This window comes from Anser cygnoides, chromosome 2 (assembly GCF_040182565.1).
Source record: "Anser cygnoides isolate HZ-2024a breed goose chromosome 2, Taihu_goose_T2T_genome, whole genome shotgun sequence".
NCBI classification, from domain to species: Eukaryota; Metazoa; Chordata; class Aves; order Anseriformes; family Anatidae; genus Anser; species Anser cygnoides.
Window position 1 is genome coordinate 2,805,061 of NC_089874.1, and position 135,811 is coordinate 2,940,871.

The 135,811-nt window shown below is 45.1% G+C and overlaps 1 protein-coding gene across 1 annotated transcript; it reads right to left on the reverse strand.

The window, feature by feature from the left end:
- Nucleotides 1–64,220: 64,220 nt before the first annotated feature.
- Nucleotides 64,221–120,962, reverse strand: WNT9A (Wnt family member 9A). Its single transcript, XM_066991356.1, has 4 exons — nt 120,804–120,962; nt 86,366–86,625; nt 82,418–82,680; nt 64,221–71,066 (listed from the first exon to the last, which is right to left on the reverse strand). Exons 1-4 carry the CDS (start codon nt 120,896–120,898, stop codon nt 70,593–70,595), a joined length of 1,092 nt encoding a protein of 363 aa, XP_066847457.1. The 5' UTR covers nt 120,899–120,962; the 3' UTR covers nt 64,221–70,592.
- Nucleotides 120,963–135,811: the final 14,849 nt, after the last annotated feature.

The following is a 135,811-nucleotide window of genomic DNA, read 5'->3' on the forward strand; positions in this document are numbered from 1 at the left end:
GAGGAGTCTCACACTCTGCTTTCCTCCTTGTACTGCTCATTCTTGTTCATTCCTCTCAGATAAAGTAACGTTTACTTAGGACTGGAAAATCTTACTTTATGAACCTTTTACTTCATGGCTTGGGCTCGACTCAGCTGAAAAATTAGAGGCCACATCCTCACGTAGTATAAAACGGGAATGGGGCCAGTTTCCACCAGAGGAGAATCCAGCCTCTCCTGGCAAGAACAATGCTGCTCGAAGAGACCAGTGAGGGTTAACGGGCCGTCATGCTTCACTTTTAACATCATCTCCAACAAAAGGAGAACACAGGAGACATAGAAAGGGAGCAAGAGATTTTCTGAGGGAGCATAAATATAATTGCAGTCACAGGCTGGTATTTTCCAGCAGAGTCATTCACAAGCCTCAGACATCAATAAATGAACCTTTAACTTGCCTCCTAGCTCTGTTATCCGTTCCACACAGTGCTTTAATTAGTTGGTGCCTAAGAAGCATTTTGGACATTGAAGTCTGTCACCCCTTAAGCTGTCTGCCCGACTCTTCGTTTCATGAACAAGATACACACAACCTCGCCTAGCCAATGGCAGGCCGGTCACACAAGTATTATGTTTTTCCTCTTGCTGTCTACTGTTTCACCACTGTAGGAATTACGCAGCCAAGAGCACAGTAGGAATAATGGTTCTATTCATTTCCCCTTGGGACTAATTCTTACAGATGGCAAGCACTGCGATGGGGCAAATTAGCTTCTTATTTCATTTGGAGGCTTAAAGTTATAAGCTCATTTTGTTGTTGTTTATGGGGTAGCAGGACGGTGCAACCCTGTACATTGCTACTAGAAGGAAAGAAGGCAAATCCTGTACCAATGATGGTGCGGGGATACAAAAGGGGATGCTAGGAGGACCCTGTCACTGCTGAGCCCATACCAGCCCCGTGCTCGAGTCTGCAGCCAGAGGAAAGCTTTCTGGCTCCCTGGGCTCCAAGTCAGGTGCTGATATGAACAGGAGGCTTAGCAGTGCTGCAGTTTAGGATCATGGCTGAGGCAGTCTGGGAAACCAGGATTGGAGCTTTTGTGAGTGCTTCTGGAGAGAAATAGTAGGGAGGAGGAAAAAAAAAAAAAAAAGCAAGCACAATTTCAACAAACAGAAATTACTTCTGTTAAACTACATGGAAATGTGTTACACATGAAAAATTTGGAGATCCTTGTTTACCCGAAATGATCAACAAATAGACATGCACATGAATGTTTTCTTTCACAGTCATTTTCCTCTTGAGACACATAAGAGAATAGTTAGGAACTCAGCAGAAGATCCTTGTGAAGGGAAGGCCACCTTTTTCCCTTTGGTAATCACTGTGTGGTTGTGATCACCCACTCAGCTATTGCCATGTGCGCTTCTCTACCTTTACCAGATGGCATTTCCAGACAAGGTTGGGCCTTCATGTACATTGCTATTTGTCTAATTTTCCAAGCAGAAAATAGATGGATATATCCTCAGCCTGAGTGAATCAGCATCTCTGGAGATTTCAGTTTATACCAGTCACTAATCTGCCCATAATGTAGCTTTTTATGGGAGCTTTCATCGTCAAAGTCTCTCCTCATGAGTAGTAATGTACCGTGAGCAATAATGGAGCACGTTAGATGGGATTATATTTGCTTGCAAAAATTCTGCATTTGTGTCTTAGACAGAAATTCTCAGTAAAAGGAGTAACCATCATTCATCAGAGATGTTATTAAGAGCTGTTTTCCTGTATCTGCTGGCCAAGAAAAAAGGGTGAGTTTCTGCAGTGTCTTCTCAGGAGATCATATGAGATATTTAAACTCTCCTCGAGAGCCCTAAGCAGGTTGGGTTCAGCCTCACATCAAGCAGGTTATTAGCACTGGCTTGAGTCATACCAGTGAGGCAGTGTCAAACACATGACAGGCTTGAGCCTGAACTTCCCTGTCCTCTTTAGTCTTTATCATTACTGTAATGTGCTCTGGGAAGTTTCAGTATTTCAGCTAAGCTTGCATTTCAGCTAAAGTTGCATTTCAGCAATTGCTGAAGCTGGAATGCTTATGACTATTTCAACTCCACTCCATGTAGAGACTTACCAAGAACATTATTCTCATGTCCTGATTTATTACTTCTCTTATCTTTCCATCTCTTCAAAAAGTCACCTCTGCTCTTATTCTGCATTATTCTTTCTTTGTCTATTTGCTTGCTAGTTAATTATCTCTTTCCTAAGACATCTCTTTTCCATAAGATACATGATGCAACGCTCCAGAGTCATCAGACACTGATCCTTTTTTCCACAGCATGGAATATCTCAAAAGGCACAAAATTGCATTCAGACATGATCACATGGAAGGTAGTTTTCAGTTTATTCACTCTCACAATCCCTCACTGAAACCAAGTCCTTATTCATGTGTCTTTCTGATACAATGCAGAAGAAGTCCACCCAGGCAGCAAGTCATGTTTAGAATATCCTCTTGCTTCTGGTCCCTTAAGTAGACTAAGATTTCCATATTCCATAACTCTGTGTAGCTCTTCTCCTTCTCCATACCTTTTGACCTTAGTTTGTAGATCCTCTCTACGTAGTGTTGTATCATTGAGTAAAATCTTACTCTCTACTGAATATTTTATCTGTAGAATTAATTAGTTTCTAGCCTTGAATCTACTACCTTATGCTGCTGAAAGACCTCATAGGTTCGATAACAGCAGTATTTACAGAATCACTGAACCACAGAATCGTTGAGGTTGGAAGGTACCTCTGGAGATCATCTAGCCCAAGCCCCCTGCCAAGCAGAGTCATGTAGAGCAGGTTGTACAGGATCGTATCCAGACGGATTGTGAATATCTCCAGAGGAGACTCCACAGCCTCTCTGAGCAACCTGTTCCAGTGCTCTGTAACCCTCAGAGTAAAGTATTTTCTTATATTCAGCTGGAGTTTCCTATGTTCCAGTTTGTGCCCATTGCCTCTTGCCCTGGCACTGGGCTCCACTGAAAAGAGTCTGGCCCATCCTCTTGATACCCACCCTTCGGATATCGATACACATTGATAAGATCCCCTCCACACCACTAGCTACAGGCCTCCAACTGGGCTGTGCCGCTGAGCACAACACTCTGAGCTCTGCCATCCAGCCAGTTCCCAACCCACCTCACTGTCCACTTTTCTTACATAAGGCTTCTATTACGCACACATGGCAAAAGTACACATTCTTAGGTCATGCGGTGTAATTTCCACCCAACGGTTAATGAGGTTTTGATGGTCACCATAAGCAGAAAAGTGGCATAAATCTTGTCTGCATCTGAGATGTTTCTACATCTGCATGAAAACATGAACTTTTACATATAAAATAGTTCATAATGTTCAAAAAGGAAATCATTGCCAATTGTATCAAAATAATCTAAAAAATGCTTTATTTTTGGTGGGAGAGGGCATAACAATTTGGATCAAAATCAAAAGTTTTCAAATGTAAAAAATAGACATAATCTACTATAATAATTTAAAATGTTATAATGACTATTATGACATAGAAAGCGATCTCCAAAAGAAAAGGTCACGGCAGTGTGAAAACTGGTAGTTCTCTTTTCTGACAAGATTAAGACAGAACATTTCCATCCTACAAAATGCTACATTTGCATATGCACAGATTCACACATATGTTTGCAAATTGCAACCTGCTACAACCCACTTCTTTTTTTTTTTTCCAAAAGTTTTATTTGTGGAAAAAAAAAATGTATTTTCAAGACAGAAACAATATGTTCAGAAAGTTTCAGAAAGCTTCCAGCCGCAAGTGAATGCACTAGTAGAAAATAATCCTGTTTGTCCTGTAAAGCCACCATAAGGTGATGTTCTAGATAGTTTAAACCACCCCAAAACTCAAGTTACTGTGCACTAACTATGGAGGATTAAAGTAATGTGAGGCAACAGTTTTTCCATAGCTTTTTTTATATGGATCCATCACCAGCACCTTGGCTTTAGAGAAAAGGGAGCCTACCTGTTCCTTAACCCCATGGCTTTGTTGGCTCTACTATACAAGTGGAATGCATTTTTCGAGCAATCCTAAGCTCAGCAGCAGTCATGCCATGGGTTTCCCAATTGTCCGTTTCCTGCCGTGGCAGGTTGGAGCCTCAGTGCAGTTTGTCCTCAGCTCTGCAGAGCAAAGCTTCTTTCCCTTGTAGGACAACTGCCTCCATTTTCTTTCTAGACAGATAAATAAATAAATTAGTTAAAAAACACACGCTGATTGTATTGAATCACAAAACCAACATAGTGCTGCGGTGGAAATTCCTTCCTCCCCCCTGGCTTTCTGTCTTCACTCGGAGCCAGTGGTTACTGGAACCACAAAGCTCTGCATTTTGGCAGGCCAAGTCTTTGCCTGGGTCCACCACCACTCATTCCCAAGCCCTTAAGGGGAAAACCCAGGCTAGCAAAGCCATACAAACACACCGATGAAAGCCCGTGTCAGCAACGTATGCGTACAGACCTCCCTACCTTGCTGGATTAATGATTTCTGTGGCAGACTCACTGCTGGTTTTACAAGCACAAACTCGAGGCAGGAGAGGGGAGGAGGGGAGGGCTGAGAGAGGAGACATCGAAGTTTAACGACAAAATCACGGTTGGCTTTGCCAGGACATTTCATTATATAAGTTGAGCGGTAAGATCGTTTCCTACGCCCCTGTGACCAAAAGAATGCAGGGAGCAAGCAGCTCGAACCAGCCAGTGAAACAGATAGCTTACTGAGTCAAGGAGCAAGCATAGGCTGTCCCAGCCTCTGCAGAGCAGAAGTGCAGCCTCGCCAGTGAATGAATGAGCTGCTCCAGGGTTTCTCTAACTCCGGTCCAGCAGATTAAATGATTCACTCCAGAGTTTACAAGGGAAAGCCTGAGTAAGCCAGCCAAAGGCAGAGTGCAGTAAGCATGCAAGGAGTTCAACTCAGGATTCCTTATTAAAGGAATAGAAATGAACAACAATAAAGTTAAATTCCAGCAGCTGAGAAGCAAAAGGTTCCATGTTTCTACAGTCTCCAGGCTGAAGGGCTTGTAATGCAATGCTACTGCTTTCAGTGTTACTTCTCTTTTCCAAATCCATTCCCACATCACACACAAACATACAGACATGCTCATCCTTCTCTTTTTGCACACTGGGATCTCTGGAGCTAAATTGGTTTTATTACCTACGTCTGCACTACCCATTGTTCCTTAGCTCACCAGAATTGCAAACAACAAATGATAAAGTAAATAATAACAGGGTGATCAACACCTATTTTCCTCCTTATGACAAGAAAAGAGACATGTTGGTATTTAATTCTGCAGCAGTACCCCACAGATATCATCCAACACACTTGGAATAAACCCTTTTCAAAGACCACCACAGTGGTCAACAAGTTCCTACAAATAATGTCAAACTTTTGAACTAATCAGTGCAGAAGCTTGAAAGGCACCCTAAAAATGAAGCTGTAGCCTGAAAGTGAATGCTTCTCATCTCTCCTGCTAATGTTACATCAAGTTTGCAAGATTTATGGGGCCGGAAAAACAGACAGCTTAGCAGATTCTGGATGTATAACCCAGTATTTAGTTGTTTCTGGTATTTAAAATAAAATATAAATATCCTTTGCAAATAGCTCCCCCAAAACTCCTATTTACAGCCCTGAAACAGCACCAAACTCCCTACATCTCTCCTCTTAGTGTTTCCCTCTGATTAGAGTAGTTATCACCTGTAATTCTGGCTTTGTGATGTTCATTCTAGGAGCTTAATTCTCCCCACACCCAATAGAGAGGGAAGCAAGGTGCATCTCACCTGCAGTAGTTGCTTTTCAATTTCCAGATGTTTCATCATGGTGTATTGCAACATCTCTGCCTGTTTTGGGAAACACAACCTCACAGCAACAGGGCAATCAGTAAAGATTGCAGGGTAAGTCAGTGGGTTTTATTAGATTGGAGACACAGATCTAGGGAAAAATACAAATACAGAAAAGCAAATAAGACAAGTTCCTTGGTAGGCAAGCCCTTCTTTGAGCATAAAACAATACTAGCAAGTTTGTGCTTGTCTTAAACTATACTTCACTTGAGCAGCTGGTTGGCAGCCAAAATGTTGAAGAGAAGTGTTTGGCATTCTGTCATGAACCATTAGCTGTTCATGGGTGATGGGACAGGAGCAAGAAAACAGGGTTCCTGCTCTTGACATAAAGTTAAGAGTAACAAAACCGAGACATCTTGTTTTAGGTAGTCATACGCTCACTGACATTCCCTTCTGTTTGTATATGCATCACTAAAAAAATAATATAGATATTAACTAGGGTATACAAAGCCATTTCTGAGATTTGGAGAAGCTTAGATCTCAAAATAAATTCTATCCCATCTGTCATATCTTGGAGTCACAACAGTCTCCATACTCTTAGTTAAGTCTGAGTGTGCTAGCTCAATAGAAGGTAACCCAGTGTCATTTCCTACAGGCTTCCAAAAGTGCTAAAACTAAGATGAGGTTATATAATCATATTTTTCCTTCATATTCACAGGGTTGCTTATCTATGTCAGGTTATTAGGTTTTCTCACTGCTTTTGTTGCTTTATTCACAAATGCTCCTGAAGGTTTTCAGCTGGAACATACCTTCCTACTATGAACAGAGAGAGCTGTGAAAAAAAGATACCACCAATCCAGGACTGCTGGTTATTCATCTTGTTTAGGTATAGAACACAGGATTTCATTTAGACTCCACAGTCTCAGACATTTGGACCTGCCATTGTTGAGTAAGGCATTGTTGACCAGAACACATAAGTGCTGAGCAGTTCTTTAAAAAATGTGCTCTGAATTTTATATTCCCCCTAATCTTACCCCAGAGATGGGGAGAGCTATTTTTGGCAGAATAACCTCTCTGAGGCCAAGCAGCATTCCTGACACTATAAACTCACTCTGGCCTGCTGAACCCTACCTTTCAACCTGTTTCAGTCCAAGAATTATTATTATTATGACTGTTCATTCATAGTGAAACCATTAACATCTTCTGTGCTGGCATTATGACTGTGTTTGTAGCACTTCCTTTAATCTCAGTATACTTGGAGTTCAAAAGGATAGCAGCAATAAGAAAGAGGTCTCAAATGTTTGGGGGACTCCAAAAAGGAATGGAAATGCACAGATCATGGAATGACCCTTCAGAGATGGTGCAGAGTCCCCAGAAACCCAGTGACAAATAATTTTCTGTTGCCCAATTCACTCTGCATTAGTAAGAGGTGCTGTGTTACACAGTACCATCTATGAATGGCCATGCATGAAAAAAATGTAAAGGCAGTTTGGGTGGACTTCTTCCATCCAAATATGGATAATCTTTTTCTGTGAGTTTATACTCTAAAAATTACACCTAATCCCAGCATATTTCATCCCTCCCAGGAAAGCAACCTCAGCCCAGAGTACTTCAGAAGCCTTTTTTTTTTTTTTTATATTACTGCTACAATTTCATGGATAATCCCAGCCAACATTAAAGTCATGCTTTGTCAGCTGTCATATAAATGTTAAAGTTAAGTGCACTGCAGTATTTCTGTCCTTCAAGAAAGTCCTGGCTTTCCTGAAGTTGTTTTATTCCAAGCTGAAATAGGGGACATTTTGAACTTTTCACAGAACATTAATTCTAAAAAGCTTGCTTTTACTTAAAACAAAATATTTTATTAATCCTGAAGATGTAACATTGCATTTCAGTTCAGTAAAGCTAGCTGCAATGCCAGTTTTCACATCAAGTGAGAATTTAACTCTTCCTTTGTTGGTATATTCTGAAAATCCTAATCCCTCTTTCTCTCTTCTGAGTCAAGTTCATGCCTCAGTGATTCACATACTCACCTGTTTTACTTGGTTTTTAGGTAGAGAAAAGCACTTTCATTTCTAGAGAAAGGGGATGGCCCAATGGGGAGACCAATTCCAATCTGAGGTAGAAATGCAGCTTAATATGCTGTCAAAAAAAGATTTGAAACAGACCTTTCTGTGCCAGCTGATAAAATTGAAATGTTCTGCCTTGGGCTGAGGCACCTCAGGTTGGAAGTTGACATTTTAACCTTTTCCCATGAAAAAGGCACTTTCTGGAGCAAAGTAAAGAGGAGGAGGGGAGAGAGAAAGAAATGTCAATATTCGAGTCCTGCACTTAAGCATTTATAAAAGTATCAATATGAGACAACTCAATCATGTATGTAACCCCAGAGTAAGAATCAAGAAGACAGGGTAGGGCTCCTGGGCATGACTTGGCTGATGCCAAGTGGTTTGGCTTCAATGCCCTAGCTCCTGCAGCAGACTGCCAGGCGTCTCAGTCATGGCTTGCAGAAATTCATCTAACCACATCATGATGCGCACAACCCGTGGCCACTACAAAGTAGTTGTACGTTAACTTCTCAGTCTGCCCTTTGTGCTGACTGAAAAAAAAGGATGAGGTGCATGGTAAGCAGATATCCTTGTTTGATTTATCTTAAGCCGATAACTTATTCCACTTACGCTACAGCATCAAGGTTTAAAAAACAGATGACCCAGCTGACCTCCAGCGACATCCACCCAGCCCCTCTCCCTGTTGGCTCTCGTCAAAGTCCTGCCCGTCAAGCACTTGCAGAATTTCAACCTCGTCAATCTCAGTATCACAGGCAGCAGGAGTTTGTATACAAAGCTGTCACCACCCTCATGAGTGGGTGGATTTTCCAGCTCATCTGTAACCTGAGTGGCACTTCAGCCCTGGGATCTTTCTTCCTAGTGTCAACAGCACGCAGCGCTGTGCTATCCTGTTACACATTATCTTCGATCAAGTTGATGGGCAGAAGGGAACAGAGCCAGGAGTAATTGTGACAGGCTGGGTGTTTTTACAGGCACAATAGTTAATGGGCTGGTTAATGTAAAGGATTAGCTCCTTCATCCCCAGGACATATGAGAGGGGAGGAAGGGGGTGGTCTTACTCAGAAATCCCCAGTAGGAATCACCGTGATCAGCTTGTAATGAGATAGAAGCAAATCAGAACAATCCTTAGTAATATCTTCTTGTTGGCACAAGGGCTGGTATTCTGGGGCCATGATGCTCATGAAGGATACACAGCACCCGGCTCAAAAACCAGAAGCTAGATGTCTCTTCCCTGAAGCACAACTCACGAGATGACAAAACAAATGCTCTCTGCCTTCAGCCAGGGGATGGGAGGGAGGGAAGTGGAAAGCTCTCGGCTGCACTGCGAGGAAATCAGGACTCCTGAAAACTCCTCTGGGCAGGCATTTCAGAGCATTATATCTCTGTTGGGGTGTTCAATAAGCAGTTGCCCAGAGGTATTGCTGCATTCTGGAGCTGTCTGTGTGTACGGTGGATATTTGCCACATTGCCTAAGACAGCAAAGCCTGTAGAGCCGACCCTGAGGCTCCAGTCTCTCCCTGCTGCATCCAACGTACATTACAGCAGCATTATCCAGAGGAGTCCATCAAGTGGTATTGTATCACCACTAAGTGCCCAAGCTTATAGGATTTATGACCATATGCTCACATGGCTTATGCATGGAGAAGTTTAGAAACCCTTCTCCCAAATTCTTCAGGCATGCTCAAACCTCTTGCCTGACGGCTGGATCATCTTACAGCACAAAGACTGTCCCACCGAGACACTCTCCAGAAAAGCTGCTAAGCACCAGAAGAAAAGGGACCGCAGTCGGCAGGAATCTGGGAGGAGTTTGGGCTGGCTTGATAACATCCCAGCGAGGAAGGTAAATCACAAGTAGTCAGAAAGCTGGGGCAACAGGACGAGACTGTTCTCCCTTGTGTCGTTAACCCAGGGAGATGTAAATTTGTCTGTGGCCAAATAGTTTCCAAGTCTGTTTTAACATACCGTCATTTGGGTTTTGCATCAGGCTACAGGGAATTTGGCCATGTCCACAGGCCAAATTTCTATCATCTGCATAACAAAGCGATGTTTAGCATCTTCCTCACCACCATAACTTCCAGCTGTGTCACATGATCCCAACTACTCCAAAAAAATGCAGTTTGACTTGGTGAAAGTTCATTGAAAAATTTATCTCTTTCCTTCCCTTATTCCCCAAATTGACATCCTAATTTCTGCATCAAAAGGCATAGGAAACCAAAATATAACTTCTATTTAGCTGCTTTTCCATTATTTGATACATTTTAACTATTGTTTCATATTCTGATATTTAGGTAAAATGGAAAAAAAAATACAAGAAAAAGTTAAACTAAGCTTGTGATTTTTCCATCTTTGAGTGACTACTTCCCATGCATTTCAGCAGCATTGTGTTACTGAACTAATTTCAAGATCCAGCCACTATGCTAACCTATGTACAAACACTATCTTTCCTTGTATGAATCTGTGCAATTATGATTAAGATATACCCTAAGATTAAGCACAATGACACAGAGAAGGACTGTAAGATAGCTGGTGGACTGACCCCTCACATATTTCTCAATTAAATGAGGACTGGGTTATGGGGAGGCAGAATAAAACCTGGCTGAGAAACCATCCAAGGTCTTTTGAGGCTGATAGTATCAAACCACCCTAAGGAGGGCAGGTAACTGGTCTTCATGAAGGCACCTCAGGGAATTACACAATAGAGTGGAATTTAATTCACCAAATCTTATCAACATCTAAAATTCACATAGAAGGGCTATTTGTTAATGTTCCATCACTGCACCAAGTTGTTCCCACCAGCCTCACTGATCATGGAAGGTACCTAGAACCACACAAGAGATCAGGTCTTTCCTCTCTGAGAGATGAATCCCACCCTATTAGTCTAACTTACAAGAGATGAGTGCAGAATGTTTTCATTATTATCTTTACTCTTATTTTGTAATGATGGCAATCCCTAAGAACCAGCCCTTCATTTCTCCACTGGGCATCCTTTATCTTGTAAATTCTGTAGAAAGTTAAATGCGGTTTCTGCTTCTGATTCTTGTGAACAAAAAGATCCAGTTTATCAGAGGAATTTTCTGCTTAGGATATGCTTCAGCTTTAGGAATCCTCACTATGTCCACAAATGCAAAAGGGTTGAAAGCAAACGCTTTGCTGTTGTGAAATATGAGTGTCACAGAAAAGTCAAAAAAGATGCTAATTGTTCTACTGTCAGATCAGGGCTTGAACAGCTTTCAGAAAATTAGCCAGGGGCAACAACCCAAACTACATCAATAATATATAATATTGAATAGCCATTTTCTAAGAGGGACCCATTCATTTCTGAACACTGAATGGCAGAGGAGTTGTTCTAGCCCTACCTAGCAGGCAAGTGCATGGTTTTGCCACGTCAGTTATAGTTAGACATATGCTGTGTCTGAGTAAATAGTAAATGTTGTAGTAGGTCCAACAAAGAACAAGGTCCTCACTCGGCAAGACCCTCCCAAAAGCAATGGGGTTTGGAACCATGCTGCATCAAAGAGCTTAGAGACAAAGCAAGTATTATCATGGTCCTTACAGATCAAGGCACTGAGAGATTAAAGGCTTGATTCTTATGTATACATATAAATGTATAACTATTCTGGCACTGTAAAGGGACCCTTAAGTGACACTCAGTCGTATGCTGAATCTGCTATGCAGAAAGGCCAGCATCAAAAAATAAGACAAAAGGAGTGTTTTTATATTTTCTACCATTTCACAAATAAACAGAGGAAATTAGTGGCAAAGCTTTTAATTGAGCTCAAACAATCAAGGTCTTATTGAAGACCTGTATTTTCAGAGGTTATTTTTCTTATTTCTTTTTCTGTAGAAGTCTCTTAAACAAATATATAGTTTAGTAAAGACTAGAGCTGTTTCAGCTGAAAGTAGACTTAAAATGGTCTTTCTATAGAAGAATAATAGCACAACTCTCAGCATAAGTGGGGAAAAGAAAACAAATATCTTCAGGAAATAATTACAGCAAATTTATCACCTATAAAGCACTCAGTAGTTCAAATTAGACACACCTCATTTACAGATCTATGTTGATTTCATCAGTAAGGGCAAGAAACAAAAGAGAGGGAAAAAATCTCATAGCAATCACACAGTGTTTCCGGCAACCTTTGCAATACCTTGCTTTGCCAAGCAAAACCCACTTCAGTTCTGTGTCAGACCAAAAACAAAGCTATGCAACATGAATCAAGATTATGATTTCATTTACAAAGGAGCTGGGGACAAGGGGGAGTGGAGGGGAGACAGAGAAGAAGGAGAACAGTTAAAAAGTACAGTTAATTAATGTAAGAATTTGACTGGATCAATCTACATGTTCATTTCAAGCCACTAAGCTTCAGGCTTCTGCACCTGGACAATTCAGGTTGCCTTCCATGCTAACAAAACAGCAAAACTGATTCAACATAAACAGCGTTCCATACCACAGACAAATGACGTCAATTTAGGATTTATTTATACAAGGCAAGCCTAGATTAGAAGTAGCAGATGAGAAAAGGATGAGGAAGGGTGAAAGGGAAGGGAAAAAAAAAGAAAGAAAGAAAGAAAGAAAGAAAGAAAGAAAGAAAGAAAGAAAGAAAGAAAGAAAGAAAGAAAGAAAGAAAGAAAGAAAGAAAGAAAGAAAGAAAGAAAGAAAGAAAGAAAGAAAGAAAGAGAAAGAAAGAGAAAGAAAGAGAAAGAAAGAAAGAAAGAAAGAAAGAAAGAAAGAAAGAAAGAAAGAAAGAAAGAAAGAAATGAGATCAAAGCCTTTTTTCAACAAAGAATCTGAAAATGTACAGCATGTTGAACATATTCTTAAGTCCTTCTGGAAAAAAAAAAAAAAGTGAGCATGATCCTTAGTTACAAATCAAAATTTCACATTTGTTGCTAAAAAACTGTAATAAAAGTTGGTCTCGATTAAGAAAATACATATTTTTTTAATCCTCCATGAGCTTTCATATAGTTGAGGTGTAGTTCAGGTGTTTGAACATTTGGGGAAAATGAAATATATTTATGTGGTATTAATATATGGTGCAGAAGAAGAAAACAAATAGGAACCTGATTAGGGAAGTGCCATACCTGCCCAGCTCAGATACGTGTTTTCCCTGGTATCGCATCTTCTACAGAGGCCAACAGCTGTAGTGACAGAGCACAGGGCAAGCTTTGAGTGACGCATCTCAAAAATGCTCTCCCACTATACAGAGGTCTCCAAGGCTTCCGAGACTTTCTGCCAGGATGCCCAAACCGAAGGCAATTCCCACTGAGAAAGCACCTGATTTAGAAGCCTCAGCCTCTTCCATGGAGACCCTAACTTGAACCTAGTAGAGGGTCCCAGAATATTGGTGCTCTCTCCTGCTCTCACAACCATGTTATTATTGTAGCTTCTGGTGTTTGGTAGCAGCTTTAATGTGTATTATTGCACCGTGGGAAGTGTATTCTAGCTAGGCAGTGTAAAGGCAACCTGTAATGACGAGACTCGACTGAGACATCAGTCTTTCGAACATCTAAGGTTAGAAGACACAAATCCAAAAATCCAAACGAGCGAATTCCAGTGCCTCCCAACCATAGTGTAAGATTTTGTTTCTACCCAGATGAGTTACTAACCCCTCATAAATTCAACAATAAGCATCAAATGGATTTCCTGGTGGCCTCCATCCAGTGAGCTCAGATTCATGCCAACAGGACAACAATCTCTAGCTCATTGAGCAGGAAAAATCTTATGGCCTGCATTTCCCCCTTCCTCCTGATATGGAAAGTGGTGAGATCCTTTGATGGGATAGAAGCCCTGAATAAGTTAAGACAGCAGAAAATCAGAACCAAGCACTGTACTCATAAACCACCTTTCATACCAAAGGATTCACATGTCTCTTATGAATTTATTTAAAGAGGATGTGAAGACTGCATGTAAATACCACCAATGGAGAATTGAATTTAAGATGATGTGAATCCAGAGCACTATCATTAATATAACCTATTAGAAAGTGTGTTTTACAATTTATTTCTACATCAGAAAGTGATACAGATCAATAGCAGCCATTCCTTGGTGTAATGCAGGTGACGCTTTGTTCCTCTACCTGTGTTATCTGTGAGTCAGGTGAGAAGTTCAGTCTGTGTCAACAAAACCGCAGGGAGTATACCACAGCATGTATAACAGGCAATAGGGTGACTAGAGCATCAGCCATGTGCCTGTCTTTAAAAGTGGGTGAAGCAATGGGTCAGAAGGGAGAAAATGTCTTTCAAATCAGCACTTCTACTTAAAAGTTGTGTAGATGCTGATTCAGAGTCCCATAAAGATATAGGAATGGAAGGAGGTTCAGAAGGACATTTCATCCACCCCCTTACCATACCACCAAGACTACTAGTTGAACATATTCTTATCCCTCCAAGGATTGTTTTCTGGGGAATTTTTTTTGCTTCTTTTGCTTCTAATATTTTTAATACTTTTCTTACTTTTTACCGTTACCTACTAAGGCATAATGGGATCAGATTCCAAAGAAATCTGTCTTCAGGTACCACATAGGCTAACAGACTGAACAAAGTAAAATGCAGGAACACAGAAATTACCGTATGATGGTCAAAACAGCAGGCCAAGTAGTCTCTTCCAGGGCAAAGTATAGGTACACGTACACATATTTGTATGCAGCTACCCAGATATAGCTATACTTTTACACATATACAAAGACATACATCACTGCTGAGAAGTTGTGAGGACTTACAAGGTGTTTGAGAGGATGAGATCATTCTGAGATGTAATGTTTCTCTCTGAAAGTTCAAACAGAGTGAAATCCTACAAGGTACTGCTCTGATCTGCATTTCATGAAGGAGAATCACAGCATATGCACATATCACAGATCTAAATATGATGCTCTGTATTTATAAAATAATTCATTGACTTACTATAAGAAAAAAAAAGTGATATTCCATGGTTAAACATAGTAAATTAAAAAATAAATAAATAAAGTGAAGGCTATTAAGTGGTTAATTTCCAACTTTTTGCAAATAATCACCTGAAAACCCACTTCTCTCTGGCCATCCCAAATAGTTGTCTAGACAACTAACACCTGCTCTTAATTAATGCCTAATATCCCCAACCGGAAACAGTGCTGCCTTATGACACAGACATGACCTCTGATCATCTCCTTCTACCAGCAAATGTTCAAAACAGCTGAAGACAGCCAAGCCCAGTTAACACTGCCCACCTGCTGCGGCAGCTACTGGAGCCTGGACTGCTCTGCTGTACTGAGTTCCCTAGGGTTTTTGTTTTGTTGATGTGCTGTGTGCAGTGACCTGAATTGGCACAAATTCGGCATTCACACACAGACAAAGTTGGAAGGAAAGGGGAAAATATATGCAGGGTGCTTGCTGTGTGTTTTCTTTCCAGAGAAAGGCATCACTCCTGCATTCCAGTATCGCAGCTGACAGTAGCTTGTCTATTAATCCCCTAGGACTGTCTATTAATCCTCTGGCCCTTGATATGCAGTGGTCTGCAATAGGAGAGATCAGGGACTATCTCTAAAAAGCCAGTGCAATATTTATTTTTAATCCAACCAGTCTCCACCAGCAGCCCAACAATCCAGGAGAACCCTGGTATTCAAAGTCTGGGTGAATCCCACTGTCATACAGGGAGGCAAAGCACCTCCTGTTGGAAACATGAACAACAGTGCTGATCGCCTCCAGTTAAACTTGTCCTTTCAGCTCCAATCACAGAAGCATAGCAAAATAAACCCATCTCTGCCTACCCGTTATATAGAGGAAAGGGTATAGACCATAGACCTGCCTCCACTGAGACACATTTGAAATTGTTGCTGCTGATGGCTGGGTGACATTTCTTTCCTAAAGAAAAAGGAAAAATCTTATTTTGTGGAGGTGTAACACACAAAGCATAGCCAATGGTAATCTTTCTTCTTGAAAAAAATAGGCCAAATATAAGATTTCAAAGTCAGAGAGCCCCAGGTGACATTTTTAATATAATAAACTATTCATTTATTCTCAGCCTAAAACATTCTCAGTCTAAAACATTACTTTCAAGTCTATTTAATTAGCACTGAATACTAGTAACTAAAAAGACACAAATTTCATGGAGGGAACTACTATTTCAAAGTTTTACCTTCACTTTACATTCACTACCTATGCTAGAGTATAAGCCAAAAGCTTATGTATTTTTGTATAAGCTTTCTATATGTAGCCCAAACATCGTGACAAAGTTTTTCCTGGGTCTATCTAAGGAAGACTTCGGTTCTTAATGTGATATCCAAATTTAAGAAAACAATGGCTCTGACATATTGTCCATCACTGTCAGATGCTGGCTTCCCATGCTGTCACTGCTGTGATAATCACTCCATGGGGCAACGAGTTCAAATATCATCCTTACTTCTCTACTCCAAACTGTTCATCCCATCTTTGACATTAGTGGCCTAGGCCTCTTCAAACCAGACCATGCTACACATCCTCTGGCATCCTCCAGTGGTATGAGTAAGGAAGGGACACGATTACCCAAATAAATGAGAACTGGCTTGTCAGCTTGCATACACCTGTAACTGCTAATTTCACATCAAGCAGAGATGTGGTCCACATGGGTCCATCTAGTGCCTGTCAAGAGCAGAACTCTGTTAACTAAGGAGAAAATACATAGTTGAATGACGAGAGGTGGGGTAAAGATTGAAACAAAAAAAAAAAAAAATGAACTGAAAACTTGCAATTTGCTCCCATTGCCAGATGGATTTCCTCCCAGGCTCTCCACTCCTTCCACAACAAGATGAAAATCTTGATGTGAAAGAGCAATATTTTCACATACATACACATGTTTGCACACGTATGTCATATATGTACACATGTCATTTCTAGATTCGTGCTGTGAACAAAGCTTAGGATTAAATGACTGGTTAACAGCCTGGGGAAAGGACAGTTTTTACTCTTGCTGTTATACTTGGGCTGAAGAAGAAAGATGAGATAGGAAGGCAAAAAGAGGAAAGCAGAGGAATTTGTGGGATTTGTCCAAGTTCATCCACATATTAAAAAGGGGCAAACACGGAGTGACAGGGAGATAACACTGAGCAGGCCTCCACCATTTTGCAAAACGTCACCTATAATTTCAAGGGGTAGGAACTCAAAGCTGACAGATTTTTGGAGCCAGCTGCAGTGCTGTCATGGGGGTGGGGAGAGGAAGAGGAGGGGGGTGATTGGGAGGGAGCAGAGCTTGTGGAGAGGAGAGAGAGGCAAGCAGCACTGAAGTCACCAGCAAGGTGTCAGCAGCAGCTCATGTTCTGCGGTCTCTGCTCACAGGCACAGCAAACACCGCTGCTCAGCTTGGATGCGCTTAGAGAAGGAGCACTTCATAAACTCTGCACTCAACCATGGCCGGGCTGGGAAAATCCGACTAGTTCGTCTCCTCCGGGGTGGCTGCTTGCGCCGCGTTACCTGACGTTTTCCCTGACCAGCTTTGCATTACTCAAGTGCCGGAGGTTACATTAAGGAGGTGTGAACATCATGAGTCTGGAGAGGAGCCAAAGCTCACGAAGGTCAAGAGAGGATTATTACCACCAACTTCAACTGGACTTTCAATCTGTTCCATGTGCAGACTGAGACTTTCCCTGCATACGCCTAAGAAAATAAGGTGACATAGCATGTAATTAGTGGGACCACCTCATGGGCTTGCTTGAGATTCCTCTCTAATGTCAAGTTTGCTAAATTCTCCTGGGAACATTCCTGTAGGGAAAATGCAAAATGCATCTTCTAGCAGGTTTCTGTTGTCTTAGAAGAAAAAGTGGCCAGGAGAAGCTCAATGGCATGAAGATGTTCAAAATATGAAGACAACATGCAGAATTAGGGCTGGAAAAGTAATATGGTGGTTAGCAAAAGCTGAGATCAGTTACCTGCTTTGGAGATGTTTTCAACCACCAAGGACAGACAGCTCAGACGGCCAAAATGCTGAGTCATTGCACCTTCACTTATGAATACAGAACCAAAGCAATTAAGGGGTACTGGAAAGATAAAGGCACGGAAATCAGTGAGGCAGTTCAATGTTGTGATTGAGAAGGAGTTACTCCATTAGCTTGGTAGGTCCTCATCTCGTTTAACAGCCTTTGCAGATCTCGCTCAACGTGCTGAAATGCATCTTCAGCTTTGCCATCAACCTTCAAATAAATTACCACGGAGAGGTGTTTAGAGACCCCATAGTTAGCAATGTGTTTTGAGAAAAGCGCTAAAGAATGATGAAGAGTTGGTGAAATTTTATGTTACAAATATTTTTACAGCTTTAGCCCTATTTTTAGCTAACAAATCATCTATGGACCAATTATAATTTCCTTCACACATATTAAGTACACATAAGAATTTGCCAAACACACTGGTGTTAACCCCAAACATTCAAAAAACATGAGTCAGCCCTCTCTGCCTTTTCCCTCCCATCCCAGGCATATTATCGAATTAAAATCCATCAGACTTTTACAAAAATAAATGTAGGCTCATTTGCCTTCTCGTACTGGAAAATTTTCCACTTTGACTTTTTAAGGCTTCTTTCTGCACTTCTGAGGATTATTACTTTATTTTCTTTTTAAAACAAACCTGAATTTCTTCATAATTACTGGTCTTTCAGTGTGAGGGATGCATAAAAAAACCCTCCAGATACAGCAAAGTCTGAGACAAAAGCACATACAATTCTTGGATTTGCAGATTTCAGTTGAGCTCATTTGGTCTTAGTTGGTTTTCCTTCATTATTTGGAATATGCAAGTAAGCAAATATGGTGATTACTGCTTCCTCTTCCCAGCTGGGATTGCAGTCAGATTGAGGTCACGGTCTTACCCTCTTAAGTGTATGCTGGAGCAACTTGGAGGCTTTCAGTCTTTCCAGAAGGAGTCATTCCGCCTTCATCCAAGTTGGCCATGATGATTATGGACCTTAATTCATTTGCCTAAACACAGGCATTCAATGCTCTTTGAGATGCTCTCGGGGATTCTAGCTGATCTCCAGCATTTGGAGAACCAGAAGTATTCTACTAACGTTTCTATTATCCACGAGGCTCATGTGGATGTCTCAGCCTTCCAAGAGGCTCAAAATGCACTAGACGCTTATATTGAGGGAATTTTGTGCCCTTGCTCCAGTGCAGAGAGGTCCATGAAACAGCTCTGAAGATGGCTTAACCAAATTAATACTTCTCATTACAATGAATTTCTGGTGAAGTCATTACAACTTGGCTGATGGCAAGACAATTTACTAAACCATTTGCAATCCTCTGCCCACTGTCCCCAGAAAAATGTGGTTGCTGGAGTGGTGTTTTGGCCAAACAATCATCTCTAAATCTGTGAAACTTCTGCAGCAGAACCATCTCTCTCTCTCCCCAATATCAAAACAAAGGAGATGTGTCTCTCTTTTTGTGAAAATACTTCCAAGCCCCTTCAGGCAGATTTGAGAGCTTTCCTTAGCTGTTGCCAATATAGCTGTGCTAGACAATTACGTAAACCATAAGATTCTCAGCAGAGGAACTGCGGTTGGGTGTAGTGATATTCTCATGGTAGCAGGACTCAAGCTGTGTCAGTTTTCTTTTTTCCAAACCCTGCCCAATTCAGTCTTTTTTTATGCAGATTAGAGTATCTCCTCATCTGTTCAGTGTAATGGCTACCCAGAGCTATAGTTTGTCACCAATTCCCCATCCAATAACCATTGTGAAAGCTGGACACATCAGAAGGCTCCATCACATGGAAAGCTGGACCACCCTTTTTTGATGACAAGAATATACACTGAATTTTGCTCTTAGAGACCTTTGGAGTAGATTATACATTTAACTCTCTGCCAAACTTGTCAGAGAAGACTGCAGATGTATCAGTTAATCTTAATTTAGTAAGACTTTGTGTATTAAACAGTGTAAAATACCATTAAAAATACAGTAAGAGTGCAATGTAAGCAGTGATTTAACAAAACACATGTAAAAATAGTAGACATGCTTGCTTAGATTTGCTTTAGGTATGGTAGCAGGAAACATTAAATAAAACAGTTAAATAAAATAAATTAGATAAAATTTAAATTAAATGAATTAAATAATTGCTCACAAATATATCTCTGGTGAAGATGGGAAGTAAGTATTCCCAAAGCAGAGATCAGAAAGCCAGCCTGTTTAAAGCAGCAAAGAGGTATATGTTTTATGTTAACTAAGAGAATGTTATTTTAGCAGTAAATATGCCTGATAGATAGATAAGTGGATAGATAGATAAATTAGATAAGTTAGTAGTAATACTATCTAAGCATTCTGTATAGGTAATGAGACTACATTTACAGGGGTTGTGTAGGGGCTTGACACTGATTTTCAGGTCACAATTTAAATATGTGTTTAACCATCTAGCTTTCTGCATGGACGATGCTTTAGAACAGCATGTCTGGCGTTCCTTGCACTTCAGGACTTTCTTTCTCATCTAATTGAACAGGGCCACAGAAATGCACGGCACATATAAGATCATCTGCAAAGAGCTTCTTTTTGGACCAGTACTCATTACTGTGCACTGTGGCAGACACTGAAGTAAATCCCTCCTGGCCTGTGTGGTTTTGTGTGAATCCAGGGAAAAAAAAAAAAAAAAAAAAAAAAACAGATCAGCTTTCTAAGCAGTGATTTTCCTTGTGCTTTCCTAGAAACCCTGCACTGCTTTTCCCATCTCTTGCCAAGCTGTATAGAATTGGATGAGCATAATTTTTCTTTTTTCTCCTTCAATGTGAGTTAACACCAGTGTGAGTAAGTTTGTTATTGTAACTTAACCCTCTCTTGCAAAGTGCATTTAAAGCACCTGGCTTTGCATTTTGAATGAAACTGTAACAACCTCTACTTTGCTGAAAATGTAGCTGCTCTTTATTTAACTTGCAGGGCTTGTAAATCAGCTGCAATGGATTAGGGTTTAACAGAGTCTCTGGTGAGAAGAGGAGAGAGCAGCTGGAGGTAAAAATGGACTTATAAAATCCCTGAGATATTCAGAGACACTAATATCTGAGAGTCTCCAAATTCTACCTTTCCTGATGCAAAGGAGGCCCCATTTGCCTGTGTTTTGTTTATTTGTTTGATTTGCTCTTTTTCCTTTGAACAGTATTATAGAGACATTTAATGAAATGGATCCTGGAGGCCAGGGAGTGAAGGGGTATCTGTAGGCTGCCTTCAGTTTAAAGGGAGAACTGAATAACTAGCACAGACTTAAATAATTTTCAGACATCTGATATTAAGATGAGAGAAATCCCACCCCCACGTCTACTGACTGGGAACTGTGCCCTGCAGACACTTTTAATGGCTAATGTGGCTGCACGCACCCTAACCTTCCAGGAATGCTTTTTGCTGGGTTATTTGTTGATTTTATGGATCTAAACAAAATCAGAGGGGGAAAAAATAAGGGAATAATAACAACAATAAAGCTAGATCAGATGGGAAACAGCTGAAAATCCAGCTTAAAAGAAACCCCTAGAGGAGTTATCTGCAAAGTCATCTTGAAGATGTGGCAGATTGTAGCTCTGGTACAAGTAGGTCAGGATGTCAAGTTGAGTCAGGGAAGTTAGAAAAATCACTGAGTAGCAGTCATTAAGGGCACACATCACAATAAGTCCAGTAAACAGTTCTGCATTCTGATCTGTTCCCTGAGAAAAGCCCATGATCAAGAAAAGGGAAATCGCACACTTCAAAGTTTTTCATTGGAAAATTGGGTTATATCAGAATCTAGAGTGTCCAAAGACTAATTAAATACTTCGAAGTTTAATGTAGTTATTACTTTAATTATTATTTATTTAATTATTATACTTTAAATGTTATTTAATTATTTATTGTAATTACTTCTTTAATGTTAAAATAGGCTTTCTGAGCAAAACAGGTCTTTCAAATCAGAGGCAATATTTTAAAATAAAGGATATAACTCACTTTCTATCATCTATCTTCCATTTCATCTTTAGTCATCAGAATAATCCTTTGAAAAAGTCTGACAAAGATTCACCCCATCTGAAGGTTTATAGGTTCTTGTGAAATCAGATGATTTGCCCTCTAAACATGCTTATCTAGTGTCAGCTACACCAGAAAAAGTTGAAATATCCAGTTTTGACAAGATATCAAATTTTAGATTGCTAATGTTGGCTGAACTGAGCCCTAGTCTTTCCTTTCTATCACCCTCCAGTTCCCATGTGCAAAATGAGCATCCTAGGCACACTTAAGATGGTGTACTGAAAGGGTGAAAGGCATAAAAATAATGCAGTACCAGTGGAGACCTCAAAAATACCTTTTATAGCAGCCAGGCTTAAGACGTGTTGTCTTTCATGTTCGCTCTTTGAGCTTGGAGCCTGATTTAGCCTTAGATCATTCTGCTTACAGAAGTTCGTCATTTTATTTTGTTCTATCTATATAGGGCATAATACCCCATTCAAATGAATGCCTAAAATCAGAGGAACAAGGGCTGTTCTATACAGCATTGGGTCATTTTGAAACCAGTGGCTTTTTCAGAGGTTGAATGGATCTGCTAGCCAGAAAAGGAACACTGTCAGATTGATGTTGTCATTTGTCACAGGGCTGGGGAAGAAAACCAAAATGTCATCCTGTTTGATTCATGAAAAGTTGTCCTTCATGAGAGATGTTAAAGATGGTTCATTGCCTTTTGTTAACGGAGACTGAGGTGAAAGTTCATCTCACCCCCATCATTAGCAGTGACTTGTCCCCATCGCTGCTTTGAGCAAGAGGTTGGAGAAGATAATCTACAGTCTCCTCTGACCTGAATTTTCCTAAGATCTGGTATGGCTTTCAGGGGAAAATTTGTCCTGGAAATGGGGAGGAAAGGTGAAGAGCACATTTCTACCACCATAAGAAAGAGTCCCCCACATGAAATGACTTGTCCGTGAGCCTGACAAATGCAGCAAGCTCCCACAAGCACTACAGCAAAGCTCAGCTTGGCTAGACTGAACCCTAAGGGGACAAACCCCACTGTGATTCCTGCAAGGAACAACTGTGCATGGAGGAGTCACTCCACTCACTGCACTTGAGCCTTGTTGCTGCGACAATCTGATCCCACCTCTAACTTCATAACCCTAGTTCAGCCTCAAAACTTTCCAATTGTGTCTGCACCGCCATTCCTGACCTTTACTGTGTCAAAATTTTTCCTGTACTCTATCACTCCATAACTGAGATGCAAACCTCTACCACAGCATGGTCCCCTGCTTAAAATTTATCAAGAGAACATATGGTAGACCTGTTTTATATATATATTTGGCCACCAGCAATAACCTCAAAACTTTACCACATGTTAACAAGAGACAGCACTCATTTTCTGAAACCGTCTTTCCTGTCCTTATTTAGAGAGCTATATTTTACAGTTGGCTGTTTGCTTTCTTGGTCAGCACTTGAGTGACCAGGTCACTTACACCATCAGGCTCATACTGCAAGCAGTCAGGTACCTATCTATTTCCCCTGGCTGTAAAACTATTTGCACATTTTTAATCAGAGGTGCTTGATCTCTTTACAGAACCAAAAGTGCTGTGAACAGTGCTGGCAAATTTTAGTTATGCACTGACCCTTAAACACTCAAAGGGAACAGGAAGAAGGAGATTTTTCCTAAAGTCTCGAAGACTGTGTGGATGTGACTGCAACCTAAAGACCCTTTAGAAATGTCTGGACTGTGAATAACCCAGAGGAGAAGACTTTTCCTGCAAGGACATGGGGGACAGGTGATCTCTCTGTGAAGCCCTATTTGTAAATGAAGAAAAACCTCTACTGGGAGATCTGAAATTCTCCATTCCAGAAGTTCAGTTCCAGTTTTGTTCCAGTTTAAAGTCCAATAAGCTCCGGAGATCAAAACTCATTCAGAAGTTTGTGGTGTCCTTATTATGAAAAAAAAAAAAAAGACACGGCCACCTCTGGCTGACAAAGGGTCGTGCTATAGCTCCTATCAGAGACTCATTTCTGCTATTCACAGTGGCCTCAGCAGTATCTCAGCTCTTTACAGACATTACAGAAACCAAATATACCCTTTTAAAACCCCTGAAATATATATATATACTCTTTAAAATATATATAATATAAATATAAAATAAAATATATAAATATAAATATAAATTTATAAATGTAAAATATTCTCACTGAATATTCTCTCTTCACTCCTGTTTATCCAAAGTTCTTTTTCCTCATCCATTAAGGGTTCACTTAAGGTAACTTTTTTTCCTTTGTCCTCAGCATATTTCCTGGCATTCTTGCACCAATTTGTCAACCAGACAGGAATGACTGTATTTATTTCACCTTAAAATATCGTAATGTTTTAACAAAAATAAAATAAAATAAAATAAAATAAAATAAAATAAAATAAAATAAAATAAAATAAAATAAAATAAAATAAAATAAAATAAAATAAAAAATGTCATTAATCATCATTCCTACAAATGTGTGGTCCTGCAGACAGCTTCCCTTTGTCACCAATAAGGAATTCTCTGGGTTCACTATCATGTCTAAGCAGTGAAGTTGTTTTAAGGGTTCAAACTACAAGAGGAGCAGACAGATAGACAGACAGACACTTTATTTACAGAAAGGATCACAGCACTACCATCTTCTGCCAGAAACTCATGAGGCCAACATGTTCCAAATAATGCTGAGTAAAACTCTACAAAATAAGAAGTAACAGTGACCACAAATATGCTGGTGTTTTAAAATCTAAATGAGTTGGCGTTGCCTGGTTGTCTACAGCTTGGAAAAGAACAGCCAAATCTATACGATTGCAGCGAGGCACCCGTGTGCTCTCTGCAAAGGGGTGAATTTGCCAGTCATCTCCTTGCATCCATTAAATGCTGCAGAAAGCCATTTGAAAATGTGATCTTCCTTCCAGAAAGCCACTTGCAAAATGTGTGCATGTCATTCCAAGGAATATAAAACACTGCTGTGTGACCCTAGGCACCCAAACAAAGCAGCTCTTCTGTCAGGATTGTTGAACCCCATATAAGTACTCACAGAACTGTACTGAGAGAGAGGGCATCCATTCAAGAAAATCATAATCCCTGAAGAGAGAAAGTGATGAAAGGTAGCCAGTAGGTTATTCACCACAAAGTGTTTTCCTAGATCTCCTCTGGCCTTGTCTTTATATACAAAGAGGTGGAGTTTGGGGCAAAAAAAAATAAAGAAGTGCCACTCTTCTTGTGCATGTATTTCTGAGTCTGACAACAAGGACATGAAGGATGGCAGTTCCTTAAAGAGATGAGGATTGCTCTTTTTTCAGTGAGGATGTTTGCACATTAAGAATCAAAGGTCATATACCAGCCCCCAGCTACAGCATATAATGTAGACATAGGCATCATAAACTCAGGAGAGTGATTTCCTGCCTTTTTAGTTCTCCATCATTCTTAGAATTTGTATTTCAAGTTGACTCCCCAGAATAACATCGAAGGCCTTGATTAGATATCTGTTCAGAAAATCCATGACAAGGTGATCATATGGTATTTCTGCAGCCATTTTAACACTGTAAGAAGCACCTACCTCTCCATTTTCTGTCTAGGGAGTGAGAGGATTCACCAATGCTTTCTGATTCCAAACTACAAAGTCTACAGCTGATATCTACAGTGGGAGGGCCAAAATAAGAGAAATAATCTTTCTACATGGGCCACCACAGTGATATGACATGGTAGCAATGCTCAGACTGAACTTAGATCTCTGCTTCTACCAGAACTGGAACCCATGAAGAGACAGGAGCATGAAGACAGAAGAGACAGGAGCATGATGACAGAACCCATGAAGAGCAGGAATTTGGTGAACTCTAACGTTTGACATCACTCCATGCTCATGTATTTCCATGGGGGCTGAAACTGAAACTGCCATCTTCACTGTGGTGCATATGATTCTTAGTCAATTTGGGCAATGGGCATTTTAATTGTGACTATTATTTTTTCTTCTTTTGCTTCCTGTCTCTTAACCTCAAGAGCATCAACCTTTTTATTCACCTCTTGCTTGTGAAAAGAGCTGAAAAGCCATTTGTGATAGATAACATACTTTGGATTGTTTGATACTACAGTGCTGTGTTTCCAATTAGGTTTCCTTGCTTTTATCTTCTTTGTGTAATCTGTTCGGTCCCTCCCATTAATTAGAACCTTATTTGCCTTTTTTCCCCTTTAAACAGTGTTTATCCTTCGCATTGTTCCTTGCATCTCTGCTTAGCAAGATTGACTTCTGTTATCTTTGTTTTTTAAATATATGTTTAGATTTTATTGGCACAGACGCTTGTTAAAGCTATCCAACTATTCATTACAGACCTCATGATTTTCCATAGTAAATTTTCTAGACAATCAGCTCTGATCAACATTATTTTTTGTCTCTTTCTACATTCTTTCAGAGAGTTATGTTTTATGAAAAGCACAATACTTCAGATTATTACCTTTCATACATAACATTCCCTCAGAACCAGTGGATATCTGATGATATTCTGATGGCTAGACCTCCAGATGTTTTATTTTATTTATCATACTTGGCTTGTTTTCTAGGACCAAGTCCAGAACAGCCTCTAATCTCAAGGGTTGCTCAACAAATTCTTTGAGGGACTGTGGAAAGATATTAAGGGAAAAAACGTCTTTCCACAACAAATAATTCTGCAAATCCTAGCATTGTCCTTACGTAATTAAAATATATGTTGATCAATAATGACCTTGTAACTGGATTAATAAGGAATTTTAAAATGTACTTTGGGGAGGGCATGGAAACTCTCATGCTTTAGAGAATAAACTGATCTCTTCCTAATGAAAGTCAAGAAGAAACTTTCCAAGGACAGCTTTCCTTAATTGCCTATTGGAAGTTTTTTGCAATTTTTTTTTTCTTTTTTCAGGAGTAGATGGCGCTTGCCATTGCTTGAGATTGAGAACAAGTTCTGAATCATTCATTTGGGCCAGGGTAGCAGCCTCTGTGACCAGAAAACAAACAGAACAAAGATGCAAGAAACCAAGTGAGTAACATGCCATGATGCCTTCCTGCCCACATGGAGCGTGATAGGGCTCAGAGCTGAAGAGCACCTTTCTGGAAGGACAGACCACAGCCACCCAAACTAAGGGGCATGCCTGGAATTAAACAAAGAAGTAGACAAAACAAAGGTCAAGGAGCCCAAAAATAGTCGGAAGAAATATAGGCAAAGGGGCATAATTCCACAATAAAATAATCTCTGGGAAGTTGACATTTTCATTCCTTCCTATTTTCTCTGCAGTTTCAGCCTGGTTTTGGTTTCCAACATAGACAGATGATCAAACTCAGAAGCTGAGATTTAAGCATGTATAGTCAGGCTCCCACATGCAGCAATGTCAAGCCTTTCTACACCAGACAATTCAGACACCCCTACATGAATAGCAAAGGAACATAGGAACATAGTACGTTAGTTATTCTAAGTGGACCAACATTGCTTAACAGTCCTTAACATCATCCCATTCTTCTGAGCTAATGATACCTTGGCCACGGGCTGTGAACCTCTCTAGCCTGCATCTCTCCTTCTCCTGCTCATCAGAGTGCCAGAAGAGGGTATCTCAGTCAGTTCAGGGCTAGGAGGGACATCTGTGGTGGAGGGGTTAGTGCTAGGTTACCAGTTATACAGCTCCAAGTCAAAGGGAAAGGAAAAGGGGTCTTGTAACTCCCACTGGTGTCACTGATGCCATCACTATGAGATGAAAGCTCCTCTGAACAGGTCCAAGAGAGTTCAGAGCAAAGAAAGAGGAAAAGAGATCTTTCCTACTTTAGTTTCACCCTAGCATTGTGTTAAACTTCAGCTTTCGTGAGATCTTTAAGTTAGTAAAGCAAATAGGAAGCTTTGCAGCAGCAAGTCTTGATCAACAGAATGGCAATTTGCTATTCTGTTCAATCCTATTTATACAACATTTTGTCAGAAGAAGCAAATGACATTTCACTTTTCCAGTTCCTAATACAGTCTTTTCCTAGACTATGTTAAGTGACTATTTTTTCTTATTTGTCTGTCCTTCTACTCTGTTTCCTTCAGTAACTGATGAGTAAGTGGAAATCACAAGTCTGGTGTCACATGTGGTCACCCCCATGTAGACAGATCTTCAGCTGAAGTCCTAAGGCATGAAAATGCAACGAGCTAACCCCATAACCAAGCACACAGTCTAACATTGTCCAGTTGCTCTGAAATTCCTCTCATCGGGCTTTACATCAGTGATTTCTTGCAGCCAGGAGCTCCAAAATCAGCAGTGCTCCTGGGAAAGGCAGTGACGGGACAAACTAGAAAGAACCAACAAGAATTTTTTAGAGATTTCAAGGAAGTGTTGAGACTTTTTTTTTTCTTCTAAGGCTTCCCCAAAAAAAATTTCATGTAAATCTCTCATTTCTTTCAAATCAGGTTCCAAACTGACAAGCTGAAATTCAGAACAACACCAACAATAAAAAAGTAGGAAATTTGAGGATTTCCCACCCCACCCCACTTTCAACAATTTCCAAACCTTGTTACTACGATGGCCTGCGAGGGCTCTTTATTTTTACAGCTGCTGCATACCTAGTTCTCCTCGCTGGAAGACGCACACACAGCTCCAGCGATTCTAATCTTTTCATTCCAGGAAAGGAACCAGCTGTAAATCCACTGAAGCAAGATCAGGATACAGCACCAGGCCTGTTGTTCTGGCCTCCCACTGGTTAAGACTTCCCTTGAACCACTCTCACACTCAGTTGTTCTGCCACAAGTCCAGAAACCTCTGGTTTAAGAATCCCTTCCCATCCTGAGATCTCCAGTTCCAACCTCAGTAGACCTCTAAAGGCACCAGTATTACAATTTTCATGATCGTGATTTGCCCCTGCAAAACAATGGTTGACTCAGGTTTGGGGGAGCTCAGTTCCTCCCATCTTGAAAGCACCCAAGAGAAGTGGTATATTTGGATTCTCTCCTAATTTTGTCACTGATGGTGGGAATAAGGTTATCCCAGGCACACTCCCTGTCCCGGGGTGATGCTGTAAATGCATCTGTTGTGACAATGTTGCAGCACTTGATGGCACAGCTCCTTCCCTCTTTTACTCCAAGCAGGGCTGCCACTATCCCTGCGAACATCACATCAGCTTTCCACTGTATGGTAAGCTATAAGAGCAACAAAAATCTTGGCACTATTTAAAAAAAAAAAAAAAAAAAAATCAGATCAGTGATTGGGAAGAGTGACCATTTCCCTGCACCCGTGGAAAATTGCTCAGGGAGTCACCACGTGGTGGTGAGAGCATCACCTCCGGGATGGGGCTTTCCCAAATTTTCACGGTAACCTGGTGCAGAGTGTATACAAACACTCACAATGACTGCCTAGCAACATCTCCTGCCAATCCATGCAGGGGCAGTGCGAACAAAAATGTGCGCCACGTTCTCCAGCTATTCCTGCAATGAAAATATATTATCAAGGAACACAAAAACCTGTGTTGGGTTGATGGGGATGGGGTGGAACAGGACCTCTCGCCCCTCTTTCCACAGCACTAACACAAGCCTGACTTTGTCTTCTTGGCCTTGGGAAGTCTTATTTGGTCTCCTGTGATCCTTGTGTCCCCAGTGAAAGCTCTGCGTATGTAGCGCTGTGTGAAAGGATAACGAGGAAGAGGCAGTTCTGCAGCAGAAGCCAGCAGCAATTTCTACAGCCAACAGGTCAAGAGACCTGCAGGACTTTTCCAGATGTGTGCTGTTCCCTCATATTCTATCTCAACCAGAGGGTGGCCCAGCAAGGGAGAATACAGGATTTGTCATGGACGGACTCTACTGCTCTCAGGGACAGGGAATTAATAGGTCCTGAAAGCAGGGGCCCCACAGCAGCCCTGTGACCTTCTGGAAGGTGTCCTTCAGCACTGCTCAACCTATGAGAGGGCAGGCAGCCCTGAAGGTTGGCCATGGCTTAGCTCAGGCTTTACCCTTTTGGGACACCCAAGCATAGTTGATTTTGGTGGCAGTTTTGGAGGTGGGGGTGTCTACACAGTGAGAGGGGCCTGAACTAGCACTGGGGTGAGCCAGTACATCCATGCAATACTGCCCTTTGTTATGCAAAGATATGCAAATTTATTGAGTCCAGTCTAAAATCCTACTGGCCACTTTATGGTTAGGTTGGGTACTATTATCAATCACACTGAAAGTAAATGAAACATCTTGTTCCAAATCCTGCTGACATTGTCAGATCACTGCTAGCTTGAGAGCACCCCTGTGCATTGCTGGGTCTTTCACCCCCACACCATACTCTACCATTTAAAAAAATAAAAATAAAAATAAAAATAAAAAAAAATAAAAATAAAAATGAAAATAAAAATAAAAATAAAAAAGCTATTTCTTCAGTTTTCTGAGAGGCCAGGAAGAAGACTTTCCTCACTGGAGGACAGTTACAGGAGGTGGGCTTGCAAAAGTCTCCATTTGTCGTCAGTTTAGCTGGCAGCAGGCTACATACCTGTTTTTTTTTTTTTGTTTTTTTCCCAGACTCTCCTGAAGGTACTAAACTGACATAAAATCCAGGTATGTGAAACCTCACTTAGTAGGTGTTCATAATTCCTAGTCAAAATTCAAAGACAAGGCACCTTGCACTTTCTTAATAAGCATTTAATGTGCATAGAAAACCTTGTAAATTATGTTTGGAAAAGATATGCATTTGAGACTTGCAATTAGTTTTGAAACTACTGTAATTAGCTAGCTCCTCCTGTAGACATCCTCCTTTTTATTGCTGTTAAAGATACACCTCTCATTTTCCTTCACAAGTAACATCTCCGCGTCAAGGGTGTGACTGTGGGGACACCCTCAGAGAGTAAGAACGATGTCAGGATCTCAGATGTTCACTTGCTGAAAGGTGGAAACCTTCAGCACAACCTATAATAGGTTCTCTTTGTGGAGTAGTCTAGCTGAGGATGTTTAAATTTACTCTTGTCTCCAGCAGCATTTTAACCCTGGGATTAATACCCACCACAACTTCAAGAAGATAAAATGACAGAGATCTGCAAGCAGGGAAACTGGACCACACGACACATATTTCCTGGTCCTGCATCCATCAACCCTTTGTCTATAGTTTGTTTCCTACTCCTGCCTGCACTGTAAGCATTTCAGTTGTACAAATGTCAGCTGAAAGTGACACCAGCTGCTCTGCAAGCTCCAGAGGCAGTTTCTAAGCACAGCTCATAAATACCATTTCTTACATTTGGCTGTGCCTGGGCCTTTCTAGTCATGATACGCTGCCCTGCTCTCCACGTCTGCAAGAATTAAAACTCCATGAAACCCACGCCTTGCACTACGTCTTTGATCCTTTTGTCTCGACTAAAGAAATCCACGCTGATATATAAAGCATGTGTGATACATCAGCCTGGTAGAAAGCTCCTTCGTGTATTAGCCCTCTTCTGGAGGAGTGAGATTTTTGTGGTATGATGCACAGAGCCAAACCTGCCAGCATTCCCTGGAAAGCAGGAATAAGGAGGAAAAAATCTGAGCTCATTATTTGAGACCTGATCATGTTATTATATATATACATATAAATTATTAAATAAAACATACACCCTGTTCTATTCCCCATTGCCACCCTGGCACAGGGGCCCTGGGAACTGGGTGCTGGTGTCCGGGGAATATTGATCCGTTTGGAGGGTAGGGAGTGGGTTTGTCTGTGCTGGTGAGCAGGAACATCTGGAGGGGAAGGAGGGTGCGTTCCTGAGTGGAGCCACAGCTGGCTGCCCCGCGCGTCCACCCCAGCCACAGTTGGCACAGGCACAGCCTCGCACCGCCGGCACCGCTTCCACATGCTATAACTCTCGCATCACACCCTCAGCCATTCCACACGCTGCCTGTCACTTAGACCATCCCCACATGGCAGGGGCACAGCGTGGCCCTGGCCTCTGGCCCTACGCGATATAAGGACGCGGGGTGAGGGGGAGCCAGGAGTTGGATCATTTGCATCCCGGAGGCATGAGTAAGATCATTTCCAAATACAGCAGCAAGTTGCTGTCGAGGGTTGCAGGACCATTCATACCAGCAGCAGATGATTTGTGCATACTGTCATACAACATTACTAATGCCGCTGGGTTCCCTCCCAAGTGGAATACCACCCCTTTGAGGCAAAGCCTGGCTGGTATTTAACTGCACAAAGGATCCCTATCAACTATCCTTTCCACTAAAGCTCTGATAAATCACTGTCCTGTCCCCATGCAAGTTGCAACGGCCTTGTCAACCTCCCCCCTCCAACACCATAGGAGAAAACCTTCACCCCTCAATCAGCAGCTGGTGGTCAGAACCATCCTGTAAAACCAGCTCCCCCAGGACATGCAGATGATGACCCTCTGAAAGAATCCCCATCCCACCACTGCACAGGGAGGTGGGGGGTCAGGTCTCTGACCCATGAATCAAGAGCCTCCTGTGCTTGCCACAAAGCCACAGGGCTGTTGGATGATCCAAAGATTTCCTTAATTAAAACTAGAAATCAAATTCTCAAAATAGATATGATTCCATATTGGATCTGCTCCCAGGTTTGATTTTGATCTTCCTAGTCAAGCTGTCTCCTTCCATTCCACTGGAAATCACTGGCTGGAAGCCTTTGGCATCCAGTGCAGCAGGGTTATAATAAACGTACTAAGCAGCAGACTAATAATTCCTGAAATGTGAAATGCTGGGACAGGAATCAATGAAATTTCTGGCATTTTAGTGCTCTTACTCAACTTGCTTGATGTGTTTGTCACCATGAAGTGTGGAGAGATGGTATACTGCAGAGTTGCTAAAGCACTCAGTGCCATCTGCCACATCATGCAAGCTGCTAAGGAAAATAAAGGCCTTTAAAACCATGGACAATATTACAAAATATGTTTAACAGCACATGCCTTTTTCTTCTTATTATTATTTTTGTCTGTGTGTGTTGAGGAAGATGAGGCAAGACAACTGATTTATCAGACAGGTGTGATACCTACTGAGAGACTAAAAATACCACCACCACGTTCTCCAGCTTCACTATAAATCAAATGATCAAATGGATGAGAGGGACTATTGCTAACCTTTACCTCCTTTAATTTCACTGTTGGAACAGCCCCTGGGAAAATCTGAGGCAAACAAAAGATGTTGCCTTTACAAGGCAGTAGTTTGAGCAGTTCAAAGCCCTCCAAGATGAATGTAATGCAGACAGGTCATCTAAGTCTTGTGGTTGCCCTAATAACCAACCACAACCTCAGAGTGGCCTGAGCTCATCAGCTATGAACTACATCACCTATCCAAAGAACAAGGGGCTGAAATCCAGTCTCATCTGTCTTGGGGGTAAATCTAGGACAACTCTTGTCGATGACAAAAAACTCACCCTAGGCTGAGTTGAGAACCAAATGTAGGCTTGAACAGCTACTTTCTACCTCTACCCAGCCACCACAGCTTACAACCCTATGGGGCAACACTCAAGACACATTATGCCTTGACCCCACAGCCTTGCCTAATGGTTGACAAAGGAAATAGCCTTTGCTCTGACCAAAATGTAGACAACTTAACACAAACAGGCATGGTCTAAATAATGAGTTTGAAAATGAGGATCTCATCTGTTCTTTGTGATATGTTAATCCCAAACTGGCCTTTTCTGAAGCATTTTGAACGTGGCAGAGAAGGGATATGACAGAAAGCCAAAGTCAGTGGAAGAGTCAAGGAAGGAAAGATGTGCTGCTGGCGGTATCCTGGCATGGCATCCAGGTGGTAACGTAAAGACAGCACAAGACAATATACATCTTTCTCCATTGTTTCTGAGTTAACACTCAAGTCTCATTAAAGCCTTACAGAGCACACACTTAAGGAGATTTTCTTTCATGGGAATCCTAGGCCATAAATAGCTGTCTACCTCTGTGGCCTTTGAAGTCACCGGAGAACTGTTCATTGACTTCACCGAGCTTCACCTAAGACTAAAAATACTGAGTGTCCACAGGTGACACACAGACTCAGCTGAGGACTAACAGGCAAGCAGACATACAGTTTCTGATAGTTATGAGTTAGTTACTGCCTTAGCGTGTGATGTTTTTTCAGACCATGATGGTAAATTCTGAATTCTACAAATTTCTCTTGCAAAGATAAAATAAAATAAAATAAAATAAAATAAAATAAAATAAAATAAAATAAAATAAAATAAAATAAAATAAAATAAAATAAAATAAAATAAAATAAAATAAAATAAAATAAAAAAATAGTGGCTTTCCCCATGGTTGCTTTGTTTTATTTGGTTTGCCTTGGTTTTCCTAGAGGTTCAGAAATGGAGATGGCTTTATCCACAAACCCACACTTAATCAGGGTCAGAGCATCTTACCTCTTCCCACTTCCCAACCACTGCATCTTCCTTTGCACAGACCATTAATTAACCCCCTACACATAGCAGGGTTTGGCTTCCCTACTGAATATCCTGACAATTAGTGCCAGCTGTTAAGGATGACACAGCCCCTGTGTGTACTGAGAAATGGGCTGAGACCACAAATTCATCTCACGTCAGTCACCCTTAGCACACTAAAGCCTTTGACCACCACAGTTAAAATAGGCTTCTCTCAAACTATATACCTAGAAGAAATAGGTGCAGTGCATTTTGCATTATATTTTCCATAGGACAAGTGGATCTAACTTCTTAGATGGTAGGGATGGATGTCAATATTGGGACCCTTTCTCAGAAGCTTTACAGGTGGGATAAGAGCAAATGCTGACGTTTACTGTCTGGGCCAATTATATTCCAAATAATAAGACTTATTTAACTGCTGGACTCCATTCTTTGTTTTCACAACCTTCTTCTTCAAGGCAATTCCAGAAGCGTAGAAGGAATAGTCCTGTAGGCCAGATCCAGCCCTTGAATCCCCAACTGAGTCTTCCTCTCTAAAGCAATGGGGAAAAAAAAAAAAAAAAGTGATCCTTTCTGTTTGTGCAGTAGTTTTGGAACAAAACTAAGCAAAACAATCAAACAAATCCAAATTAAAGGCTCAAACTAGACATAGAGATGGTTCTTAAATTCCACATTTGACAGGAACCGTGGGACTGTTCAGAATGAAAGCAAAGGCTTCACCTCGCTCTTTCCATTATCCGCAACGACACTGCTAGGCCTGTGGTAAGCTCCATGTAAAGTGGTTGGAGAACACCATAAATTACTGACCTTCATTCACCTACTTTGTGCTCTGTGTGCTGATGTACTCAGCTGCACTTGGGAACTGCAGTAATAGCAAAGAATAGCAGTCTGGAGCTGATCTGCAGAATGTGGAAACAGAAGGGACCCTTAAGGGAAGCTGTGCCCGATGAGTCAATTTTGCTCATGTTATTGGATACCTCATTTTGACCATCCTTCCCATCTCCATTCAGGATCTTTCCATTCCCTCTTTCTTCAGATATGGCTTTCCATGCCTAAAAACATCCCAGACAAATTGTGCACATCATCACCAGGATATGCTGCACAAAGTCATACTCTCCTATAGTCTTCTGGTATCAGTAAACCTCTAACACATTCAATATACCCTCTCATCATCTGCACACCTCTATGCAATTCCTATATGCTGCAGTTTTATTGGAATTAGTTCAAGATTCACTAATGTCTCAAAAATGCATAAGCATTATCTGAAAAGTTCAGGAAAAATCCTGCAAATTTCTTTTTTTTTTTTTTGTGAAGACACAACATAATGTTTTCTTTTTTCTCTCTTTTTCTCTCTTTCTTCCACTGTTCTTTCCTATTTGCAGAAATACTTCCTTATTCAACGTACAGCATCAAGAGAGGAGACTGCTTGGCTTGTTAGGCTCATGCTGAACAAAAGATGAGCAGAGAAAGGTGAACCTGCACAAAGCAATCATTGACCTACCCCATCTCCTTCTTCTGGAACACCACTCAAGGTCTCACCTTTGTCCATCACATCTGAGCTATTTGTATTTGTATTCAGAAGTTGCTAATAAATGAGCTAGTAAATTTCCAATGAGAAAAAGTCAATAAACCACAGCAGGTCTTAAGTTAAATCCAGGACCGAGAGAGACAAAATATATGGGGCAAACTTCTCCTCCCTATAGATAAGTAGTAACTTTTTAGTTATTACTAGCCCAATTAGTAACTCTGACCAGACTTTACTAGTGCTCTTGCCAGGAAATCCAATCTGACAGGCAATGGCAGAAGAAACTAAGAATAACAAGATTTTTGCCTGCAGTTCAGGTCCCCTGCAGCAGAACTGAATCGCCCACAGTGGAGGAGGATAGGGGAGAGCTTCTTTGCTCTTGTTATGGTCTATTAGTCTTGTGGCTAATCAGAGGGTATAAGGTCTCCAGGCCTTCAATCCAGGACTATAATCTCACATTACAAATAGCATCGAACTCACAAATGTACACTGTATACAACATTCATGGAAAAAAGTAATTCTCCAAGACTAATAACTATTCTGTCATTCCTTCGGGTCTTGACATGCCACGGCCTCGGGCTCAGGTTATTTCATGTTCATTTGCCTTCTTTGTGGCCCTGTGTGAGGTCTTTCTGGAGTTTAAGCTGGAGGACAGCCAAGGTGTCAAAGGGACACCTTTCCTCTGAGCTGTTGAGTGGAATGTCCTAAGTTTATGAACACTGGAGTAATTCTAGGTATATGGCCCTCATGAGCACCATAAATCTTGGATTTTCATTTCAAACTCTCCCTACTTCCCATGGCTGGGTAAGAGAAATACTGTCACTCCCACTAGATCACTGCAGCTTACTGAAGTTGCTGAGCTGGGTGCTAAGTTATTTTTAATACCCTGCGGGGTGCCTCCAGCAGATACCTGATGAGGACTGTGGGAATCTGAGAATGAAAGAAAATGAAACAAACAAACAAACAAAAACAAAAAAACCCTGACCAACTCTTAATATTGCAAGTCAATCTAGAATTAGTGTAAAACTAACTGTCTCAGTACCTGCTGACACAGAACTCAGGTAACTAAATGTGACTGTGGGCCATTCTCATGGAGAAATGCATGCTCCACAAAAAAAAAAAAAAAAAAAAAAAAAAAGGTAATAATAATTGTCAGTCTGTGGGACACGGTGCTAACATCTCAGCCACTTCTAAGTATACCGATTTGTCTATCTACTGATTTGTCTATCTACTAATTTACCTATCATTTATAAAGCTCTAGACATCAGTGATGAATGTAGGGATTATGACAGGGAATATTCTCCATGTTAAAATATTGTACCAAGAAGAGAAACAAGCAAGGAGCCTTAAATATCAGTTTAAGATTTTTCCAAACACCTACAATTACTCAGTATTAGACTTTACTGGACATATCCAGATAGATATTGATCATTTAGATCCATCTTTCTGAGAATAATATAGGAATTCAAATACTGAAACAGGCACGAAGGCTATCTAGTCCAGAGGAGGAGAAAGGACACTTCTTATTTTTTGAAACTGCTCATGAAATATCCAGAGCAGTCTGAATTATTATGAAATTATTATGCATTGGAGATGCAATCATCTACTGGAGATTTTCCCCTTAATCTGTGTCTGACGTGGCAGAATCATAACTTCCCAGTAGACCATATCAAACCTACTCAAAATGTTTTTTCCTGCCTGCCACTCAGGGCTGTTTGGGAATTTGCTAGTGGGACACACACTGTTTCAAAGTGCTGCTTGATTGTTTGGTTTTAATGAGGAAATGTCATTTTATTCCAGAAAAACTTTTACATTTCCAGGCAGCTACTGTCTATGTGTCTGCTAGATTCAGGGTAAAATTTCCCATCAGAGTCTGAAAAAGTTTCCTAAGAAATTTGCTTTGTGTTAGTACTTAGGGAAACAGGTTGAATGAGAAAACAAGAGTCAGCAACTCATCTGTGATATTTTCCATGGAGCAGAATTGTATTCAATAACCCTCTCTCTCCTTCATACCTTCTGGGCTGTGCAGCTCTTTGGCTTCCTACAAGGCTCAGCTGACTAGCTCCTTAGACAATGAAATATGGAATTTCTTGATTTTACAGGTAGGACACAAAACCACACTGAAAGCATCTACATGGGATGGGAAAAAAAAAAAAAAAAAAAGAGCCCATACCTGTATTTCCTATGATTCAGACCAGCATGCCAGCTCCAAATTCAATGTTTCATTTTAACATATGGCTCAGAACAGTGTGTGAAATATGCTTTCCAAAAGGCATGTACAACTGTAGTCCTCAGTCCTGAGTGAGGGCTCCTTTACAGAAAGAAGAAGCAGAGTAGGGTGAAGGAGCCACCCCACACCTCGGGGCAATAAGCTGCAGCTGCAGCGGGGAATCTGATACTCCACATCCCTCCTGGGTGCTCTGAGGAGCGTGGGCCTTCCCAGGACCCCCAGGGAACAGAAAAATGAATCTCACCCATGTAGATTCACTTTTCCATGTAAGAGCTATCCTTGCCACTCCAAAGCCCTCCAGAATCAAGTCCATAAGTTACTATTCAAGGTACCTTCACCAGCTCCTCTCAGGCTTTCCCACCCTCCTCCTTTACAACACAGTTCCCTTTCTCCCCTTGCCTCCTGCTTAAGCCTGCCTCGAGCTGTGGCCAGCAGTGGATAAAATGGCAAGGAATTTTCTTTGTTGGACACGGAGGTGGCCAAGGTGGGACCAAGGTGCAGACAGGCGTTCTCTCCAGCAGCACCACTACTCCTCCAGCCTTCCCAGACACCCAGAGGCCCAGCAGCCTCCAGCTCCCAAGGCTGCAGGCAGTGGCTTTGTCCAGCTACTCTGCTGTCTTGGGGGAAACAAGGAGGGTATTTTCTTTTCTTGTCCCTTAATTCAGTCAGCAAACATTCCCTGCAGACACACACACACAAAAAACTGAGCTGGGAAGAATTGATCTATGCACCATCTTGCATTTGCCAAATGGATTAGCTAATAATTGCTGGATGTCTCAAATGCAAAAGGGGTCCTGAGTCCTATGTATGGAAGAACAGGGCTTGGTCTTTATTTACTTTATTTATCATTATTTTCCTCCCTCTTTCTCACCCTTGACAAGACCCTGACCTGTTCCCTAAATCCTTTCTTTGGGGGTGTGGGGGAGCAGGGGAGGGGCATGGGGGTCTTTCATTAAAGCCTGTGAGCCTAAAAGTGACTTTGGGAGGCAGGATATTAACCTTTTAGGCTCCTAATGCTGCATTACAAGCTCTAATCCTGCATTCCAGGGCAGGCTGAAAAATGAGGAAAGGATGAGTAGAAGTGAAAATATCACCCACTGTGCAAAATGCGTTCACTCCAAAGGAAACAGAGGTCATTGCAAGGGAGGTAAGTAGACAGGACAAAAAAGAAGCCAAAATAGATTTGAGTATATTTTTCTGGGCATATCTAGAAATTACTAAAGAGCAGGGGGGTTCTGGAGTGATTTATCAGAATGATAATTTCAGCCCCTCTCTTTGGCTTCACACCACTCCCCAGGCCCTCCCAGCAGTCTGTCATTACGGTTATCATGCATTTATCACCTGGGCTGTGGGATCAGAGCAATAGCTGTCCCCACCTGAGCCAGGGAGGGACTGGCAATGAGGGACAGTGATAGAGCTGCGTGGTGGGATGGGAAAGTTCCTCAGCACAGGGGGAGCAATAGGGCTCCAAAACAGCTCTCAGAAGCCCTCGTCTCTAGATTAAGCATGGGATGACCAAAAGTACTGCCTATCACCTGGGGGATGGTTGGTAATGCCATAAGACAGGTAAAGCTCTGTACCTTACCTTGCTAGCAGGCTCCACTGCCCAGACCATTTCAGCAGGTGAGTGTCTGTTGTAGCCCTAGGACAAGCCAGCTCTGTCCCTATAATCTCACTGCTCAGATATTTCATTCTCTGTATACTGTAAGAATGTCAGGGTCTGGTTACATGCGGTGACGCATATCTGAGCCATAAGGCCATCAGAAAATACAAGTCTTCAGGCTATGCGTGCACAAAATGAAGAGGGAGGAAAGGGGATTTCAACAGGACAAAGAGAAAAAGGAGGAGTCTGAGCAATTAATAAATTTGCTATAGTGCAGAAAAGGAGGGAGAAAGAAGGGCTAGCATTTGAAAATACCTGTGGATGAAAGTTATGAAAGTGTTAGTGGTGACCTGAAGTACATCTTAAGGATTCAGCATGTATCAAAAGAGAGCCTAAGTTTGAGGCAGTGATTTCTTCAGCACAGTTTTTTCTCATTTCCAGTGGTGCAGAGCAGGGTCCTGGAACATTTTCTGTTGGTGGTTTGGTTGGTTTTATTAGCAGTTACTATCAACAGCAGTGAAAAACCAAGGAACTGTGTCCAGAATTTGATAGGACCTAGATGGCTGTTGAGCCTCTGTGATATTTTATACTGGAATTTTTTATTTTTTTATTTTTTCAGGAAGAAATGGAAATATTACATGGGAATAAAATGATTTTGATAAGACTTTGTTCAAAGAGAAAATAAATGCTTTAGGATGAAAATTTCCTTCTCTGGCATGTAAGGGTGGAATGATTCATGACATTTGAGTGAACTGAGGTAGAGAGGATAAGGAAGCAAATTAACTTCTTGGTAAAGTTTGTAGTATTTTTTAATTTACAGAATTCTCTTCAAAGCTGAAGTCAGATCTCACATATATTGATGTCTTCCAGTCTTCCTCTCTGTGGATGAATGCACCAGTATAAACTCATCTATAAACACAGACAGCTAACTAATAACTTGATTTCATCACTTTAGTCTGACAGAAGCTTCAAGAATCTCGCTTAGAGTCCCAACACCCCATCAAGTCTGATGGCAAGTGAGAAAACAGAGGTCCTGGCTTGAGATCTGAGAGCTGGGTATGATCACCTACACAGTGATCTACCACCAAATGCTGTAAAATTATTCTGCATTCTCATTCCTTGATCACGTTCTTGCTTCTCAGCACAGAAAACTCACTCTTTAACTGTTTTTCCCTTGGTTTACATTCATGCGAATTAAACAAAATAAACCAAAGCAAATCAGCCCTGACTAGCTTTGGGTTTACTCCCTCTCTGCAAGACACACACCAGGGCTTTTCTTACAGCATAGCCAAAACCAAAGAACAATTAGACACCAGGTTCCCTTTTAAACTAAAAACTCCCATCCAGGTTGTGGATTCTGCTCCAAACCAGACAGTGAATCCATCAAGCAGTAGATAAATGAGTTCAGTGTCATGGGACTGGGATGCACAGCTCCTTAGCTAGTGTAAATCACTGTCACCCTATGGACTTTGAGATCTTCACCTGATGGACTTCTTGTTCAGGATCTGAGCATTCTACTTTTTAGCCTAGGCAGGAAAAGCATATTTGTTATTCCAAGGGGTAGGGTTTTCTTTTTCTTTTTTTTTTTTTTCTTTTCTTTGTATTTTTTTTCCCCCCCTGGATTTGCAACGGCCAGTAAGGAACAAAGAAAGGCTGGAGAAGCTCATTGCCTTGCTAATCTGTGGTCTGCAACAAGAGCTGTGGAAAGGGTTCTTGAAGGAAAACCAAACTGGCTTCGGGAGCAAGCCAAACCCAAGTGTTTGGGAGGGATCTGGGAGAGAGGATGAAGCATGGGGAGGGGGAGAGGTAAAGGAGGGTAATAAGAGCTGTGTGTGGTACTTCCACATAGAAAAAAACAAAACATCTTGAAGACGGGTTTGGGATTCCTTCCTTTGGAAATAGTTGAAAAAAGAAGCAGAACACGGTATTTAAGAAGAGGTTAGAAATGTTTAAAAACAGAACAAAACAAAACAAAACACATAGGAGAAAAAAAACACGTTCTTGAGGGTTTCTCTCCCATCAGCACTCCCATTCCAGAAAAGCACACTGAGTAAGGCTACGTGATCAATGAATGCATCCTGACCCCAAACGCACCACAAGAATAATAGATCTTACATTGCACTTTCCTTTAGTAGAGTTCAGAACTCTTTATGGGAAAAGTTGTGTTTTCCACAAAAAAATGTTTTCCAACAGGAACTGGAACCAGGAAAAAAAAAAAAAAAACTTTTAGAAATTTTCCATCCAAAAAACATAAAATCTAGAGGGAAAAACCATTTAGGGGAAAAAAATTTTGTTTAAAACCAAAACATTTTACTTCTAAGAGGAAAGCCAAAGCGTGGGTAGGTTAAAGTGGCTTGTCCAGAAACCCACTCGGGACTTGCACCTAGATCTCCTAAGCCACAAGCCAGTCTGCCTTCATTTAAACTGCAATGTCAACAGAGATTTCAGGCAAACATCGAAAAATGAGTGCAGTATTACCGGCAGAAACGCCAGGTTATAAACCAGCCTCTTTAGAGATCTCCATGCCCACACACGTACTATTCATCACTGGTGAATAACAGAAAAGCAAGGCAGGCTGTTCCCAGAGAGACCATTTACCCCTGTTATCCCCCTGTAATAACCAACCCACTAAAAGTGCATGCAGCACTCCTTGCACAATCTGCTCATCTGCTGTGTATAATATCACACGTGCTATGTACATAAGGTCAAGCTGAACAGGCACAAGCCATTCCCAAGGCTCTGAAATTCCTGCGTGCTCCACTCGGGCAACTTCTGTGAGTGAATTCCCCTGAATGACAGTGAGTTTCAGCCTCTCCAAAACCTAAAGATTTTCTCCTAAGCAAACAGCATGTTAATCCTGCATGGAGTTTTTACAGAGCACACAGATCATGTCACGTATGGAGACTCTCAAGATGTCATCTGCCACTTAAGAGGTACTAAGAGAGCCAAGAATAGCAGAAACCCAGAGCAGTGCATACCCTTGGGTGCTCTACAGCTGTGCTTGAGTCTGGAAGACATGTAATTTTCACACCATTTCTCACCAACCTACATTCAGTCAACTCCATTTTTCCCAGCTCTGTGGTCTAAACACACAAATCTCCAATTTTCACTTCGTTTTCTTGTTCAAAAGAGCTGGCAGTGCCCATTCACAAAACACTTTCAGTCCACTGCATTTCGGTGCTCTGATTTACATTGGCTTCTGGAATTGGCTCCCCTATTTAAAAACTAATTCACTAAGCAAAGAGAGGAGAAACAAATGGAGAGGAGAGGAGAGGAGAGGAGAGGAGAGGAGAGGAGAGGAGAGGAGAGGAGAGGAGAGGAGAGGAGAGGAGAGGAGAGGAGAGGAGAGGAGAGGAGAGGAGAGGAGAGGAGAGGAGAGGAGAGGAGAGGAGAGGAGAGGAGAGGAGAGGAGAGGAGAGGAGAGGAGAGGAGAGGAGAGGAGAGGAGAGGAGAGGAGAGGAGAGGAGAGGAGAGGAGAGGAGAGGAGAGATTCTACATGGATGGACTGATCAACAGATTGGTTCATGGTTTCATTGCACAACATTTGGGAGCGAGAATGAGCTGTGACACTGAGACCTGCAGATAAGAGATACCACAGAAAATCTGTCACTGTTCACCTTCTTCCTGCCTCTTTGCCTCCTCTGTTTGTGGGTGAAGAATTTACAACCCTAAGCCCTAGCCTTACCCATCTCTCTAAGTTAACCATACACACTCCTCCAGTCAATAGAAGTAGGCAGGCATTGCCAGGGAGATATTTCATCCCAAGAAAAGGAGGAGGAATTAATTATTTGGGAGGTAAATATGCAAGTTGGCTATTGAGAATCATTAGCCAACGTACACACAGTGAGCAGCACATCAGGTTCTTATCTCAGCTGGAACCAGCCACATATCATAAATTCCTTCTGCATAAATGAAGCAAATCTGTTCCAGATGAACAAGGAGACTGTCATGAATTTCACACCTCAAAACTGTGTTAGGTGTAACCAATCTAAACTGTCATCAAACTTGAGGGTAGAGGATACAGAAAATACTTTGTAAGGTGATTTATTTATTTATTTATTTATTATGACTGTGGAAAATAGAACAGAAATGTTAGACCTGCAATAAGACCTGGGGAGGGAAAAATAAAAAAAAAAAAAAAATTGGTCTTCACATAAGCATGTTGTTGGGTTGTGTTACAGGCATGTAGCCATACCCCTGGTGTGTGATCCTGCTAACTAGATCCAATCTCCAGGGCTTTCAAAACAAATTGTGCTTAGGTCTTTAAGCTTGACTTTTTGTCTTGAGACCAAAGAGAGCTGGGCACTCACTTTTAATGAAAGCCCTTTCTAGGCCTCTTGTGGACCTTTGGAAATCCTATGTTTCTACTTCTCCTGTGCTCTCAAGATAGCTAGAGTCCAGCTCTACATACAGTGCTGAAACAGTGTGACAACAGAAAGGTTAACACAATACCTGAGGCATGCTTTCAACATTCAAAGCAATTAAAAGTTGGAACTTCTGTGTGATTTACTGGCAGATGTGGTGCTCAGAGAAATTTCACCCTTTTCCAGTCCAATGGCCAATAACTCATTGCATTCAAATCCTCTCAGGTCCAAGAATTTCAGAGATCAGTTTCTTGGTGCGTTTATTTGTGGTTTTGTTTTTCTGTTGCTTTTGTTTGTTTGTTTGTTTGTTTGTTTTTTGTTGTTGAGAAGCATGAAGTTAATGTACCCTTCTCTGGCAGCCAAAATGCTTACGATTGCTGGAGCCCTCTGTGCACACACGGGATGGGGATCTGTTATTTCTGGAGTAGGAGAATTGGCTGAGAGACTGCACACAAAGTCTTGTGGCTGTCTTAGCAAGACACTTCGCAAAAGAGGTCTCACCTGCTACCCTAGAGATCCCTGCCGAAGTCAGTGGGACAGCATCTGTTGCATCAATAGAAATCAAGATATAAAATAAATGGACTTCAAGATCCAGAGAACTGGAAGAGGCTGCCCAGAGAGGTTGTGGAGTCTCCTTCTTTGAAGATATTCAAAACCCACCTGGATGCCATCCTGTGCAATGTGCATTGTGGGCAGGGGGGTTGGACCAGATGATCTCTGGAGGCCCCTTCCAACCTCAGCCATTCTGTGTGTCTATCCATAAAGCAATATGGCATGTGTTGGCTACCACAAGGATGAATGGGGTACACATGAAGAGTAATATCTCGCGAGATGAGGTCCCAGTGATATGAATTTAAAAATTCCACTAATTGAAATGGGGATCAGACTTGCTTTCAGGGGAAAATAAAATAAAATAAAAAATAAAAAAAATTAGCTTTTCTTAGAATATACATCATTAAAAATAATAATAATAATTTAAAAATTAAAGAAATGTGCCAAAGGCATAGGAAAAAAATAAAGAAACAACAAAATTAATCTATCCACATATGTACTTTACTCTAAACCTTGAAAAAAACCTTGGGAGAAAAAAAAAAGTTTTTGGCTTGGATTGAACTGAGTTGAATATGAAGACCAAAATCAGTCACTAATTAATGGTGTCTGGTTTTCTGGTATTTATGCACCATAAAAATTAATAAGGGACTTCTCTGGGAAAATAAATGGTTAGCTAGAAAGCCAATTTTGGCCTTTGTTTTTTTCGGTTAGTCATAGCTGCTCCGTGAGATTCCTTGAAACTTCAAGCTGGTTACTTCCCAGGAACTTTTAGTGATTTACCAAAGCCAAATTTTCAAACAAGGAATTGATGCAATCTCCCTGATATCAGCATACAGGGACTGGGTGTAAAATTTAACTGTTCATGCTGATTCCCAGACATCGTTTTTTCTAGCTACACATAAGCAGAAAATGCGTGCAAATGCTTTTAAAAAGCTACAGGTATTTTTACATGCATACATATATATCATTTCCTGGATATGAGGACTTAGACACCAACCCCTCTATTCTTAACTGTGGTAACCACCTGAAGTAGTCACATAGAGGTAAATATTTTTTTTATTATTATTTTCTGTATGGGAAGATCAAAGGTAGGGAACATTTAGACTGAGCGGTGGGGTATGGTGCAAATCCCTGCACTAATACTAACTTCCAGATGGTCTGATATAATGCAGTCTGGCACTACGTGGAGATACCAGGTTAGTCCTTTCAACAAAATACTGCATGTGTACGGAATTAAATATTGTATGTAAGCTGAAAAACTCTACCTTCCAGTAGGTTTAGCTGGTTCAGAGCTATGGAAGCAATAAAAGAAGGCTACTCAGACAGCAAACAGCAGCTTTAAAGCATAAACACATTTTGCTTGGGCCTCACCAAAGCTGTGGATATCTGATATTTCCCGCCTTTCTGGTGGAGTTCCCATACTCCTTATCAGCTCCCAGTCTCTCGAGAGGCAAATCCATTGCACCACTGCCATCCCCACCCGTGGAAGCAACGTATAGCAGCCTGGGTGGCCTGGCAGAGGAGAGCACATTGCTTTCTGCTGAGCAGGCCAGCAGAGCTCAGTGAAACAACTTGGTGGACATGCAGAAAAGAAACCCAGGAGCTCATTTACAGGTCTACATGAGAAAGAGCAGCACTAACACATCCTTGCATAACAACTGGGAGCTTCAGATGGAAGCTCCCAAGCCAAATCTTCAGCTGCTGTAAACCAGGATAGTTTTTGACATTGACAGAGCTCTGCTAATTGACATCAGCTGAGGATCTGGCCCGCCTCTTCTTTTCTTTTCTTTGCAGTTTTGCTGGAGTCTGTAACTTGAGCTTTTCCCATTAATGAACCCATTTCCTGCAACAGCACAGCATCGGAGGAGGAGTCCTGTTTGGGCATTTCTAGGCAGCGAGGTCTTCTTTGAGTCCTGTGGAGAGCTGCAGGTGTTTGGCTTTGGATGAAAGGAGGAACTAACAATGCTGGTTTATTCCTGACATTAGTCCTGATATTTTGCTGAAGTATTCCAGTGATGTCAGAGCCAAACCTTAGGAAAAAAAATATGTATGTAGTACACAGGGTTGGGACCAGTGGATGGATTAAAAAGACATGATTATTTTGATTAACTTGATTTAGAGCACCAGTGGTGCTGAATCATGTTCAGCCAAAGAAATATCACAGAGACAAAATTTACTTCTCTATACTCAGAAAAGAGGGAGAGGTGGAAGGCTGGAGGAGAGAAAGGAAAGAAAAATTACTCTGAATCAAAAGACGAAAATATTCACCAGTTAATGATGCTTTTTCTTAGAAGATGATCACAAAACACAGAGATGTGTAATCCATTAAGAGTGTAGACTTCTGGACAAAATAATCTGAATTTAGTTAACCCACCAGCCTGCTTCTTACTGAGTGGGCTCTGGCTGAGGAGGAGATAGGCTTTTGCTTGATTCCCTCGGATTAGGTGAATGTACCACAGGCTTTCTGGGTGGTATCTAATAACCTTTGCTAGTAGATTTTCACCCTGGTTCTCTATTGATGCTTTCTTCATTCAGCTCTTCCCATATTCCTCAAAGGTTGGAAATGTTGAAAAAAAAAAAGAAAAAAACTTTTTTACAAGACACAGCTGAATGGAGAGAGCTTTTGAAAGTGTGGCTTGAGCCACAGCAATGTAAAGCATCTTTGAAGAAAGAGTGAGTTTCTCAAAGTATTAGCACAGAGCAATGAAAGGATGCAGATCTTGCCTTATCCCTTGTTCCTCTCCTTTGAAACAGGGAGGACAACACCAAACTACATCACAGAACCATTAAAAAATGGCATTCACACATAAAAACTGAGGGTCTGACTGGAAGGTAACATGGAAATACCAAGCAAAGGCTTAGCTGTCACAGCATGAGCACCCTCAGACTGTCACCCTTCCTCCAGAAGCTGCTGCGTTGGGGCTGTGCCTCATCTTGGATATGGGAGGTCTACGATCAAACTTCTATATGTCCTTGGTCAGGCTTAAAGTCATCAGGTCTTTGGTTGTTCTGGCATGTGCCTGCATATCTCTGTTATTTTGTAACAAATGCTCAGGGAGTTCACATTTGTCTTAATGCACAGTAAGAAAATATATGAAAGCTCAAAAACCAGTAGCATATGTATGGTACTTGAAAGAAAAATTGTTTCCCGATCATGCTATTTACACTTAGTCTCTGCTTTCATTTAGACACAGAATCACACAAAACGTTCAGGCCAGGTCTTGATGACACAAAGCTGGAAGAAAAGTTGTGCCTATGGTTCTGTTTCTGCTGAGTTTTTTGTGCACTGAGCAGAGCTCAGTCTGTATCAGGTTATTTTTACACCAGAAAGCTGAGCTACTGTAATATCACTGATGGAGCATAAACACACCTAGCTTTGATAAAAAGATGAGTATAACTACCTACTTTATTAAACACGTATTTGTTTGTTTTAATGGAAAAAATGGGCTATGCAGTCAGGATAAATATACACATTCTTTTTTCGATTCTTTCAATTAAAGAAATGTTGGGGCTGGGTTTTTACACAAATGAAAGAGGAGGTTTTACACCTACTCTGGAAATAAATTTTTATCTCTTTGGTTAAAGTTTTAGTTAAAGATGATTTCCCCATCAAAAATATTTTCTTCTGGTCAAAGAGATTGTTTGTATTCAAACAAACAGTGACCCTTAAACACAACAAGCCCTGAACAGAAGAGTTTGGTGAGGAAATGTGGGCCAATACATACATCTATATGTCCCAAGACCTGGTTTCTACAATGAAACCAGTCCTTGGCACTCTCATATCTCCAGAGTGAGAGGACACCCAGCAAAGCCCCCCCACTGCTACATCCCAGCTCTGGTAGGGGTGATGAATTAAGGGGGAAAGTGGAAAGGATAGATCAACAGGGAGTGAAGGCTGCGATTGCATGCAAAGAAACTCTAGGAAAATCTCACACTTGAAGCTCATCCTAGTCCCAGGCATCTGGCTGTGGGATCTTCATCAAATTCATCCTTACATTCTGCCCTGTATTTCCACCTGTTTTGGGGACCAAGAGGGGCCAGCCTCACCCCACCTTGGAATGAACACAGAAAAACATCCAGATCCTCCTGTTTTCAAGAGCCATTTGAGATCCAGTGTTATTCCTCACCTGAGATACAGTAATGTTCCAAATGACTGGACACATTACTGGACTAAATTAGCCTGTAGAATACACAGAGGCTGAGGAGCAACACGTATGGGCACAAACCTTGCAAGCTGGTCCCAAAACCACACTTGAACATGAGGCTCTTTGGAGATGAAGCATAGCTTGCAGTTCCTATTAGGTACCATGGGAAAGAGGTCTTCTACATTAAGGTTTTTCCCAGAAAGGCTACAACTATTCCAAAAGTCCTGTGCATTACCCAGGCATTAAACCACCCACAAACTGAGCCCCAGAGGGTACGGAATTAACTGCTCGTTTCCCAGAACCCTCAGGCAGTTTGTCACAGGCTAATAAAAAGAATAACTGATCATGGGGGAAAGTCATAATTAGACTTACAAAATGTACCCTAGACTTTGTGTTTTGTTTCAAATATCAGTACCACCAAAGAAGGAATATTTTGTGTTTCTACAATTTCCTGAATAAAATTGAGAGGAAATCATAAAATGCAAAAAAACACCCACAAATGAAAAGTCCTTATCTTGACGTGAAAATATTATTCAGAATCTCTGTGGATTGTTTTGCTAATTTCCAAAATGGATGATCAAATACAGAGTGATCCTTCTTTGGCTGCCAATATTTTTAATAGGCATCTTAGTCAATGTTAGTACAGCTGTCCTTTCAAATCAACTCTTCTGATGACTCACACTTGGATTCAGAGATTTCCCGAGGTTTTATCTGCTCTCCTAATGCTCTTGGTGGACCCGTCCTTGAATCCTGTCACATGAGAGAGCAGAAGGTGTCTCCTCATCCAAAACACAACCAACTGGGCAACAAAAAGGACACACACAATTAAAAGACGTAGGAAAAGAATTAAAAAAAAAAAAAGGGGGGTGGGTAGAAAAAAAAAAAAAAACAGCAGGGTCATTTCATGCTCCTGCAGATCGGCATTTATATATAAAGCTCTTGGAACACCATTTCTGCAACCACCCTCCAGCCTTACTCATGGCGAGTTCACATCACCTGTTTCCCCTTTGAGTCGACATTTCCAAGGACTTTGGCTTTCTGACATGCAGTTGGAAAATTAAAAGGCAAGAAAGTCTTCACATTCTGAAGAAAACACGGCTGCTTGCAAAGCCCTGGGGAAATGTCAACAGCCAACGGAAACGAAGAAGAGGAAGCCATGAGACACTATCCCTACTGTAGAAAACAACCAACAAATTAATATTCATTTGAGGAATTTTATTTTACCCTGATTAAACTTTTACCATGTCAATTCAACTGAAGATTGGAGGGGATTCAATAATGGGGTTCTGGAGGGGGGAAAAACATTCTCCTATAAATGCTCATTCTTCAGGTGGAAAAGTGTTTTGTGGCCCAAAGTCAACGTGTAACATGAGATATGTTTTGTGTAGATAACTGCAGTTCTGTTACTGCCCGGATTGGTCTTGGTCCTCCTGAAAATAAATAAATTAATAAATAAATGGAGAAGTCTCTGGGCTGAATAGTTTAATTTTGAAGCCTCCAGTAGCTTGAAATATCTCCAAACCTATTAAACCCTGAAACCAAAATAAACATTTTGTCCTCCCTTCATGGAAGCATAAAGAATGTCTTAAGTCAACTCATCCACTTGCCTGCCAATACCAAATTGCTCTCAAGAACATATTCTCCAGGGCTTTGTCAAATCAGTTTTAGCATTCCTCAAGCAATGGGGGGTTCTACCATGTTCCTGGAAAGTCTATTCCACAATCTGTTCCCATATCCTTTCTAAAAAGCACCATAAAGTGCCTGTTACCTGCAAGCACCATAGCTGGAGAGAACTTGAATTTTCCATTCTGTGGTAAACCCCTTGTTTTCAAATAACTTTCCAGTCTGAATCCAAAGGAAATCAAAATATTTTCAAAATTTCCTACTAAAGACAACTTTGAGAAAAAAGGACAATTTCTGACAAAAATGCTCATCTCAATAAAGATAAATTTTCAGGCTGAGTTCAAGTTTTATTTTTTGTATACAACTAATATGCTACAGCATCTAAAATTAAAAATGGAAATGAAGATGCAGTATGAAATTCAAAAACAAAACTTTTTTTTTTCTTTTTAATTAAAGTTCATTAGAATTAACATTTGCAAACCATTTCAGTTCTATCAAATTGGCTTCATCCAACAGGAAAACATTCCTTCAGAAAATTTCCCACTGGCTCTCAGACAGGTCTATGCAATATCAAGGTCAAAAGGAGTACTTTTTGTTTCTGCTGTCCAAGAATTTGAACTGCTCGTTTATGTTTTTCTCAGAAGTTGCATTTCACAAAAGATGATTATAATGCAGTTGAAGGATTCCTTTTAAATTGAACGAGTTTCATTATTTCATTTGGTGTATTTAGGAGCAGTTCAGGCCAAATTCAAATGGTCCTTAGGTAGAGATGATTCTTTTTCTTTTCTCATAACTTCAATTCTTGTACCCTTGGATTTTCCAGACATGTTTATTTACTTAAGTACCTAAATTTTCCTTACGTTTAACAAAGTTTCAATACATAACTCAAGCTATTCTTGAACTTAAAATTAGGTCTAGGCTTGATGTGACTTGACAAATACAGGAGGAGTCTTTCCCAAGGAACACTGTCAGAACTGGAGTCAGGTCCTGGATACCATCCTTCTGCTCTCAAAATCATGTGGGCATATCCCTAATTATACACATAACCCCTCTCTGTCAAACCCCAATCATCCAGGCTCCGTTTTGCTCCCGACCTAAAGCCTTACTGCATACTTCTTTCCACCAAAGCCCCCCAGCGTTGATTAATAATTGTTTGCAGAGGGAAGCTGTTTGCACTATCAGCTGTTTATTATTGATTAAGAAGCGCTCTGCAAGGAAAGACTGGGTGGCTCCAGCTCTGGGTAGTGCCAATGAAAATAAAGCTAATATTAGTGGTCCTCAGCTTCTTTGCTGGGGCTAAGAAAAAGGCAGTATTGTGGGTGAGACTGCTCAGCAAGATGTCGATCTCTGCTGGTTACCTAACAACAATAATAAGCATTGGGTAAATAGGTGGGATACTTGCACAGGGAACCAACAAGGGAATTAAAAATGAGTAAAAGAAGAAGGGTGGGGGGGGGAAGGAAAGCGTTAGACTTTCCAGCTTTTTGAGAGAACAAGGTTTTATCCTCAGTAGGGGGAAAAACAGATTTACTAAACACAGTGACCTCACTTGTTTGCACAGCATTCGGTAACGTGTATTTTATTACCTATGCTACCTCCATGCTAGCTTGCAAAGCCTTTCCAGCAGCCTTGTGAAGGATGCAGAGCATATGGAAAAGAAATAAACCAGCCTGAGGAAGGAATGGCATGGCTGGGTGAAACAAAAAATACAGCACAGAAACTCACTGGTTGGGTGTGAATAAAACTGGGTGGGTGAGGACCTTGGGAGAAAACATTTGTCTCCTCTGCCAAAATGTCAGCTCCCCAGCGAGGATTATCATACCAGCAACAGGAGGTGCAAGCTGTGGTGAGCTCAGATCTCCTCCATGCAATACATGCGCCATGGACACACTTAGCATTGACAGATGGAGAAGGTGCATTAATAGGAAGGGGCCCGGACCAAGCTGCAGGGTGAGAAGGTCTTATTGGAGAGGTTCCTCTGGGGGCTCAGCTTCTGCCTGCAGCACAGCTCCTGCTCTGGGAGCAACTACTCTGGACCCAGCCAGTACTGAGTACGGGTGAGGCCAATCAGCCCTGCTTGGTGTGAGCACAAAAATGGGGGTTAGGCCATTGCACGGTGCTGAAAATGTCACACAAAGGCCTGACTGCCAGCTCACATGAAGTAACGCTTGTTATTTTTGGTGAAGGACGTACCACTTTATATGCAAACAGAGGAGAAAGTCACAAAGCACAGTTTAGTTGAAATCAAAATTGGGCTTTTTTATGACTGCAAAATTTGGACCCTTGACTGTGGCCTTGAGATATGGTCATAACACGTGAAACAGGAAAACTGTGATCTGCAGCCCAGAGACAACTCCCAGGAAGCCCCAAAACCATCTCTTAGAGCCCAGCTCTGCCTCAGAGGTCTCTTTTTCCAGCTTTTTGTACTGAGAGTATCTGCGAGCTGGAAGGAAGCAAATGAGTCTCTGAACTGAACATTAAAGTTCAACAGCATTAAAAAATACAACAAAAGGAAAGCAAATCCTGCTGGAATAAAAATAACAATAAAAAAAAGAAAGAAAGAAAGAAAGAAAGAAACAGGGAGGGGAAACATTTACTATAAGGCGAAGGTAAGAGAACTCAGGGTCAGTCCAGTTTAAAAACATAAAAACAAGCCAACAAGTCACTTTGTTTTATCCCATGTGTTACAAGAGCAGAAACTCCTCCTGCTCTTGGAGCAAAGATCACACGGGAACCAGTTCAGACAAGAAATCACCTATGCTGTTATCCCGTATTGGGCCCAAAGTAAACACAGGAGAAGCAAATTTGTAGCAGGTGGGCTGTTGGACCTTGTGTGGAAGACACAAATGGCATTTGAGGTCACCCCTGTCTGGAAACAGGCCACCAAATGACCTGTGCATCACTTCTTCATCAGCTGGTGAACCCACCACAGCTCCACCTAGACAGAATTGGAGGTTTGGCTGGGCAGAACGTGGATAAGAGTGGTTCTTTGAATGACCTCCAGTACCTGACTGCCTCAGCCATGCTTCCTTCATTTCCAGATCCTGACCTTGTGTAATTTATTTCCTGACCTTTGCTCTGTATCGCGACCACACCTCTTCTTTGCCTTCCCCTTTACTTTCTCCTTCCCTTATTTCTACAGGTTTAGTTTAACAAGACACCCACCTTCTTGCCCTGACCCTTAGTTTGGTTTCAGCCTTGGCTTCTCCAGCTCCTGGCCATGAAGGACCTTGACTGCAGCACCACATTCCCAACTGCAAATACTGGTCCAGCCTGTGGGGCGGCTTGCTTTTATCCATCCAGCAAACCCCTAAAGGCACATGCAAGCAATGGACATGTGCTCTGACCTGCTGCAGGTGAATTAGGTCCTTTTTGGGCTGTCAGTAGTCATGTTACAACAGTGCTGAGTCATCTGATGAGCCTTGTTCAAGAGCAGTAGATAGTAGCACAGGTACAGCACTATGTTCACCTGGTAGAATGGCTTTGAGCTCTCAGCCTGTCACCATTTGACCTTCCCAGCGTGTTACTGGGGCAGGCAGAAGTGAGCTGACTTCATCTGTGGAGACCTGGCAGGCCTCCTGCAACAGATATCCACTGCTGATAATGCACGTTAATTTAAGTCTCATTAAGGTTCCTCAACACCAAAAGCACAAAGCAGCGGTGCCTTAACATCTGCCACTGTGGTGGTGGAAGAAAGGAGAGGCACAGCAGGGGACTTTAAGTGGCTCCTATAAGCTGTTAAGTGGGAGAAGCCGTCTCAGTGCCTACTGTGCTTACGAGCCTCTTGAAGATGGGAGAAGTGCGTCAGCAGGGCATTTCCACGCACCTCAGCTCAGGGCTGAAATAACAGAAGTGGTCAGCAGTGCTGCTGGCGTTACCCAAGCAGCTACCCAGGAAAGTGGGTAAGAGCTTCACAGGGACAACCTGAACCCAAACTTGCTCCCAGCAAGCCTGAGTGGGCAGTCCTGAGTTGGGAGGTGGCCACTGGCAGAAGCATGGAACCAACTTAGTAGTTGTGCATGAAATACAAATGCCAACAACAGCGTTGCATTAAATGTTCCTCCCAGTCAACAGTCAGCCATTGCAAGGTCTGGTGACAGGTCAGATTTACATCCTTTTTATTTTTATTTTTTGAAAACGAAATGACACATGATCCTCCCTCCCTTGATTTTCAGGAGGGAATTTCTCAGTGGAAGAGACATGAGATTCCTGGGCCGTGAGCTGGGTAAAATAACACACAAATAACCAAACCAAAAATCCTCTTTTCAGTTAGCCACAAGGATTGTGCAATCGTCCCGGGGTGTCGTCAGCTGGCCTGGTCCAAGGAGCTCTCTCCCAGCTCCACCTGGTGGCAAAAAGGGCATTTGGGCTTCTTGCTGTGGGCACCCGGCCAGGCTTTAAGGCACAGGGGGTTCAGTTTGTGCTGCTGCCATTTTGCATTCGTGCCCCTCCATTCCTTATAGCATTGGCTTGCCTCCTCCTGCAAGGTGGGCACAGCCCGTCTCTCTGTAGGGAAGAAAACTCGGTCTCCTGCACGTGTGCATGGTGCTTGTGGTGTGCTGGGGGCATCCCAGCTGGCGGGAAGGCTCTTAATATCAAAGCAAAGGGTGCCTTGGGCTGGAAGCCAGGTAGAGCCCACAGCTGTCTGCAGTATTTGGCCTGGGGCTAAGGCACTTCTGATGGACAAAGATCATGGAGGACAGTTAAGAGGCTTCTCTGAGGGTGGTTAGAGCAGAGAAACCTTGCTTGACATTTAGGAGGTCCAAGGCTGAACACAATTGCCCAGACATAGGCATCCCATGTCCTTTGAGGTGACCTGTACTATCTCACCTGGTCTGCTTTCCTTTTGACACAAAGGAATAGAAGTTGCACTGCTACCTCATGCTGGTGAAGATACCTCAGCTCTCTCAGTGTATTTGACATGACCAAAACAACAAGGGATTGTAGAAAAACAAGACACTGATACAGACATCCCCAGATAGCATGATATTAGTTCAGGACCTTTCAAAGCCTTTAGCCTTTCAACGAGTCAGATGCCAATCTTGATCAAGACAGCTCGAGGATTTGGCCACCTTCTGGTCCAAAATACAGCTCATGGAGGCCTTACCACAAATTTCTCCAGCTACAGTAAGAACAGCAATTGCAGCATCGCTGGTTTGTTTTTTAGCTATGTTACCTTCCAAGAGATGGAAAGAAAAAGAGAACAAGAAAGAGAAAGAGGGAGAAAGAAAGAGAGGGGAAAAGAGAGAAAAGAAAGAGATCGATCAGTAACTCCAGACCAAATGCACAGCATCCCTCTCCTGGATGCAGGAATTAATTTTAGCTCTTCTTCAAATGCTGGAAACTCGATATTTAAAAAAATACAACAAAGTATATTTCTTGAGAAAACAGGGAGAAAAAAAAATGAAGTCTTCATTTTTTTTTACCTAAATATTAAACATCTGATATCTAAACATCAAAAATAGTCAAGTGGCGAAAAGTTCTGATACTGGCTGATTGCTAATTAAGATGCGACAGACCCAGGCAGGTTATACTTTGACTTTTAACATGAAGGTGATTACAGATACTATTACTGTGATAAATTCTTGCTGAAAACATTCAGAAAGGCTCCTTGTTTCCTTCAGGGATCTTTCCCCAGCTTACGAGTACCAGGCCTGGCTTATACATGCCAGGAGCTGAGGTCACTGCTATGTGAAACATCAGGGTGTGAGATGTGAAGTCTTTGCAGGAAATTATAGAAGCTATAGAGGGCTAATGCTGGGTTTGTGAGCATTCTGAAGAAGCTGTATAGAGAAAATACAGCACAAGGAAGGGAAAAAAAAAAAAAAAAAAAGAGGGTGTGGAGTGGGGGGGTGAGGAGGGAAAGCCATGCTGCTGACCCTTCCAAAACAGACTGCATCCTACTGGAATCCCACTTACTCTGCCCAAGTATATATTAAGCTAAAGCCGAATGGAGAGCAGCAAAGCAGATGTCCTCATCTAACCCCCGCCCAGCAGGATCTCCAGGGCAGCTCGCTGTGGCTCTGTGTCCTCCACCCACTTGAGCAGATCCCTTTGGGAAGGGAGAGGTGCCGATGTGAGCAGCAGAGGTCCTGAGGACACAACAGGAACGCTGAGTTTCGTTCTCTTGTGAGGCAGAGGACAGTGCTGATGGCATTTCCAGCCAAAAGAGGCAGTGCAAGAGCCACTTTGTCTCCCTTCATGCTGGAATTAGTCCATATGCTTAGAAATGACCAAGGTGAAGTCAGTAATTGCTCATTAATTCCAAAGCATTTTTGACACTAGTCAGAATCACTCTTATAACTCCAGCTGAATTAAAATTCAGGTGAGTGACAGGCTTGACAGAGTGTTTAGTGGGGAGTATTTAGCAAAAAGCTTTCATGTGTTGCTTACTCAGATTTTATGCTTTTCACAAGGGCAGTATTTTTTCTTCATAGTGATTAGGAATAGCTGTATATCACAGCATATGTTTTCTTCCATTAGTGATACCTACAGAAAATGTATCAGGCAGATGCTTTTAAATAGTGAACTAGCAGCCCTGTGAAAAGCAAGAATGTCCCCAAATGCCTATTTAGGAAGAGAGGGACAGAAAAAAAAATGATGACACTTGTTAACCCAATTAAATATCTGATTAAAAAGAAACAATTCCCCAAATATCTTCAGTTCTAAACTCTTAAACAGTTAAATTGTAAGGTCTATCAAACAGCTGCTTGCTTTGCATTTTGAGTGAGTATAACCTGATATGATGGGATCTGGATTTGGCCAAGTATCAACAATAAAGGACGTCAAAGTAAGACTGGAATGTGGATACATCTGTAAATAACGTTCCCTTTCTGACAGTGCTCTATCACATCCCATATGTCAGGTAATATCAGGTGAGAGCTAGACATAAAACTGAGGTGGTGTGAGTAATGTTAACCTTGGTTGGGTCTTGGAAGCAGGAGCCAGGAGATAGAATCAGGAGACTTCAGTATTATAATGATGATCTTCTCTGAGGACCCTCTTACCTGCAGGTGGGTTGAATATTCCCGTAAATACTTACTTTGATAAGAAAATGTTGGTTTCAGCTAAGTTACCTTTTTCACAAAATGTGCACTGATTTCAATGAACAACATTGCTATTTTCGTCCAATATCTTCCCTGCTATCCCTTCCCTTGTACTTCCACTCACTGAAAACACTCTTTTTTTCCCATGCTAGCTTTGCCTCATCCCTGAAAGCGTTGGATGGAGCTTTGGGCAACCTGGTCTGGTGGGAGGTGTCCCTGCCCATGGCAGTGGGGGTGGAATTAGATGATCTTTAAGGTCTCTTCCAACCTAAACCACTCTATGATTCTATGATGATTCTATGATTCTATGAGAATTATATCTCAAATGCCTCCTGTCACTGCTCTGAGATGCAGACCAAGCTTGCCAGCCAATTCACCTCCCACATTGCCCCCAGGGAGGTACATGCTGTGCATCAGGGGAGTTTGGAGTGACCAGGAGGCCAATATATAAGGGAGACCTCACTGCGTGGAACCTATCTGATTTAGACAAAACAGCCATTTGCTCTGTTTCTTTTCACATATGCAGTTTTTCCACAATTTCCACTTTACTCAGAGGCACCACTAACTATCCTTGAGGGAACCAATAGCATAAGAGACCCAATGGAGTTCAAAGGCTTGTTTGACTGAATATTTCCACCACCACTAATATGGCAACCCATGAAGGAAAGGCAATTTAGGACAAACATCTTCATGCCAAGTCCAGCATGCGTGCTCTCAATATGCCGTGTGTGGCCTCCACGCATACTTTGCTGACCTGGAAATTGGGAATCAAATGATTCAATTGTCCATAAGGTAATTTCTCTTGATGGTAGCTGACTAATAACGTTACAGTCACAGCTGTAGTGATGTAGATGAGCCAGCCCAGCAGAGAGAAGGAATCGTGAAAGACTCAATTGAGCATGATGTGGGAAGACCATAACCAGCAGGGCTTTGAGATGGGCTGCCCAGAGCATCCAAAAAAGAAAATTAAAAAATAAAAAATAAAAAAATTAAGGATGGCTTCTTCATTTTGCAAATGTCAGCTGATAGAAGTAACTTTCTAAAAGACCAGACTTAACGTTAATATCCAATGCAACCCAGAAATAAAGCTAAGTTATAAATAAATCACCTCCTTGCTGTGTCATTGTACAGCTGCTCTGTGCTTCTGAGCTGGATACGTGTCCCAGTGGTCTGTCACAAGGAATAAAGAAAGAAACACTAACAGGCATAACTGAGATCATTCACACCTGGGGAAGGGAAAATGTTTTTGTTGAGGATTCCTTGCTTCAGGGGGTGACAGACAGAAGAACAAATGAGAGGTAGCTCAGGGAAGATATGATAGCAGACCAGCCTTGAGGCTTGGGCTATTTTGTTGGTCTGTAAGATCAACCAAGACACTAAATCAGGTAAAGACCACCCAATAGTAACTCAAAAGTCCTCCTTATGCTTCTTTTTTTTTTTTTTTTTTTTAATTTTTATTTGTCAAATACTTCAATTTAAGTGCTACCTTGTTGGAAGTAACTAAACCTATTTTTTCCATCTTTAATCCTTACAAAAATAGTGAAATCTCAGACACGCGTAGCCTTCTGTCCTTCTGAGTGAATCAAGTAGGGTTAGCTGACAGATTTTCCCAGCAGATGTTGGAGGATTCCCCAGGGCTGAAGCTCCCTCATATTTACACCTCAGTGCCCAACCACCTTTGTTTTCTTCTTATTCCCCCAACCCTCCCAGCAGGCTGCCTAGTTATCCTGCGGCATTGCTCACGTAGAGCTTGGTCCTGTTTTAATGAGCATAATCCCTTGAGGGATACTTCCATGCAAGTGAGGGAGAGAAATGAGTGATAATTTATGATGAATGCCCTTGCAATTAGCACCTTGGAAATGAAGCTGCTTGGGGAAGATGAGAAGGATATAAATGAAAGCATTGCTGGGACAGGCTTTTTAAGGCAGGAGCTGTGTGCACTTAGCAAACTGGGGCTTCTATCAGAGACTTTGTACTGGTAGTTCATCATCAAAAGAGATGGAGAATGAATTCAATACAAGTTCTGGACTAGAACTTCAGTATTCCCTACCTCACCTAAATGCCAGTTATGTGGAAGTGGGATTTCAGACTGATCAAAGCTCCTCAGGATTTTTCTGTTTGGAAGGTTTTGTGTCAGTGCCGGGGCTTGGCATTCTTATAGTCACTGCTGCCAGCCATGAAATTGGAGAATATGTGAATATAAATATATGCGTACAAGCACAGGTGCATGGACACACACAAAATCACACATACGAGGCATTAATATTGTGAAAATACTAGGAATTCTCCAGCCTGCTTTTAGGTCAGTTAAAAGCACATTCCCAAGCAATTTATGGGCATGGATCAAGTGTTAGTATAGACCAAGGGCCATTCCCGAAAGGCATTTTGAATAGAACCACTTTGTTCTGGAAGGTCAGAGCATTTAATAGGCTAGATGTGGTGTGCTTTATGCCAGGAGGCATCAGCATCAGAGCTATGTTTAATTAACTACTGGAGATGTAGCCAGAATTCCCTATACTGACAACATAACTTCTGGAAGTAGCAGCATAAATGACCTGGGAGAGGATGTAGAAAATGAAATGGCTCCTTTGCTTTTCTGAGCAGCTGGCAGCATCTTCAGCCACTATCTCTATATCCCAGGTCCTGAAGGAAATGTTCCATTTTGCATTTGACAGCTATACCCTTTATTAGCCTGGCTACAGCACACCAGTACTGTAGCCAGCAGCACATGAGGGAGTCATATGTTTAGCATCATCTCCAGCCAGCTTTGATTCCCCCTGCAAGACTGGCAATTGGCAGAAGTGGAGGAGGCAGCCTCGAGCATAAGCCTGGAGAGCCAGGCTTGAAGAAAATCCATAGTGAAACACATGAACCATGCTGTCGTCACATGCCTCCTTCCCATTGCAGAAAAGCAGAATATAAACACCGAAGTGTGGCATGTATATTAGTCCTGGCCACTGGTGGTAACTCCACATCTCAAAGTTGATGGCCCTTACCACTCGTTCTGGCTGAGCTCTCAAAACAACCAAGACATAAGTTTGGGTATGTCACAGCTACTCTCTAGGCCTCTTTCACCTTTCAAACCCTGTGCCTGTACTTCTACTTGGACAAAAAGAGGGTAGACATAACATCTCTGTCTTAAATAACTCAGGTGGGACATCTGTGATTCGAAAGCACCTGTGGGCTTTGAGCTGTGTTAATGGTGATGATGAATCAATAACTACAACCTGACTCTGCCAACTCTTCTCTCAGTGATTAGATTTTTTGTTTTTATTGTCCTTGTAACAGTCAGATTTTCATCTTGCTTGCTTGCTTCATGGGACGCTCTGTATAGAATGTGTCCCCCCATTATTATAATTCTCTTTTCCTCCAGCCCAGGCTGCCCCCAGCCCCATCCAGCCTGGCCTTGGGCACTGCCAGGGATGGGGCACCCACAGCTCCTGGGGGCAGCCTGGGCCTGGGCCTCACCGCCCTCTGAGTGAAGGATTTCTTCCTCATAACTAATCTAAATCTACCCTCTTTTAGCTTAAAGCCATTCGCCCTTGTTCTATCCCTACACCCCTGACCAAGAGTCCCTCCCCAGCTCTCTTGCAGCCCCCTTTAGGCCCTGGCAGGCCGCTGTCAGGTCTCCCTGGAGCCTTCTCCTCTCCAGGCTGAACAACCCCAACTCCCTCAGCCTGGTTCCATAGCAGAGATGCTCCAAGCCCCTAGATCACCTTCATGCCTCTTCTCTGGACTCACTCCAACAGGTCCCTGTCCTTCATGTGCTGGGGGCCAGAGCTGAGCGCAGGCTCCAGGTGGGGTCTGATGAGAGCAGAGCAGAGAAGGGACAACCCCCTCCCTCCCCTGCTGCCCACACTGCTTTTGGTACAGCCCAGGACACGGTTGGCTTTTTGGGCTGCAAGCACACATTGCTGGCTCATGCTCAGTTTTTCGTCCACCAATACCCCCAAGTCCTTCTTGGCAGGGTTACTTTCAGTTCAGCAGGGCTGCTCTCAGTACTTGTAAAAGGTTCAGGCAAGTCTTTATTTCTTTCTAGGCTAAAGACGTTTTTGTTGTTTGATGGATTTAATTTGTTCTCATGCTTCCCTGCTGCTCAGCACATCCACAGATGCAGGCTGAAACCACTTTCTTGTGAAGACCTAGCATTGGCCTTAAGGAAAGCAGTGGGAGAGAAGGCGAAAGAAAACCCATTTTATTTTTTTGGAGGCGTAGACTCTCATTTGATACTTTTTTTTTTTTTTTTTTAATCCCATATTCTTACAATATGCATTCTAGCTTCACCCACTTCCTCTGTGGGAACAGCTGTCAAAACGCTGTTACATCCTAGGCTACTGCGGCTTTACGACTCACATTAGCAGCTCTTTAAGGGTCTGGCGGAGGCTGGCTGTGAGGTTTCAAGCCTGCGATTTCTCATTACCCAACTGGCAGGAAGTGTAATGCAAGGTCAGATGGGAAGTTGAAGAAGCCAGGGAGGTATGTTGCAGGGTTTGATGGGATGTAGACCAAACGTAGCTCCCTGGATCCCCCATGTCCAACCCTATCACCTCCAGTCCTCCACTCTTCTTGCTTAAAAACCGCCTGGGCTAAATATCAAACAAAATATCAGCCAGGTTCCTCAGGGCCTCGTGCTGATCATTCTCATCATGACAAGAGTCATGCTTGCCTGTTGGGTTTGGTCTACTGCCAACTGAGGAACACCCACTGTGCAAGTTTTGTAAGACCAACAGAAAGTGAGTCCTGGAAACTCCTCCTCCTTTCATTTCTGTCTGTGACCAAATGATTTGATTCATGCAAGTATATCGGGAGTAAGTCCATCCTTCCATCCCTTACTTCATGTAGACTAACTATCCTTTGCCTACCTCAACTCTTTCTTCATGGACATGGCCCCTGCTCAATGCTGTCATCATACAATTCCTCCAGGTGGTCTCCCTGGAACTAACAGCTCTGTGTACAACTCACCTGCACCACATTAGCTCAGGTGATCCGTGGAGGTTGCTCAGAAGGATGGGCTTTTGGATGTTTGTAAAGGCACTCCTCTGGATGGGGTTGTATGTGGCTAAGTGTGAGTTTTGACACGTCAGCTCTCCATCAGTGAGTGGAGATGGTGAAGCTCAAAGCAAGGTGTTTAATGGTTTATAAGAAAAGAGGAATTTTGGTCCCAACTCCAGTAGCTTCATTAACTGGCTATCCACTGACTATAAAAGGCACAGGAGGTGACCAGCCCCTGTGTATCCAGTTGCAGTGTAAATACCTGCATTTAAGCAGATGAATCTTCTGTTCACCCTCAGACATCAGGTTTAAAGTAGAAAACATTGTTCAGTGTATGCAGTCCCTTCATCAGATCATTGTATAAAATGGTGAGCACCCTAGGATGCTGATGCATGCAAAACCACCAGGACTTCACATTTTGATGCCCTGCAAGGGTGACATAACAATTCCTAAAGGACTTGTTTATTACAGATGTTGATGCACTGGAAGCTTTCAACTGAAACTTTTTTAAAAAGCAAAGCAAATCAAAACAAGAAGTGGAAGGCTCATTGGTTGCGCAGAGATCTGACTAATTTAATGCACTTTTCCTTAGGTAGATGCTATAGATAATAAGCTGTGAGAAAGAGTGCAGTAGTGTGCATAATGCACAAACATGAGCAAAATACTGGATGAAAGTATCAGCATCTCCGAGGACAGGCAATGCTGAGTGTCAAAAGCACTAAGGAGCCATTTCTTAAAGGTTTGGTTAAAGGCCTGGATGTGATTGCTGCACCGAAGTGGAAAATGAGATAACAAGGGTGCTGGTGCCTGATATCCTGCCTCAAAAAAACAGCAGCCCAGTAAGCTAAATAGCTTCTTAACAGCCTACCACCTACTCTCCCAATAATATTTTCTCAGCCACAAGTTCAGTCTGTTCCAGGGCTTGGTTTTGGTTTAGATTGGTTTGATTTGTTTTTGTCTGGTTGATTTTTTTAAACATCGTGATGAGTTAGACTTCAGGTTGCTACTGGTTGGTTTCTCATCTTTCTCCTCATCCTCACAAAAAAGCAACATCTGTGAACCTCTGCACAGCTGTAGCACAAGAAGGCATCATTTCATTGCATGCATATACATACAGGCATGGGGTTGTTTCTGAGAGGCTTTGCAAAGCCAAATCGCCCACGTTCATGTCAGTAGGTTGTGAGAGGAACAGCAACAGTCTCTGGATATTTAAAGCTCAACTGAAATGAATTTTAGAGAACTGTTGTCATTCAGACAGATTATATTTGGCAGTGTCCTCATTCTGAGCTCCAGTCAGAGGAACTGAAGTCACATCGTGACAGCGACATTCTGCCAAGGTACCGTGGCTTCTCCAGCTCAATACGATGACAAGGCAATCCCATGAAAAGCTGACAGAGCTCATCAGCCCCCTTGCAATTAACACTGTATTGGCCAAGACACTGGGACAGCAACTGGCCCCAGCCAGAGCAGCCTGTAGCAGTCCTGAACCTGATCATCGTTTGTGAGGTGTTTCATGCAGAGTAGAAGATCTGAGGGGGGAAGAGAAGGAAGCATGGAGTTTTGTCCTAGCTGTGGGTCACTCCAACATCATTCAAAATTGGGATAGAGGCACTTTTTTAACCAATGATGATATTACAAGGACAATTATGTTTTGACTTGTGAGGCAGTAGGTTGGCTGTGATTGGAGGCCAAGCTCAAGGAGCTACAATGGATAGACCTTAGAGGTCACTTGGGTTAAGTGTCCCCAAGGCTAGGCTTGCTAAGGATTTCTTTCCTGAGAGAAAAAAGAACGCTTGCTTCTACGACGGTCATGAGCACCCCTTCTCCTGAAATCCTGAGGGCTTTCAAAGAGGGGCAGCCTGGAATGAGCCCAAATAAACAAGGATATGGGACCTCAGACTGGAATCTAGGGCAGCATGCCTCCTTGATAGCCTTTCCAGCCTTTTAAGGCTTGCATTAGCCACAGGTACAGGCTGGCTGCAGGACCAGTGATGAGGAGTAATGCTGAGGGAGGGGCAGGGGCTCCCACAACCACTGAAATTAGACCTTTTTCAACAGATGTGAAGAAAGAGGAGCACGCTTCAAGTATAATTTAAAATACATTTATTGTTTCATTTGTTCTGGCTTTTTTGTTATACAAAGATGTTAAATAACTTAAATACATTCTCAACAGTCACTCAGAATCAGATTTATACCTACAAGCTGTACATATGAGGTAGAGAAAAATAACTTAGGCTCCCATAAGACATTGGAAAAAAAAAAAGAAAAACACTAATCCTTCATGTTAGTATTCCCACCTCCCTTTAAAAGGAAATGCCATCCCAAGTGTGCAAAACAAATCCTAGACTTTACATTCAGGTCTCAAAGGTCACTGTTAGAGACCACAGTGGGGTGGGTGGAACAAGGGAAAATTCCCATGCTAGTTTGGTGATTGTGCTTTGGGATGGGTTCATGCCTAAGGGGATCTTGGCAGGGTTTCCACAATGACCTTGCTTAGGCCTCAATTCATCTCCGCCTCTCTCACCTGTGCTTTATCTCCTTTTGCTGTCATTTGGGAGAAACTGGCACCTCCACATTGACCAATACGCCTGTAGAGTTGCTTATACCAACAGACAAAAGCCTGGACAACCAAGCTTTTAATGTTTTCCTTAGCTAAGGGGTGATGACTCCAGGCCCACTGCAAATGCCCCACAATGCCAAACATGTCAGCACCTCTGACTTTCCTGAGCAACTCCCCAGCGAAAGCAGAACTGGGTGAAGGAGGGGGATCTGCTGTCCCTTTGGGTCACCTTGTCAAATATTGCTGAGCAGGGTTTTCCCATTTCTGAAAACATTCAGCAACAACTGAGAAAAATGTGTTGTTCAGACGTGTCCTCTGCTACCCTGCTGAATTTTCGTGTGTCTGAATCATTTATGGTCTTACACTCTTCTCGTACCCTGCCCCTGAAGAAATGTAGTTACAGGAAGCCTACCATAATGCCAGATCTAAAATATGCTTGAGATATCCATTTTCTTTTCCTCTCCTTCCACAAATACTAGAGATTTTTTTATTTATTTTTTCTCCTTTCCATTTGGACATATTCTGTTTCCTGGAACCTCTAAAATAGTTTCTAAAATAATTTGGCCAAATCCAGTCTTATCAGTGGCAACTGGATTGAAAAGATATTCATTGATAATCATGACCCTAAGCTTGACTGCTTTAGCAATAACTAGATTTCTACACGGCTGATCCTGTGCTACACTAAGCCTCCTTTGAGTTACATGGACAGTAATGGTCATAAAACACACTGGTCATTTTGCACGAAAATATTGCTCTTCAAAAGTCATCATCTAGTTAGCATCCTTAAAAAAGACAACCAGGACAAGCTGGCCATGGAAGCCAGACTCACCCCACCAGATGTGCATGCAGAGCCAAAAAGACCGGGAATGCAGAGCTTTGCTGCACCTGTTTTAGCAAGCACAGTATAGACCTAATTTTACTGCAGCAGCAACTGAGGAATTTTTCACAGGCACTATAATCCACCAGAAAATTACCTTAAGCAGCATCTACACCATGAAAGTACCCTTGAGAAATCTGCCCCTTCATCTGGATTCTCATCCAACCCTACCATGGGCCAGACCAACTTAATTTCTTCTCATATATTGGCTAAAGTAGGGCAGCTGAAAAGTCACTAACAAAAAAATTCAAGACCTGGGCTGAAGGAAGGCAGATGCATATGAGCTGGCCAACCATGAAAAATTGACAGAAATTGTTTCTCCCCTGCCCAGATCTCCACAGCAGTTCTCTTGAAAACAGTTGGTTCATAGCTCATCATAGCTTCCAAAGGTGAACAACAGCCTTCCTGAACTGCAGCAGACCAAGTTCCAGTTCCCCAGTGTTACAATACCCCATTCAAAATGATAAAAATTGTTTCAGTTAGATCAAGCCTGGAATTTGGTCCTCTTTGTTTAACCTTCCCATGCACTCAGGTATTTTTTTTTTCCATCTAACTTTTAAGAGTCTTTTTCCCAGGCCAACTGAGATAAATGGCAAATATCTAGTTATTGTGAATAGATTTAGGTTTTCCTCCAGTCAAAGCTATTCCAGGACCAGTAAACACAACTAAAAAGTGTGAGCTTGAAGCCTGTCACTCTCCACAAGTCATTTTTTGTGTCAGGAATAAAAATAAATTTTGGAGGGGAAAAAAAAAAAAGCCTACATTTCACTAACTGGAGTCATTTGCGAGCTGGAAGACAATGAGAACGTAATGTTTAGGACTTGTTTTGCACGTCTCCACATCCGGTATATATGAGTCAGTCACACAGAATAGAAGCTTGTTAAAAAACAGATGACGGGTGCAACAATTATTTGTGTGGGGTTTTATTTCTTTTAATAGAAAATTCTAATATAAAACAGCAAACATTTTCAGTTTGCCTTGTTTACAAAAATATTTTTTTTTATATTTCTGACATAACTAAATGCACTATTCAATAAAAATATTCTTCCATCAGCTAACTTCTCTTTTAAAAAATTAATAAAAAAGTTATATAAATAATGGTTGCACCCCCCCACCCCAAAACTGATCATGCAAGTCTTGCTGGATCAGCTTAGGAGAACCAACACTTTGACATTTTGGGGGGACAGGGGCTAAAAGGGAATCAGAAACCAGAGACTTCCCCTACACCAATCCATCCTTCTCCAGTTATATCTGCCACAAAAAACACTTTCTCAGGGTGTGAGTGTGTGTGGGGGGGAAGTTGTTTCACACTTGGTTTTTGTTTGGTTGTTGTTTTATTTTTTTAATGAAATGGCACCATGAAAGATTTAGAGCCTAAATGAACTCTTGTCATTTTACAAAAATGGGCAATTTCAGTCAATTGCACTGGAGATCCAATGGTGTGGCAGTAGAATTAGCCTCTCTGGAAAAATCCAATTTCAAACAGCTGGAAGCAAAAGGGTTTTACAGGACACAGCTCAGTGTCTGGCAGAGGACTTCAACTTTCTTATCCAGGGTTTTCTGAAGGTGCATGTGGAGCAGCACAAGCAGAAGCTCCTGTACAGCTCCACAGATCAATTAAATTCCAAAACACAACCTTCATAAACAGAAAACCCAGACCAAGCACTCAAAAGGGTTTTGAGAGGGTTTAACAACATTTCTACCAGCTGCTACTTGCATCACGCTACTCAAGCTCCATTGTTTTTTTCCAAAATGAGGCTTTTTTTCCCCATTCTTAATTCAAAGATAAGGCAAACATTGGAAAATGCTGGACCTAAACATCTCCCCGTGCCCCCCAAAAATCACACACAACAAGGTGGAGGGAGAAGAGAAATAACCCACATATGTTTTACCACCCTAGGTCAAAAGGCCAAGAAGACAAGTTCTCCTGATTTCAGAGTGTTAGTATATTTTATACACTGCCTATACATTTAACACATGTGCCTCGCTACTATTTAGTTATATATTTTTTTTAACCACAGGAGAATAAACCTTGCTATTTACAATATATAACAGGCAAGTAATATATCCACATTAACATAAATACAATTTGTTTTTGTTTTTTTTTTTTTTTTTTTTTTTTTTAAATACTTACAGAAAGCATCCAGGCTTCAGTGCGTGAGTTATAATACACAGAAGAGCTCTTTCACTCAGTAGTTCATTCACTCTTTGCCTCTTTCTTCTAGTCTAGCCTTAACAGTCTGCCTCATTGCCCACCCCTCTCTCTCTGCAAACACACCAAGCTATCCTATCCCATCCGACACAGGCATTTTCTCTGCAACGATCTCCATGCCAGCACTGCCCTCTCTTCTGCATCTAGGGACTCATTCTCCTCTCACACCAGTGCAATGTGGAGTTACTCCAGCAAGGTCAACAGAGACAGAGACACCAGTGAAAAGAAGGAAAATGAGGCCCATGGTTTAAATATAACAATAATAATAATTAATAATAATAATAATAATAATGCACATAAATTGCAGCCCATTCTTTAATTAAGAACACACATTTAAAAAAAGAATGAGGCCAGAAATAGTAATTCAGACCCAAAAATCCTCATGTTTTGAGCGCATTTGGATCCCGCCTTACTTTGGAGGGGAAGAGCTATTCTAGCACACACACACAAATGTAACAGTGAGCTTGCACATGTGTGTGAAAGAAAGAGAGAGGGAGAAAGAATTTAACATAATACCACATTGAAACCATAAGAAGGTCCTTCTGAAGGGCTTTACAATAAATAAATGTTTGTTCAATATTTATATATATATATTTACGTGTCTGCGTGTGTGTATATATATACACACATGCACACACTGAATAATAGTTTTCTAGTCAGTTTATTTTTTAAACCATTAGATAAACTGCTTGTGGGTGACTTTCAAAGCAGTGCATCTCCCAGAAGCCGCGAGACCTTCCTGCAAACCCTCTGCGTCGGATGCTCCACTGTGCTTCTGCCTTGGTGGAAAGGGACAAATACTGTGTGTGGATTACTCCTTCTACAGCACTATCCCAACCTCCAGAATTGTACAGCAAATAAACAAACATCAAAAAAAAGAGCCAGTATGCTTTACTTTCCAGGACCATAGCACTACTAAAAGTAACTTCGTAAAAGTCCATCCCCAGTACTCTACCTCCAGATTTGATGCCAACAAGCCAGGCTGGGCTGCAATTATTTGTTACCAAGAAAAAAATATATATTTTCTCCTCCCAGTAGATGCACATAAACAGCTTAAATGTTAGTGGCTACTATTTGGGGAAAGAAAAAAATAAAGTTAAAAAAAGTAAAAATAATGGTCCATTTTGGAAAACTGCTCTCCTCTTTTTGCTTGGCCAACATCTACTACTACTTGAAGAACTCCAGCCAGCTTTCCTCCATTGAGAACCAGATCAATGGTTTATAGAAAATTGGTGGAAATTGCTACTACTGGACAATCAAAAACTGCTATCAAAAATAAAATACAATGCCCTCCACTCTCCAGTGTTTCCTTAGAAAGCTTCGTTGAGGCATTCACTGGCTGCTTCCAGTCCCAGAAGCACTTTTATATGATTAAAGGGTATTGCCGCATCAAGTCCTGGATTGTAAGTATCCTCTTCAAAGGGAAAAGAAATGCTGAAGATCGTCATCTATTTCACAGCGTCAGAGATATATCTACCACTGCAGTTGATTTTTGGCTTCTCTGGCCACTTGACGGTTTGTCTCTCTGTCAGTTAGCTGTTCCGAATCCAATAGTTGGTTAGAATTTAGCAGTTGTATTTTTAAAATACAGTTCTCAATCTAGTGGTTAAAAAAATCTTAAGGTCATTGGGTTCACTACATACAGCTTGTGTCATGTACCACTGCCATGGTTTAGGGTAAATGGAATGATGACCTAGTAAAGAAAAGTTGAATCCTCCAAAGGTCCGATCCAGTCCAAAACGGCTGCTAAACAATGCAAGACATCACTGCCTTCCAAGATGCACTGGAATTTCTCTTGTCCTCCTCAAAAATACATCCAAATTCAGCTGACATAAAACAAAAAAGTTCCAGTTCAGATTTCTGAAGCAGTTTCCACAGGGTGAAATCAATCAACAAGAGGTGGGAAGAGGACAGAAAAATGTCATGCACAAAAGTGAAAATAAAACAAATGTATCTAGTGGTTTGTTTGTTTGTTTTTAAATAAAATTTAAGACAGTAATAGTGCTAAAGGAACTGCTTTGAAGAAATTGTATGAAAAAATAACACAACTGAAAGGGACAGGCACGTCTGGTTTTCTACTGTCTTCCCAACCTCTTTCTTGGACACATTGCCATCCGCAACATGGTGGACCCGACATTTTTGGAGCTGTATTTGGTGATCAAAGCATGTGGATACGGAGCTGTCATTAAAAAGCTTACCCTCCAAGTGAGTCTCTTTGTGAGAGCCTTGTTTGCTGGATGTGCAGAAATTCCACTAGAGGAACAATCAGGGCTGTTCCTGCTTACCCCACACCTCTCTCCAGTTTCAGAAGGGAAAAAATGAACACTTCCCGTACCACTGCGTTCAAAGCAGAAAGATCTTTCTATCTTATCTGTTCAGCTCTCTAAGCTGTTGGGTAAGCTTCAGGAATAAAGTAATATAGGTTATTTATTCCAGAGAATACATTAGCCCATAAGTTCATGGAGGATTGGTGAAATGATCAAGATGTTCCAAGGATAAATGATCTGTCAAACTGCGTGGACGACTAAGCTGAAGGTCAACTGGTGTCTAACCCCAGTGTGACAGGCACTTATTTCCACATGGTTGGACCTCATTAAAATTCAGTCTACAGGAAAACAAAACAAAACAAAAACAAAACAGCAACACAGCTGGGTCACCTGTACCCTACAAAGTGCTTATGTCTCGACATAGCTTTCAGATCCCAGAAGGTCAATCAAACCCTGTTTGTCTCCATATGTAGTTCTCATAGATCACGATCGCCCGTCACTGAGGGTTGCCATCAGGCAGGAGACGCGTCAGTCTTTGCAGGTGTAAACCTCTTCTCTCTGGGTGCACTGCTTGCATTCGACATAGCAGCACCAACGGACCTGGCACTGGCACGGGCGGGTGACCACCCGGCTCTGCGTGTTGTGCCCTCGCCCACAGCAGATGCTGTCGCAGTTCTTGTCTTTGTAACATTTCCTTCCCGAAGTCCCAGGCGAGTATCTGCTCATCAGACAGAAGCTCGGGGAATCGTCAATGTAGACAAGATCCGTAGTCCTTGGGATTTGATCACTGTGACCAGGGATGGATTTCTTGGGTGGGGAAATGTCTCCTTCACCCGTGGCCTCGTTGGTAGTGCTGCCCACTTTGAGCGACGTCTCATACTTCTGCTTCAGCTGCTTCCCTATTTCATGGAATGGAGAGAGCTGCCTCCAGCACGTTCGGACAGTGCAGGATCCAGATACACCATGGCACTTACAGGTTGTCTCCACTCCAGCTTTGATGACCTGCGGACACACACAGCCCCAGAAGAAAATCAGTTGTGGGGAAACAAATCAAGGCACAGAGGAAAAAAATAAATAAATAAATAAATAAAATAACATTTGCTAGAAGAACATTCCTGAATCACTGAGCTGATGACAACTCAAATACTATCTTTTGGAAGAAGACAAAAAATGCACACTACAGGAAAGACTTGTTTTAGAAGAGTCTCAGCTTCCGGAAATGACACTTACCTGTCAGAATGTTGCTTTACTTGGATAGTTAATGGTACTAGTGAAAGTGCAAAGACTGTCCAGTACTTGCACTCATCTTACATAGAGATCAATACATATTTTAACACTTATTTATACATTTCAATAAGAACATGGAGATAAGATGCAACAAAAGTGAGTTGGTTTAGCATAGCTAATGGGGAGATGCTGCTGCAGCCCACACAGACAGGTGGTGGCATGTGCTCCGGAACATGAGCATGAACAGCAGGAACCTTCTTCCCAACACTCAGGTTGCCACCTTAAACCCATGTAGCTAGCTTCAAATTAGCAGCACAGGCTCAGTGGAAATGCAGTTAAAGCTGTGCTGTTTCCAACAGTAACAGCTAGGCATAGCATCCCCCCAGTTCACTTTGCAACTGAGGAAAAGCCTTTACGTAGCTGAAAAGTATATAAGCCCTCGAGAACAAGATCTTGAATTGCCTCTACCAAAACCAGCAGCTCCAGAAGCACACAGGTAGCTTCCACCTATATATCCTGTTATCCTATATATCCACCTAATAGATCCTATTCTGCAGTGTGGCAGCACGTTGTAAAGGAGATGACAATTTTTTTCCTGCTAGCATTGAAGAAGCCTGCACATATCTTAGAAAGAGTGCCATTGCTTACTGACCAAACACGCACTTAACAATGTACGTTTTCTTACAGAGTAAAAGCCAAGGCTGTGTCAGTCTCCTCTGTGCCTTCTCTTTCCCCAAAAATTTAAGATGTGAAGGAATGGAAAACAGACACCTGGGTGAAAGGTTCAGCAAGTCCAGGTAGCCAGACCCAGTACAGCACCTCTTGACTACAAATACCAAGGGCAAGGTTTGATTCACATCCTTTCTTAATCTAGTTTTATATTTTATTATGTCAATGTTCAAATACTTGCAGTGGGTGCTGTTGCTAGAAATAAGGCTCATCTCACAGATCCCTAAAGGAGGAAAGTAATTTCTTCAAGATATCAGAAAGTACCTGTGTGTGACATTCCCAAAGCATAAGCAAGTCAGCCTCCATATGGGAAGACGCCTAGATCTTGCATGGGGATAACTCACAAGGGCAAGAGCACCACAAAGCATAAGTACAGAAGGAAGAGCAGAGCCACTGGAACCACAGTGCTCACACAGGAGATGGAGAGGATGGAAATACAAGGTTATTTTCAACAGAAAAAGCAACATGGGAAGTAAAAGCAGTATCAGGAAGGGAAGAGATGAAAGCACAGAGAGGTATTCATCAGTTATTCATCTCAGAGGGAGACAAAAGTGGTACCAGCTCCCTAGGTGCTGTAAGGAACCCCAAGCCCATAAGCTGAATGCTGCTAACAAAGGACTCCATCCTTTTCAAGAGAGGTAGCAATAAAGATGCTCTTTGGCACAAAAGCATATCCATCTTCCTTTAAATGGCATCTGAATGTTCTCCCCCACCTTCTCCAGAGGGATTTACTACTGGGACTCCTCCGTGGGCAACATGAGAGCAGACACGTTGTTTGGTCGGTCACAGATAACCTGCATTTTGCCCACAGATTATAAACAGATATTTATAGCTCTAGTTCTCCCTCCCCCTAAAATAGTTTACATTTTGACTTTAAATGGGTGAGGTATAACCACCCCTTAAAATAGCAAGTTAGAACAGAGCGTGTTTTATAGAGCTGCCTCCTGACAAGGTACTGCTGAGAAGTGCCCTTCCTTTGCGCATCTACGGTACCTAAAAAAGAAAAAAAAATCTCCCCCTTCTGCCCATTATGGCATCTGCCTACATTATGGCCTCATGACAGCAGAGGACTGGCTCCAATCCATTTCCTGACCATCCGGTTCTTAATTATTTGGCTACATGAGTCCTGCTGAGCACCATGTACAAATGTGCAATAGGTCATGGACTCAGAATTGGGGTCTGGCCCAATCCTGATATTACAGAGACATTTTTAGAAAGACACTATGCATAATACGGCCTTCAGCAAAGCCTGGCCAATGGTCACACTTCATTCCTGTGACAGCCAAGACCTTTTCAAATGCAATCCAATAATACACAGTAGCATTCAAACAAGTGACGGGTTACAGAGAGAGATGTGTTACTGCTTATAGTACTCAGCTGGGCCGGCTTGGTTAGGGGCTGTCACGCTTTGCGTGCCAAAGTGTCTAGCCAACTCTGCAAGAAATCCCACAATGTTAGACAAGAGCGTACAGAACACATTTCAACACCGAGAAAAAAAAAAAGAAAAAAAAAAACACAACTCGCCCATGCTCTCCCTCGTATAAAGTCACATTTCACTGGTTGTCTAGAAGTGAGAACTGAGCTCATGTGAAACAAAGCTCCCATACCTGATTTCACGCCCAGACCATCAGCAAACTGGGCAAAATTGCTGAGATACTTGCAGAAGGGCTACACACTGCAGTCATTCATCCATTCAGGCTTTTCTCAACCCTTCCACCTCCCCCAACACCCACTTGCATCTGCTCCACCTGGAAAAGGAGACGACCACCATTGTGCAGGATGGGAAAGCAAGCAACCAGCAGAAGTTGTCTCGGCTGGTACGCACACTCCTGTGCACAGCCTTGGCTGGATTTAGAGCTGGTTGAACAAAGCACAGTCATGAAATGCAGAAAGGAAACTTCAGCGGGGGGTTGTTCTTGTCAGGAGCCACCTCTCCAGAGCCCAGGGGGAGGGCTGATGCTGCAGGTACAGTGTATCCAAAGCACCCACACGGGGCTGGTACATGCGGCACAATACGTGTTGGAAATCCACATCCTGATGGATTGGCAGCTAGCAGATGGCGGGAGACCTTCAAGTAGGAACAGACACGTAGGTTTAGGCACCTGAAGCACACCATCCAGCCAGGGCTGACCTCACCGAGGCAGACATATGACTTTAAATGCCTACATTCAAGAAACACCTCTAAACTCCCATCTGACCGGCTGAAGCCAAGGCAGGCAGGGGATCCTGCAGCACTGCAGACACCTGCACAAGCTCGGCTGAACAGCTCGCCAGTTTCTCCCGACTGTTCTGGCCACATCTCCACTTGCTAACAGGAGCTTAGGGACTCCGCTCGCATGGAGATGCCTAAATTTATATAGGTGAACCTGTGAGCACAATCCCACCCTCTGGGTGCAATTCAGGTGTCTAAAAATTAGCATCTAAAGTTACTTTAGGCCCTGTAAAACTGAAACATTGCACTTTGCCACCAGATGCCTCTCCAGAAGCATAAAGGTCTCTCATACATGCTGTGTCCTAACTGCCAGGGCATCCCAAATTGTACAGGTGCCCTAAGACAACAATTCCCATTCTCTTTACCTGGACTTAAATAGTGAAGAACAAAGCCCCTAATGAATCCCAATCTGCTGTTGTGGTTTTGTTATTGTTGCTTTTCATTTTGTTTTTCCTGACCCACTTCTAGCTCCTTGTTGACCAGTGGCTGGAAGATCTTAGGTGTCATGCACTGGTGAACAAAAGCACAAAAAGTTTCCATTCTTAAGAATGGACCAGTTCATGAAATCCAGCACGTGGATTTTCATATGGCCACTGTGCAAGTGCAGTGCATCCCAACCGCCCCATAAACCTCCTTGAAGGGCAGGGAAGGGCTCAAGAATGTTATGAGGCAGCGATGGTGAAAATCCTAGAAAAATTTCTTCCCCAGACAGCCTCCCCTGCCGCTGTCAGTCACGATGCAGCTACTCAAGGCAACGTGTGATGGAGCACTGCTGCCTACGGGCCCCCTCACTACCCACCAGCCAACATGAATCTTGGCAAAGCCTCTGTTTCCTGTCTCATTCCTCAGCTTCCACAAAGACTTTCCTCCTCTTGTTGAATGGTCCTGTCAGAGACATTTAAATCCATCTCATCCTTACAGAATACTCAGGCTTATTCCAATGAAATGCCAGCACATTGCTTGGAGAAGCCTTTTCTGGCCAAGCCCTGGGATAAATGGGAAGATGCCTACATCACGCTTTTAGACCTGGAGGGACTTCCAGGCCAGAATAACTTAGCTTTTGCTAACAAAAAAGTCTAGGATGCATGAGGCAGAACAAAACTTTAACACCAGCTATTTCAAGAGCCACTGGTAGCTCCTCTGTCCTGTTTGAGACACATCACACAGCTCAGAGCCTGATCTGGCTCCATCCTACATAGACTTGAGCCTCTCTTGCACGCTCACACCATCACTTAATAACCATATTTCATGCACACCATGCTAAGTGGCCACGTGTGCCTCTATCTTGCCACATGCTTGTATTAACTTAAATCTAAATTGTAAAATACTTCATGCTCCCTCGTGTCTTAAACACTACAACTACCACACGTCAGCAGTGACAGTAACTCAGAGGAGCACCAACATAGCAGTGCATTTGAATCCTCAGTGCGCTACATGCTGTACAAAACCATGAAGGAGAAGTTGAACAAAGACAACCACTGGGTCAGGGGTAGCATCACACATTGAAATTATGTCCTCCCACTCTCCTCTGAATAACCACCTGCTCTGGCAGTCTCACAAATAGGACAGCAGTTTGGGAGGAAAATAAAGCTCTGTAAGCAAATTAGTTCGTTTGACTTAGGAACAAAACCCCCCATTGATCTTGTCGTGAGAATAGCAAATACTGACAAAAGCACAATGAGGAAAACAATTATGATACAGCAAGACTGAACCATCTTTATTGGTGCTTGCTGCTCTGAGGAAATTAGATAGCACTGCAGGACCACCCGCCCAAATGGCTTTATAAGAGCCATAGGGAAAAGGGATCACAGCAGAGCATTGCTATGCAACATGTAATCCTTCCTCACAACAATGGTTTGCTACGAAGCTCAGACTAAGTGCCCCTGTAATGATCAGTCTCAGACATGCTGCAACACACAATTTCTCAGTGTTTTAGCTGAAATGCTGAGGACAGATTCCCATTCATTCCCAGCTGGGTCACGGGGCTCCGGCGGTGGTTTTCAGACAACTCTCGTCTGGGCAGCAGCAGTCCGAAGCGGGGACGCAGCCGTGGGAATTCCTCGGTTTGAGCTCCGCTGTCGTCATGGCTGGTCTGCAGCTCCAAGGCTTCAAACCATTCGCCATGGTTCGGGGGAGAGGAGGGAGCAGATGAACCTTAGTGCATCCAGGAAAAGCCTGCCCTTGCCTAGCCTGGCTTCAGACAGGGCTTTGAGATGCTTCCATCCTCGGCATACAGATCCTCCTTCAACTTAAGTAGGCTTAGATATTGTCTCAGCTCAAATATTAATATTTGGTTTGGACGACAGCCATTTCTTCACAGTGCCCAAACCACTCAAAGACTTCTGCGTTAACACTGGTCATCGCCAGTGTCTGAAGTATAAGAGCTTCACAGATTGCTACAAATTTTCTTTTCCTTTGTTTTCTTCTCTTCCTTTCTCTATCTTGTTCTAAAAAGCTCTTCTACTGAGCCTATCTCAAACTGTTTTTTCAGAAGTTTTCCCTTGCCACTAACCTTCTGTGCAACTCTTATTTTAGCAAACTACGATTTAAAATACAAACACTTAAGAAACATAGAATATCATAACCCTACTTTAAGTTGAGAACATTAAAGTAATTTTCTCACCTTCTGTATTCCTAGTATGCTTCACATGCTGAGAAAGTTCTGCAAAAACAACTAACTGAGACTACTTATGGGACAGAGCAAACACTTTTCTCCGTAGTGTTGATTTCCAGGCCTTAGAAAGACTTTGGCTGAGCCAATCTTAGCCTGAAGGAAGGAGGGGAAAATCCAGACAGCATGCCTGTGCATTCCTACCTGTCATAACCTGGAGCAATTAATACTAGTGCTGGCCCTGCAAACTGATCTGTACGTACAAAGTCAGGAGCTGGTCTCAGAGAGGCTATTTGCTAGGTTTGATTTGTACCTCAATTAAAGCATGATGCTAGATTTCACACTGCAAATGCACCTCTGAAGAAACCACATAAAGGATGCATTTTGCATCTTTTTTTTTTTAACGCACCAACTGAATCAGTAAGTTCATATGGATTTGCCTCATCAAAATGAGCAATTATTAGACAGTTTTTCAGAGTGTTGAAAAAACAGAGATTCATACTAAAGGTGCCTGTTCAACAAACTCTGGAGGTTGACTGGTGTCATGTTTTCTAGTGGGAACCATATGAGATGGGATTGGCAGTGCTTGCAAACACCGGCTCTGCAACAGGAGACCAGGGTGCAAGTCTCTGCTTTGCTACGCTGGTGTGTGACCTTTAGCAAGTCACTTAATCTTTCAGGGTCTCAATTTCCCCTCTGTAAAATGGAGATACAGCAAAGAAGAGGGTGGTGTGCTCTGATAACACGTTACATGATACCTTGTGAAGTTCCTCAGACAGATGATAGCTGGGCAAACATCTACTTGATAAGGAGAACCCATCTCCAGAGCAGACGGCATGCTCAGCCCTTGAGATCCCTGCCAGGACTGCCTAAGGGGCAAAGCCATTCCTTGCATGGACTTCCAAAACAAGCAAGCCAGCAGCAGGAAAAGTCCACGCACTTCCCATAGACCTCTGCAGAGCATCCCAAACAGTCTCGGGGATGCAGGCATACCATGTCTTGGGGTAGGTCTGGACTTGAACCCTGCAGCAACAAGGTGACAAGGATCCTTCCAAACTGTGTGGATAATCTGTGCAGACCAAAACACGTGGGATGATGATGTGTGAAAATAATTAAGGAATGGTTCCCTCATGAAGGGAACCAATTTCAAAGGGGAATACTGCCTGATGAGAAATTTTTAGGGGGGAATTTTCTTGTTCTCCTTTTCTGTCTTCCCATAGTTTTGCACTGTTGGATCTCAAGCAGCCTGTGGCTAAACCCCTGACTTCAGGGTCCTGAAGGCAAAGGCTTGCTTGTGTCCCTCCTTCTGGAAGCATAAAGGAAAAAGGGAATGAGAACATGACTTTTTTTTTCTTTTTTCCTTGGGTAATAGCAGCCCCCTTTAATAGTGCCCCTTGGATCTGCAAGACATGCTTGACCAGACATACCTCTGGAAGAGGTCAGCACTCCTGGGATTAAGAAACTTAGCAACGCTCCAGAGAGAGAGTTGGAAAGTCATGTTTAATGATACTTTACTGAGAAACCAGGCAAATTTAATTAAAACATCACTTACTCAAGCCCAGTGGAACTAATTGAGTGCTCTAATATTCCGACTTTTCATTAATGGGTTACAAAAGAGGGCTGCACTTGTGTGTACAAGGGGGAGAAAAGGGGGAGGATATAAAGAAGAAGAGAGCCTTAGCAAGGCTGCCTGTACTTCATTTAATATAACCAAGAAACTTCATTGCTGGCAACAGAGCTTTAATACAGTTGACTTCTCTCACCACCACCACCCCCCATCCCCTTGACGCATAGACAGCTCCCCCCAGCACACACCCTCTCCACCCAAGACCTCTCTGAAAGAATAGCTGAATGAGCAAGAGCAGATTTGGCAAAGGAAGGGAAATTGCTTTTTTAATAAGTGGTCTATTCAGAGCTCCTACTTTTCAATAAAGAGAAGGCTGGAGAAGTTCTGGTCTAATTACCTCATCCTCACGCTAGACAAGCTCACCCTTTCATTAGCGATTGAGGTCATATCATATAACTTTGTGAGCCATCACGGGCACAACATGCTCTGTGATTATTTCATTGGTGGCAGCAAAATTATAGTCGGCCCATCAAGGTTGTAAAAAGCAGAAGTAAAATAATAATTAAATGAGAACTTCTACCAAGAGACACTAAAACTAGGTGGGATAGGATAATGTCACCCTCCCAGAAATACGCGGATTGTTTGCTAGCGTGACACCATGGAGAAACTGCCGTGCCGACCAGGAGGGAAGAGTTTGTTGCCAATTCAGTCAATTAAGCACAGGTCCTATTTTTTCTGGGTCTCAAGGGACTATTTATACATTTAGCCATGGTTGGGAGTAATTAGACGGGAAGGATTATATGTTGCTAAGAATCAGTGAGAGACCACCAAGCTTGTGCTATATCTTTGATAGATATTCCTCCACTCCCCAGCAAACACACACACATCCATGCATAGGCTGTACCTACACCAACGTGGGCAGGCGCAGCAGCAAGCTCCTGCAGCAAAGCAAAGTACTGGAAAAGAAAGTCTCCTTGTCCACTCCCAGCACAGTCCAAAATAGTGTGTAGCACAGCTAAGGTTTCAGTTCATACCTGTATGGCTTCACTAATAGACATAAAATCTGCGGCTTGGTTAGAGGAAAAACAACGGGTGCTGAGCAGGAATTCGGGAGAGGTGGCCTCACTCTCCTGCTCCATCCTCAGCATGCTGCATAACCTCGGGAAAGGCACCCAGTTTGTATCTCAGCTCCTGCTCAAAATCACCAAAATCATCCTTTTGTAGCTCATGGGGATATTTAATGCACCAAGGTCTGTGAGAGTAACTTAGTCATTTAACAAACTGTTTCAAAATTGTTCTGTTCCAAAATGGCACAAATCAAGGCTATCTGCACTCGTTCTATATGACTTTTCATTCACATCAAATACATGATTTATTATCAAAATAAATAAACTAGGTTAATTCAAAGCAGTATTAGATCTTCACAGCCACCAGGTTAGCATCTCCTGCTATGCAATGGTTGGTAAGTCTGTACGACAGCAGTTAGCTGATGGGCAGCTAACCGGAGAAAGAAAAGTAAAGGATGCATGTCAAGTTTCATAGAATCATTTCATATTTCACCCACTGCCTTTGTCAAGGAAGATATCAGTAACTCAGTGAGGGAGCCTGGTACTGAGTGCTGGACCACTCTCATCCCCCACCAATGTTACACCAGCAGCATAAGTGAAAAACAGGGCTGGCAGGAAGCAAGCGGATTAAACCTGATAGTACTATAGACCCAAGCGTAAGCAGTGCCAGAGACAATCTAACCACCCCACCAAGAAGGCTCAGGCTTCAAATCAGTTTCAACATTTTGAAGCCTGAAGCAAGTGTTGCAGGTTTTGACCTTGCAGTTACAAAGCCAGCCTCACCTCCGACTCAAACATCTCCGACCATCAACTTAATGACATGATATTGTGCCAATACATTAGATCCACAAATCCTGACTACATAGATATATGTTCCCCTGATCATTAACCACCATCCTCATAAAAGCTTCCTTCTTAACATGCAATTCTCTTGTTCTCTGCCGTGCTTTGCGGTGCCGCTGTGAATCTGGTGGGCTGCTTAGCTTGCCTTTCAACCACACTAAGGTACAATTATTCCAGGAGCATAAACAGAGAAATCATTTCAACCACTGCCACAAACAGGCAAGGCAAAGCTGTCAGACAGCAATACCAACTCAACAGGCACAGCGTGGGTGGACTAAAATAGGAACACCGGATCACTGACCTGCAGCAAAGGTCTCTGACTTGGATTGCCATGAGGGCTCTCGGTGTCTGGACAACCGTCACAACTGTTACTCAGCTGTTTAGCTGCAGATATTACACTAGCGCTCAGAAACCACTGCCAATGACCAGGGCCTGACCGTGCCAAGTAAAGTGGAGGCAGAGGATGCAAGAGAGTCCCTGATATCTCCCATTGCCCCAGGGCCTAACTCACAGTAGGATCAGGACAAGAAAGCGCAGACAGAATGGAGAGATTCGCTCCCTCCAGCTTATCCTTGGAGTTCATTTAGCTCAAAGCCGCACAGACAGTGGAGAGCAGAGCTGACAAATAAGGCCACCTAACCAAAATCCAAGACTGGGTCTCAGCCATATGGGACTGGCTCTCAGCCATATGGGCATCCTGCCTGCAGCTACTGGGATGGAAAGCACTGGGAGTTAGGTCAAATCTCTTGGGCAAGTGTTTTAGCCCCACCAGTGCTGGAGGGGAGATGTATATGGGGATTTACAAGAACATGTCAGTGGTACCTAAAGCCACAGCCATCTGGGTTCTGAGAAGACTGCATTATGTAACTCTGGAAAAGGAGTACAGCAGGGACATCTCACAGCTCTCTACAGCATGAAATAACAGCCTTCATGGACCACCTTCCCCATTTTCTGTTCCATTTGTTACACAGCCAACTCCAAAGAGCTATAGGACAGGCCCTCGGGAACGATCAACCACAAGGATTAAAACAGATTTCATCACTCTGCAGAGCCTGTTTCACACGCCAGAGAGCTGCAACAGGAGTTCAGAGGCACTGAGCCTTTTAATCCAGAGGCAGAAAAGCTGTCAGCCAAAGCCAGACACCAGCTAAATCCAGGATATTTCTAATCCTGATCTCAGTGCTGTCGAGGAGCATCTGGTGGTGGGGAGAGGGGGAAACTTTTTTGCTGGCCAGCACTCACTGGTGGCATTCTCTGATGCCCCAGCTCTGTCACGAGGAATGACATTTTATGCATACACACAGGAACAACTGAGCTGGGATGGTGATTCCTAGAATGCACAACTGGCTCGGCAGCATTTGCCTGGGAAACTGGAGACCCAGGTCCCCATCCCTGCCCCAACCCTCCATCCAATCACAAGGACAATAACGAGGCTTGAAGGCTATTTATAGCCTTACAGTATGTCCCCCTTCGAGGCTGGCGCAATGAAACACTGATCCTAGGCACCTGTGCTGGCCAGTCTGGGGGATTTTAGTGTTTGAGCAGCTCTAGGCTAGGTACATCCAAGCAGTTGATGGGAGAAGGTGGAAAGTCCTTTCCTTTCTCATCTCTTGCTGGGATGAGCCAGCAGTTGCAGATAATTTGTTCTTTACATCGCTCCTGGTGGAGGCCCCAGGCAGGAGCACAAAGCCTCATGGGGAGGAGTATGAAGTAAGGAGTGGGAAACCCTCCAAGTCCTCCAGGATAAGGGGGGGAGAAGAAAAAATGAAAAAAAAAAAAGAGCAAAAGCCAGGGGTCTTTCACACAGCTCGTGTTTTCTGGAGAGTCCTTTTTCTTTCCCTCTGCTCTCTATCCAATGGCTTTGTACAATTCTTGAAGCACAGTGACCAAAACAGGGTCCCTAGTAAGTCCCTAATAAGACTTCACCACTTCAGGGAAAAAAAAAAAAAAAAAAAAAAAGGATGACTCCACATATTTTGCATCCCGTTTCCAAGCAGAACAGCACCTTATTTCCTTATTTCCCTCACAATCCCTACCACCACCAAGAAGTCCCCCAACCCCACCTCTCTGCAGGCCTCGCACCCACCCATGGCTCACCTTCATGCCCACGAGGTTGTTGTGGAAGTCCACCCTGGCTCGCAGGTCCTTGTTGGGCTTCCTCCCCAGGAACTCCTTGACAAACTTGTTGCTGTATTTCAGGTTGTCGCCGCAGCCACCCCACTGCCAGGCCTCGCGGTTCTCCAGATCGGGGGCCTCATCACAGGTGCAGCGCTCCATCCGGCCCGCGCTGCATGCCTTAGCCATGGCGTGCGTCAGCCCCGCCGAGGAAATGGCGTACAGGAAGGCCGTCTCCTTAAAGCCTGAGGGAGAGAGGAGGCAGCTTGAATTGCACCCAGAGCGAGGGTTAAAAGAAGTAAAAACTGAGGTAGAAAAAGCATAATGGGAAGGTCTGAGCGACATCGGAACATGTCAAGCTCTACAGACATTGTTGGTGGTGGAGAGGATGTGGTGGAGAACAGGGAATGATGGATTGAGGTGGCACAAACCAAGATTGAAACAAAACCAAATCGAATAAACAGCTTTGTGGCTGTCACTCTTCAGTCTGTACCTAAGAACAGGAGGTGAGCAAGATCTGGTCAGGCTGTGGAGGTACCATCATTACTGTACAGCAGTGCTCCTACCAAGGGGCCACCAAATAATAGGAGCCCAGCACTAACTTCCAGTCAGGTGATTGGGGTAGAAACCTTGAGGGTTTCCTTCTCCCTCACAAAAGTCACCAGGACCTAATCAAGTCCAACAAAATTGTTAACAAAAGGCACCTGAGGACTGGAAGCACTTCATAGCCAGCCTGTCACTCAAGGCAGTACCCCAAATACCTGAAGAAGTTGTTTACAGCTCAAACCATTCGTGTACAACCTTTTTTTTCTCTTGTTATTATTATTTTAAACACCTCTATGCTCACCTGCAGGGTTGCAACAGCATCCGCCTCCCCCATACAGGTAAACTGAGGCCCAGAGAGATTAATGAATTCAATACAAATGAAAAAGACAAAAATAAAAAGCAAACATGCCAGTATTTATAGCTCCCCATTCTCCAGCTATGGAAGCAGTAAACGACTGCATATTTGAGATGCAATTCCAGAACAGCTTTGGATGTGACTCAAGAAATCCCCCACTCAAAAATAACACAAGTGGATGGTGACAGTAGTGGATATATCTGTAAACTGGTGTGTCAACCAAGGACATGCAGAGACACTGCCAGATCATTTTTGGAACTGGTCCTTGGGAGGTTCACGGTAGTCCAAGCGGGCTCATGGGGCACTAGGCTGGCCCGTCCCCAGAGCCTGCCTTCCCATAGCACTGCCAGGTGCACAGTCCAGAAAGTCAGCAGAAAAAAGGTGAAAATCCAGTCCAGGAGACAGAGGCTTGGTCCTCCCACTGGGGCTGTCTCAAACCAAACTGTTAAGAATTGTCATACCATTCCTGCTCACCTGAAGAAGAGCAGATTTATTTAATTCATAACAACAAAAACTCATGGATATGTTGACCACTAAACACCACCTTAGCAGTTCTCATCTTTTGTAGGCTGATTCAACTTTTTTCTAGGCTACGCTGTAAGGATGCTAAAGAGAGTCTCAAAGCCTCCATGCTCCCAGGTTGTAGAACTGGCCTTTTGCCACTGCAACTACTTGTGCTATGACATGGGGAGGTACCAGAGTGCTAACAAAGTCCTCGACGGAACAGGGCATGCACACTCTCTCCCCTGAGAGCCTGAGGCACTGCAATTAGCAACAGCCAGCCAGGGCTTGGCATAGTTTAGCGGCCACCACAAATCCACAATCTGCAGGAAGGTCTCTTGGTTCGAAGCACTGAAATTGTGAAATCACCGAGGGACGTCGGTGCCCTGCCACCACCCTGCATACCAGGTTTCACATGAAGCCAGGAGGAACGGCTCATTCACCAGGCTTTCCCCTGTCAATCTCTGCATCAGCTTCAGCTCTCCTCTTCCCATTCTCCATCACTGAAAGCCCCACAGATTCCCAGCGCCCATCAGCACAGGTATCATCTCACCCGCAGGCAGCTTCCAAGCTAGTCCATGTGACATTTGGCTCTGGCCAGATTTAAAGCCATCTCCGCCATGCACTATTTGATTGCACCGAGATATTTTGTAACAAGATAATGAGCTTTAAATCAATGCAGGCATTCTAACCCCCAGTGCATCGACAGCCTGCCATCCATGGCTATCCCATTTCAGCCATTTCCAAAATTGTTTGTGAGTATCCGAAGAGGATAACAAGTCCCTTAAACAATCCCCTGTTATTTTAAGAAACAGGCCACATCAGCCCAAACTGCAAACCAGCAGCCAAGCTGTTCGGATGACCAAGTGGAATAATGGAGGGGGAAACTTTAAGCGATTTTTTCCCCCCCTTTATTTTCTTCTCTTTAAAAAGTTGCAATGGTCCTGCCCTGGAGGAGAGAAAACAAGCCCACACTGATCTATCTGAATAGCTGTGTCTTAGTGGGCTGCACACGCACCCCTTTGCCCTGGGGTATCACTCACTGCAATGCTGAACCAGGAACCAGCAGCTCTCGGAAGAGGAGGAGAAAGATTTACAGGACAGTGTGCTATGCCGCGGGAACAACGGCTGAAGGATTTACAGCATCGGTGGAAGGCTGAGATGTTGCAGGGACATAAAACATGGAAGAATGAGACAGCAGACAGAGCCCTGCAACCCTCAGCACTACCATTCATTACACAGGGTCCTGACAAGGGGGGTGGGATGGTTCTCTGCTGGTGTTTTCCAGCGGCAAACCTTCAGGCTGCTTTGAAATACCCCCTCCCCTTGCCGAGGGCTGTCCACGGGGGCAGGCACGTCTGAAGGAACAAGCTGTGGCCTCCAGGTGTCAGCATGAGAAAGTGCTTGGGTTTCCCTAGGCGCCACTAATCCAGGGACTCCTCTGGCATGCAGAGATATTTTTAAACGTCTTGCAGCTCTGGCTGGACCTCTTGGGTTTCATAAGGACTTTCCTTGTTTCCACCGCCATCAGTGACAGTGCATGAGTTAAGCCCCAGCGCTTCTGAATTTATTGCCATTTATTAGCAAGACAGGGGGGCACTGCAGACCTCTGCCCTTATCTTTGAGCATGTCACACCCTGGGTTTCTAGGTCCAGCTCCATCACTGAGCCTGGGACTTTCTGAGAGTCGCTGAAGCCCCTGAGTCCCAGGAAAGCCACCTGCGAAATGGGCCTGCTGCATCATTAGCTTCAGGACAGAAATAAGAACTGGATTTTACTGGGAGGCTGCAGGAAAACTGGACTATACGAGGCTGTGCAAAGGAAGGAGATAGAAAATACCACCTTCTCCTCCTCAGCTTCTGGTCACCTCCACCTGCACTGCGGGGACAGGCTGTGGGAACTGCCCCCATGCATGTCCAGGGAACTTTTCCCCAGGCAGAGCAGCAGCAGAGCACAGGAGCATTTGGAGTTTTTGACGTACATAATGATTGGGTTCCCCCTGACTACACCACCAAACCAGCACAGAACGGTCCATTTTGTCTCCATTCCCTAACCAAGCTTTTTTCCCCAATTTCTTTCTTGAAAGATTAATATAATAAATAGAAAAAAAATGAACTTATTAAAAGAAGAGGACACAGCTTTGGGAACTTTAACCCCTTCCTCTCCAGCAAGGGCTCGACTTCCAGCAGGAGCGAGGAGCAAGCAGAGCAGCCGGCTGCAGGTACCTGCACCGACATCTCCAGCCCCCATGCAGAGGAGCTGTGCCAGCGGTAGGAAGCAGACAGGGGTTGCTTTGCCACTGCAAGAACACAAATTGCAGCCACACGGCTCATGCTTTGCCTCCTGCGTGCTTTCATAGATGACCTGAGATTAGCTTTACCCTGGTCTTTACCTTCTTTGAACTCTTGTTGAGCCTCTGGGGAGGTGACCACCCACCAGCAGCAGAGGATGCACCCAAGGGAGACCACCCTGCGAAATGCCAGATGCAGGAGGTGCCAGCAGCCCTGATGAGTCCCCTGTCCCGCTCACCTCTCTTTAGCAAGCTGGCCCGGTATCTGCCTTCAAGGGTGCAGTTCCACCGCTCGAAGCGGAACTGGTACTGGCACTCAAGCGCGCTCATGCTGATGGCCTCCATCAGGGTCTCGGCCACGCCGGGGTCCCGCCGGCACATCCTGCGCTGCTTCTTCTCCAGCTTCAGGCGATCACAGACTTTGTAGTGGGCTTTGACGGCAGCTTCCTCCATTTCTGAGGTCAGAGGGAGGATGGTCAGGGGTTCGTTCCCCGTCAGCCTGCAGAGGGACAGAGGGGCACAGCGGTGAGGAGACAAATAGAGCCTGCAGCAGACATGGGAGCTGTGATGGGAACAGGCTCAGTGTGGCTGAGCACCCATCTGGGTTCACCAGCACTGGGGCGAGAAGTGTTTTTTGCAGCAAGGCTCTCTGCTGTGTGTGCACAGGGCGGGAGCAGGAGAAGAAGGGTAAGAAGCAATATTTGGATTAATTTTCTCTACCAGCTCTCACAGAGCTCGCTTGGATGTAAGACCTTGGCAATTGCCACCTCCCTGCCAAACTCAGAACTGCCACAGGACAGTTCATTTAAAACCGAAATAGGGAAAAAATGACAAGGTACATAAGCACAGAAACTCAGGAAACCAGCAAGACAAGAACACTGCAGCCACTCTCCTGTGCCCTCCACAAATCATTTTCGGGTATCAGGCAGAGCCAGAACCAGCTTGGGAATTGGAAGAGGGTGACTTGTCCCACCAGACCCCAAGGGACACGCCAAGAAAGCATGTACAGCCACTCTGCCCTCAGCAGAAGAGATCCGTACGTAAAACCCAGCAAGCCACAGCCCGAGGCTCGCGAGCAGGATATGCTTTCAGAGGCAATGCTGCCAAAAGCTTTTAATGAGGAATGACTAAAAAACGACCTGAAGAAATATATGTCCCGCTGCCTTCTCCCCTCCCCTGCCTCCTCCGAGCACAAGGTCCTTGACTCCAATGTGAAACAAAAGCAGCCAGCGGACTGTTCCCGGTGTCAAGTGACGAGCTGCTGGAAAAGGACCAGGCTGGCATCGGCCCCATGGAGCAGAGAGGCTGCAGGAACATCTGCTGGGCTCATGAGCGGTTTGTTGGCCAGGCTGCCCGCACCCCACTCTCCTGGCTCTGCCCTCTTCCGGCCAGGTGCCAGTCCACGCAGTCAATGGGAATCACTATGTAGGGTTTCGAAGGTCCCGAAGACACATTTACCCAGCCAAAAAGGAAGAATTGCTGAAAGCCGGAATTGAGAACACGCTGGAACATCACAGCCCTGCACAGGCAGACACAAGCAGGGGTTGCGCAGCCTCCACCGCTCCAGGGTCACCAAGGTAAGTGGGGCAGTGGGCACAGAAGTGGAGCACAAGCTCACCCACTTCACCAAACACAGAGCAAGCCTGGAAACCCTTAAAAACCCCCTCAAAAATCCCAGGAACAGTGCTCTGTTGTCCTTTTTTTAAAATGAGGATTTTGGTGCAATCAATGGGACGCATCTTGCCAGGAGTGCAGTCCCTCAGGGCCCACAGCTAGGGTGCTTGAATTCCCAAACCCCCGTGCACAACATGCACACAATCATGACATGAGCCACAGCCAAGCAACGTCGAGGACAGATGACAATTGTTACTAATTGTTTAATGAGGTGATTTAACATCTGAGGTCAAAAGAACAGAGCAAAAAAAAAATACAAAAAAAGTAAAATTTGTGGGTTTAGTTGTGTTTTTGTTTTTAATAAGCACATGGTCAGGGAAATGTTCTCCTTCAGTTACTTTTAAAAGTACATGGATTTCAAAGAAAAAAAGCTGCAGTGGTAAAAAATGAAGAGTCAAAATGATTTGTGGGAAAAATGGAAAACTAGCGTGACCGATGTAAGTTTCCCAGAATAGTTTTTTTCAAGAAAAACTTTTGCTCCTAAAACAAATAAATACATCCAAGCAGCAAGCTCCATCTGAAACACAGGCAAATATTAACCCTCGGGCTCGACTGCTGCCCAAGGAAACAGCACGTCACCCGGCCCCCGTGGCTTGTTTATGAGAAAGGTGGCTTGGTCCAAGCTTCGTAGTAGCAGAGACCTGTAACAAAATCTCGAGGACTTTCATTCCTGGACCTCGTCAATACTTTTTCTTGGAGGGTTCATTCCTGCAGGCACCATAACTAGTGCAAGGGATACCCTCAGCTGGCAAAGGAGAGGGAGGAAGTGTAGGAGCACTTCCCACAGCTCCCCCTCGCCCAGTTTACCTTTCCAGCTGAGCTGGTACCAGTCAGCTGCATGCTCTGGAAAACATAAGCTCTGAATATCACGTAGCAGGTCAGTTACTGCAGGGAGCAGCCGTACAGGAATTGATCCCACAGCCACGATTTCTGCAGAGCAATCAGTGCTTTGGAGCCCCTTCCTCACCCTCCCCTTGGAGGCTTGGCTTCCAGATATTTTGGTGTGTGGTTTCTCATAGAGCAGTCTGGTAAAACTTGCTGAGAGCACAGCCCAACTGCACGCAGTTCTAAGGGGATCCCATTAAGAATCTCCTGAATAAAAACAAAGTAAAGAGCCTGGGACAAGGAGAAGATAGAAAATCAGATTCATGTATGTGCTGCACAGACCCAGAGGACAGGCTTCCAGCACCTGCTTACGATGAGCTGATGGAAGGTCCCGGGAAACAATAGGAAATTGAGGCATTAAATGGACTAATTATCGATGTCCATTTTCAAAGGCTCAGGAAGAAGCTCACCAGCTCTGATAACTGGGACACACAGACACCACAGCAAGGTGCACATGGTGGGCCAGAGGGCAAACTCCCACTTCACCCCTGACGAACATCACGAAAATAATTCCTCCAGCACGATGATCTGGAAGAAAGGCAGAAGAACACTTTTTTCCACCCCTTCAGCCTGTTTCCTGACTTATCTCCATGCTGAGGAGCACATTCTCCCCAAGTCCTTGCCCAGTACAGAAAAGGGGACATAACATACAACCAGGTGACGAACCAGCCGTGCAACATGTAGCTCAATGGGGACCTGTCCGCCCCTGCCTGACTTACTGCTCAGGCTAACTGCACTGGCTTTCAAGCTGCTGTGAATCAGAGAGAAGCAAGTGAATTTGGAAAGCATCTCCAGGACAACACGAGGAGGAGAAAATTTAGGGGAGAGTGGAAAGGGACTTCTTCCAAACATCAGGCAAGGAAGCTCCTCCAGGTGAAGACCTCCATGAGTGAAACCAGCAGCATAAACACACACGAACATATTTTCTCCTCCCGACGCTGGATTCGTGCCCGTTTTCACAGGGGGACCCATGCAGCAGCCTCAGCTCCAGCAGTGTGAGGTGACACTCCTCAGAGCGTGGCATCAATCATAAACACGCACAGGCAGAGCCAGTGCCCCCACCTGAAATGCTGCCTTGGAGCTGCCACTGCATGGAACCTTTGTAATCCCATAAAGCCCTTTTATGCAACCTAGGCTGAGTGAGGTCCCATAAGGCAACGGTGTCAGAGTGGGATGCTTTCTCAGCTCCTCACAAAGACCAAGTGTTTCTTCCATGAAAATCTTTCACGATAGCCAGCCTCCCTTTTCCCCTATTTTTAATACGTATATTTATGTTCACCCAATCCATAATTATGATTAAAGTGCCAGCCAGCACTCTGTGCTATTGTATTATTTTGAATTGAGGGGGCTGAACATCAGGCAAAGGTGTTTGTCCTCTAGAAAACAGGACAGAGACCAAATAGCTCATTTCACCCAACCCAGGAAGCTCTAACTGTGAAATTTAACTGAGGGCAATCTGAGGGCTAAAAAGCCAAAGGAATCAACCTGTGCTTCAGATCTCATCCGGATCTTTCTCAGTGCACCTCACCTGACTTCTGCTCTGAGCAGCATGCTTGCACTGTTCAGCCCTCAGGAAGGACCTGGTTGCTCAGTGCCACATTGCCTATCTCAGAGGAAGTTTGCAACATCATGTGCATTGTTTGCCTTCCAGATCTCCTTCCAGTTCAATCCCTTGCTGGTTTGAGGCCAGAAGGTTTATTATCACTGGCTGTGAGCAGCAAGAACTGTTAGGTTTGCACAACCACTGCTGGTGGCATTCAGCTGCCTTGGTTGTGCACTGCACAATCCCACTTTGCACATCCCACACCGATAAGTGCCTGTAGCAACATGGACTCATTGCCCTGCCAGAGAGGTAATTTCAGGTGGATCCCATTTTCAGCTCATTTTGGAAGTCAAGGGTTTTCATTGCCTCATCAGCTCATTCTTTCCTAAGCATACCTGTATTTAACTGGGGATTTTCCTGATGGGAATTTGAGGGGGACAAGACAGAAGGATGACATCTGCACAGACCTGTGAGTGTATTCTCATTTTTGACATGCTCTAGAGTTTCCTCTGCAAGTGCCAGAGACATGAGCCAAGGTGAACTGCTTTCCTGAGAGAAAACACCTCTGCTATATGCACCCCCAAAGGCCAGCCTGCTGAAATACTGCATTCCTATCCCAGAGCTTCCTCCTCTGCTGGGAGATTTATCTTTGGTACACCTGTACGAGGACTCAGGTAATTGTATTTTCACTTTTTACTTGAATGCTTTTCTTGTGGTATCGCCACTCTTCCAATCCTTGTTCTTCTCTTTCCACTGCTTCTTTCATTTCTTCTAATAATAATAAAAATAGGTTCTGACAAGTTGACAAACAGCACACACTAGCCGTTGTCACTGCAATACCTAAACTAATGACTCCAAAACTCAAGGAGCCAGATCGAGTTATGCTGGACCACCAGGCATATAATTGGTTCTTGCATCCAACAACCTACAGTTGTCCTCTCTCTCCCCCACTGCCACACTACGAAGAGGCTTTCCTAAGATGATCTACCATGCTCCCTCCCCATCCCAAAAAGGGTAATTGCTGTTTGAAATATAACAGGTCAAAAGTCCAAGAAAACTAGGAATAGATATTTGGTAAAACAGTTGATTCTTCCATGGCCAACCATCTCATTCTGGACTGTGTGTGGTGTGTTGTGGATTTTTTTTTTTTTAAGCATTCACATGTACAGATGCCACCATTGTGCCCACACTGTAACTCAACATCCTTCGGACAGAACTGTCAAAAAGGCACCCACCAAACTCAGCTCTGCTCTTGCCAGAGCTTGCAAAACACAGGTGAGCCCCAAATCATTTCAAGTCAGAGAAGTCTTTTCCCCTGTGATACTAAAACATTAGTTCCCCAGTTTTCTTTCTGTTCCTTAAAGTCAGAACTAAGCATTTTTGCTCCAATACACAGTGCTCACCCCAGCATTCAGGTATTAGCATCTATTGCCGCCTTATCAAGATCACAAAACCCAACACCACACAAACTGGTTTAAAAATCCACTGCAGTCCTCCAAGCTACAAAACCAAATATTTCCTACTTTGGCTAATGAAAACATGCCAAAAAAATAAATAAAAATCCTATGTCCCATGGAACCCCTTCAAAAAAATAATGCAAGGTATTCTTCAAACCTCAGCAAGGATTTTTCAGCTTCTACAATATCCTGAAATCTTAGCATGAAGTAAGTGCCTCCATGAAGATAACCCTTGAAGGTATTTGGTTCCTTCTTCTTTCCATCATCCACAGAGCACTGCCCTTTGTGCACATCCTTCAAGGTCAATCCTAACTACCTCGCTGTTTTGTGCGCACCCGTTTTTACTCTCCATGCCGTTCTCCACAAACAATAGTGCCTTGCCGTTGGAGACATTAAACAAAACAAAAAAACATTTGGAAACCTAAGTTACAAATGCTGTGATTCTCAAGACATGTATGTCCTAACTGCTAATTTGATCCTTATCTCCTCCTCAGTAGCATGGTACACAACCCCAGAGCTTTTCTCTAGATGGAAACCCCTCAGACATGGGTGTCCTCTTTAGCCAGTAGCGCACACAACTCGGTTGCAGCTTTTGGTTGCAAAGAAGCAAGCAGCAGCCCCCACCAGATAGACAACTACAACATGACATGCTTCCAGCAGCACATGGCAGGAGCAGATGGAAAGCAGCCATACCCTACGCTCATGATCCTTGCAAGTAAAGGATGGGAAATGTCTTCAATGCCCTGGTTCTGCTTCTCAATGTGTGAATCAGGAGTATAAAGAGGAGACAAACTACAGCCTGGGGGAATTTCCAGACCAATAGACCCCACTTACCAGGGAAGGAAGCATCAGTCTCCATCAGACTTAAGAAGTATGCTCAGATTTTCTTTTTAAGGAGATAAAAATGTGTAGATTCTTGTAGGCTTTGGTCATTTAACCTGTCTTGAATCACTCCTCTGCCTGGACAGACCTGCACAGAGGTTCCCTCCAGGCTCTCATCGTCCTGGCTAAGGGGATGGAGGAGATTTTGCTGCAAATCTCTAGCTTTTCCTGTCCCACACAGCCCTCCTGAATGCTTCTCACACTCACACGTGCAAGGTTGGAGCAACGCTTCTAGCATTCACCGCTCTTTGATCCCAAGTCAGTAAGCTCTTTTCAGACCCAGGCATTACCACAGAAATCATTTACATCCAAGTTTCCTGCCTTAGCTGAAGTTCACCCAGGAGTCAGAGGACTTCTCCCAGGCTGCTGAATGCAGTGGTCCAAGCAAGAGAAATCCACCCCACAAGCCAGCCATCCTACCCGAGAAGAGAGGTGGCCCCACCAGCCCAACAGAGAAGTTCTCACAGCAGATCAGAAGGGATTTTTCTGTGAATGGGGCAAGACAGGGAGGGTTGCCTCCCACATACAGAACACTTGCTGTGTGTATAAATAAGCTTCCATATAAACTCATGCCAAAGCATGCCCTTAACTTCTGCACAAATTACCAAAAAAAATCAGCACACAGCATATAAAGGTTTAGCTACTAAAGGCAAAATAGTACAAAGAAAGCAGGGAATACGTGACTTTGTTCAGATATGGAGACGTGGGGAGCTGGGGATGTTCTTGGGAAGGCACATTCCTGTGTACAACCTATGGAACCAAGGTGCCATGAGCAACAGCTATTTTTGCCCTGTGGCAACCAGAAACACCACAAGCAAATACTTCGGCTGCAGCATTTCCCACCCATGTAGGGCAGGAGAGCAGAGCAGGTTATGAATGACAGCACTCCCTGAAGGAAGTGTGCCTTCCCTTCTCCCTCCCCCCTCCTTCCCCAGCGAGGAGGACATGAGCAATCAGAGGAACCCGACAGCAGATGAAGGAACCAAGCTCTGGTCTTTCAGCCCATGGCTTGTGCCTGAACCACAAGGCTAAGCTACCGCTCCCTTCTTCCTCCCTCTCCTTACAACAAACCGTATTCAGCAAGTTTCCTGTCCACGGGAGCAAGGGGCGTCTTATTTTAGGCAAGTGGCAGAGCCAAAATTTACCAGCAAGGAGATGACACAGGGTGAGGGCAGATGTAGGGCCAGCTCTGTGAGCCTTTGAAATATGCCCTTGTAATTTATATGGCTCATGCCAGAAGGGGCTGAACAGCTCCCAGATGACCTTTGGAAGTGTCACTAAACTATACACCTTCAGGTGGTGTTGTTACAACCCGGTGGCCATCAGCTGGGAGCTCCCAGGTCCCTCGACCCCAAGAACTGCCTGTGCCTGCAAGTGGGCAGAGCTGGAGGAGGGAGGTGGGGGGAGAAGAGGGGGGAGAATTGTTTCCTCTCCCCTTCATCCTCTCAAGAATGAAGCAGCAATCAGCCAGATTTATGGGGGATTTTTAACCCAACTTAAAACCAGCCGGTGAACTGCGGTGCCAGTGGAATGCATGGGCCAGGCAGCAGCAGGGGCTTTCGCTCCCAATTTAAGACAGCTTTAAACTTCACCCTCCTCAGCTTCTGCCACGAATCAGCCCCCCACCGGTGCCCCCCTCCCCAGCTGGACAGCTCCTGGCCCCCCGCCTGCCTGCTGTTCTGGCCACTGCTTGATTTTTATTTTATTTTTTTTTTGGCTTTATAAAAAAAGTTACTTGGCACGTGTCCTACTAGACCGTAGGCAACCCGTAGCTGGGGGTTTTGGTGCAGGGAAGAGGGAAGAGGGGAGCAGTGCGATGGGAGAAGATGAAGGAATGAGCCTGGAGAAGAGAATGAAAGGTTTATTTTAACCCTTTTAGTACCACATGGGGTGGAAGGAGGAAAGAGGTTTTCAGAATATTTTCTGTGATAGGACGAAATGCTGAGAGATGACTGTACACACGTTTATGCCCTGTAGTAACACCAAGCTTCCCCTCCTAGCAGGAACATAATCACCTTGCGGTGGCTTTTTTTGACTTGTTTTTTGTTTTTAGGAAGGAGGGGCATTTTTGTTGTTGTTGTTTACACTGACAGACACCCCCCACATCCCAGGGCCTCAGATCCCTGCTGCAGTAAAAAAGAAAAAAGCACAGCAACTCTGCTCCCTCCCTGACAGGGGGATTACAGCAGCTCACTTTAATCCAGAAATGGGCCTAACAGCTCCCCATAACATAAAAACAAGGAACATTTCTAGATCATCTTTACAGAAATCTACATAAGCATCCCTCCCCTTGCTTTTGAATCATTTCTGGTGGGGCTGAGGACCAGAATACCACATATCTAACAGATCACCCAAGGGAACACAGCATTTGCACAATTCTCTTGCAACAAAGGGTTAAGCCACATCAAACTGTTACGTCTACTCCTACAATGAAGACCAAATTCCCAAAAGGCAGAAAGTCATCTGTGATATAAACCTACAGCAACAACTTTGCTTTCCTGTTCTAAGCAAAGGAAATCCAAGTTCATGGTCTTTCTTGGTACATGCCCTTGTCTGGGAAGAGTTGCCCTTAAGCAAAGGATATTTAGAATTTGAAACGTAAACAGTGAGGACTAAAAATAAACCCCGTAGATGTCTGCTAATTGTGCTTTTTGCACTGGTGTTCTGTTATGTTCACAAAGAAGGCAATGGAAAGCATCCCACGTGGGGTAAGGGCACTCCTTCACAAGGTGCCCAAAGCAATTTCTGTCCATCCTTCTGGCTCTCTACCACTCAGGCTTCTTCATGAAGCCCACCGAAGCCCTGCAGACCTGCCCAGGGCTGGGCAGTTTTGCTCAGGGTAATGCAGGGATCAGACCTTCAGTTTTACCCTGTATGGCAGAATTACGTCTCCTTGAAAGCTCCTTGGGGATCTAAAAAAGATGTCTGGCCATGGTCCTGGGCACCCTGCTCTGGGTGGCCCTGCTGGAGCAGGGGTTGGACCTGATGGACCCAGAGATCCTGCCAACCTCACCCACTGTGATTCTGCTATGTTCTCGGCACTTGAGCCAGTAACCTGCTCGAGATGCACTGCAGGACCTTGCCTTGGGTGCAGCATTTAACCCACCTGCACTCTGGAAGGAAGTATGAACCATCCCAGCAACCCCAAGCACACACCACCAACACCGTGCAGATGGATTCACACGATCAGAGCACCCCCCTCTTTCCTCGGAGCGGTTCCTGCTGCCGTGTTCGCTTTGTCCACCCCAGCTCTGCAACCCCAGCACCCTACCACGTCCCCAGCAAGCCTCCCACCCACGGCAGCCCCCAGCACGCCGGGACGTGGGCATGCCTCACACGGCTCCAGCGCCAGCACGGCCAGCCATGTGTCAGTGTCAGTCTCTCCCACCCACCCCTGCCAGGGAACGCATCTGACTTTGTAATGAATCGCCCATTTGTCTCCCTAACACCTCGGCCAGCCCTTTGTTAAGCCTTATCTCCCAAATTTAACAGCTCCACAGCACGCATCACACTGCAGGACTCGGCTTCTTCCTTTCCTCCCCTCCTCAGTCTGTCTGTCGTATAAATCGTGCTGTCCGTCCCAAACACTGCCTGGTCTGTTCTCAGCAGATGCCACAGTTATGGAGCTGCCCTTGCCCAGACCACAGAGATTGGCAGCAAGGGAAGAAACTCCTCGTAGCCAGCACAGCCGCTTCCCTCACTGCCTGTAGATAGCCCTATGTGCACGCACGTTCCAGCAGCGCGGCAGTGACAACAAAAAATAAAGGTTACAGACAACACAAACCCCAAAAACTGGGGGGCTGAAAGGCTGAAATTAACCCTCTGGGGAAGTCACAGTGAATGCAGGGCTCCTCAGGACAGAAAAACAACTGGAGAAGGAGTTTTCTCCTCCCTCCCCACCCCCAGACATAACACTCAGAACCTGAAGGTCCCAGCCACAGAGACTGGCTCAACATTTTCCTAATCAGCTCACGGACTAATGACAACTTCTAGCAACAAGTGTGCAGGTTCAGGCTGGACGGGGCGGGGGGGGGGGTCACCTCCCCCTCCCCTCAAAACATTTCACCCAGCCCCTATTTGATATCACATGGAGGTCAGCTCGTGGAGTATTTAGATGGTTGGGCGGTTTGACACATCATCTGATCTATTTCAGGAGCAGTTTACAGCTCTGCAATTCCTCCCCTGCACAGCAGCGATAGCTTTTCCACTCTAATGTCACATTATCCTCGTGGAAGATTTAAAAACTAAACAGGTGAAAAAACAAACTTTCTGGGCACTGGAGAGAGCAGGATGCATGCAACATGTTATGCTGATGGGATGGTACAGGTTTATCCTCGTTCTGAGCCCAGAGATTGTGAGAATCAACTGTGAGCAGAGGCTGGTTCCTTACAAAACTAGACAGGAAGACCTTGAAAGGTTCTCACATTAATGCCTTTCTGTGACAAGAGGTGTCTCATGCATGCCTTTCTGAAGAAGCTTTGCAGTTCTGGGGTTTTACAAGCTCCAAATGAAACTCCAAGGGTCAGGCCTCCAGCCAAACGAACTAGCTCTGGCCAAGGTTTCAGACTCACCAGATAAAGATAAGTTAACAGGGAAGGAGGCAGCATTCTTGTGAGGTATCCCACACTGCAGGACAAGTTCCCTTGAAGCCAGCCAACACCATAATCCTTGTTGTTTTCTACTCCAGATGCAAGGGCCTTCCCTCACCGCCATCCATTGAACAACACCGCTCTCCCTCTTCTCGATCTCCCCTGAACCCCAAAACACCACCATCCAATCCACAATTTATCCCAATGAGAGCAAGGAGGAAAGAACCAACAATGTGAACACCAGCTATCAACTTCCCAACGTCCATTCCCCACCACTAAAAAAGACCCAGGCCCAACACTATAGAAACAGCACAGCCCTTCCTCAAAAGAGTGAATCCATGCACAGCTTTGTGGAAGATGCAGACACTGCAACAGTGGCCAATCACACATGATGAATAAATTGATATAGATAGCCAAGACATCTTTAACAGACCTGTGCTGCTGGCAGGATCCTCACTTACCTTTTGAAGGTGACTGGACTACAGAATATCAGCACAAACCTCAGCCAGACCTACCTCAGCCAACACTTCAGGTAAATAACCTCAGGATGCTTTGTGACTGCAGCAAGCAAATCTTTTTATTACACTATATAGAATTTATACAAACAGAAGTCAAATTAACCAGAGTACAAAAACCCAGGGAGGCCCAAAGTTTTATTCTGAGTGCTGCTTAGCAGAAGGAAAGAAATTGTCCATCAGAGCAATGTGGTTGTGCTCAAGAATTAAAAAAAATCCTTTATCCACTGTATTAAAAAAGTATGTGGGGCACACTCCCTGAACCAGTATTAAGGAAAGCACTTCCTTCCTGTATCGATCATCCATCCATCCAAGTTGCATTGAAAAGGCAGGGAGGAGGACAACAAGCCAAGTGTTATACATAGCAAATTCTGATTAGATTATGAAACTTTAAGAAGATCTTAACAAGTGGACAGTGTGCATTTTACATAATTAGCTTGTTAATTATAAATGCCTTACATAGTGCCAATGGCAGATTTTCACCACCTAAAATAGCCCAAAGCTGTTGGATTCAGGAACTGCTGCCATCCCAATTTAGATCAACCCAAATACAGAAACCACGAGGTGGTTTCGTTACACCAAGATTAAGAATTGAATCGGCTCTTGTGTTCCTGGATGTTGGAAGGGGTAGAAGATTACAGAGAGCAAAGACATTATGTCACACTGCGCCTTGCCACCTAATCCTCACCAAACACGAAAGCTGTTCTTCACAGCATTTTGACAGATTTCAAGGTAATTTAGCGGGGGGAATAAAGCCTCACTTTAAGACTGGACATAAAGTCACAGCACTGTGGGATGCCACAGCTGCATCCATATTCATTTAGCTCGTGTTGCAGAGAACTGTTCCCCAGCCCCATGACATGTATGCTTCATGAAGCTGGGACTGTTCCATCTCACTCCCAAGAAGAAGCTCAGAGCAGGCCTTCAGGTATAATCACTGCCTGCAAAAGATGACCTCAGGAACAGCAAACCAGGAGAGGAAGTAACTTGATTTGCAGGTTGAACATGCTTGACAGAGAAGTCCCAGCAAATGCAGAGCTACAGTACCCCACTCCTTCCCATTGCCCTGCAGACATCTGAACGGAGAAACATTTTCAATACTGAAGGAAGATGTGCAACAAAAGCAGCTAGAAAACATATAAAGGAGAAAAAAAAAAACAGTTCTCCTAGGAAGGGGATCCACACACTGGGATTTATCCTAGCATGCGAACCTCATTCAAGATACCTTCAACCAATTGGTGCCAGTTCGCACTTCTAAACTACCTACCAACAGCTAGCCAAACAGTACAGCAGGAAGGCTGCCCTAAAATCATTGGTTACCCAAAAATGCCTTGGAGGTACACTATGAGATACATTGGTGCACAGCACCGTGATCTTTGATCCTCTGTTTTCACCTACTGAATAGCATTAAGTCATATAAAACAATGTCACAGAACACCGAGTATTCCATTTCAATGTCGGTATGGCAGTTTCCAGAGTTCAAAGGGGAAGATGATGGTTACATATCTGATGCAGCACACTGCCCCACAGTGCTTATGGTAAAAGGAAAGTACAGCCCATTTCCCTTTGTCTTAATATTTTTACTCCTTAAATCCCCCAGATTACTTTGGGTCCACTCTCTTCAACCAACCTACAGAGCAGGATTTTCTATTTCCCACAAAAAGTTTATCAAGTTCCATCTGAACAAATGGCAAGAGATTTCAGTTGACTTTGAGAAACTGTAGTGAGGTCAGCAGCTTTGAGAGATGCTCCATAAATCTACACATCAGGGAAACATCCAGCAGGGAAGAACAAAATCCAACCAGTGCACTTTCTGAAGTCACCTCTACTAAAATGACCTAGGTTGATAGTCCATCTTACAGGATAAATTTTTTAAGGTCTGAAAACACACAATTCATCTCCCGGCCCAGAACTGGATGATTGGTTTTGCCCACATTCACAAAGACATTTAGCTAACATCCCATTTAAAGTGACTATGATTTATAATCCTAAACTTCTCTTGAATTCAGTATGTTTTTGAGTCCATCTGTGAAACAGATGGTGATTTGAAAGCTTTATATTTAAATTATTCCTTGTGAACTGTTTTGAGAACTAGAAGTGGTCATGGAGAAAATTTTTTATACAAGTCACTTGCAATTCATCCATTCAAGGGCCAGGAAACATCAACATAACTATGTGCACACCTTAGGAAATCAGTTTTTATCTCAAACGGCCATGCGACAACATTCTACAAAGGAGCACTGTGTTAGATAGATGTTCTCTTCCAGACTCCCATCTTGTCTTCGTTCCCTCCAGAAAGAGTGATTCCCTCCAGAAAGGAGGCAGGGAAGCACCAACTGTGACAAGTAACATGCTGGGAAGTTAAAACCCACTGAAGCAAGGAACTATACAAGGCGAATTCAGTCAATCAGTTTTTATAGCCTTTCACAAGTCGTTAGCACACCTTATTTTCCTGAGTACTGAGTTTTTGTGTTTCCCTAATGACAGCAACTAATCATGGAATAAGCTATAATAAAATTTTAAGTAATCAGAAGTAATGAAATAAAAGCTGACTTTAAGAATCTGACAGGATGCTTATGTGGACTCTCAATAGCATTGTCTGAGCTCTGTCTCAGCATCTTTAAAACACCCACAAGGAACCAAATGCATTTTTAATTGAGTACAGAATCTGGAAAACATGTTCTAAATAAGCCATGGTTAATGAGAAAAGAAATATTTAATAATTGCCAATTCACTGCAGAACAAAACTAGCATGCAATCCAGAAACAAAATTCTGTTGCAGTCTACACGCACAAAGGAGATGACTGAGTTTACTCATGCAGCTTACTTCTGAAGTTTCTCAAACGTAACTGTGGAGCTTTACATTAGCAATAATTCTGTATTTAAAAAGCATCTCCAGATGCTTTATGCACTCACAATAATTCACACTGTTTCTGGATTCATTTGCAGATGCATTCCAATAGTTATGTTCGGTTTTCCCATGTGTTTATCAGAAACTTGTGTTCAGCACTACAAGGGACAAGCAAATTCCAGGGACTCCAACCTATACCCATACAGTATATACACCAGGGAGATTTGTGGCATATACATACAATCAAATGAAGCTACACCTGTGACCTGTGACAATGCTTTAGTGCAGGTGGAATTTGTCTGATTTGAAAATGCTACAAACAGCCAAAGACAAATTATAAGACAGATCAGGCATACTCCCTAAGCAAAATCATTTCTCTCTAAGTCTGCATGAACAACCTCTACCTTCCTTTTCACTTTAGCCCTTCATGTCCTAATGCGATTGTAGGAACGAACACTGAGAACCCCCTCCGTGGACTATTCCATCAACAGATATTCATTAGAGCCACTCTCAACCAGAGCAGCTCCAGCCCAAAACAGAGTTCCCATCTGTCTTCAAAATGCACTTGGGCTCACTTTACAATTCCCACATGCCACCTCGTTCAGTGGGCCTGGAGACTGAGGCATTGTCCCCAGGGTGATGCAGGACATTACTACACAGAATCTAGAATTAGAGCCAATGAGCTGAAAAAAAGTCAGGCTGGTAGAATCTAACTTAATTTCTAAGCGTTGCAAAGACACGCAGCTACACAGTCAAATCTCAAAAACTAAAGAGTGATCCTGAAGCACAAGCAAATTCTGTTGTTTGTTCATGAAAAGATAAAATTTCCCTATGAAGAAGTCTCCCCAGCATGCTCAGCATGTTTTCTTAAAGTACAGGGAAAGCAGGCTGTCCACTCAACACCAGGTAACATGTAGAGGACGAAAGTCAGGACAAAAGAAGTCCAAAGCCAGCTGAACCACCAGCAATACTTTGCACTTCAGTTTAGCGTGAGCTATGTTTGCCCTCAAAACCTGTGGCAAAGCATATTTGAAAGGAGGGCTATGAATGCAAGCTGATACTTAGGAGATTCCAGGATATTTAAGCTTAAAAAAGATGCATGCACCAAGATAAGGCATGTCTTTGGTCTTCTCTACAAACGTGAAGATTTCTCAGAAAATTTAAGCAAATCGCTGGAAAACAGCACTGCTATTTAATCCCAAGCTGAAAGCCCATAGCACTGCAATGAAACTTGGCTACATCCTTCTCCCAGAGTGTACGTCCTGCCCTGGTAGACAGTATCAGATTCCCCTTCCCTTTTCTTCGTCTGCACTTGAGACTTTCCAGTTGGCCCGTTATCAAGAAAACCATCCCACCCCCAACCTTCGTCCCTCATCTCCGCAAGAGCACACAACTTGTGCCAAGTGTTCCCCTGCTCTCCCCGAGGTTACAGAGATATCCAGAGTTCCCATGCCTGCTCCCCAACCCCAAGGGACACAAACCCACAAGTCTCACACCTCCCTTTCCTTGCAGCCCCGCGAGGGTGGGTTACACTTGCAGATCTGCAGAATGAACCACAGGAACAAGAGTGGCAGGATCCCGCTTGCTTTGCCAGCTTTCTCTCCACCACGAGCCCCAGAGTGACGTTTGTTTTCTGAGTGGCGGAGAAAGGAATCCCTCTAGTTTACCCCTCTCCAGCCTCAAAATAGTAGTGGTTGAAAGTGCCCCAACAGCATATTGCTTGTGCAGCTGGAGCAACAAGAAATACTGAAACTAAAATCAGGGACAGACATTTTATTTTATAGCAAAGGAATCACCAGAAGACAGTCACTTTTTTTTTTTGCGCTACAGGCTGACCAATAGGTTTCAAAGCAGAAAGGAGAAGGAGTAACCCGTCCTAGCACAAAACTATTGCTACCACATCAAAAACTATTTATGTAAGCTTATACCAATTCACTTCATCCCTCCTCTGAGTGTTTAAGTAGACATTAGTTTTGTATGCTCATGACTTCCAACCCAGCTTTTCGCTGCACATCCACATGGATAATCTTGACACTTCAATAACAAACTCTGATCTAATCTGGAGCTAGCAAGAAGCAAAGTCAACTTTATCAATGCAAACAGCAGCTTTAGGGAGGAAAGTTAGGCCCAAATAACGCAGAGATGAGAGGAAACCTTTCGACCTGAGATCAGCAACCTAATTTCTTTGTGAATCAAAAGCATTCTTCACATTGGAATTTTCCTCCAAGTTAAAAGAGGGCTTGCAACTAATTAAAAAAGCCCTCCAAGTTTCCAAAGTATTTCAAGTGATAAAACCAAAGTTACAGCCTGAAAATAAATCATAGCAGTAATATGCACACACTTGAGGAAAAAAAAGATATAAACCAACACTGGAAAAATCTTACACTTAGTGCAGCCAAAATGCCAGTTGATACATGTCACATTTGGGTGCTCCAGGCAACGCTATCACAATGGCTAATAGAGGCAGGCAGAGCTCCAAGATGAATGTCCAAAGCCTAAGAGGACACACAGATGCTCCCTGTAGCCTTAGAGAATGGTGATGGCATCTCAGGCCTTTTGCTGAAGCTCTCACACAAGTTCAGCATCCTGAGCAGCAGAGCAAGTAGAAGCAAGGCTGCAACCTTTCAGACGTGGTTACTGGCTAATCCCTCTTGAAGGAAGGCCTCAGACAACATTTAGATTGAGGTATCCATGAGATTAAGATGTTTATCCATCTTGTATTTTGCACATTTGTGATTTCAGTGTCTCCTGGCTGCAAGAACTCAGGGGGACCACAGGCCAAGAAAGAAAGAGAACGACTCAGGCAAAGGGGGAAGGAGAGCAACTCTAACAAGTGCTTTGTGTGTTTGCTAGAAACCTGTCACCAGTCTGCAAATAAGAGAGTAAAACAAAATTAGGGGAGATTTTTCCCCAGATGGAAATACCTTTTGCGGCTGAGTTGACAGATCTATTGGGCATAACGAGAACTAAGCATAACGTGAGGGTTGCTCCCTGCTAAAACTTTCCAGGTGTTTATATCTGGCTTCAGCCAGAAGTGCCATGAACCCCCTGAGATCACCCCAGCCTATCAAAAGCTCAATGCTATCTCAGCACAAACTCTAAGGAGGAGGTCAAATAGCTACTGCTGTGGCTGGAGATACTGTGCTAGCAACTGCACACAGAGACAAAGGTCTCCCCTTCTCCCACTCCAAGCTGGAAGGGAATTTGGCACCAGAATGCCCATGGGGAGACACTCAAATCCCTGGAGGATAATGCTGACAGGATGCTTTATGAAACCGCAAAAAGGAGAAAAGAAAATACAGCAAGAGGGAGGGTGAAGACAGCAGTACAAGAGGGATCCTTACACACAGAGATGTGGGAAGTGGTGGGAGGATATCGGTTTATGGCAAGAAGACAAGTAAAACCCCTCTAACACCATTTGCCAACTTCATCTTAAAATAATTATCATTTGCAGAGTGCATATAACAGCCTGCAAACTCCAGGCATAGGAAGCTCATACAAGGCATCACAGGTGAGATGCTGCTTTGCTCCACCACAGCCAAAACCACCCCAACCTACAACTGCACTCAAAGTCACTCATCGGAGCAGGACACCGCACAGCAGGAGGTGCATGAGGGCAAGGAACGAGTTAGCCAGCACCTCTGTTAAGTTTTGGGCTAAACACCTAATGTCACCAAATTACAGTTCTGGGGAGGTGGTCACAGGACAAAGAAGGTCCCCATCCGTTTTAGGTTCCTACACATCTGGTTACATCAGATAGGATCAATGGAGGGGGAGAATTTCAGGACATCATTAGACTTACCCCAGACAAGGCTTTACAGCCTCCCCAGATTAGTCTTTGTTGGTTTCACACTGAAGGCCCCAGAGCTTGCAAGGCAGGTTTAATTTTAGAGCACGCTCATCAGATTTGCTTACGTAATTTTCTGATTTGGAAGGCTTTTTATTTTCCTTAGTGAGAAAAGCTGTCCAAATTTATCAAGCTAAGCAGGGGGCTGCTGGCCCATAAGAATCTTAAAATATATTGGCTGCAGTTTTCCTTGTAAAATTTGCATATCATAATTAGGGCAATTTGGAATTAGAACAGCTTTAAAAAGTGAGATGGGAAAGAAACCATTAGAAAGGACAAATCCTTACAAAATTATACCAGCATCTAAATGCAACAGCCCTCAGGGCATCCAGAGACTACTGAAAACAGGGCAGCAAGAGATCAGGAGGTGTTTCAGTCCAAATCCATTAAGTAGGACGTACAAAAATCCCACAACAAGTGACAGCAATATTCAGGGATTTTTAGAGAGAACCATCTTTCTGCTAAGCATACATTTATAAGTACTCAAGAAGATGCTGCCCTCATCATCTAACTGGACTAGAGCTTAGTCAGCTTAGTCTACAAATAATTGTCTTTCCGGTATCCTATAAACCAGTCCCTGTAGCCAGCGCCAGAACCCGCCAGAACCTGGCAGCAGTCTGGATGCTACATTAGATTTGGATCTGTCGTTCAGCTCCTTCATCCACTCCTTCACCTCCTCCTCACTTGATCACAGCAAGAACTCAATTTCTGAGGCTCGTACTTAACAACATGAAACCACAAAAAGCCACAAAACCCTCTTACCAACAACTCACTTGAGCACTGCTCCTAGTTCTGACACCACTTAGCTCATTTCTAAAGTTGGGCATTTTCTACAGCAGTTACCTTCCAAACCTTTGGACAAGTTGCAGTATAAAGAAATGGTCCATTCCCACAGCCTGCAACCAAATCATGGAAACCCCGCAGACCCCACAAATATGACAGAGAAGTATCCCTCAGACTACAGACTGATAGTAGGGAGACTTCAGTTCAGGCCTTGCCAGATTTTTTCTGCCTACTGAAAACCCATTTTAAGGGCCAGTTCCAGCAGCTCCTTTGACATTTGCCCAGTGGTGGTAGCAATACGCAATGGAGGTTGCATCTCAAGCAGAATCACTTAACTTGGGGCCAAAATGCCACTCACAAATCTCCGAGGGTCTCACATTTATGTTTCCAGCACTCCTCAACACAAGAGCAGCCCTGGAGCTCCCCACCACCAGCTTGGCAGGCCCCAAGGGGAGGAAAGCCACGATATGGGGCTGTTCTTTGATGTGATCAGCTCCCACTTCACAAAAGCAGCTCATTAACCTCCCTCATTTAGATGGTGGTTACAAACTCAATTAAAGGCCAGCTGCCTTCAGCCACTGCAGTCCGAGGCCTTTTGGCTGCAGACTCTGCATAAGGGTGATGCCCCTGAGATAGAGGCCCGAGACTAATTAGCCAGTGAAGATCTTCATCTCTAACTTACTGCAAAGAGAGACACCAGTGCCTCAGGGGATCCGGCCTCTTGTCTAATGTGATACCGTTTCTCCCAGCACCTGCAACCCTATTTGTTGCCTTCTGCTGAAAAGCCTACTTAAAAGCATGGCTTCATCAGAGAAGCCTTCAAAGAGCTACCTCAGAAAGATCCCCCCGGCCTGGCCTGACATCCCTAGGAGAGGAGGTTTTGCACATGGCACAGCGTGGCAGGATGTATTGATGTGCCTCTTCATGCATCATAAGGCTGGAAGGCTGTGTCATCCCGAAGTAAAAATTAGCATCTCCATTCAGCAAGGCCTTGGCCTTTTCTCAGGAGCCAAAGTTAAAAAATTTGCTGCTCACACAAAAGGCGACGGCTGCCCAGTAGTAATTCTTTTCAGTACTGCCCACAGCAATAGCCTCCAGAAAAATCTCAAGATGCTAAATGAGGTTAATGGCCTCAAAAAAAAACATCAACACTTTGTGGTGCTGACTTCATTGGAGCTGGTCACTAAAACCCAGCAAGACAGAGGACCAGATTTACTTTACTGCTACAGGAAACTTACCCAGAGAAATCAAGTTTAACATTTGATTATATCAGTAAATATCCACGTTGTCATCATTTGTACCCATCTCATGACCATGCATGAAGGAGGCAGAGGACTGAGGAGCCCCACAGCAATGGTGTTCAACAACACACATGCTGCTACAAGGGAGGGAAGGAGCAGTTCCTCAACAGCATGAAAATAATCAGCTTATGGTTCAGCCAGAGAAACTGCCATCAATTAGAGAAAAGCCTGAATTGCTGGGAGGTGAAGCACCAATGAAAGTGGCTGGTTTCACTGCGGAGCACCTTTCATTGAGCATTTGAAAGGTTGGTGTGGAAAAGTGTCTGCCAGGGATCATTCAGATGCTTCCACATAGGGGCCTTTCCAGACCCATTTTACAATCAAGCCATGGTGGCCTGCTGCATCCTTCCACCTCCGCTCTCCCAAATAAAACTCAACAGGCCCAGAACACCTCCAACTGCCTGGTTAGAAGGGAAGTTGGCAGCTTCATGCATGCTTCTCCAAGGCTGTAAGTGAGACGCAGGCCTTGCAGAGCTGCATAGCAGGTCCTTTGAGGGATTTTGGAACAGGTTCGCTGCCGCTGCCTCGCAAGACAGAGCAGGCTCACAGCAGGGCAGCAGCATCCATGCCCCACTTGTATGCACTCATCTCCTGTGCAGTGTGCAGGGCACACCAGGGGGACTCTTCAGGAGAGCATGAACAAAAAAACAAGCTAAAGAAACCCCCAGGTTTGTTCCCCACCCTACCCCCAACCCCCTCCCCCTTCCCCCCCCCGCCAAAAAAAAAGCCCACATAGCTGCCCAGCTGCTCCTATGACCACCCAAACTGCTCACCTATTTCTTAAATGATGGTGAACTAAGTAGAGGAGTTGAAATATCACAAACAGGGGAGAGACATTACTCAGGGTGATTAGCAAAATAAACTTTCACCCTGGCAGGCTGAAGAAGCAAGACCAGGAGCAGTGCTGATGCTCGGTGCAGTCATGGGGTTTCATCCTTCCTTCTCCCTTCCCTGTGAAGGGTGGCAAAGCTGTGCCACATAACCATTCCACCCCAGCCTGCTGGGACCCACTCAGCAGTGGATAAATTTGGGTGCAGAGCAGCAAAACCACGGTCCCAAGTGAAGCCTGAGGGGGGTCAGGTTGGTATTAAATGGGGTCATGGACTAGACGGATGGAAAGCTTCAGCTGCAGGGGGGACTGCAGCATCCCTCTCCCTTAAGAAAACAGAGCCAAGACATTTAGTGTCAGAATACAGGAAAAAATTATGACATTTTTCCCCCCTGTTCAGGAATCTTCTCCCCACTTGCTACTAGTAGGATTCCCCTCTTCTTCCCAGCACACGTCACCTGATGTGTAAAACCCACGAGAAATTCCCTGTCCTGCCCAGCTCTCTCCAAAGCAAGAATTATCTTGCTTAGTGCATCACAGGCATAAAGACAGTTTTTCAGCCAAGCTTCAGGGAAACAGAGGCCAAGCTCTTTTACAACCACAGCTCATCTTCAGCTGGAAATGTGCTATTAGTGAAATATTGTCGTTTTATCCAGGGGGTTAAGGACAGCAGAGAAAAACTAGTGTGTGACTCACTGTCCTGACTTTAAGTGAAAAAGCAAAGAGTTCAGTTAAAAGAAAAAAAAGAAAAATCTGGAAAAGAAAATGCAGAGTAAGAAATACAGAGGAAAAGGACAGCAAACACCTCTAAAACACTCTGGCCAGGCACTTTTGAGCACTGAATCATCAGATGCAGCTCTGCACAGGAGCTGGTTCACACATTAGCCTGGTAACGTGTTTGCAGCTTTATATCTGAGAGGCTGCTTATATTAGCCATCTGTAAGGAGACACTCCAGCAATGCTAACAGGAATGAATTGAGCACAGGAATGCAAAGTGGGTTGGTTAAACCACATCAATTTGAAGGACTGCCTTCACACAGGGCTCTAAAGTGCTCTTAATTCAGTTTAGCCCAATTTGCACTGAAATCAAGTATGTTAAAGTGAATTAAGGCTCTTTAATCCCCAAGGAGAGTGTTTCCACCAGGGCTAGTTAAGAGTAATTGAACTAATCCACTTTAAAAGTCAGCTCAGATTAGTTGTGCTAAGTGGCTGTGCAGATGAGGCCCGGGAGCACAGGGACTGTCTCTAGCATGCAAGGATCACATCAATCTGCCTCCGGGGCTGCTTTGGGAGGACAGCTAGAGCAGGGATATTTTGCTTTGCAAAGCTGGGAGTGGTCCAAGACACTCAAATAAGACTACTGTAATAGAAATGTCTACTTGTGCTTGACAGGTGCCATCTGGTTGCAAGCGAAGGCATTTTCCACATGTATTTTCTCTACGTGCCATATACACTGGCTATGGCCAAGGGGTTGCTGTTTTTATGGGCAGCTAAGGGACCGGGGTCACTGCTCCAAAAAGCATTGGCACCATCTCTCATTCAGACCATACTTGAACGCCACCAAGACATTCACTTGTCTGCCCTCTCCCTGCCTCAGAGATGCTTTAGGGAAGGACTGAAGGGCCCCATCTCCACCCTGCATTAATCTATTAATTTCTAATTTGGTACTATCACATCCACCCCACTCCTGTGTTCCCAGGTGCTAAACACTTCCCATCAGTTCCCACCCCAGATTTTCAACTGGTTGGAGCAAAACCAGTCCGGCCCCACACAGGTCCCACAGAACTAGGAAAGGGGACACTAAGAAAGGGCAACAAATCAAGGAGAGGACTGACATCCTCAGCTCACCCCAGTTCCTACAGGAGGTCCCCCCCAGACCAAGCTGGCAGCAGCACAGAGCAGGCTCTGCACAGGTTTTGCCTTTCTAGGAAAGCCCTGTTTGATCCCAGCCCGTTCTTCCCCAGCTAAGAATAATCCCCCCAGCTGCTGTTTGATTTCCACATTACCATGGACGCAGAGTGTTTTTATCTGGTACATATACAGGGGGAGAGGGAGCAAGCCTGCGTGTGTTCGTTCTAGTTAATGTTTCCTGTGTGGTTCAGGCTGTTATGCCTCCAGGTATGTTTATTTCACTACTTTAGCAAACCAGCAGACTTTTTAATGGAACTGTTGATATTTTTCCTGGCTGCTCCTCCTGGAGAGACGAGGCAGTGTACAAATGGAGTTCATTCCTAGCCCCAGCCTGAAGCTACTCGTCTCCTCCTGGGACTGCAGGGAATTGAAGGTTTCCATTGCACTGGTCAGATTTCTTCCTTGTCCAGCCTTCAAGCTTTAGATACATAAACAGAGGCGCTCAGGCAGCTGACAGTAGTGAGAGCAATACATGGCCAGTGCTTTATGCAACAGCAGCAGCTGCACTGAAAATCCAGCCGTGCTTTCCCAGCAGGGCTCTGGAGGAGGATAGTGGTGCAACACTGCACCCCTAAAGTAAAGCCTCAACTACAGGGCTAGCTTCACCAGCAGACCTTGCCAGGTGAAGCCAGGGATTCCTGCTGACTGGGCATTTTAGAGATCAAGCAATCAGCACATCCACCCCCAACATTTGTCCTGGCACCCTCTTTATTGCTGCAAGAGTAGCAGTAACTCCTGTTCCACCAGAAGGCTCCTGAGAAAATCCCAGCCACCCAACAGATGTGAACTGAGTCCCTGACTCTGCTCACAGCCTGCTCCCCCAGTAACAGCTCTGTTTTACAAACTGAGGCACCCTGAGGCTTATGCCCAAACCCACGCAGATAGCTGTGGCAGTCCCTCTGCTCCCCACCTCTGCCCCTGTGCTGCTGAGCTGTCCAACAGCAGGCAAAGCATAGCATCATGGAGAGCAGCTCACCAGCCTCGTATGGCACCCACCACAGGAGCCATCAGCCCCTGCAAGCAGGCGGGGTCAGCACCCAGCTCCCCACCACGAGGTGCTCCCCTGCCTACAGCCTGGTCTGCAAGGTAGAGAGCCCAGCCCCTGCCAGCTGGGCAGGGACATGGTAAAACAATGCCAGTGTCACTGCATGAGGCCATCAAGCCTGTGGCAGTCTCAAATTCAGATGGGTCAGAGAAGGCCAAGCCTTTAAGCTCCCCTCTCCCAGCACCAGCTCAGGCTTTCCATAAACCTTGCAGCAGCCCAAGGGAGTGCTGCAGGGGATGTGGTGCTGAACAAAGATGCCCTTCTCTTCCCCAGTACATCTGGGAGGCAGCCTCTGGGACAGCACAGAGGGAACCCAACCCATCACAAGCTCCCCAGAGCCAAAATGCAATTAATTTGAAGGCATCCCCAGTACCTCAAGTGAGATTTGTTTCTGCACAACTGCCGATCCCTCTGCAAGCTCAGGAAACAAATGCAAGGTTATATATGGTCCCACTCCCCTCCAGATGCCAGCTCTTTGGAGCAATGTCAGTCCTGCATCTTGCAGACACATCTGTCTATAAACACATTGCAACAGCTACAGAAGCCAGCATGGAGGTTTTGGCTTCAAATGGGAAAAACAGGAGGAACAGGCATGTAACACTGACAGCAGGGACTGCTCAAAGCCTCGTTTCGTCCAGTTTTCTCTCTCCTGAGAGCAGCTCTTTAGTCTTCTCTTCAAACTCATGCTAAGCCTCTGGATTTTCCAGAGTCAACATGGGACAAGCCAGAAGATAGAAATAGTCACCAGGGATGCAACACAGTGGACTAATGAGCCAAAGGAAGTGTTGGATCTTTGGTTAGACCCTGTAATTCAGCTCAAGTGGCTGTTTCACCTCTGGCCTGTCAGATCAGCTTGCTAACCACAGACTGGGAAATAGCTCCCTGCTAGCTCCCAGCAGGAGATTTATCTTTGGCAGGGGCTGAAAACATCCCTGCCCCCCCCCTCCCACTTTTGATTACAGAGAGGCCCAGAGATGCAGAAAGAGCTGTGCTATTAGTTTGCCAGGTATTTCAGGATCTCACCTTACACTGGAAGAGGATTAGGGCTAGGAAAGAATTTTGTCAAGATTAAGCAAAAACAAGCCAGTTCTGTTAAATAAAGTATCAGTTGTGGTGAACTGTCCCCAGAGGGGTTTGGGCTCCAGGGTAGGGTTTCTGGTCAGAGGAGATGGGCAGCCCCCAGGAGCTGTGGCACTGTAGGGCTCACAGCAGCCTGCAAGCTGAGCTGAGCTGGACAAGCCCAGCTGAAGCCAACTGCTGTGGGAGAGGTCCCCAAAACCAACACCAATGGAGCTAGTGCAAAAGGTTGGATCCTCATCCTAAATGCCATAACACGACAAGCTCCCCAGCACTAAAAGGAACTGTCCTGGAAGAGACTCAGGTCCATAAGAGGCAGGACTGGTGCTTCCCCCTGTCCTTCAATTTCAGTGTCTCCTGATTCCATTGAAAGCAGGATTTGACCTGAAAGTCACCAGGGAAAGGATGCAGCAGACCTCCTGCAGGTATTGGGGAGTTTCAGTGGGAGGGCTGGGCAGAGCACTGATCCCCAAAAACACACCCTGCCAGAAGTATTAGCACAGATCCAAAGCGATGCGCTCATGTTGGTGACCAGGCTAAAATACAGCCCCTCTAAGCTCAGCCCAAGGCACAGCCCAGGAGCACTATTTGAGCATCCAGAAGATTGAACACTTGGCAGCTTCAGAGTTCAGACCAAAGTGTTTGCCAGCAGTAATCCATGAAGACAGAGCTGGAAAGCTCCACAAGAAATCCTCTGCAACAGGTCCACCTGCACAGCAGAACCAGCTCCACCTACAGTCTTCACCTGCAAACTCTAGCAAGTGTTGCTGTGCCCCCTGGTTTTGTTTTATTGCAACAAGATCAAGACAAAAAAAAAATCAACCTGTAGAGAGAAAACATTACAGTGATGATATCTAAAGGTCTGAGCTCACCATAGCATTGACAGCCAGTCAATGCACTCAGCTCAGCAGGGGTTCACAGAGCAAGATCTACACTGGGAATTAGCTGCAGGCAGATCTGCACCGTCCCTGTCCAGTAACAAGGTAGGGAGCCTACAAAGGTTGCATCAAACAATGTCATGAGAGCAACCTGCCAGGCCACGGATGTCAGAGCCTGGAAGTGGGCACTCTAACACAAGCCCTTGGTGATCCCACAGCTGAGCCCACAAAGAGGTCAGCAGCACCAGCTCATACCCACATCCAGGGCTGGGGAAGCTGGCACCTACAGCTGAGTGGTGGCAGCAGGGAACAGAAATAGAGCACTTGGAGGTGGAATATAAAGGGTAATAACTTCCTCTGACTGGAGGTTAGAATAGGTTTTACTGAAGCTGTGGAAGAGCCCACCTCTATCAGTGCCCACCTGGCAGTGCAGATGCTTTTGGAGAGGAGTTGTGGCCAGCTCCTTTTGGACATGTTGAAGGGCTTAAGATACAAAATAAAAGTGTCAAGCCACAAGCTCTGTACACCAAAATATTTCACCTCAACCTGTCCCACCTAACTATGTTACACATGAATACACCACCCAGAGGTCACTCAGGACACACCCTTGTACCTCAAGCTTAATTTTGTTGGACATTAAGGATGAAAGAAAACTGGAAGTAGACCAAGAGGAAACAGAAGCTCATTCTTTTACTCCTAAACTGACCTCCTCCACAAGGATTTGGTCTTGAATCCAGAGGCTGCTAGACCCTAGCTTGCTTTGGGAGGCTGCTCTACAATTTGGTCCCACAGGGGTTTCCCAACAGCAGACCAAGGCCTTGGCTAAATTTCTGCCCATGCCTCCCAGTATTTCCATAGCCAGGGGACAGCCAGTCAACATGTTTTTAAGCTCAGCTGTGCCTCTGTGCATCTCAGTACTTCATTATTCACCTCCAGACAAAGTCACTTGTTGCTCCAGAGCACAAGCAGCTACCTCCTACCACGCACATTAAATGGCCAGTTGTGCTCCTTCAGTCTCTGTAGCACTCTGAACAGTTTTTCCAAGAAAGGAAACTTTTGCTGCTGTTGTGAAACACGTCCACCTAGTGCAAGGCAAATGCAGAAGTTAGAGCAAGCTAGTTTTTTCCCCAAGCTCTATAAGCGTCTGGCTATCCAATTAATGCTGTTTTAATGAGCTAGGCCAAATGAATCTGCTCATAAAATCCCTGCCAACTCCCATACTTCATGACATCCCATCAACATGAACTGCACGCTCCATGTTACCTTCCAAGCCAGCACAGACTCAGCATTAATGTCAGATACTGTTGAGTTTGCATGTTCTGCAGCGGGTGTATAGGAGCGCTGTTCTGCTCCATGTTCTTTCCAAAGGAAGAGTTCAAGTTTTTTTAACCTGCCATTTCCCCTTCCCCCAAAAGAAGCCCTTCAGCAACTGAACCAGCAAAATATTCCCCCCACCTTGCAGAAGGAGGATTTCAGGTCACAAGCAGACTGGAGGACCACAGGGCACATACGGGAGCTGTTTGATCCACTGGAAATAGAAAAATCTATTCTGATATTTTTCCCCCCGTAGCTGTTGCAAAGAACTCTATCAGCTAAAGCAAATCCCATACCTGCTGTGTTTATCCATGTAGTCACAAAATACTCCCTGTTCCACTTAGCACACTGCAAACACACATTACAATAAAATGTAAAGCTTACTGAGCTGATAAACTTCATAAGTGTATTTTATGACCGTATCTCGAGAGATAAGGCTCATTAGCACTTACAGCCATGATCTGAGGGAACCTTAAAAAGCACAGTCAAACGGGGGGGGGGGGGAAACAGGATTTTTGACATCTAGTTCCAAAAGGGTTAACCCTTTACATCCAGCATCATAACTTCTAACTCCTACTCCCAGCTCTGGGTCCAGTCTTTCAGGAACACGTGCCCTGCCTGGTGTGCTGCTCCAGGACCTGCAGCAGTCTCATGCAACCACATCCTGCAGGAGGGACAGTGTTCCCCCGGTCCTGGTGGCTGAGGGCTGCTCAGACTGAGAAACCAGCTGCATTAACACGCCACAAGCCACTAGAGAGCTTTTCTGTCTGCACGGAGTGAGGCTGCTTCCTTATGGAGGGAAGCCAGGGGCTCCGTGTGGTTGCAGTCCAGAGAGCCAGGTATGCTAAACTTTTGGGATCGCTTCAACACCACACCCCCTCAGGAAAACACTGGGAACCTGGCAGGTTCCTACCTGGAGGGTCAGGGAGCTTGGGATGAGGTTTAACATATGCTTTAGTATATAAAGTGCCATCCCACCCAGGAGTACTGTCTGCAGGACACAGCTGTAGCTGCGTGGTTAGGCAAAAATCAGAGTTTTCATATACAGCAGAGCAAAACAGTTTTAATGCTTTAAGCCGCCTCTGCTTAAATACCAAAATTTGGGATGGACTTGTCCATCAGTACCACAGACCAAGTGGCCAGAGATTCAGCCACATGCTAAAGATGTCACTGCTCCATGTAACTGGAGCTGAGGATCTATGTGGAGCTTCTGGCAGTAGAAGTCTTTACACCTGCAGTAACCTGACCCAAGAGTCAGTGTTCAAGATGCTTCCCCCTCATAGGAATATTCTAACAGGAAAGCTCAACCACCTCAAAAAAAACTGCAAATCTTCCTTCCAACCAAATCCCTCTCTTGAATTAAGAGGCATGAACAGGGACATAAGTGGAAGACAGCACAGATGGATGTCCTCAACTCTTCTGAGCTTCCTAGGCCCCGCCATCCCCATGCAGCTCTGCAGCAGAAGCCACCTTGTGCACTGGAAACACAGGGGATGCCCTCTAGTTCTGTACTGCCTCTCAGACTGCTCCACGAGTAGAGACGGTTTAGTTGAGCATCTTCTGGCTTGGCTCTCCCACTAGAAAATCTCAAGGAATCATTAAATATCAGCATTTCACCAAAGGAAGACACGAGGAATGAAAACACTGTCAGCATCCACTTAAACGAGAGGAAGGGAGCATCCCTGGGGCAGGAACATCTCCAAGAAGCAACTACACCACCAGCAGAGAGCATTAAGCAGACAAAAAGAAAGCAAACTGACAAAACCCAGTCCAGCTGGAAAGATTCAGACCAAGGAGCATCACATTGGATTCTCCATGCAGCCTCCTAGACCTTCCTCTCAACCCTCCCCCCTTAAAATCCCACAGCCTAATTCAATTACCCACCACTGAATAAGCCTTAAGGCAATTCTCATTACCCTTCGATAAAGCACAAGGCCTTTAATAATTAAACACTCATGGGCTTTTTGTGTTGGGGTTGTGGGGCTGGACTCCCTTTTATTGTTGTTAGCAGCTTCCAAGAAAGCAAGTTAATCATTGACCAAGCCTTTCACCAGGAGACCAGAGTCCTATAGATCTCTGGTCTCCGGTTCTGCACCACTAGTCACATTAAAGGAAGTCACTGGCTGCCTCCTGCTTTGCCAAGTATTCACTTAATGGTCTCCTAACGAGCCACCCTCTCCCCCAGGAGTCATCTGTAGTGTTGGTGTCCATCCCAAAAAGGGGACAGTATTTGGACATAGGGTATGCACAGCACTCCCCATTAACCAGCTTGGTTTAGCTGCTGACCTTGCAGCTAAGGGAAACTGAGGCACAAGGCAACTGTCCTCATGTCTCAAGCAACATGGTCAACCCAGGGCATGAGTCCAAGGCGTAAACCTGTCTGAATGAAGCTCTGCTCCAGCACCACGCTACAGATGGATAGAACCGCCAGGCACCCCCCAGCCTGACGATGCAGGTCTGGGGGACCTCATATGCACTCTCAGAGCTACTTCTCCAATATTCCCAGGTTTGTCATCATCCTTAGGGCACTTCATCAATTCCACCTTCAAGTACCTACAAAGCAAGTGCTTCATCTGGACAGGGGGCTCCCCTTTGCAAAGGAACAGGGGTTAAATGCTGCTTTCAGCTGGCACAGAGAGGCTAAGTGAAGGAGAGCAGCCCATCAAGGCAGGCAGAGCCTCTATGTGACAACTCACCCAGCTGAAAAGGAGCAGGGAAAGCAGCCAGGCCCACCCTTTCTATTCCAAGCAAACCCAGAAATCCAGCACCTTAAACCCCAGCCTCACCATCTGGGGGAAAGGCAGAGAAGCTCCTGGCGGCAGTGCGGGATGGCAGAGCCGCCTCCCGGCGCTCCAGCTGCGCTCAACTGTGCGCTGCATTCCTCCCTCACCACCCGAGCCCAGGTTTTGTTTTTGGGTTGTGCCGAGAACCAGCTGCTCCATCTCACACACACGCCGGGGACGGCCAGCGTGTCTGGAAAGCAAACCCGGGGCGGCCTGGCTGCGGCGAGTTCACAGGCAGCGGGTGGGAGCCACCAGGCGGGTGCATGGCCCCACACCACCATCAAGTGACAGGTACAGAGAGCCTGGATGTGCAGCAGCTGGGTGAGCACCTAGCACATCCACAGGCTGCAGTAGCTGGTCAGCAAAGGGCCAGCACCCATGGGGTTTGCTTTTATTGGAGGGGACATTCAAGCACTTGTAGCAACCCCATCCAGAAGCTCTTGTTAACTCAGACCCTCCCGAGAAGCCCACCCCATGTGGGTGGTCACCAGCACCCAGACATCCATTCTAGTCCAGTGTTCACAGCAATTTTCTTCATTGTTTTGCCAAAAATCCCCCAGAATACACGGCACATCAAGTGTCCACCCCAGCAGCGCCCAAAGTGTAGCTCAGGCATCTATCCTGCACCTGCCATGGGCAGCAAAACCATTCTGCACTTCCTGCACCAAGAACCCCACCATGCAATTCAGCACCCGCTCTCAGTAGCAGCGTGTTGGTAAATTAGGGCAAGCTATGCTCCCCTCCCTCCCTCTCCCCCACGCAAGCATTTCAGGGTTCCTGTTGCCTGCGTGCAGGGTACGGATCAGTTTCATTTACGAAGAACATTGCAATCTGTCAATATAAACACTATGTGAGCATGAGCCACTTGTAACATTACTACTGTCTTGACAAGTGTTTGCAGAGGGGGCAGAGCTGCTCAGCTCCTTCTGCAGAGGGAGGAGAGCAGAGCAAACGCCGAGCTGCAGAGAGCAACGCTTCCCTCAGCAAAAAGTTAGGGGTGTATCAAAACGGAGTCAGGCCGTAAATCAGAACGCCCAGAAAGAAACAGAGGGGTTTTGATTTATGGCCCTGACACGATGCGATCTCAGAGCCGGCGGCTCAGGAAAACAGCAAGCTCCTGCGGGCCAGTTCTCCATCCTAGGGCACCACAGGGCTGGAGTTAATCAGCCTGCCTGTCACCCCAGCACAGCTGATCTTGTCATCTGCCACCTCCAAAGCCCGGTACTGCAGGGCCCAACGCAGCTCCCAGATGCTGCTGTGGCATTTCCACCACCCCCAATTTTGTGGGCGGAAAGGGAGGTGCCCACACCCAAGGCTGCAAGGCACAAGAGAAGCAGGAAGGGGAGGCAAGTGAAATGCAATGCCTTCTCAGGGATCCCAGCAGCCTGGGGCTGCTCCAAGCAATCCCCCATCAGCCAGCACTAATACAGTGAAAATTAGTTTTAAGACAGCCCAGCTGCAGAGGAGAGGGCTGAACTTACAAGCAGGCTGGCTTGGGGCACAGCCTGGGCATCTCACCAGGCTTGTCACAGGGCAATGCGTCCCCTTCTGGGGTCACATCTCCCACACATATCCCTATCCTAACATGCACCCTCACCAGCAGGCATCCCAATGGGTAACGTTGAGCCTGCCACAAGCCACCAGCTCCTGGGCAGTGTCACAAGCACGCTGTCCCCTCCATAACACCAGCAAGTCCCATCAGACAGGGCTCAGGAGATGCTCCATCACCACATCCCCAAGGCCAGCCTCCTTCAGCTACTTTCTGTGACTAGGACCAACAAGTCCCTTCTGATCCTATAGGTCTATAAGGGACTCAGCCCTGCTCACTGGGGAAAGCACCAGTATCCCTTCAGCCCCTGCCTTTGGTGGGTCAGGTCAAGCTGGCAGCTTCTCCCCTCCTGCACCAGGGAGGAGGTCAGCAACACCCAGCGAGCAGCTCTGAGGCTGCCAGCATAACCCCAAGCAAGGGACAAGCCCGTCCCTCCCTGTCACCTTCAGCCCATGTCCTAACTAGGCAGCCTGGGGATGGAGAAGGCAGCAGCCTCCAGCTGTGGCCTCCCCAGCCCAGCATCACCCCCGCCCCACGGGGCAGGCGCAGACATAACTACATGCTGACACAATCTCGTTATCATGTAACCGTGCCCCATTTCTGTCTCCCCCCCCCCCCCCCCCCCCCCCGCACTAATTCCCTGGCAGGCCACACATTTGGAGACACCAAATTCTTTCCCTGAAATAAGACATTGGGGCTGGGGGGGAAGGGATCACCCACAGCTGTCCCTATCCCCCAGCAGCCTGCAGAAGGGGGCAGCGAAGCTGCAGCACGACATCTGCTTTATGCAGCAGCTCTGCTCCAGCAGGGATGTCAGCACCTGGAGCAGAGGCTCTAGCAGGCCACCAAAGGGTGTCACGGTGACTCTGATGGCCCCTTGGAGCAGGAAGGAGCATCCCTTCCCCTGCCTAGACAAGGTGTCGCATTAGCTGAGCCCACCTTGGCATTTCAGCTCAGTCCCAAAGCAAGGGGTGATGAATCCCATTTTTTTGGGATGAAAGATTCACAACCAAATAACACCTAGGGCAGATCCTCCAGGCACACATCTACCTTTCTATAAGCAGGGTAGCAAGAAGGACTAATGCCAGACATCACAGGGCACTTGAAGCATCAGGAGCTGTGCAGGAACACACAGGTTTTTCCTGGTGAGACTTCCAGGAAGAGCAGGCTCCTTTATCAGGGGTAAGGAAGCCAGCAGCAAGCAGGGCTCACCTCTCCCACACCCTCGTGGGATCACACATCAGTGGGATCAGTGGGGACCAAGGACCTCTGTACTGACTATTCCCCCTATCCCCAGCAGCCCAGCAAGTGCAGGCTCCGATGCGGGCCCCTAGGAAGAACAAAGAGGAGATTAGCAACAGATGCTGCTAAGGGGTGAGCAGGATGCTTTGCATAAGCAAGCTTCTCCCCGTACCACAGCAGCCTCGGAGCGCTGGAGAGCGCATCTGAGTGGGCGCACATCTGGCAGCATCTCCTCTCCCTTCTTCTCGCCAGGAAGGGAGCCTCAAATCAGAAACAGCAGCTGTCCTGGTGCACAGGGAATAACCCTGGGGACGGTCGGGACACCAAACCATCAGCACGCTGCCCTCGGCTCAACACCTTCACCCTGAATTTAAGTCTACACCAGCCCCATGAGGCCAGGAGCAAAATCCCATAAGCCAGCGAGCAGGAGGAGTTACCTGCTGCACCGCAGATACCAGCGCCGCACGGATTAACAGCAAGGTTACAGCCAAGCTCCTTACAAGCCCCAACAGTCCCCCAGGCACACTACAACTGCTCGGTGCCGGTGGTCTTCAGCAGATACACGAGCTCCCTGGCTCAGTGCAGACCTCACCGTGCGCTGAAGCGGGAGAAAAGGAATATTTTTCCCCCAAACCTGCACACACAGGACAGGCGGTTTCCTCACTAAAGCAGCCCCAGCAGCAGGAAGTTAAACAGCTCTCGAGTTGGAAAGAGAAGATGTAAGTAGCACTGCTCGGAGAACTTTGCCAGACCACAAGCAATGGACAAGCCTTGACACCAGGATTTGTTTTACTGGAAAGAGGGGGGGGAAAACCTCAACTCTGCTCCAGCTTCCTCGGGGCCAGTCCAGTGGCTCCTACCAGCGGCCACAGCACACCATCCCAAACCGAAGCGAGAACCACCGCTCCTCCAGCTGAGCCAGGTGCTCACACCCTGGCCCCGACCTCATTATTTGGGTAGAGTCTTCCCAACAAGAAAACACAACCCCCCCCCCAAAAAAAAATCAAGGCGGGGACAATAGGAGAAGAAAAATCAGCGGACCCTCCGTGCAGGAGAGGGTTTTGTAAAGGGGCTACGATTATGGGGTGGGTTGAAGGGGGCCGGGGGGAGTTCGTGGGGCTCAGCCCCCGGCCGGGACAGGGGGCTCGGATCCACCTGCGGGGTGCGGAGCGGGCGCGGGCCGGTGCCGCCCCCTGCCGACCGCTGCGCAGCGCTCAGGTGAGCGCCGGGGGCACCAGGATGCGGGGCAGCCCCGGGAGGGGACGGGGGGACCCTCGGCTTTTTGGGGTGCAAGCCCTGCTCAGGCTGAGGACAGCGGGATGCACCTCCTGCTATGGGAAATAACCCCGCTGGGGGGATGCTGACAGCACCTGTGCGCAAAGTAGGGGGAAAGAGAGGATTTGGGGTGCCCCGTGCTGGCAGCACCCCTAGAAAAAATCCCGGTACCCTCCGTGCAGGGCACGGCCACCCGTCCGATCGGGGCAGGGCGGACCCAAACCCTTCCCTGCGAGCCGGTGGTGGGATAGGGGGGTCCGGCCCCGGGACAGCACGGAGCGGGTGCCGGCTGTCAGCAGGGGATGCCCAGCACCTTCCAGCGAGAGAAGACAGCAGGCATGCACAGCATCCCCTCCTCGGGGCGAGCAAGGTGCAGAACCTCATTTTTCAAAAAAAAAAAAAAACTTTAAAAAAAAAAAGGAAAAAAGCGGAGGAGCCGGCACCTACCCGAAGTAGGCGGCGGAGGGCCGCGGGGCGCAGGCGAGCAGCCCTAGGAGCGCGCAAGAGGAGAGCCATCCCAGCAGGACGTGTCCATCCAGCATCTTGCAGCGGCGCCGGCGCTGCTCATCTCGTTCCCCCGCCGCGCCCGCTGCGCCCCGGCCGCCCCGCGCCGCCTCTTATAGCGCCCGGCCGGCGAGGGGAGGGGCCGTGGGGTGTGGGGAGGGGCTAAGGGGAGGGGAGGGGCCGAGGGGAGGGGAAGGGGAGGGGTGGGCACGCCCTGAGGTCCGTCCTCCCCCTCCTCCGGGAGGCGGGCGGAGAGGGGAAGGACGGGGAGGGACGGGACGGGATGGGACGGGATGGGACGGGGACGGGGACGGGGACAGGGACAGGGACAGGGTTGGGGGAGGACAGGACAGGGACGGGGGAGGACAGGACAGGGACAGGGATGCGATGGGATAGGGACAGGGAGAGGGACAGGGGTGGGATAGGGACAGGAATGGGGACAGGACAGGGACAGGATGGGGACGGGGACGGGACGGGGATGGAGATGGGGACAGAGACGGGATGGGGACAGGACAGGGACAGGACAGAGACAGGGACAGGGATGCGATGGGATAGGGACGGGGACAGGGATGGGATGGGCACAGCGATGGGGACCGGACAGGGACAGGGACAAGGACAGGGATGGGATGGGCACAGGGGCAGGGACAGGGACAGAAATGGGATAGGGATGGGGACAGGATTGGGGACAGGGACAGGACAGGGACAGGGACAGGACGGGGACGGGACAGGGACAGGACAGGGACGGGACAAGGATAAGGACAGGACAGGAATGGGGATGGGGATGGGGACGGGGACAGGGGCGGGATGGGGATGGGGACATGGACAGGGATGGGATGATACAGGATGGGGACAGGGAAAGGGATGGGGATGGGGTCGGAATGGGGACAGGGATGGGACGGGGATATGGACAGGACAGGGATGGGGACGGGACAGGGACAGGGATGGGACCGGGACGGGATGGGAACAGGATGGGAACAAGTTGGGGATGGGACGGGGACGGGGATGGAATGGGAATGAGGACAGGGATGGGGGTGGGAACAGGGACCAGGACAGGACAGGGACAGTGACAGGGATGGGATGGAGACAGGACGGGGACAGGAATGGGGACAGGGCAGGGATGGGGACATGGATGAGACAGGGCTGGTGACAGGAAAGGGACAGGGAGGAGACGGGCACAGAATGGGGATGGGGACGGGACAGGGATGTGACAGGGACATGGACAAGGACGGGTGTCCCAGAGCTGGGACACAGGCAGGCAGGCAAGAGCTGGCTGTGCAAGAATTGGATGTACGGGGGCTGGACAGGTGTGCAAGGGCTGGACATCTGTGCGAGGGTTAGGTGTGTGATGTGGCAGGACAGGTGTGTGAGAGCTGGGTGTGCAAAAACTGCTTGTGCAAGGGCTGGGCAGTTGTGCAAGGTCTGGGGGTGTGAGGTCTGGGTGTGCAAGGGCTGAGTGTGAAAGGGCTGGACATGCCAGGGCCAGGCCATGTGCAATGGCTTGGTGTTTGTGCCAGGGCTGGTCAGCTGTGCCAGCACCCATCATGCAAGGTTTGGACGTGCCACAGCCAGACAGGAGTGCACTGGTGTGCAAGCACAGAATATGCCACGGTCAGAGAGCAGCAGTGACACAAAGGCTAGACGTGCAAGGGCTGACCAGCTGTGCAAGGGCTCAGTAGTCATGCAAAGGCCAAAAGGTTGTGCAAGGGCTAAGCGTGCAAGGCTGGCCAGCCATGCAAAGGCCAGATGCTCTTGCAAGCTCTGACCATTTGTGCAAGGGCTAAGCAGGCTTGTGCATGCAAGGCTATAAATACAAGGGCTAAGCAAACCTGCAAGGGTTGTCCACGCACCAGGGCTAACTGGGGCATGCCAAGAGAGAGGAGCTGTGCGAGGGCTGGCCAGCCATGCACAGACCAGGCATGCAGGGGCCAATCTCTCCACACAAGCACTGGGTGTGCAAAGGCTGGGCAAGGCACGCTAGGACAGTGCTGATCCCTCATGCAAGAACTAAGTTATGCACGGCCTATTCAGCCCTTTAAAGGCAAGAGGGACAGGGGCTGATCCACCGTGCAAGGTGGCATGCAACAGAGGGGAGCGCAGAGCCCCCGGTGCGCGGGCACAAGGACGAGGACGTGGCTGGGAAGCAGTTAATGCCCTAAATGTCAGCCTTTGGATCCGCGCTTGGTGGCAGCGTTGCTCTCCACGTCACTCTCACCGTCACGCTCAAAGCAACTTCTGCACCTGCCACGGACCGAGAACAAAAAGGTTTTCCTCCCGAGCGTGCGTGCGTGTGTGTCATGCTGTGGGAACGGCCTCACGTCCCACGGGGACGGACACGGGAGGGGATGGTACTTGGCACCCTCATCTGCCAGCCACCATCCCCAGAGGTTTAAACCTCTCAGCTCTGCTGAGCTATGCCCAAAGGGTGTGGGGTGAGGCAGCGGGACCCTCAGATAACCCTCGGAACAGGCCCTGGAACAGCATCAGGAATTTATTCTCTCTGCTTTTCATGCACTGTGCCATGTCCAGCCTTCCCAACACTGAGCGAACTATTTGGGTTTTGTTTATTTTCAGAATAAAATCATGGGAGGGAGAAAAGGAAAGGGGGGGAGGCTATTTTAATTTCCAGGATCCCATAAAACATCTCAGCCATTCCGTACCTCAACCTTTGCAAAGCAGCCCTGTGATATCACAGCCTGGTTTGCACCCTGCCAAGCTTTACACATCCATGCACGGGGTGGTCCCAAGGACACTCAGCATCAATGGGTGCAAAACATGGGGGTTCAGGGGGTCAACTCCAATGCAACACATTAATTCATCACCTGTGTGACCCCCAGGGCCCAGCAGTATCTCAGTCCCCTTATCTTGATGGTCGGGACAAAGCAGCACAGCTCCATCCCAGCTTCTTCACAGGGTGCTGGAAGATGACTGGCTCCTGGGCTCTGCGGGCAGCCGGCAGCAACGTTGCATTAAAGCCCCATCTAGAGGCCTTTCACCGAGGAGACTTTGGGAGGCAGGGACCAGCTCTGGGGTCACGTTGGGTGTCCTCATGCTCCCACCTGAGCTCCTCCAGCTTAAATAAAAGCAAAACCAGGCTGTGGATGGAGGGGAGGACAAGCAGGGGTAAATACATCTCAGCAGGAGGCTTTGCCTGCGTGTTTCCCTGCTGGAAAAGTGCAAGAATCATCCTTCATGCACGTACCCAAGAAGCTGGTGTGCTCAGCAAGGGGAGAGTGGAAAGAAGCCAGGCTTGCTCCAAGCAGCCCCATGGCAGAGGTGTGAGACCGGTTCCTGGGAAGGCAGCGCAGCCCTGGCCCTTACTCATTTCCTCTGCCTGCAGCAGGGTGCCAGGGCTGGGAAGATGTGCCGGGGTGTGCGTGACTCTTTCCAAAGTGAGACAGCACCGAAAATAGTCGGTGCTTCTGCTTTCGGCCAGGGGGAAGGGGAAGCCTAAACAGATGCTGACTTCGCCGCTGATGCTGCTTGTGGTGCTGGGAGACCGTGCACCGGTCCTGGGTGTAGCATCCTCCCCGGGCAGCCTTGAGGCTTTTCAGGTCCTTCAGCAGTTCCTGGGGTGACACAGAAGCTGGGTGTTTCTGCTCAGCGAGGTGGCCTTGGCCGGTGTCTCCAGAGCTACCGACAGCAGAGGGCAGTGGCACATCGGCACAGGCATGGAAGCACTCGGCACTTTGAGCAGGCGTTTTATTTCCAGGGTGAAGTGAAGCAGCCGAGTTTTGTGCTTTTAGTGACAAGGTCACATCAGAAAACAGTGCTGCTGCCAGCACTGCAACGTCTTTAGGATCGAAGCAAGACAGGGCACAACGTGAATGCGGGTCGAGGAGGTTGGGGAACTTGGGGAGCAGCAGCAAACCTGGGGTCCCACAAAGGGCCCCAGCATCCTGCACCCACTGCCCACCTGCCTCCCAGCCCCAGGGGTGACTCTGACCCCTGACAGCCACCGGGACATCCTCAGGCAGCAAATCCAGCTGTGGCCGCCCCGCCAAGCTTTTTGGGCACGTGAGGGCACAGGGGATCTGGACGGCTGGCTTTAAGTTTTCCTGCTCCGTGACTCAGCTCTCAAGTGGCTCCCGGGGCTCAGCCTGTGCCCAGTGCTCCAGAGGCTTCCGTGTCCCAGAGGAGACCTCGCCACCATCCTTGCTAGGATTTTAGAAGGAAGCTTGACTCTTTTTTATTTTTTTGCCCTTGGGGCTTCCCTTCTCTCCCTATGCTTCTGTTCCACATCATTTTCCCCACAGAGCCATCTGCCCTCCAAGCTCACACAGGTCTCGCTGCACGACCCAAACCTCGCCAGCTCAGTGGGGCGGCTGAGTCACAGGAGTGCAAGAGGGAAGGAAAATACCTATGAAGTCATCTGGCTCATCCCTCGCTGCCAGTTCTGCATGGGTTCCCCACCAGATCCTTGGCACTCGCTCCCCAGACGGGAGTAACTCCAGAAAGGCAGCGAGAGGTGGGGACCTTGGTGAGAAGCCTTCAGCTGCATTTCCTCCCAGACGAATCACCTCCGAGATGAGCCATTCACATTTCCTTTCCTCAGTTTCCTTAATTAGAAGTGGGCCTGGCATTTATCTGCCCTCCGGATATGGTCTGAAATAACAGACAAGATCCAGGAGCTCTGCCTGCTCACGGGTCGTTGGTTATTCCACCATCTCAGGGACCACACCGTACAAGTTCCTCCAGCCGCCACCGCCTTCGTTTCCAGTTACTCTTTTTTCGCCGTCACAGGGACTTCCAGGGTGTTCCCTCCCTCCAAGTGACCACACATGGACTCAGAGCCAGCTCCATGCTTCTTTTCCAGCAGGCAGCCAGAGTCACCCTGGGGACAGCTCTGAACTTCAGCACCATGGTTGTGTTGTGTCGTATAGTGTTGTGTTGTGTTTGTTGTGTTGTGTTGAGTTGTGTTGTATTGGACCTGCTGTTGCCCAGCCCTCCAAGACCAATGTTTCTGGGGGGAAAGATGTGCCCAAAATGTGCCCATTGCTTCCAGCCGGGCTGCTGGGAACCAGCCTGAGAACATCCCCCTTTTCCCAGGCCTCTGGGGAGGGCGAATCACCGCAAGCAAGGAGCAGCCTGGCTCTGATTGCCCCCATCCCGTGTGTCCCCACCTCTCCAAATGAAGAAAAGGCCCTGAAACCTGCAGCAGCCTGTTACTCTGGGGCTATTCGAGGCAAAAAGGAGAGCCTGTCATGCTGTGATGGTCTGTGTGTAGTTATCCACCACCTTTCCCCTTCCATCAAGGACAAAGATGCAGGGACACGAGGGTGCTGGGTGCCCACCCCAATTACAGAAGGTCGAGGACCACCAGACTGAGCCGTAGCCCATAGGACTATGCCTACCAAGTTTTTGCTTGCTTCTCTGTGATTCTACCCCAGAATGAGCTGATCTGATGAAAATAATCAGAACCAGGCCAGGGCACAGAGCTGCCATAGGCCAGACCCCTGGCAGGGCCCCTCACACCAAATCCCCACAAGCAATGGGTTTCTCTAACACCCCTGCCATCAGAGGTCCCTTTTCTTAACTAATTACAGGACCCACATTAAAATACTTTGAAAGAGACTTACCCAACAGGTCCCAATAGGCATCTGTTACACAGCAGCAGCTAAATCTTATTAAGCATTAGCAAGCACCTTACTCCTGGCCCGTGGTAACAGGCTCACGCAGATCCTTTCTCAGCATTGCCAGCTCTTGGTATAATCAGGCAATCTCATAAAATATGTTTACAAGGGGCCTCAGGAGGTCACCTGGTCCAGCCCCCACTCCCCAGCAGGAGCAGCTCCCTTATTTATTTTCTTTTTTCTTTTTTTTTTTAAAAAAAAAAAAAAAAGTATCAGCTGGGCTTCAAGGTCTCCATGGGGGTAAAGAATGATGCTTTGTCAGGGCTCTTTATCCATTGATGAGATTAACTCATGCAAGCAACAGGGACTTTCAGTGATATGGAGAGCATAGGATGAGTTGGTGGGTCTCCCCTAAATCTTTTTGATGGACTTGAGTCACAGGAAAGCACCCATAGGGGTCCCCCAAACCTTGGGGCTTGCTGATATTATATGGATGTGTGTGAAACCAAATGTTTTCAAATGTTTTACTTTTGATTTTTTCTTCATCATTGAAAAAATAAATAAATAAAGGAACCATAAATTATCTCACCCTCTTGGAAAGCCCAGCAAATGTTTTTTCTGAAGGTCCAAGCATTCCTCTCTGGCAGCAAAGGACATCTCTGTTTGCTGATCTTCCCAAGAGCTGGCAAAATTACTTTAAAATGACCTAAAAATGGGATTTTTTTCCTCTTGCTTCCACGTGTATCATTCCTGAGTTGTGCTTGCACTTGCAAAGGTTTTTCTGCTAAAGTACCATCAAAATAGCCCCTTCAAGTAGACCTCTATGGGTTGTCCTTAGCATTGACACCTCTCTTCTCATGATTTCATGGAGAATCAGGGACTTTATAGCATGGACCAAAGTGACTTTTTTAATGCAACTAGTCCCAGTACAAAATAAGGTCATTAGTGTCTTTATGACAATCAGGCATGTTAGGAATGAATGTGTTTTTGTTAGGCAGAGCTGCAGGAGGTGTTTTTTAGGTCTGAAGGAATAGTGCCAAGCAAGCTTGGACTCTTTTCACAATCTGCCTGAGCCTGTGCTGTAAAATGCAGTGATTGACCAGCCAGTATTCAAGGGTGTTTACTGATAGTTTGCTTCCTCGGGAAAATCAGCAGCCAGATAGAAGAGAGAGACCTGGATCTGTGCACTGTGAGGCCCCTGGGTGAGCTCAGAAGCCCTTTTTAGCCTGCTGATAATGCCACAAGTGTGGTGCCAGCCCCTGGCTGTGTTGCTGGGGGCTGCTGCAGGTGGTTGGGAAGCAACCAGAGATGGGGAAATCGGGAAACTGAGGTTGTACATATGTGGGGGAGGCTTTAGGGGAGCTGAAAGTACAGTCAGGGTTACTGCACGGACAGATGTCAGGACACGGCCTGCAGATCCATAGGAGACCTCATTAGCTCTGTTCCCATAAAACCTCTTGTTTACCTCATCCTTAGGGTGACAGGTGCCCTGGGGTAACCTATTCCTCTATCTTTAAGGTCACACACCTTGCCTCTGTATCTTAGGGACGGATGGCAATGACCAGGGATATGCCCAAGTCAAGGGTCTTTGACCTTGAACATATATTAACTGTGCAAGGGCCCAGGGAGGGAAAAAGGGAGATATGATAATGTGGGAAAAGGGGGAAAGAGGCAGACAGAGAGAGGGAGAGCAGGGAGAAGAGGCTGATTTCTGCAGCCCAGCAGGACCCTGTTTGTGTGCCCTGGCAGTGCTCACTGCTGTCCCCTCAGAGGGAAGTGCAGAGAAATGTGCAAGCCCTCTCAAGAAGAAATCCCATCAAATCCATGGAAATAAATTTTCAGTTGAAGTTTTTTAATGGATTGTGATTTTCTAGCCACCCCAGTCTCCAGATGTGGCCATGCACAAGTTTTTTGAAGTTCCTCTGACAAACTGCTGCTCTCATTTAAAAATAAAAACCATCACCATCCTTTTATTGACTCCTAGTTTCTTGCCACCATCTCATTTCGTACTTCTCCTTGCTGGTAGCGGACAAGTCATTGCATCTGCTTTTCCTGGAGTGCCTTTCTGCACTGCAGCATGAGGCCAGATGAGGCTGAAATGGGCTGGTGTGTGTTGAATGTCAGCGAGTGGTCAGGGGAAGGAAGGAAGGAAGGAAGGAAGGAAGGAAGGAAGGAAGGAAGGAAGGAAGGAAGGAAGGAAGGAAGGAAGGAAGGAAGGAAGGAAGGAAGGAAGGAAGGAAGGAAGGAAGGAAGGAAGGAAGGAAGGAAGGAAGGAAGGAAGGAAGGAAGGAAGGAAGGAAGGAAGGAAGGAAGGAAGGAAGGAAGGAAAAAGTGTGGGTGCATGGGGTGGAGAAGCTCATCTTGGATCCAGTTCCTTCCACTGTTTCACTGTAAAAGGCTACAGGATGCTAGGTCAATTCTGGACACGTCAAAGAACAAGACATCATAACAGAGGATGAGGAGCAGATTTGGATAGTGTCTTTTATTTGGATAGTGAATTTTCTGGAAATGGACATTTGGAAGTGACAGACGATACAAATTCGTGTTGAAATGGTTTGGGCTGGAGAAAAGTTGGGAGAAAATTTCTGGAAAAAAATAAAAATAAAAAAAAAAATTCCTTGCCATGGTCTCAAGGCAGGTCCAAAATGCTAACAGATTTCCTTAAACATTTCCAAATATGACCTTTTTTTTTTTTAATAACACACTGTCTTTAAAAAAATAAAAAATAAAAAATCCCTGCGTGCAAAGCAAAGGCAGCAAAGGGAGGAACACAATGCCCTCAGAAAGAAACAAAATCAGTAACTGAGCTCAAATGCACAGTTACAAACTGAGCCAAAAGGACATTTGCTGTTCTCCAATTTCACTTTTTTTTTTTCTGGAAAAACTCGGTGAGAAAAAAATAAATAAAAATACCTTTGGTCTTTCCAATCTACCTGTACTTGTTTCTATCCCCACTTTCCAGCCCCCCATTTGGGGCTCGGCCTCCCTTTGGCTCTCACTCAGAACCATCGCTCTTCACCCCATGCTAGGGCTGCTTGAGGTTTGCAGAGAGGAGCCAAAAATGTGATCCAAAACCTGTCACTGCCAGTGCCTGGATGGCAGACGTGTCCCCAGAGACCTCTCCTGCTCCTCCGTCCTGCGAGCAGGCACACTTATTTAAAGAAAAGGAAAACCTGCTGCTCCTCAGTCCCACTACATCCCGTTTGTGATACTGAAGCAGGACTAAGAAGCCACAGGTTGTCCTTCAAGCAGCTCTGGCCATTTTGTCTCAAACTGTTGGCAGTTGTGGAGGCTCCGAACGGGGGAATATTTCTAGGATATATACCAGGGAGCCATTTCCCAAGTCCTGCCACGCCACTGTCTGTTCACTCCAGGCAGGTTAGCTAGCAAACCCATCCTACTGAATGCTGAAGCAGAAGGGATCCAGCCAAGAGATCTGGCAAACGATCAGCTGCAAAACAGCCAGAAACAAACTGAGGGAAAATATTTTTGTAGTCACAATATCAAGCCCACCCATTGACCGTGCATCAGGTATTTTCCAGCACCACTTAAACTCTCTCTTTGCTTTTATTTTTAGACTCAGGGTGATTTTGGACATGTTATTTCAGTTTTTGGACATTTCTTACAAATAAGAGGGTTTTATTTCACAGTGTTTAGTTTTCTTTTAAAGTCTAGTGAAGCAGGTTTATGATTTATGGCTGCAACTGCAATGTCATTGTCCTGAAGGTTGCCCTCTCTCTGGTCTTTGGCCAGAGAGTCTAGGAGTTGGGTGTTTTTACCTGTGTTAAGGTGTGAGTAGGCTGCCAGATTTTGGCTCATGAACTCCCAGATGGCAGAATTTTCCCATGAGAGAGTCTCCACTCCCATAAGCAAAGTGAGCAGTTTGGAAAAATAAATAAATAAATAAAAACTCAAGCTCGGAAGTCAGCATCACAGTCATTGGGTTGGTCAGCAGTGATGCTCCTGGATGGATATTGGGCAAAACACAGAACCCATCAATGGGACCCAGATCCATATGTCTTCTGCAGCAGCAGCTGAAGGACACCAGGACACACTGGGGCATCTCAAACAATACCAGATGACCATGTCTGGACCCTTGAATCCCACCCCATTGGCTGCACTGAGTGTCTCCATTGGCTGCACTGAGTGTCTCCATTGGCTGTAAAGGGAGCTTGTACACCCAGGTTGCTAGTAAAGACTTCAATTTTTTTAGGGTTAGGACTGCCTGAGCAGAGAGTACAGGATCATGCATGCTATGCTACCTGTCAGCTGCTAGTGCTGCTCTCTGCCTGCTTGTTCAATGTTTAATTCCTCCCTGCACAGCCAGGGTGATGAAATAATCATTTTGCAATGTGCCAGCTGCTGCTCAGGCTCTTGCAAACCTTATCCCAGCCCACCACTGAAATCCTTTACCACTTCTTTCCATCTAAGAGGCAGAATAAAAATGCAGATCTCAATAGGGAACTCACTTCTGGGGAAAATCTGAATATCACTGCTGAGGTAGCTGGTGCAGCTGGGGTGGTCTCCAAACACAGCCGTTGCAATGACTCAGGGCTGAACTGAGTGATGCCTTCATACTTAGGCATTCGGATACCACTGATGGTGGGACACCATCGTGATGAACAAAGATGATAATAGCATGTAATGCTTCTTACAATGTAAGCCCTTACTGAGCAGTGTCATCTCACTATTTCCTTCTGTTCTCTTCCCTCTCTGCAGCCTATTGCCTTCTCCGTTCACAAGGATAAGCTGTCATCTGAGTGCAGTCTATAGGGCAGAATCCTCATCCTGGAGGTACCAACTGGGTCTCTCCAGATCTATTCCCAAATCCAGCAGTCAGTATATGTCTGGTTAATCTGACTTCCACCCAATCCTTAAATGAGGTTCATGAGTTGCATGTAGATGTTTGCAGTGTAGATGACTCCATCTGAGTTAAACACCCACGGCAGGCTTCCACTATAGCTATTGGAGATCTACACAATACGTGTGGCAGGACCTAGATAGTAATTCTTCTCCCTTTAAGCATCTAAGGCCTCATTCTAGTCAGTACAATCTATATGTGGAAATCAGTTGTCTTAATACAAGCATCTTTAGCCACTTGAGGGAACCTAGGATATCCAAGGCACCAGCATGTAGCTGGCAGATATGACTCAGGCCCTCCTGGATCAGCAGTTGTAGGCCACGCAAGACTGACTGAGACAACATCTCCAGAGACACAGCCCTGAAATCTAGGGTTGGAGAGCCAAAATACACTGAGTCTCTTACTGAGCAACCCAGGCAGAGTATTGGCAAGTAGACCCAGGAGCACATGAGAAAGCAAAATAACCCACGCCCTGCCTGACACTGGCATATTGAGCATGCTGGGGATTTAAAATATCTTGTAAAATGTTCCTTTAGCATCCAAAGATGCAATATTGTGTGCATGCAGAACATCTGCTGCCTGAGCTGAGCTGAAGGTGTGCTTAAATCTAACTCTCCATATCTTCAAAAAGTATATGTGCATCAGTTTGAAACAGCTGGGCAAGGTTTCCTATCTAAAAGGAGGGTGGTTGCTGGAAATGGAGGTTTTGTTTTATTTATAAAGCTATTTGGGGGAAAAGAGAAGTAGAATTGAAGCTCAATATGTTGAAGTGTTTCTCCTTATTTGTTTCAAATATACATTTTATTTTGAAGTTTCAATTCAAATGCTGGACTTCCACGTTTTGTCTCTTTCTTCCCTGTCTTAAAACAGAACTTTTGTCTTCTGTTTTCCTCTTTATTATACTAAAAACCTTTGGAAATCCAGCTCTCAGACACCTTTGAGGATCCCAGACTTAGTTCTGCATTTGGGGAACTTCCTCTTTCACTATTCCCAGGATTCCTGGGATATGCCAAGGAGTATCCCATATAACACACAGCTTGCAGAACACCCATCCAGTCTATATCCATGTACTAGCCTAAAGAAAAAAAGGTATCTTTGTATGACAGTATCAGGTGTTTTGTCTCATCATGACTTTGATGACATCCTGATCGAACAGATTCTCCCATCATATTATTACAACACAAATTTTCCTTCTCATTAGAAATTAGAGAAGTGGAAAATTCAATTCCCTGAATTTTCAGTAGCATGCACCAAGAAGAAAGACAGGTAATTATTACTGGATAAATGAGCACTCATTGAGCAAAATTACAGAAGGGATGGCTGGACTGGAGATGCATCTAAAAACACGGCAATGACGGCACACAATGCAGGGATTAATTAGTAATGATAAGCTAGAAAGGAATGATTAATTCTGCCCCATGCAAGAACCGATTGTGTTTCACCTGTGATGAACCTGATGAGTAAACCTTGTGCTACAACGCTGCTGACCTCGGGCACAGCATTTCTGCATCCCCAGCAAAGCAACAGAAGTGAAGGTGCAAAACGAACAGCAGCTACTAAGCCTCCAGGGGCTGGATACAGAGCGTGGATTGGGGCAGGATTAATTTCCAAGGTCAACACAGTGCCCATGAAAGCGTGGGGAACACCAGGCTGCGGCACGTGATTTGTTGCGTGGGAGCACAAAATGAGCCATTTCATGGCAATATCCTCATGGCTCTGTCAGCAGTGGTGCTGGCGGGATGGGCAAGTCGGGGTGCTTTCTGTATGGGACCCATTGTTTGGCAAATCAGAGGGCCTTCCTATGCGGTTAATGGGTCAGCAAACTCTGTTGCTTTAATGGTTAATCATCTACTCACATTGTTCAACGAGTAAACCCACGCAGATAGTGCTCCTTGCCTCCAGCGCATGCGACAGGCCGACTTCCCAGCTGTGAGCAGGGAAAGTATTCGACACTGGGATAATGGGAGAGAGGAGAAATGTGGAGCCGTGGGGCTCTGATTCCAGCTTAGTGGAAACATCTGGAGCAGTAGCACATAAATACATAGATGTGTCTGTACAAAACCATGTGTGTACATTCAGTAATATGTGTATGAACAGACACTGATCCATGTGAAATTAATGTGCCAGCCCCACACCATTTTACGACTATCAGATACCACATAAATGGCTGCAAATTGACACGCAGAACTCAGTCCAACCTCTCTTAAGCACCAACTCCGGTCGAGGGCCATCACCATTTAGGATTTCAGAGTCTCAGTTGTATCTCTCCTGGTTGTTTAAAATCATACAACTCCTGGATCCCAAATTCACAAATCCTACCTCTAGGCCCTGCGTTGTCTGTATAGACCCAGCAAAGATGCTTTGGACCTCAGATTCAGGTTACCAAGCTGTCTCTGATTTCCTGGTGTCATTTTGGAAGCGTCTCTTCTTTGGACATCTCTAAAACAGTGACTACACAGCTACTTCGAGTCCTGGGAGCACCTGGAGGCATCCAGATGAGAATTCACAGGTTGCCAAGGTCAAGACAGGAGTCACTGGGTTCAGTTTTCTGATTTACTGTATTCAGGCAATCAAAGTGCATAATTATGTCTTGACCTAAAAGTCTCTGTCTTTATGTGGTTGAAGGCAATGGTGATTTCACTCCAAGCTCCCCTAATTTGACAGTAGCCTAAGCTGAGCATCTTAGCCCCACTTTCTCCAGAAGATCACTTCCAGAGCACGACCTGTGTCTGTCCAGAGTGTCTCTAGGAGGCGATGGGAGGAATCACCAACCACCAGCACACCGGGGAGATGTCTTTTACAACTGCCAACAACACGTTCCCATCTCCCTCGATAGGATGTGGTGACTTGCCTGTCTGGTAAGTCACACAGCCTGGCAACCTGAGGCTGGGGGAAATGGCTCTTACCCTAGATGAAAAAGACACCTCTCAGACAATAACACCTTACAGGCCAGACAAAGGGCTCCCCACAGCAGTCTCAAAATGCCTGTGACTCAATACAGTCAATACTCTTCAAGGCCACTTAGGAACAACAGCTTTGACTTCATGTCATCATCCAGGGTGGTAAGAGGAAATAGGAGAGCAGTCTACAAACACTTGCAGTGTTTGTTCCTTCCCGGGGCACACTTTTCACTTGGGAAGTACTTCAAGCCTTCCAGGTCACGGATGGGTAACCTTTGAAGTAAAGATCCCCTTCCCATCCTGAGAGGCAGACCGACACCTCAGCCTCATCAGCTTTTTTTGTCGCCAAGCAGTGAACATTTTGATGAATGATGGGGAGAGGTCATGGCCACGAGGATAAAGAGGAGAATCAGCAGTAGAAGTTAGTTCCTGTCTCCAGAGACAAAATGTGCTTAACTCACATCCTAAAAATGGGAGGAATGAGGCAGGCTATAGTTTCTCTGCAAGGAAGCAGGTTGAGATAACACTTACAGTCTGAGCTGGCATGGATCCTTATGCCCTGGTTTCAGACATGAGTTCCTCCCCTTGTCCTTGTGCCAGAGGTTTCAGCACTTCCAGAGGAGCCTGTGGGATGGAGCCCTGCTTCTCCCAGGTGAGCCCACTGCCTTGGCCAAAATAACTAACTCCACTGTGGGTAAAGCACAACAAGGACACTGACCTCCCTCTTGCATGAAGCAGAGCCCTCTCACCCTGTAGTCCCAGATTTGGCCTGTTAGCACATACGAAAGCTCAGGACCCTCTACTCATCCCAAGGAATCCTCGCGTGCTTCCTAGCAAAAACAAGCCTTGACCTGTCTCAGGCTTTCCATTGTTTCATGTGGATCCTCTAGAGAGGAGAAAGCAACCAAGAGGAAAAAAGAGATCAAAAAAAGGACCAGTGAAGGGCAATAGACTTGTTGGTACAGGGGAGGCCAAAGGCAGATGGGGTCAGAGTATCCACATGCACTGCTGGGAAAATGAGGGAATAAACTGCTTGCTCATCTGGAGGGGAACAAACTCTGAATGCAGTGACACAGGCTGGAGTTAAACATTAGTGTGACCCATCTGCAGGCTGACCAGCACAGACCGGGCTCAAGTGTGAAGGGGTCACTCATAAAACAGCAGCTTGGGCCTCCCACCCAAGGGACCTGAGGACATCCAGGAAAATATTCTGGTGCCCAGGGAGCTAAAACTCCACCTTTTACCAAAGTGAATAAATCAGTTCAACAAACAATATTTTAACCAAGGGAGAAAAGGCAACCCCAGCAATTCTTAAAATCCAACACAAATCCAAATCCCACCTCATTTGCTGTAAAAAAAAGTCTGCAATGTATAGAAAAAATATTCAATGGAGTCATGCCTCAGTCATTTTTAACAGCATACCTGCCTTCAGATCTTTCTGCTGCTTCTTGCAGCTAGTCAGCAGCTCCCCTGTCTCACTCTTTCAAAGCTTGTTCTCTTCTTTGCACTTTTAGAAAAGGGCAGGAACTGAAATTCCTGGATAGGCCAGGGAAGATAGAGGCTGGTATTCCTTCCGAAAGTACCCACCACAGAGCACTGCAACGCAATGCAAATAACCAG

Excerpts from the sequence above, each read along its gene's own strand:
- WNT9A (XM_066991356.1), bottom strand. The coding sequence starts at position 120,898 with ATGCTGGATGGACACGTCCTGCTGGGATGGCTCTCCTCTTGCGCGCTC. Across the intron at positions 86,626-120,803 it reads CCCTCCGCCGCCTACTTCGG|GCTGACGGGGAACGAACCCC; the intron begins GTAGGTGCCGGC and ends GTCCCTCTGCAG. Across the intron at positions 82,681-86,365 it reads GGCCAGCTTGCTAAAGAGAG|GCTTTAAGGAGACGGCCTTC; the intron begins GTGAGCGGGACA and ends TCTCTCCCTCAG.